Consider the following 144,179-nt stretch of genomic DNA (forward strand, 5'->3'; position numbering starts at 1 on the left):
GTGATACCACTGTCGCCACCACCACCCACTACACTGTCACCTATAAGCTTAGCCAGCCTCCCCTTCCCATACCTATTGAGGTGCAGGCCATGCCTAGTGAAACTCCATCTACTGATAGACCCAACTGGCACCACTGAGATGTGATCCATGCCCTCCGCCATCAGTGCCCTCCACAGCCCCACATTAACGCGCCTAACAGCCGCATTAAGGTGAGGCCGATCATGACGCTGAAACAGTTGCACGAAATGCACATTAGTGCCACCAGTTTGAGTAGCTATCTTTACCTGGTCACCACTGACATCACATTCCCCGTCCCTATCGAGACTGTTCCCTGCTCCACCCACTATCACTACCTGATCCTCTTTCGTAAAATTCTTACATAACTCCCCTATGCTTTCAGTCACCTGAGCCAACCCTGCACTAGGCTTCACAATGCTGGTGACCTGGTACTCACTCCCAAGCACTTCCTGCAACTGTTGGGCCACACCTCTGCTGTGGGAACTACCTAGCAGCAGAACCTTCTTTCTGCTAGACTTTGCAACTAACCTAGGCTCTACGTACAACCGTTTCAGGAGCATGATAGTGAACTCGTGACTTGGCCATCAGAATCGCCAAGTCTGGACTCGATGGAACACATGTCGGGTGCTATGGAGTGTTAGTTTTGCACCCACAAAATACCAACTCAAAAACTACGGAATTTGCGTGTTCTGTACTTAGACATTTGGTGCCACATACCTCTGGAACCCGCCGAGGGCTGGTCGAACCCACGACATGCTTAACAGCTGCTGTACTGCGATCTAAACGTGAACAACACGTTGTTAAGTAGTTGAATGTCAAATACTGTCACTGAAAATACCGTCCCCATAGATCCAGCAGCTGGAGTGGTGTCTGTCATACCCCATATACCAATGAATTACGTATTCATTTTAAGTGACATCAGTTCATGTACACTAAAGAGTCAGACAAACTGGTACACCTGCCTAATATCGTGTGGGGCCTCTACGAGCACGCAGAAGTGCCGCAACACGAAGTGACATGGACTCAAATAATGTCTGAAATAGTGCTGGAGCAAACTGACGCTATGAATCCTGCAGGGCTGTTCATAAATCCTTAAGAGTACGAGGGGTTGGAGATCTGTTCTGAACAGCACGTTTTGAGGCATCCCAGATATGCTTAATAATGTTCAAGTCTGGGGAGTTTGGTGGCCAGCGGAAGCGTTTAAACTCAGCAGAGTGTTCCTGGTGCCACTGTTTAGCAATTCTGAACGTTTGGGGGGGTCGCATTTTCCTGCTGGAATTGCCCAAGTTCGTCGGAATGAATGGTTTCAGGCGATCAGACAGGATGCTTACGTACGTGTTGTCGTATCTAGACATATCAGAGATCCCAAATCACTCCAACTGCGCATGCCCCACGTCATGACAACGCGTGCACCAGCTTGAACAGTCTTCTCCTGACATGCAGAGTCCGTGGATTCATGAGGTTTCCTCCATAGCCGTACACGTCGATCCGCTCGATACAGTTTTAAACGAGACTCGTCCGACCAGGCAACACTTCTCCAGCCATCAACAGTCCAATGTCGGTATTGAAGGCCCAGGTGAGGCGTAAAGCTTCGTGTCGTGCAGTCAAGGGTACGCGAGTGGACCTTCGGCTCCAAAAACCCATATCGATGATGTTTCGTTAAATGGTTCGCCCGTTGATACCTGTTGATGGCCCAGCATTGATATCTGTAGCAATTTGCGGAAGGGTTGCTCTTCTGTCACGTCGAACGATTGACTTCAGTCGTCGTTGGTCCTGTTCTTGCAGGACCTTTTTCCGGCAGCCGCAATGTTGGAGATTTGATGTTTTACCGGATTCCTGATGTTCACGGTACACTCGTGAAATAGTCTTACGGGAAAATCCCCACTTCATCGCTACTTTGGATATGCTGTGTCCCATCGCTCGTGCGCCGACTGTAACACCACGATCAAACTCACTTAAATCTTGATAGCCTGCCATTGTAGCAGCAGTAAGTGATACAACAACTGCGCCAGACACTTGTTGTCTTACATAGGAGTGGCCAACCACAGCGCCGTATATTGCCTGTTTACATATCTCTGTATTGGAATACGCATGCCTATATCAGTTTCTTTGACGCTTCAGTGTGTAACTTACATACGTTGTTGGGGCGATCTTTGTTTACGTATATTTTTTTTTTTTTTGTGAAAACCAGGTTCGCTCGATTTTAAGATCTTTATTCCAGTTACTAGTTTCGGCAGACTAGTGCTGTCATCTTCAGATTGGCATCACACTTCGCGTATATGTTCACACACATGTGGGGCTTTCTGATGTATTTACACTTCGTTCTCAAAATATCTACGGCATTTATGTGAACATATGTGCGAAGTGTAACGCCGTCTCAAGATATCACGATTCTGTTGGAACTAGTAATTGGAATAAAGCTCTAAAAATCAAGCGATCTTGCCTTTCAAAAAGAGAAAAATATGTCTCCGTTTCCCAATTAAGTTGTCGTTTGCTTGTGACGCACTGCTGGCTTTCCTAGTGCTATATAAGCTCAACACACGCCAAGGTGACTCACAGGATCGGCCTGCTTTCCTTCCATGTTCGTAGTGACTGGTGTCTGACCGGTGTACAACAAACTTTTCTGCCTGTCAGGCTGCGTGCGTCTGCGACGTGCGACGCCAGCAGCGCCCTCAGCTGTCCTACGTGCTGCCCACGCCCCGCTGTCAGTCAGCCACGGTCTCCGCCCTTGCACGGCCTTCCGGGCTCCGGTCCAAACCTCGCAGCCCGCGCACAGGTATTTTCGTTCCTGGCTGAGAGTTGCCGCCTTCCGGCTTCAGGGGCGAAAACCTGGAGGCCGCTGCAATTCTGGACGCCACAGTTTGAGAGCCGAGCTCGTCTGGTACGGCCAGAAGAAGCACCGCCTCAAGCAGCCTCGGCTGTCGTCGCTCGCAGCGGCTTTAATTCCGGAGCCAAGTGGCGGGCCGCTCGTTTATCTCACAGCCAAGGTGATACATACAGTAGCCGACGGCGACACGCCCCCGGGCTTTTAAGCGAGCGAAGGCCCGTCTGGAAGGTGTCACGCGCCACGGCCGCTAAAACAGTTGTGACAGCGTCGAGAGTTCGCGATACGTCCCAGCATACTTGTACTCTCCTCCATCTTCTACCCTTTGCGAATATCTAAAGCAGGCACAGACAACGTCTCATACTGACCCTGCGCTACTGCGGAAACGATATACGCTGGAAAAAAATTAGTTCAAATTTTGGCCACCAGGTGCAAATCTGGCGCAGTACACTGCACGACAGTATGACATCCACGCTGTCATTTGACAGGCCATATTGTGAGTGAACAGTGCGGCTATGGAGAAGAGAGATTATATGCTGTTAGTGAAACTGTTTTATGTGAACAGCAGCAATTACACTGCTGCATTGAGACAGTATCGCTTACATAGGTCTGACGAGAGGTTCGATGCCATTTTAAATGATTTAAAGGAGATGTTAATGAAATTCGAAAACACGGGTGAGCTTGGTGTGGCACCTTTAAGAGGAATGCGTGCTATCCTTGTGCAAGTTATTGACGAGGTTGTTGTTACTGTAACTGGCAATGCAGACTGTGTCCCGTGTAGTGCTAGTGCTCCTGCAGTGTCACGAGAATTGTTCCTTCCACAGTTAACAGGAGGGAAAGTTTGGCGGTCTATTTTACACTGGCACCCGGACAAGGTCCAAACAGTGCAGCAACTGAAATCTCTTGACACGCAGCAACGTTCTGAGTCTGATTTTCGGTTTCTGGCACGGATCGATGTTGATAACATGCGATCGGGTAATATTCTAGGGAGTTACAAGACACATTTTACTCTACAAGGTGCACTGAAAACACAGAACTGCCGAATTAGAGGTACTGTTGTACCACGTGTTGTACAGGAAGAGTTTTGCACTCACCGTATGTGACTTTGATGTGGATTCACAAGCAGCCATATTATGATTCCGTTGTTCTTTGAAGAGAATACACGCAAAGGACCTGTCAGTTATAGCGTGACGTCTGCACGCTACCGAGACCTCCGTGTACAGCATGTGATTCCTGTTTTCATGCAAGGTGGGACAACACCTCATGTCGTTGGCCCAGTGAAAGATCTGCTTAATGCAGCCTACAGCGAACGTGGTATCTACTGAGGTTTTCCAGACGTAGGGCCTACAAGATCACCTGATCTGAATCCATCTCACTTTTGGCTCTTGGGATATCTGAAAGAAGGCGTATATCAAGGATATATGCGGTCTCTACCAGAAACACATTGCGTCAGATTCCACCTATACTGCTGCGAGCAACTGTTGATCTTGTCGTTTTTGGAATGTAACATCCCGTCGACGTCTCCGGTGCTCATAATGAACAAACCGTGTAAGCTGCGCTTAGCAATAAAAACGGTATTACGCCTTTCCCACTTACCTTTTTACCGACGTCCAGTTCCTAACCCATTATATGCGGAAACGTTTCTATATGTCGTTCTTGCACTCACAGCGTTGGGTTTGCACCTTGTGGCGAAAATTGGAACTAATTTTTTCCATCGCAAATCGATTTCACATTAACGCAATAAGCGTTCGCTGCCACACGGTAATTACAACCCAAACTAGGGCTCTGTGAGCAGTTGCACTTCAATTGTAGCCACTCAGTACTTCCTTACGCAGCGTCCGCGGCTAACCGACCGCTTTCATGAAGTGAGGCCAGGGCTGTTGCTCACCTAAGTAACGTAGCTTGACATGGTACCACAGTACTTTAGCTTTTTATGTTTGACCATACCTTATTCTGGCATGTATTAGTTTATTTTATGCTTCTGAAGAAGCAACTGAGGCGGATCTTTGACGTATTAATTTATCACAGTTGCTGGTCGGGCTGCAAAATGTTAAAAATTCCTCCATTGTTGACAACTTTGGTCTGGGGACTGTGCCAGACTCGAACCCTACCATCAGCTGTTACCAGCTGAAACCAGGACTCATCTGACTAGACTACGGTTTTCCAGTTGTCTAGTGTCCAACCGACATTTTCATGGGCCGGCCGGAGTGGCCGTGCAGTTCTAGGCACTACAGTCTGAAACCGAGCGACCGCTACGGTCGCTGGTTCGAATCCTGCATCGGGCATGGATGTGTGTGGTGTCCTTAGGTTAGTTAGGTTTAATTAGTTTTAAGCTCTAGGCGACTGATGACCTCAGAAGTTGAGTCGCATAGTGCTCAGAGCCATTTGATACTTTCATGAGCCCATGAGAGGCGCTGCAGGTAAAGTCACTCGCTTCGGTCAGCCCCTGGAATAGTCCATTAACGCCAGATTTCGCATATCTCGTTCTTCGTATGTCCCACATCGATTTCTGCGGTTATTTCATTCAGTGTTGCTTGTCTGTTAGCACTAACAACTATAACGAAACGCCGTATATCTCGGTCTTTATATGAAGGCCGTCGCCCACTGCTTTGAAGTGAGAGATAATGCCTGAAATTTGGTATTCTTTCTGACACTTGACAGTGTGAATCTCTAAATGTTGAATTCCCTAACGATTTCAGAAGTGGAATGTCTCATGCGTGTACCTAGAACTGTCATTCGGCGTTCAAAATCTATTATCTCCTGTCGCGCGACCACAATCACGTCGGAAACCGTTTCACATGAATCTCTGAGTACAAGTGACAGCTCCGCCAATACACTGCCCTTTTATACCTTGTATACGCGGTACTACTGTCATCTTTATATGTGCATATCGCTATTTGTCACCTCTGTGTATTTCTTCACAACAGATAGTCATTCACTACAAAGATGCAAACAGGTTTGTCTTTGTACATGCTAAAGAAATAATCCTCCGTCCATATCTCCTGGATTTGGGGACATTTATCTCTCTCCTCTTAAAGGCAGGTATTATGTGAAAATCTCACGCACGGAAACACTAACAAGGAATCAAAAGCTAGCCCAGACAAGCGATAAGTAGTTTGTTCACCAAGTAATGACCCTTGCTGCCGTTCAAGTCGGCATATTTCGGAAGTAGTCGTGTCATTGTCGCCTACCATTAACACTGTGGTCTATCAATGTGTAGCGCAAACGTAGGCAGTAAATAACTTCAGTTTTGTTGTAAGCACTGATCCAGGGGCAAAAGTGCTTCTCCCCGCACCCCTTCAAGGTCTTAGTGAGATGTTTCTCACACTTTCCACAAGAACTTGAGAATATGATCCATAACTTCTCGCACAGACTGAATATGTGTTTTCTTTGTTGTTCAAATCCAGCAGCACGAAATGGCACTGAACGTGCACTGAGTAAGTAAAACTTTCACTGCTCTGCGTCATGAGCTACAAACCCCAAAAGAGCACAGCATCGGTGGAAAGATGCGAAAATGCCTTCCAGGCAGAGTACAAAGCGAGTGCCGTGCTCTCCTCCACGAGTTTCTTCCATGGGTCAGATTGGAAACAGTCGCTAGCTGAATCCGGCCCGCGAGCCTCCAGTTGCCCACCCGCGCTCTAATGTAAGTAGCAGAGGGTACTTATCACCGTACTAGTAATTTTGAAAAAAAAATACCAGGTTTAGGTATAATGGACCAACTGTGTGATGGGCTCCTAGCAGGTAGGACCGAACGGTATGGCATTACAAGGCCAGGTGCTCCGTTCGAACCCAGCGCCCGCCTACAGCGTCAGTCCGCGAAAGGAAATCTGTGGGTCCCATAGGGATAGCGACAAATTCCACTGAAATAATTAGGAAAATATTTTGAGTAGATTTCCCCACCAAGTTATAGTTCTGGGTGGAGATTTTAATTTGCCGGATATAGACTGGGAGACTCAAACGTTCATAACGGGGGGCGGGGACAAAGAATCCAGTGAAATTCTTTTAAGTGCTTTATCTGAAAACTACCTTGAGCAGTTAAACAGAGAACCGACTCGTGGCGATAACATATTAGACCTTCTGGTGACAAACAGACCCGAACTATTTGAAACAGTTAACGCAGAACAGGGAATCAGCGATCATGAAGCGGTTACTGCATCGATGATTTCAGCCGTAAATAGAAATATTAAAAAAGGTAGGAAGATTTTTCTGTTTAGCAAAGTGACAAAAAGCAGATTTCATAGTACCTGACGGCTCAACACAAAAGTTTTTTCTCAAGTACAGATAGTGTTGAGGATCAGTGGACAAAGTTCGAAAACCATCGTACAATATGCGTTAGATGATTATGTGCCAAGCAAGATCGTAAGAGATGGAAAAGAGCCACCGTGGTACAACAACTGAGTTAGAAAACTGCTGCGGAAGCAAAGGGAACTTCACAGCAAACATAAACACAGCCAAAGCCTTGCAGACAAACAAAAATTACGCGAAGCGAAATGTTGTGTGAGGAGGGCTATGCGAGAGGCGTTCGATGAATTCGAAAGTAAAGTTCTGTGTACTGAAGATGGCCTTGTAAGCCGAAAACCGGTTTACAATAAAAGTAATATTGTAGAACAAAGACAAACTGGTGCTTTTCATTTATTATTCTATGTACTGACTTGGAAGAAAATCCTAAGAAATTTTGGTTTTATATCAAAGCAGTAGGTGGATCAAAACAAAATGTCCAGACACTCTGTGACCAAAATGGTACTGAAACAGAGGATGACAGACTAAAGGCGGAAATACTAAATGTCTTTTTCCAAAGCTGTTTCACAGAGGAAGACTGCACTGTAGTGCCTTCTCTAGATTGTCGCACATATGACAAAATGGTAGATATCGAAATAGACACAGAGGGATAGAGAAACAATTAAAATCGCTCAAAAGAGGAAAGGCCGCTGGACGTGATGGGATACCAGTTCGATTTTACGCAGATTACGCGAAGGAACTTGCCCCCTTTCTTGCAGAGGTGTACCGTAGGTCTCTAGAAGAGCGTATCGTTCCAAAGGATTGGAAAAGGGCACAGGTCATCCCCGTTTTCAAGAAGGGACATCGAACAGATGTGCACAACTATAGACCTATATCTCTCACGTCGATCAGTTGTAGAATTTTGGAACACGTATTATGTCCGAGTATAATGACTTTACTGGAGACTAGAAATCTACTCTGTAGGAATCAGTATGGGTTTCGAAAAAGACGATCGTGTGAAACACAGCTCACGCTATTCGTCCACGAGATTCAGAGGGCCATAGACACGGGTTCCCAGGTAGATGCCGTGTTTCTTGACTTCCGCAAGGCGTTCGATACAGTTCCCCACAGTCGTTTAATGAACAAAGTAAGAGCATATGGACTATCAGACCAATTGTGTGATTGGATTGAAGAGTTCCTAGATAACAGAACGCAGCATGTCATTGTCAATGGAGAGAAGTCTTCTGAAGTAAGAGTGATTTCAGGTGTGCCGCAGGGGAGTGTCATAGGAAGTTCACTGAGGATTTTTACGGATGATGCTGTGGTATATCGAGAGGTTGTAACAATTGAAAATTGTACTGAAATGCAGGAGGATCTGCAACAAATTGACGCATGGTGCAGGGGATGGCAACTGAATCTCAATGTAGTCAAGTGTAATGGGTTGCGAATACATAGAAAGAAAGATCCTTTATCATTTAGCTACAACATAGCAGGTCAGCAACACAAAGCAGTTAATTCCATAAATTATCTGGGAGTACGCATTAGGAGTGATTTAGCCGGCCGGTGTGGCCGTGCGGTTAAAGGCGCTTCAGTCTGGAACCGCGTGACCGCTACGGTCGCAGGTTCGAATCCTGCTTCGGGCATGGATGTGTGTAATGTCCTTAGGTTAGTTGGTTGGTTAGGTTTAATTAGTTCTAAGTTCTAGGCGACTGATGACCTCAGAAGTTGAGTCGCATAGTGCTCAGAGCCATTTGAACCATTTTTTTAGGAGTGATTTAAAATGGAATGATCATATCAAGTTGATCGTCGGTAAAGCAGATGCCAGACTGAGATTCATTGGAAGAGTCCTAAGGAAATGCAGTCCGAAAACAGAGGAAGAAGGTTACAGTACGCTTGTTCGCCCACTGCTTGAATACTGCTCAGCAGTGTGGGATCCGTACCAGATAGGGCTGATAGAAGAGATAGAGAAGATCCAACGGAGAGCAGCGCGCTTCGTTACAGCATCGCGAAAGCGTTACGGAGATGATAGATAAACTCCAGTGGAAGACTCTGCAGGAGAGACGCTCAGTAGCTTGGTACGGGCTCTTGTTTAAGTTTCAAGAACATACCTTCAACGAGGAGTCAAGCAGTATATTGCTCCCTCCTACGTATATCTCGCGAAGAGACCATGAGGATAAAATCAGAGATTACAGCCCACACAGAGGCATACCGACAATCCTACTTTCCACGAACAATATGAGACTGGAATAGAAGGGAGAACCGATAGAGCCGGCCGGAGTGGCCGAGCGGTTCTAGGCGCTTCGGTCTTGAACCGCGCGACCGCTACGGTCGCAGGTTGGAATCCTGCCTCGGGCATGGATGTGTGTGATGTCCTTAGGTTAGTTAGGTTTAAGTGGTTCTAAGTTCTTGGGGACTGATGACCTCAGAAGTTCAGAGCCGTTTGAACCGATAGAGGTACTCAAGGTGCCCTCCGCCACACACCGTCAGGTGGCTTGCGGAGTATGGATGTAGATGTAGATGTAGAACGGCGCAGTGCGACAGGCTCCGCACCGCAAGTGCTAGCGTCATACGTCTCCTACATAGCTTGGGCCCTAGCGCCAGTCGATGCTCTGTCTAAGACCGCCCGAATGGCGATTACACAAGAAAAATATTCGCTGTATTCGCCTAATAGTCGTTTCTTCTGCACACCAGGTAGGCCGTGCGAGCAGCCGCCCCACCAGGAGGCTGTGGGTAAACGGCTTTCATCAACATCGAGATATTTCCTTGCATGGTTCAAATGGCTCTGAGCACTATGGGACTTAACATCTATGGTCATCAGTCCCTAGAACTTAGAACTACTTAAACCTAACTAACCTAAAGACATCACACAACACCCAGTCATCACGAGGCAGAGTTTCCTTGCATGACCTGGGCTGTTTACCGCGGAGTTACACGTCACCTTCATAGCGTTTGGGGGTGCCTTCCTGGCAGATTATAACTGTGTGCCGGACCGAGACACGAACTCGGGACCTTTGCCTGTCGCGGGCAAGTGCTCTACCATCTGAGCTACCCAAGCACGACTCACGCCCCATCCTCACAGCTGCACTTCTGCCAGTACCTCGTCTCCTACCTTCCAAACTTTACAGAAGCTCTCCTGCGAACCTAGCAGAACTTGCACTCCTGGAAGGAAGGATATTATGGAGACATGGCTTAGCCACAGCCTGGGGGATGTTTCCAGAATGAGATTTTCACTCTGCAGAGGAGTGTGCGCTGATATGAAACTTCCTGGCAGATTAAAACTGTGTGCCGGACCGAGACTCGAACTCGGGACCTTTGCCTTTCGCGGACAAGTGCTCTACCATCTGATCTACCCAAGCACGACTCACGCCCCATCCTCACAGCTTCACTTCTGCCAGTACCTCGTCTCTTACCTTCCAAACTTCACAGAAGTATTGATTGAAAGAGTTGTTGGATGTTCTCGTCAGGAATGTCGTGCCACATTCTATCCAACTGACGCGTTAGATCGTCAAAATCCCGAGCTGGTTGGAGAGTCCTGCTCCTAAAGCTCCAACCGTTATCAATTGCTGGCCAAGGTATGGTCTGGCAAACACGCAGAAACTGTAGCCGTGTGCGGGCCGGCATTGTCTTGGTGAACTCTAAGCGCAGGATGACTTGCGACGAAGGGCAACAAAACGGGGCGTAGCATATCGTCGACGTACCGCTGTGCTATAAGGATGCCGCGAATGACAACCAAAGGGGTCCTCCTACGAAAAGAGATGCCACCCCAGACCATAACTCCTGTATGTATCCCACAGCTGTCCGGGGAGTCTCCAGACACATCTTGGCCTTCAATCTCACTGGCCAGAGTAGAATTGTCTTCAGTGATGATTCCCGTTTTCTTTCTTTTGAATAAATCAGCCAGTATTTCTGAAATATCATTTGTTTGTCTGTTCATCTACATCCCATCTGCTCATGTTCCAAATTCCGTCGCATTCGGATAATTCCTTCATCGTGTACCGTTTTCTTTTTTTTTTGCGTTGAGTGTGTATGCCTTACTTGTAAAATTTTTTTAAATAACTGTACTGAATTCTGCATAGCAAAACAGCACATTAGCCCGTGGAGCTCTGGAAGCAGAGAAGAGCAGGTGATTCGTTAGCAGACAGGGAAGCGGGCATTCATGTCGAGCTCTTCGATCGTTTTTAGAGACTAGTGGCATGAGAACAACATGATCGCGATTTTAGAGTAGTTGAAACGTATTATGTTTCACACAATCAAGTTGTGTTGCCTTAAATTCATTCGATGCTGGAAGAATGTGGTGAACTTGGAGAAATGCTTATCAAGGGCCGATCTATACAAGGCGTTCCACAGTTCCTCTTACGGGCTTCTAGAAGTTGTACGTGTAGAGTGGACTTAGCAGATAAACTGCAATTTGCATGAAAATGCTATGAGACGAAGATGCCATTTGGATGCACTTTAACGACTTTCAGGTGTCTTCAGCACACTTTTTATTACTTCCAAAACCGCCTTCAAAGGCTATAAGATACAATACAAAGCAAAACTGGTATCAAAAGATATGAAAATATGTTACATTCCACCAGTGATTAGAGACACAGAGTAATGAATGGGATATGGTTTTCTTGCATATCAATGTTGTATCAATTAAATAAAATTGTTGGGTAGATACGTTATATCTCGACAACATTCTCAATTACTAGAGAAGTGGAAACTGGAACCAAGGAACAGATTGCCAACCAAGTGAGCTGAAGCCCTAGGCGGCGCTGGACACATGGTACATGTTACATAGAACAACAGAAGGTCTTATGTACATTATTCTTAATGTGTCAAGTATAAACCTATTCTCTTCCTACCCTCCTTCTAATCTCTTTAATATTAATATTTATTAATTTTTATTTATTATTGTATTTTCAGTACCTGCTTATGCTTCATTATGTAGTTATACCTGTTTCTGTGAGATTTATCTTCGATTACTAGGAAAAATATTGTGACGCATTATAAGTTAAAGGGAACAAGTTATGTACTGTAGCACAGTTGCCAGTGTACCATTAGCAGTACTAATGCACTGGTTTTTACGTGATTGTTGTTTGGATGCTGCTTCAGTTAAACTGATGTTTTGAGGGATAAGGAGTTTTAGTTTGATAAAACAATCCGAAACGGTTGCCATATGCTATTGATGGAACAGATGTCTGACATTCCAAGATGGCGCCCTCTCAAACTGTTTGAATTTCCTGTATGGCACCTATACATGTGCTCCCATTGGCGGAAGTGGTAATGCATGGGCACCGTCTGCTATTCATAAGTGAGTGCTACGTGCCTCAACTGGTATTTCTGTACTTTCTAAATTATCATGCAACGGTTTTTATGATCTTTTGCTGACGTTATTAACTCATACGCTGCAAGTTGTCAGAAATTATGTTCGTCAACTAACAATTTGCCTCTTGTGCCCTAGCGCCGCTCAGCAGCTTCTTCCAATGTGTTACTTTCGGCCATTCAAGAGATCTGTTACGCATTATTTTGTAAAACAAAAATTCCTCGTAAAACGTTGTAAAGTGATTTCCATTTTTTTTTTTTTTTTACTGATGAAACTGTTTTATACGATGTAACTATGAAAAATGTAGCTGTGAACAATCAACTACAGCGTGTACCGTATCCACTTGGTTTCCAGCTCGTTCCTTGGCAGTAGTTTGTACTTGTCTTGTGACCAAGAATGTTGAGGGGATACAATGTATCTATTGAAATGATGACATACGATGGTAAATCAGAAAGTCATATTCTAGTCATTACACTATGTCTCCAATCAATGGTGAAATGTAACACATTTTCAAATAAAATTTTATGTTTGTGGGGATCCACAGCCTCCAAATTCTTAATAAACATAAACATGCCCCTTAGTAGACTGTAATGCGATTTTTGTTTAGTCGTACGATTAGGTAAATTCGACTAAGCGTCCTTGTCAAACGCATATGTAACGTTTGTATTTCAGGTCATTTTCAAATCACTCTTAATTACGAGCAAAAAGTAGGCATATTACGTCACTTTATGAAAGGATCCATACTACGATCTTAAAAGGTGTCACTATAGTGTGAATCCTTTCGTAAAATGACGGAATATGGCTAATTTTTACTTGTAATTAGGAGTGATTTGAAAATTACATGAAAATGTGTTTTACAATGACACTTAGTCGAAAATAACTAATCGCACGATTAAATAAATATCGCATCACAGTCTACTACGGTCCATTTTTACGTTAGAATGAAATTTTCACTCTACAGCGGAGTGTGCGCTGATATGAAACTTCCTGACTGATTAAAACTGTGTGCCGGACCGAGACTCGAACTCGGGGCCATTGACTTTCGCGGGCAAGTACCTGTGGCAAAGCCCATGTCTCCACAATATCCTTTCTTTCAGGAGCGCTAGTTCTGCAAGGTTCGCAGGAGAGCTTCTGTAAAGTTTGGAAGGTAGGAGACGAGGCACTGGCAGAAGTAAAGCTGTGAGGACGGGGCGTGAGTCGTGCTTGGGTAGCTCAGTCGGTAGAGCACTTTCCCGCGAAAGGCAAAGGTCCCGAGTTCGAGTCTCGGTCCGGCACACAGTTTTAATCTGCGAGGAAGTTTCATTTTTACGTTTGTTAAACATTTTCATACCTTTGATACCGTTTTGTTTTGTATTGTATTTTATAGCTTCTTTATAACCTTTCAAAATGACGGAATGTTAAAACGTAAGGCGATTTTGAAAATAGTAAGAAGTGTGGTCAAGAGATAGAGTTGTTAGAAGATTTTTTTTATGAGCGAGGTTTCTACAGCTGCCACCGCCTCTCGCATCCCAATCTCCATCTTTCACGGTCATTCCAGTCTCCTTCACTAAGACCTCTCGCCACCATTGCTTTGTTGACGTCGTCTTTCCAGCATCTCGCAGGTCTACCACGCTTTCTTCTTTGATGTGGAGTCCATTGCGATACACGTTTTGGTCATCTTGTGTCTGCCATACCAGAATAGGCGCTTCCTTTCTATGTAGTCTAGGATTGTGCTTTTGACATTCATAACCTCTCTAATCCTATCATTTCTAATATGATCAAACCTCAGTCTACAGAAATCCATCAAACCAATTTCGACAGCCAACAGGCGATCTTTCTGCCTCTGAGTTATTTCCCACAACTCTGCACCATATGCTGTGATACTTTCAAATGGTTCAAATGCCTCTGGGCACTATGGGACTTAACATCTGAGGTCACAGCCCCCTAGAACTTAGAACTACTTAAACCTAACCAACCTAAGAACATCACACACATCCATGTCCGAGGCAGGATTCGAACCAGCTACCGTAGCAGTCGCGCGGTCCCGGACTGAAGCGCCTAGAACCGCTCGACATGTGATACTTTCAATAATTTGTGGTAGATGGTATCCTTTGCTCTCCGCGCTATGTTTTTGTTCCCGAGAATACCATTTAGTTGTTTTATGGCTCGCTTGCCCTGGCCAATTTTATTGTTTATATCATTCATACTTCTACCATTTTACGTCAGTGTCGCCGGCCGCGGTGGTCTAGCGGTTCTAGGCGCGCAGTTCGGAACCGCGCGACTCCTACGGTCGCAGGTTCGAATCCTGCCTCGGACATGGATGTGTGTGATGTCCTTAGGTTAGTTAGGTTTAAGTAGTTCTAAGTTCTAAGGGACTGATGACCACAGATGTTAAGTCCCATAGTGCTCAGAGCCATTTGAACCATTTTTGTTCTTCAGATACAGTTATTTCTTCTTCTATCCTCTTTTTTAAGATACGGTCATAGACTCTCGCCATGAATGGCTTCACACTAATACCACGATAGTTTGCACAATTTCTCCTGTAGCCCTTCTTAAATATTGATGTAATTTTTACCTTTTTCCACTCTTTTGGGGCTTCGTCACCACTAAGGCATTTGTCAAAAACCACTGTCAATATCTCAAAGAGCTTTGACGGTGCTGCTTTAACCAGTTCTATATAAATTAATCCTGGACCTGGCGCCTTTCTGTTTTTCATGGCATTTTGGACTTCCTTCGGGGTTATGGGTGGTATATTATCATTACTGACTTCAGTGTCTGGTGGGTTATCAGTGAATGCCGCTCTGTTCTCATTTAGTAGTCGTTGGTAGTGTTGTACCCATTCCTGCATGCTAATGAGGTTTATATCTGCTTTATCTTTATTCTGTGGTCTCATTATTTTAATACCTTCCAGGCATTATTTGCTCGTGGATTCCCCATGCTTTTTTCTATCTCTTCGCCGGTTTTCTGCCAGGCTTCGTTTTTTGCCTCAGTTATTGTTTTCCGCGGATCTTTCCTCCGCTCTCTGTATTCCCGCCAATCATTGTCTGATCTTGAGTTCAACCACTTATTGTAAGCTTTCTTCTTACTTTCTACCTTCCCTTGTACCGAGTGCTTCCACCACTCATCACATATTCTATTACTCTTTTGGATTTATTTCTTCCCAGTGATTCATAAGCTGAGTTCTGGATGGCCTCTGTAACCATCTCATACATCTCATCTGCAGAGGTTCCTTCAACGGCAGCAAGTTTTTCTGCTAGCCTTTGCTGGTACAGGAAGCGGGTAGAACTATGGTCAAGGCTTTGTAAATTATATTGAATATTATTGGCTTTCTCTGGTTCGGCATCCACTTGAACTTCTGTGTCTTTGATAAACTTGAGTAATATCACTTAGACATTAGCAAAAAATGGTCTGATCTGCACTCTGTACCTCTCATAGCCCTCACGTCTTGTACTGCTAGCTTTGATGTTTGCTTTATTATGACATAGTCTATAATGGAATTGAGGTTAACGCTTGGTTTCGTCTATGTGTATTTATGGATATCCTTATGCTTGAACCATCCATTCAGAATTCTTAAATCATTTTGCATGCATAATTCTATCACTCTTTCACCCTTATTATTTATGGTTTCTTCACCATATTGTCCTACTACGTTGTCATTAGCTTTCCATCCTGTTCTGGCATTTAGGTCTCCTAGTAAAATGACTTCTTTGCGATCCCCTGCATTTTCATGAGATCTTGTCAACTGAGTGGAGAATAAGTCTTTCTTCGGTACATCACCGTCGTCGTTTGGTGAATAGACCACAATAATCACCACAATATGGCCCTTTATTTTCATCTGTACTTGCACAATTCTATCACTGACATATTCCCAGCTGGTTAGGTTTTTCTTGAGTTGTTTCTTTATGGCAATGGCAACTCCACTTTAAGCCCGTTGTTCCTTTGGTACGCCACTATAAATCTATATGTAATCATTTGTCTTTTATGTACCATGCCTTTCACTTTGGTTTCTGTTAGGCCCACTACGTCGACGTCAAGGCGCTTTATTTCTCCTTGTTAGGAGATAAAGTTCGATAAGGATCCCACATCCGAAAATATACCGATTGGAAACGCTCACAAATTGAGAAGAGAGTGCCATCGGCAGTCCCTGTTGTAATTATGACGTCACATACCATTTTCGTCCTACTACAACAACTGCTGCGAAAGAGTGGTGCGTTTGCAACTGCACTACCTGATAAAAAAATGGAACACATAGGGTATGTAAATGATTAGAGTTGCAAATCTTTGTGACATTGAGCTACCACACCTAAACTGCCAGCGTTTCATATTTCGGGCTGCCTGAATGGAAAGAGCTTGCCCCAGTTAGCTGGTGAGAGAAAAACTTATGGGCCGTCGGGACCTCATGTTATTATTCTACCCAGTATCAGACAGCATGAAGGCATGGACTACGACCCTACTTGCAGGGAGCCACTGATTTGAATGGATACTGGGGGAAGGAGGTAGAAACCATATCACAAATAAAATATTTAGAAATTAATGCTACGAGGCGTACTTCTATTTTAAATTAGCGCAGAACAACGTACTCTTAACCGAGGGCAGCCTCCACTGGCATAGAGACATTCGCAGAATGAGATACAGAGATATCATTCACCTGTAGCGACATAAGTTGAATTATTCATCAGTTGTTTCGGGCCCATCGCGAGCGCCCACGCTCTCGTCGCTGTAAGTGGCGTTCTTGAGGGTTTGTAACACGATGTGTTACAACAGAATGGCCACCATGCTGGATTAGTGTTGTTCGTATTTAGTGTTATTACAAACTCTGTTACGGTAACTAAGGGGCGTGAACAACATTAGGTGTTGAATGCTCATAATGAACCACACGGAGATGTCGTGTACTCGTGTGAGACAGCGTTTTCATTACCTGACGGACTTTAAAACGGCCTCCATTCTTTCTTTCTTTCTTTCTTTCTTTCTTCTTCTTTCGCTTACGCCATAGTCCCGCAGCGATCACAGGGTCAGCGTGGTTAGAACGGATTTGGCGATGTTAGTGTTAGTTTTAGGGATGGCTGGATGCCCTTCCTGCCTCCCCCCTGTACCCCCAGTGATGGAATCAGTGTACCCCAGCTGTCTGCATCTAGTGTAAATCGTGAAATAGTGTTAACGCGTTTCAAATGTCTACGACGCGTGTAACTGAGGCGGAACGTGGGGACCAGCCCAGTATTCACCTAGTGGCATGTGGAAAACCGCCTAAAAACCACATCCAGGCTGGCCGGCACACCAGCCCCCGTCGTTAATGCGCCAGGCGGATGCGATCCGGGGCCGGCGCACCTACCCGAGTCCAGGAAGCATGCGTTAGTGCTCTCGGCTACCGTGGCGGGTTTTTAAAACGGCCTCCATTGCTGGTCTCCATTTAGCCCAGTGGTTCACAACCTGAGGGTAACTAACCTCTGAGGGGTAAAATGAAATATTCTGAGGGGTAAAAACTGAATGATTCGATTCTGCTTCAGTCACGAAACTACATTATTTTCAAAAGATCATTACTGTTATCACAATTTTATAAGACTAATATTGTTTATATAAGTAATCAATAATTACTTTTTCTCAGTTAGTAGCACTAATCTGGTGGAGCTTATAAGTTCCTTACATAGTCCACCCACTACGCACATATGTTGTGCTTTGCCCCGTACATTGCTCATGATAAAAGTGAGACATACATGTAAAAAATGCTAAATATCTCAGGAAAACGTCTTCTCCAAGTTGTAGATCATACCTGCGGTAGTCAACAATTTGCTTCATTACTCGCTTCGAAACAGATAAATTAATTGACAGCGTGACACGGCAGTAACTACGTGAGGGCTACTATAGTACTGTACACAGATTTGTTATTATTAAAATGTTCAAATGTTTGTGAATTCCTAAGGGACCAAACTGCTGAGGTCATCGGTCCCTACACTTACACGCTACTTAAACGAACTTATACTAAGAACAATACACACATCCATGCCAGAGGGAGGACTCGAACCTCCGGCGGGAGGGGCTGCACAATCCGTGACATGGCGCCTCAAACCGCACGGCCACTCCGCGCGGCTATTATTATTATTATCATCATGAGTGGTTAGAGACAAAGCATTAACAGCCTAAACTCGCCCAATTTATGCCATTTCAGAAGTAAGGGGTCCAGCAATCAAGTGATTCACAAACAGTAAGTATAGTGCACAGATGTGAACTTTGATTTTAAATAGAGTGGCCGTGTGCAGGTCAAGCATGTCTCGCAATGGAGAGGAGTAATGCAGGGGAAGGATGTTTTGTACCAAGTGTGTACCCTCACTGTGGATAGTCGGCTTTCTTATCTGAGAAGGTGATGTGGGTAGCACTTGCGACGCACCAAAATCAAATGGCTCTAACCACTAAGGGACTTAACATCTGAGGTCATCAGTCCCCTAGACTTAGAACTACTTCAACCTAACTAACCTAAGGACATCACACACATCCATGCCCGAGGCAGGATTCGAACCTGCGACCGCAGAAGCAGCGCGATTTCGGACTGAAGCGCCTAGAAGCGCTCGGCCACAGCGGCCGCCTGCGATGCACCGCAAATTGCTTCATCACTCATTCTAACACACACACACACACACACACACACACACACACACACACACACACACTAAACATCATCCATCTTTCATCTCTTTCATCATTTTAAAAATAAGTGTTCCAAGTGTTTCATTCTACAATTTAGTTAGTTGCTAAAGTTCGTAACAATGTGGGGAAGGGGGGTGAAGAGCGACAGTGAAGAGCGACAGAAGGTACGGGATGGGGGGGAGGGGTTGCGGCGGGGGTACTAGCTAATGTCTGATAACACTCAGGGGTAACGGTCTACGAAAGTTTGGGAACCACTGATTTAGGCGGATGGTCGAATCGTGAAATATCTAGATTTTTCGGGGCATTTGGATGTGACAGGGACCCGATGTTGGACTGAATGCGAACATGAAGGCAAGCATACTATTCTGTTGTCAAGGTTCTGGTCGGCCGCGTCTGACCACTACACTGGAGGATGACCGTTCTGTGCACCAAACGTATCGTGACCCTTTAGATTTTCAGCTGCAATCAGAGAACTCCGCGTCTGGATATCCGATGATCATTTGTAAATGGCGGCTTGCAGTTATGTCGGCAGCTGTGTAGACTGGAAGTCCACGAGTTGTGAATGGATTCGCAACAGTGCCACCGTGCGTCTCCGTTTATCCTGTAGTGACGAAATAATTTCCATCTGCGCTCTACTTTGCGGAAGGGAAAGTAGTTTCAGTTACCAGCGCCTTCTGTGCCAGCTGATATTACCAGCGACGGAAGGATCCGACGCTCTGAAGCGCTCACGGTGGAAGCATACATTAGTTGCGGTCTGTGAGCGCCATCGCAGTGATGACAGCTCGGAACCGAGCGGTGCATGGTGTGAAGAGCATATTGCTGTGTGCCGTATGGCTACATCTTTGTGTGTGTGTGTGTGTGTGTGTGTGTGTGTGGTGTCATCGGTCTTCTAACGGCCCATCACGAATTCCTTGTAACGTCAAGCGCCGGCACGCCGGCAGGGGCGTTACAATAGAGGAGGCTGTGAGACGACTTCTGCTAATAGAACGCTGATCAGCCCCTCTCTCTAGAACGACACCGAGACAGGAGCGGCATCTAGGAGAAGGTAACATGAGCGCCGCGCCGCCTGGCCGCGGCCCAGTCGAAGTCTAGCCGATCTACGAGGTTTACAGCAGTGACTTATCAACTATATTGATTTGCTTGTTTTACGAATTGTACGCTACTGGCCATTAAAACTGCTACGCCAAGAAGACATGCAGATGATAAACGGGTATTCATTGGACAAATATATTATACTAGAACTGACATGTGATTACATTCTCACGCAATGTGGGTGCATAGATCCTGGGAAATCAGTACCCAGAACAACCACCTCTGGCCGTAATAACGGCCTTCATACGCCTGGGCATTGAGTGAAACACAGCTTGGTACAGCTGCCCATGCAGCTTCAACACGGTACCACAGTTCATCAAGAGTAGTGACTGACGTATTGTGACGAGCCAGTTGCTCGGCCACCATTGACCAGACGTTTTCAATAGGCAAGAGATCTGGAGAATGTGCTGGCCAGGGCAGCAGTCGAACATTTTCCGTATCCAGAAAGGCCCATACAGGACCTGCAACATACGGTCGTGCATTATTCCTGCTGCAATGTAGGGTTTCGCAGGGATCGAATGAAGGGTAGAACCATGGGTCGTAACACATCTGAAATGTAACGTCCACTGTTCAATGTGCCGTCAATGCGAACAAGATGTGACCGAGACGTGTAACCAATGGCACCCCATACCATCACGCCGGGTGATACGCCAGTGTGGCGATGACGAATACACGCTTCCAATGTGCGTTCACTGCGATGTCGCCAAACACGGATGCGACCATCATGATGCTTTAAACAGAACCTGGATTCATCCGAAAAAATGACGTTTCGCCAATCGTGCACCCAGGTTCGTCGTTGAGCACACCATCCCAAGCGCTCCTGTCTGTGATGCAGCGTCAAGGGTAACCGCAGCCACGGTCTCCGAGCTGATAGTCCGTGCTGCTGCAAACGTCGTCGAACTGTTCGTGCATATGGTTGTCGTCTCGAAACAGTCCCCATCTGTTGACTCAGGGATCGAGACTTGGCTGCACGATCCGTTGCAGCCACACGGATAAGATGCCTGTCATCCCGACTGCTCGTGATACGAGGTCGTTGGGATCCAGCACGGCGTTCCCTATTACCCTCATGAACCACCGATTCCATATTCTGCTAACAGTCATTGGATCTCCACCAACGCGAGCAGCAATGTCGCGACACGATAAACCGCAATCGCGATAGGCTACAATCCGACATTTATCAAAGTCGGAAACGTGATGGTGCGCATTTCTCCTCCTTACACGAGGCATCACAACGTTTCACCAGGCAACTCCGGTCATCTGCTGCTTGTGTATGAGAAATCTGTTGGAAACTTTCCTCATGTCAGCACGTCGTAGGTGTCGCCACCGGCGCCAACCTTGTGTGAATGCTCTGAAAAGCTAATCATTTGCATATCACAGCATCCTCTTCCTGTCGGTTAAATTTCGCGTCTGTAGCACGTCACCTTCGGGGTGTAGCAATTTTAATGTCCAGTAGTGTATATACAGAAGAGATTGCTTAGTTTCATGTTGCGCTTTGCTTGCGACATCTCATTGTACATTTATCAAAATTAAGTATTGTCATTCATCTTACAGCAATAAAATCTAGTAATACGATACCTACTTGTTTGAATTGTTGTCTAGTGTTCCGAGAAAGCGGGCTTCCTAGGTACCCATATTAGACGATTGGACAGGACACAACCTCTTCACCTCACAGTAGCGCTTGCAACCTACGTCTTCAATTATTTGCTGAATGCATTCCAATATCTGTCTTCCTCGGCAGTTTTTGCCCTCTAAGGCTCCCTCCAGTAGCATGGAAATCAATCCCTGGTGCTTTAACAGATGTCCTATCAACTGTCCCTTCTCCTTGTTAATGTTTTCTACATACTCCTTTCCTCTCCGATTTTTCGCAGAACCTCCTCATTCCTTACCTTGTCAGTTCATCTAATTTCCAACATTCATCTGTAGCACCACATCTCAAATGCTTCGACTCTCTTCTGTTCCGGTTTTCTCGCAGTTCGTGTTTCACTACCATACAGTTGTGTGCTCCAAACGTACAGTCTAAAAATTTCTTCCTCAAATTAAGGCCATGCTTGATACTAACAGACTTCTGTTTGCCGGGAATACCCTTTATGCCAGTGCTAGTCTACTTTTGATGTCCTCCTTGCTCCTTCCGTCATTTGTTATTTTGCTGCCTGGGTAGCAGAATTCCTCAAATTCATCTGCTTTGCAACCATCAATCCTGACGTTCAGTTGCTCGCTGTTCTCATTTCTACTACTTCTGTGCAGTAGAAAGAATCTGTCAACACTGTCAGTCGGTCGTGGACATGAGCGCACGTTGCGACATTCGCACCAATCTCCAGGCACAAGTTACATTTTCAGCAGAATGTCCATTGAGTTAGCGAGAGAGAGAGAGAGAGAGGGAGAGAGATACTTGCCACTTGTGCGACTTCGCGTTGGCCGCCTAGCACATCGTTGATGGGGAGCCTGAGAGCTTCCCAACACCGGTACCTCTCGCAGCGCTTATCGCACTAACATCATTGTCGTTGCTGGGTGAAAGTGCCAGTTGATGCCTCTCTTTCTGGTCATCGCTGCAGGCCCTCCCAGGTGCCAACGTCTACCTGGCTGGTGGGGCCAGGATCAGCCGACTACACGACTTCCGACAATGTGATACATCACGATGGGTCAGCGCCGGTATCATCTTCCAGAGCGAGACCGAGGATGCTATAAAGCCATCGGCACACGGAGCGAGCTGTCGAACATCAACATTGAGCGTACTGAGTTCAACGTGCTGGTGAACGCTCAGAAACGATGCGACTTGTGCATACGGAACGTGGGCCCCAACGTGGTATACGCGATCACAACGCACTCCAGCGGCAGTTGTGGGATGTTTCTGGTTCGTAAATCACACCGTTTACTAAACGGGTGGGCGTAGAATTCCCACGCTAGCTCTATTAAAACGTACATATCCTGCACTGTCCATATGCTAGTCACGTTGTTCTATATGTGAGCCGTGCTGCAGCTCGCGTTGGTGGTGTGTTGGTTTCTGCCAGACCGTATCATTTAGTTGGCATGGTTGCGTTGTTTGTCTTCTTCTCGTGTTCACTGGCGCCACTCGGTATCGTAAGCGTTGCCTATCCGCGAGTGGCAGCAGCGGCACTTATCGATATGCAGTTCTGCTGCCCTACATTTGGGGCGACATCGTGCTTCTTAAGTGTGGTGCGAGTGTGGCAGTTCGGTTGGGGACGCAGGAGCAGCCATGGTCCGCGCAGAGCGACAACACGCCGAGACCGCTGGGGGCGTGTATGCACTGGCGCATCGAAGGGCTGTGGTCACGAGGTTGCACGACCTCGTCGGAACCAGATCCTGCAAGAGTGAGTGCGTTTTCAATTCGTGTAGGGAAACCTTCACCATTGTGAAATCTCGCGATTCTCCTGTGACTGAGGTGTAATTGTACTGTGGTCCTGCGCCACAGGTTTTACTCAACGTACTCCTTGGGCGAGGCCACAGTTGTGTTTGTTGGTTGATTGGCGATTCTTCTACCTTGGTGGTAGTCATTCCTACTTGTTCCGGGCGCTCTAAGCACAATATTCTGCTGGCGGAGTCCAGGCTGCCGGTCCCGGCTTTGGCGTAATTTTACTTCTTGCATTTGTTTTGTTGGATGTCAGCTAGCGTCACCAAGATTATCATTAGTCGCTCGTTAGACTGCCACTAGTCCGAGTTACCATCTTGTGATCTGAATGCAACTCTTGGCTGCTTTTCTCTTCTCTCGCGAAAGTGTTTTTGGTGTGACCTACTCAGAGGTCGATTCCTGGAGCATCGTCTGTCACTGACCCTTGTGTTTTATTATTGTGTTATTATTTTATTATTGTGTTATTAAGTTACCATCAGCTGTCTCACCTGTTTGGTGAGCTGTTGTTTGTCTTTTTAAATTAATCTTTGCTACGCCATTCGCCGTTTGACAGTATATTGGTTAAATTTTCTATAATTGCCGTTCTGGCGTTAAAGACCTTCGGCCGTGATTGTGGTTACTTGCCTTTAAAAGTCTGAGTGCGACCTCATTGGCTTGTTTTCAAAAATGATTTATTAAAATAAAGGAGTGAAATTGCAAAACATACCAATAGTAATTGATTCGGGCCCCGTCCACAATCGTAACCCAATCCTGCCTTCCTTAATTACCAGGTTTCATAATGTAATATACGCAAATAAAAACTTCAATATCCATGCACATGTTTTAAGACGAAAAGGAAAGTACCATGTCCAATCAATAAGGACACAGGCTTATTACCGTTCCATTGGAAACAGTAAGATACAAATTTGCAATACTTTTCCACATAAGACCAACATTATTCCATCATTTCCACACTATAGTAAAACCTCAAGGTCAGTCTTACTTGATCACTGTTCCTACCCAGTAGCAGAATCTTTGCAACATGTGAATTACGAAACGTAAAAGAAAAAGGAGCAAAATATCTTTATACAAGTAGCACAAGCTGTCCTGTAGATTAAGCCAATCGAACAAACTCATTCCTCAAAAAAAGGTGAACTTATATTTACATAACATCAAACATTATATTATATACTTGTATTAAACTAATAATAAAGAATAAGAACCTAATAAAACGCGAATTTTAGGAAAAAAAATTGAGACATGTGGAGACACGAACCACCGCCATCTCACTTATCTCGTTCAGGAATCAGTAACACTGCTGACTATGCTGAACTGACAACGCATATGTGGTAGCCACACACTGCATGTTGCCACTTGCTAAAAGCTTTAGTCGTAGCTATGTTAGTAATTGTAATTTAATTATAACAAATTGTACCAAGAACAATGCGTGTTTGGTGGATCCTCAGTGTGTCGTTGCCTTCAAATGGCATAGTGTCATAATACGCAAGTTACAATAATTCTTTTGCCACGAATATGATGTTTCTCATTATTTTATTGCAACGAATCACACAGTTAACAACTTGTTTTCGAGTGATTCTCAACCTGCTGGTGCTCAGAAACGGCATATACAGGGGGTTACAAAAACGCACTGCCAAACTTTCAGGAAACATTCCTCACACACAAAGAAAAAAATATGTTATGTGGACATGTGTCCGGAAACGCTTACTTTCCATGTTAGAGCTCATTTTATTGCTTCTCTTCAAACCACATTAATCATTGAATGGAAACACACAGCAACAGAACGTACCAGCGTGACTTCAAACACTTTGTTACAGGAAATGTTCAAAATGTCATCCGTTAGCGAGGATACATGCATCCACCCTCCGTCGCATGGAATCCCTGATGCGCTGATGCAGCCCTGGAGAATGGCGTATTGTATCACAGCCGTCCACAATACGAGCACGAAGAGTCTCTACATTTGGTACCGGGGTTGCGTAGACAAGAGCTTTCAAATGCCCCCATAAATGAAAGTCAAGAGGGTTGAGGTCAGGTGAGCGTGGAGGGCATGGAATTGGTCCGCCTCTACCAATCCATCGGTCACCGAATCTGTTGTTGAGAAGCATGCGAATACTTCGACTGAAATGTGCAGGAGCTCCATCGTGCATGAACCACATGTTGTGTCGTACTTGTAAAGGCACATGTTCTAGCAGCACAGGTAGAGTATCCCGTATGAAATCATGATAATGTGCTCCATTGAGCGTAGGTGGAAGAACATGGGGCCCAATCAAGACATCACCAACAATGCCTGCCCAAATGTTCACAGAAAATCTGTGTTGATGTGATTGCACAATTGCGTGCGGATTCTTGTCAGCCCACACATGTTGATTGTGAAAATTTACAATTTGATCACGTTGGAATTGAAACGTCCCCTTTCGAACAATTACACATGACTGTGCTTAAACTGACACACAATATTTTTAGCGCAACGCAATCTGACTTTCATTAATCCCTACAAAAGAATGGCCCTGACTAACATTAACTTATACCTTTCACAAATCACTTACCTCACAAAAATCTTCGTTACTCGAACTACTGCAATACAGCGAGCGCCACTACTGCCAGCTAAATAAAAGATTCAAACTACGGAAGGCACTAACTACTGATAGGCATAGTTAGCAAATGAAAGATTTTGATAGAGAACAAACAATGTATTTACCTCAATAGTGTTCAAAAATCATAATGTATATAGCAGTTCATGATATCCAGTGTTACAAATTTCAAAACTCCGCCATCTCTCTCCCCACATCCACCACTGCTGGCGGCTCACCTCCAACTGCCCAGCGCTACGCGCTGTTAACATCCAACTGCCCAACACTACAATGGCAGACAACAATGCAAACTAGCCACAGACTGCACACAGCACAGCCAGTGATTTTCATACAGAGCGCTACGTAACGTTGCCAATAAGAAAACATAAACAGCCTACTTACATAGCCCCCATGTTCCCCACAAAAAATTTTACAAATTGTTTTGGGCAGTGGCCAAAACAGATTTGAAACAAAATTTCATAATTACAATAACAAAGAAATCAAATGCACACACTTATTGATACAATGTTGGTCAAAAGCTAAAATTTTCTCACAGTCCGTAAAGACAATCCTGATCGTTCATCATAGTAAAATAGCAGTGTTTTTCTCAAAGTCTGAGCAGTAGAAGAAAATGCACACGGAAGTAGTGGATTTCCATGCAGTCTTGAAGAAGTGGTATTGTCCTTGCAATGAAAAGACAGTGCTGACTCTTGACATGCAGACAGGTAATGGGCCACAACAGAGCAAACCCACCGCAGAGTCAGTCAAAGTTTTGAAGAATATTGGTAGGTAGGTCATCACAGAGTAGACCCACCGTAGTCCTGGTCGAGATTACGGTATTGGTGGGCCACCAGAGGTGCAGACCCAGTGCAGTCCTTGTATAAATAATGGTATTGGTGGGCCATCAAAGATGCAGACCCACTGTAGTCCATGTAGAGACGGCCAGCAGCCATCTGTTACGACTGTGCAGGTGCACAATCACCATCGAAGAGTCTTGCGGAGAATATAGCAAGTCCATAAACCACCACTTGTGCACTCACAAAAAAATTTTTAGAAATGTCCTTAGAACCAGCAATGCTGTTATCAAGTCCCTTGCTGAATTATTAACACACGTGCAAACACTGTCAGTCTCTACTTCTCACATATTGTCCATATACTATGACCAACAGAAACGTGTGCAGTGAAATGCAACTTACAAGTTAATAATATGATGAACTGGTATCAATTACAATTTTATAACATAAGAATACAATAACAACAGTACAAAATACATCATTAAAACATAATAATACATATAACATTTGTAGTAATAGGGGCTTTACAAAAGAATGGAAATAAACATATACATCAGTGTTACAGCAATTATGACATAAGTAAATACATAAAAGATCAGAATAATTATTGAAACATCAACTTCACACATGAGCATTAAAACAGAACACAATTAATAACGTGTAACATCTTTACAAAGTAAATAACATATTATTAATGCAAATTATATTTGAGGATAACAGTATTCCTCATCATAGTTCATGTAGCTGAGTATTAGAAAAATACTACAACATAAGTCTTATGAGATAAACATATAAAGACAGGAAGAACGTAAATACACAAGGGTACACAAACACATAGTGGGATAACACAAGGAAAGGACAGGGTTTGTTTTACTGCAGTATTTTGCAAACAAAACTTTCTTTACTTCTCGGAGATCTGCTTTCTGTACTTTTCTCGTATAGCCTCTCAGTGCATTTCTTCAAATTCATCGCAACTCATTCTCTTATAGGCTACCCCCTCTTAAGCTAACTTAAATCTACTGAGCTCAGATGCTAAACTAAGGGACGAAGCAATGCAGCAGCACAAAACAATTAACACAAACATCAATGACAAAAAATTCAAATTGGCAAAGCGATTGCAATATTACAACTAATATAAGGCACTGTGCAGCAAACAAGAAAAATAAATCGGTAGTAACAGAGTAAAGTGAAATTTAGTAGCACTATGCCTGGCAAACAGCAGCAGCAAATATAATAACTTATATCTAAACATGACAAAGCTCAAGCAAAAAAATATTACACTAAAGATAACAATTCAGATAAGGGAAATGTATATTCACATCTTAATGTCTATCTAATTAAAGTGGTGCACCACAACTTATTCTACAAAAGAAATTACCAAGTACATGAAAAGAAAATTCTGTATGCAATTCCTGTGAAATGTTTTTGTGCTCCTTCGTTTTTTTTAAGTACATCATAAAGTGATTATTTACTGGATCTGTAGGCATAAAATATCTATATTAGTACATCTATTAAATTTTATTTTAACCAATTCTGCAGTGCAGCTAGAAATTAGATATTAAACAAAATGATCAATCTCTCAATTTGAAAGACAACAGATGTAAAATGTTTCTCATCATTTCATTAGGCATTTTAGTAAATATCATAAATTAAGAGCTCCACAGTATAATCATATGTTTTCAAGTTTGAGGGTGTCGTATTTATGATGCTTTCTACGAAGTAATGTCAATAGCGAGGAAATGGCCTCCCTTTTTTTCTTTCTCCACCTGTGCCTCTGAAACGGCACACACTAATGGCTTTTTCTCCAGGCGTCTGACACAGCTGGGTGCCCATGACGCATTACGTGCAGGTGGTCACTTAACTTTCTTACGGAAATATTTACGACAGCAGTTTCCGCTACAGTGACAGTCTCATATAAAAATATTTCACAGGTCGAGAATTTGCGTTGCAAATGTGTAGAAACAAAATCCTATGAATATAACAGTGTTCAAAAAGTTTTCATTGGCATTGTGATACGTTCACGCATTTACACACATTTCATAACTCTTAAAGTACGATTCTTGGTTTCCAACATCCTTTTCCACAAATCAGAGTCCCTAAACAGTACTCATTATTCCTTACCTTATTACACATATACATATTCGTTGACACTTCTTCAATATTTCATCATAATAAATACGTAGTGTAATCAAATTCCTCATATAGCATCAGCTTATTGATCATAAACATACCTCAACAGCATAATACACATCGTCGTCGTAAAAATAACATCATAACACCTCAGTCAAATCTCAAAAACGTCGTAGCTTTCTGCAATAATGTCAAAACCTAAAAAAAATTCTCTGCTCATTTCAATAGTGTCATCTACCTCAAACATACTTTAAAAATCATGATCTCATACCAAATACATCATTCAAAGCTCTCATAGTATCACAATGGTTCTGAAAAAATATGAACAGTTCACAAAGTACAGACAAAATACAGTTTCATAAGTGTGAAGTTATCCAACTGTGCAATTACATAAACATTTATCACTGATGTAGTAAAAAAAATGTTTGTCTCTCAGTTAAATGATCAGATAGCTGTGTAATTTATGTGTTAGAGAAATATGGTACCGATGTGTAAAGTTGTATAAGCAAATACCATATTAGCTAGGGCTCCTTGTGCTTGCCAAACACATGGTACACAAAGTAAGCGTGTACCCCCCTGAGGATTAATGTAATTATACCCTCAGGTGTTACAGATTACAGTAATGGAATAAAATGTATCATGGAAAACTTTCTTTGTAATTCAAAAATCTTGAAAAATAAGTGGCTTAAGTACAAAATCTCTCAAATGCGTGTCCTGTAGCGCTAAATGTGCGTCTTGCTGTAAGATAATTCTGTGGAAGTGTCATAGTTATCGTCCTCTGTAAGCAAAGTTCTGCTGAAGTCAATATACTTACCTCATCATAAACGTAAGTAAATGCTTTGCGTATGGATACCGTAGTTATTACGTACCTTACCGTGATCAAGAAAGTACTATAATGTAACGTATTGTTGTGCTACGTAAAAGGCTGTCTCATTGTAGCTATACCACATACGTTACTACTAAAACATGTTTTACTTTCCAGAATAATACAGAAAAACTGTGCAGAAATAAAACAGAAACACTGCAAAAGCAACATTGTATATTGTCACTCATTAGTAGCGTCGTGATAAAATCGTGTAGCTGTCACATAAACTAACCATTGTGTCATCTGGTATCTCACAGAAAGTACTTTAAATCCAGAATGTATTTTCAAGTAAACCAAAATGTTGTATTAAAATCTCATTAGCAGTACTGGTAAATGTTCTAAGTATGTAAGCCTTATAGTCGTTACATAATCGTGCAACTAACAAGCAAGAATGTACACACACACAATAACACTGTGACGTCTGTTCACTATAACAATGCATTCGTAATTTCTGTTTAAATAAGTTTTCTTGGTTCTTGATTGGATATTTAACTTCAAACATTGTTGCATGGTAGCAGTTTCCAAGTCTGACAATGCATACTAGAAATGTGAAGTGAAGAGTTTTATGGCAAAGACAAAGTTAAAAAGCAGATTATCTTTCAATAAACGGTTTTACATGTGAAATGTGGTGTAAACCTTTACTCTTCCTAGTACGCAGAGTTTCAACTTCAACGCAATTATCATGTGGTATACGTCGGATTCTGTAAGGTCCATTGTAAACTAGAAAGAATTTGTGACTCAAGTGTTTCTTTTTATGTGACAATGAATGAGCTTTAATGAGAACTTTCTGACCAATATATAATTTCTTTGCATTTGCTATACCATGTAGTTTACTCCTTTTGTCTGCTGCAGATTTTATATTTTTAAGAGCCAAGTCAATTATGTCTTTGTGTCGAAGTTTACGTGTATTCGGGAAAGGTACAAGCTCTCTGATTCTGTTCGTTGGTTCTTCATTCTTCAGTACAAGAGTAGGTGGTAAAGCAGTGGAGTCATGAGGCATTTCATTCAGCACATTTTGAAGTAAGTGTAAATATCTGTCCCAATGCTGATGCTTTCTGTGACAACAAAGTCTGCAAAGCTTATTGATTTCTTTCATAATCCGTTCGGAGGGGTTACAATGTGGTGAGTACAATGAAATAAAAACAGGTTTGATTTTATGATTCCGAAGCATGCGTGACCAAACAGCAGATCTGAATTGCGGTCCGTTATCTGAAATGACTTTACTAACGTGTCCAACTTCAGGTAAGAAATTTTTAACAAAGGCGTTGGATACAGACCGTCCAGTGGCTTCACGTAACGGAGTGAAAGAAACAAATTTTGAAGTAAGCTCAACAGCGACTAGAACGTACGAAAATCCATTAGATGTTCTGACAAGCGGTCCCAAGAGATCAACAGCAGCAAATTCTTTTAATTTAGAAGGAATGATAGGAAACAGCGGAGCACGATGGGAGATAGTAGATGGTTTCACCTTTTGACAAAGTTTACAAATAGACAAGACACTTTGAATTCTCTTTTCCATATTGTTAAAATAACAAGTCGTCCGAAGAATATGATAACATTTTCGTGGACCAAAATGTGCGTAGCTGAAATGAATGTACCAAATGAGCTTATTAACAAAATCATCTGGACTGCAAAGATCCCATAGCTTGTCATCAACAGTGCAGCGTTTGAACAGTATGTTGTTTCTCACCAGATAATAATGCCGAATCTGTGTGTGTGTCTTTTCGTGCCATTTATTTTTGATGTCTTTCCAAATCGGATCTTTATCTTGTTCATGAGCAATGTCCTTTAAAGATGTGGTGATGAAGTTTTCAAAGGCGACTTTCTGAATGTAAAGAATACTGAAATTTTTCTCGAGGTTGCCTTCTGTGTTACTTTTCTCAAGCCCAGCCAGTGCGCGTGACAGTGCGTCCGCAACAATGTTCTCCTTGCCGGGAATGTAGACTATTGTGAAGTGGAATACTTGCAGAAACAATGCCCAACGTTTTAACCTGTCATGATTTAATTTTGAAGACATAAGAAATTGTAATGCACGATGATCACTGTATACTTTTACGTGCTTACCAGAAAGAAAGAAACGGAATTTGTTAAATGCCCAAACGATAGCTAAAGCTTCTAATTCAGTAACGGAATAATTTTTTTCGGATTTTGTTAGCACTCGTCTAGCAAAAGCAATGGTTTTCTGAACGGTAGTGTCATTTTCTATGGCTTCTTGAAATAAATGGGCACCAAGACCGACTTGAGAAGAATCCGTGCTAAGGCAGAAATCTTGTGACAGATCTGGATGAGCTAGTATTGGCGCGTTAAGTAACGCTTCTTTCAAAGAATTGAATTCCAACTGTGATTGTTCGTCCCAGTTCCAAATAGTATTTTTTTCCAGTGAGAGAACAAAGTTTTGGCGTAACAAGAATTTGCATATTCAGAAAACGACGGTAAAAATTTACGAGACCTAGAAAACTGCGGACTTGTTTTTTTGTGGGTGGAACTGGAATGGCTCTGATTGCTTCTAACTTTTCAGGATCCGGCTGAATGCCTTCAGAAGAAATAATATGTTCCAAAAACCTCACCTTTGACCTACCGAATTCAGACTTTTCCAAGTTAACTGTAATTCCATATTCTGCAAAAACGCGTAACAAACTGTTGAGGATACGATTATGTTGTTCCCATGAAGCTTCTGCTATTAGAATATCGTCCACATATAAGGTGATGTGACGTTTTAAGAACTCAGGTAATATGGAATTTAGCCCGCGAATGAATGCTGCCGAAGAAATTGTCAAACCAAAAGGAAGTTTCCGAAACTGATAACAAACGCCGAAACAAAGGAAAGCTGTGTATTTTCTACATTCTGGGTGAAGTTCAATCTGAAAAAAACTGGATCTGAGATCAATGGAAGACAACACTTTTACACCATTAAAATTTTGAAGAAGTTCTTCCAACGTTTGCGGCCTGTCTGTTTCAGGAATAATGATAGTATTGATTTGTCTCGAATCTAAGACAATCCTGATCGATTCATTTTTTTTTCTCAACAACATGTAATGGATTGTTGTATGAGCTTACTGCAGGCTCAATAATGCCCTCGTCAAGCATAGATTGTATTTCTGTTCTAACACGGTCCCTATAATGTGCTGGAATTACGTATGGTCTAACACAAAATTTAGTATGCTCACGAACACGAAATTGGTATTGAAATCCCTTGATTGTTCCTGTTTTGTGAGTAAAAACTGTGGAATGTGCTTGTAAAATCTCAAAAAGGTCCTGCCTATCAGTGTCATTACAATTCTCAATTGTTTGAATTTTATTCTGAATTAACTCATTAGTATCAAATGTATCGTCGACATCATCCCTGTCAGTACTTGCAGAGTGATTGTTAGTGTCTAGTTCCGTAGAAAATTCCGAACTGTTGTCTAACAGGAGGTAAAGCCGATTAATTTCCTCGTCATGGTTTGAGAGCCAATCTTCAAATTTCAAAGCTATTGACTTACCTTCTTTCTCTAAACTTATTTCAGCATCGCGAAAGTTTAAGATTGCTTTGTATTCATTCAAAAAGTCTACTCCCAGTACAATTTCCGTCGACAATAATGGAACAATAAGAAAGTTTATAGAGAAGCTGTGGCTTTGACAAAAGAATTCTAAGTTGGTTTGTTGGCGTACATCTACACTTTTTCCAACGATTGCACCTTGTAATTTAATCTTACGTAACGGAAGTGTGGGGCAATAGTTCGATTTGTTGCATTTGCTAAAGGCTGTTTCACTAATTACTGAAATGGGACTGCCAGAGTCAAGTACTGCAGTAAATTTTACGTCATTTACTGTAATGTGAATCACAGGATATGCAATGTTGTTATGTTTTGCGTCGTGTTCCTTGAGTAAGATGTCCCTAATGTCTTCCATTTTTACGTAATTACTAGCTACGGCAGCTGCGTCGTCAGTTTCATAAGTACGTTTTGTGGCTGCCAGTGGTATGAGTCATTGCCTGTTGTCTCTTGGTTAGCGCGCGTCGTTATTGGGATTTGGAGACCTAACTTCTACAAATTCACCTTGCCGAGAGGGCCCTGCTCTGTTTGAATCCCGCCAGTTCTGATGCAATTCAGGTCTGTCGTTACGATCATATCGTGTGTCGTCATGTCGGTAGATTCCATAGTTTCTTTCTTGTCCGTCACATGGTGGAGAATTTCTCCCTGAATCGTAACTGCGCGCTGGACCGTTGCGTCTAAAGTTATTCTGTCTCCCCTGATAATATTTATTTTGATTCCTATATTGTCTGTTTCTCTGATTGTCTCTGTGATAGTCATTACCGCAGAGAGGTGATCTTTCCCTGTAATTATTACTACTCTGCCAACGGTTGTCATACGGGTGGTGTCTGTTTTGGTCACGATTTGTGTTGTGAAAATAGCCTTGTCGCGTCCAGTTATTATTTCTTTCATCGCAGAATTGCGACGGATGTGACCTGTAATTGTTGTGTTCCTGTTTTCGAGTTCCGCGATTGTCAGTGTCAATTTCTAATTCTTGTAAGAGTCCCTGAAAAGCTTCAACGTCGTCTTTGCAACGTCCTGCCAAAATAATATGTCGTAAATGTTCAGGCAATTTGATTAAGCAAATACGGATGAGTTCTGAGGGGCTGTATGGGTTTGACAGGTACTGATTCTTGTGCAGCATGTCTTCAAAATATTTCACAAGACTGGAAAATTCAGATTGTTCGAAATGTTTCATCATTATGATGCTATGTTTTACTCGGTCTTGTGTAGCTTGAGACCAATATTCTGAGAGGAAGGCATGATAAAATTCTCCTTCACTGTGACAATCGTGAATGACTGATCGCATTCTTACAGCTGGTTCATTCTCCAAATAGCCACACATAAATTCTAATCTGTGCTCTACTGACCAATTGGGAGGAAAACAATGAGAGAATTGATGGAGCCACGCTTGTGGATGAATGTCGTTGCCAGAATTCTTAAACGTTTTGAATTTATGCGTAGTAATGAACAGCTTATAGTCAAAATCATAATGTCGGCGAATCGCATGTCGGTCATTGTTACGTCGTTTCGGCGGTTCCATCTGAAAATTCGGTGCACATTGCCAATTTCTTTCATAACTTCCGAAATGCCCTGTGTTATTATTTTGTGGCTGTTCCGTATTTTTATGTCCCTCTTCCCGTATTGGGGTTGCGAGTGTCCTCTGAAATACGTAATTCTTGTATTACCTGTGTCAGCTGATCTTGTACTTCCCGGATTTCTCTTTTGTACTGTGTATTGATTTGATTTTGATTTTGTTTGAATTTTCTAATTTGTTCGCACTCTTCTGTGTCATTAAAGACTACCGGTTTTGTGTCATTCAGATTATCATCTACCTTCGTAGATAAATTATTTAGCTGATCCGAAAGTTCAACTACTTTCTCTGATAATGAACTAATTTCCTCCATGTGTCTTTCTGAACCAATTTTCAGAGTATCTACTGTGTCCTTTAAGTTTTCCTGAGTTTTTGCAAGTTGCGTAACCAAATTGGTAGATGCAACTGAGTCAATTTTAGCTTGCAAGGTCTCATGATTTTCATGAACAATAGTTTGCAGTTCTTTTATGGCTGCTTCGTGAGTCTGTAATGCCCTTTCATGCTGCGAAAAAATAGGTTGAAAATGCTCACAAATTTGTGTTTTTACGTCATTACAGACTTTGTGACATTTCGATTCAATGTTATGTAACTCAGTAGTTAAATCTTCACGTGTTTGTTCAAGCGTATGTTCCACTGAGTCTAACTTTTGAAGCTTTTCTTCCATTGCGTCTAACTGTTGCTGTGTTTGTCTCTGGTGTTGTTCCATTGTGTCTAACTTTTGAAGATTTTGTTCCATTGTGTCTAACTTTTGAAGATTTTGTTCCATTGTGTCTAACTGTTGCTGTGTTTGTCTCTGGTGTTGTTCCATTGTGTCTAACTTTTGAAGCTTTTGTCCCATTTGTTGCATTAATTGTAATAACAATGCACTGGTGTCTGCAACATGTTCCTCAGTGCTTTTCGGCAGTGAATTTGCACCGGCAACATTCACATTTTGACAAGCGGAAAATGTGTCTTGACTCATTTGTGAAAACGGTGAGAACCCAAAACCTGAGTCTACAGTATTTTCAATATTGTGTTCTGCCATTCCCGATTCCTGAGGCGAGCTGTTGCCGACCGATCGATCGATAATGCTTCACTGTTCACTACCTGTTTCACTGTCTACACCATTATTTGACGCCCACTCCATTTCCCTATGCACAGTTACCAAATTACTACTTTGAATATTAGTTAATTCATTACATGGTGGCGCTAACACACTGCTTTCGTCTTCACTGTCATTTCTCAGTTTACTTTGGAGCCTAGTATTACGTTTTTCACACGCCATTATTGTCACAATATTTCACACGACAACACAGAAAAGCACAATTTGAAGGGCAAAAATAAGAGAACACATTAACATAGCACTGAAAATAATGTCTAGTTAATTCCAGCTGCGAAATACTTGGTGCAAATCTACATGCGTGCCACACCTGTTTTACTGTACAACAATGAAAGACTGCAACTACAAAGGAAATTCTCTCTATAAATACGCGCTAGCAATAAACAATAGCTACACTAATTACACAAACTACAAGGAAAAAAATCAGAAGATTCCGGTGAGGTATCCTAGGCTAAGGGTCGACATATGAAACGTCCCCTTAGAAAAATTATACATGACTGTGCTTAAACTGACACACAATATTTTTAGCGCAACACAATCTGACTTTCATTAATCCCTACAAAAGAATGGCCCTGACTAACATTAACTTATACCTTTCACAAATCACTTACCTCACAAAAATCTTCGTTACTCGAACTACTGCAATACAGCGAGCGCCACTACTGCCAGCTAAACAAAAGATTCAAACTACGGAAGGCACTAACTACTGATAGGCATACTTAGCAAATGAAAGATTTTGATAGAGAACAAACAATGTATTTACCTCAATAGTGTTCAAAAGTCATAATGTATATAGCAGTTCATGATATCCAGTGTTACAAATTTCAAAACTCCGCCATCTCTCTCCCCACATCCACCACTGCTGGCGGCTCACCTCCAACTGCCCAGCGCTACGCGCTGTTAACATCCAACTGCCCAACACTACAATGGCAGACAACAATGCAAACTAGCCACAGACTGCACACAGCACAGCCAGTGATTTTCATACAGAGCGCTACGTAACGTTGCCAATAAGAAAACATAAACAGCCTACTTACAGAATGAAGCCTCATCCGTAAAGAGAACATTTGCACTGAAATGAGGATTGACACATTGTTGGAATAACCATTCGCAGAAGTGTACCCATGGAGGCCAATCAGCTGCTGATAGTGCCTGCACACACTGTACTTGGTACGGAAACAACTGGTTCTCCCGTAGCACTCTCCATACAGTGACGTGGTCAACGTTACCTTGTACAGCAGCAACTTCTCTGACGCTGACATTAGGGTTATCGTCAACTGCACGAAGAATTGCCTCGTCCATTGCAGGTGTCCTCGTCGTTCTAGGTCTTCCCCAGTCGCGAGTCATAGGCTGGAATGTTCCGTGCTCCCTAAGACGCCGATCAATTACTTCGAACGTCTTCCTGTCGGGACACCTCCGTTCTGGAAATCTGTCTCGATACAAACGTACCGCGCCACGGCTATTGCCCCGTGCTAATCCATACATCAAATGGGCATCTGACAACTCCGCCATTTGTAAACATTGCACTGACTGCAAAACCACGTTCGTGATGAACACTAACCTGTTGATGCTACGTACTGATGTGCTTGATGCTAGTACTGTAGAGCAATGAGTCGCATGTCAACACAAGCACCGAAGTCAACATTACCTTCCTTCAATTGGGCCAACTGGCGATGAATCGAAGAAGTACAGTACATACTGACGAAACTAAAATGAGCTCTAACATGGAAATTAAACGTTTCCGGACCCATGTCCACATAACATCTTTTCTTTATTTGTGTGTGAGGAATGTTTCCTGAAAGTTTGGCCGTACCTTTTTGTAACACCCTGTATACGTATAAGGCTTGAAATGAATGCCAATATGGCGCCTCACAACTCTGTGCTGAATGGAGACGTCGTGTGTGTGACGTAGGTGGCGTTGTGCCATCTCACTGGTCAATGCTCAGACGCACGCTCAAAATATCTGACACGCTAGATACTGCTCTGCACGTTTGGAAAGACTCCTGCGCGTGCTATTCCACGCTATGACGTCAGAAACTCGGCACGCTCAAATGCACGGTCCGTATGCAGACAGCTTAACGCAGCGTGGGAGCGTAATCTTAAGCGACAGCTTCGCCTACCAGGTGGCAGCCCGCAAGACTTCGGTCGAAATGCAGGCGTAGCGACCTTGGTTAGCAGCGCAGCCAAGCCGAAAACAGGAGTCGGTGGTATTCCTCCTTGACAATGGCACGAGGCGTCAAAAATGAATAAATATTAACTTACTAATCACGTTCTATTAGCTCCAAAAGACACTCCACAGGCTCCACAACACCGTCCTGACACTGTAGAGGTGTCTCCGCTCATCTCCATTCGGCACCCCTAGATAGCCTGTGGGGTTGTAGGAGGAAGGATTTAGCAATTGAACCTAATGATATCGAATATAGGCTATTCCCCGTGACGTCATGATTTTGCGGTGTGCAACATCATAAGTGCGCAAACAGGAAAAGCACAGAAGAATGTCGATATTGTTTTGCGTCCATATTATTTTTGGAAATGAAGATTGTGGTGATAGACATATCTGTAGTGCAGTCCGAGATCTAAGGTATATTGGTAGGCGACAGTTTCATTTTGAGTTGAGTAAGTGGTATCGCAGGTTTAGTTAAGCAGGTGGCCTCCTCTAACTCCCACTGGGTACGCTGCTGGTAATGGGGCAGAACTTCTCCCACAATGGCAGATGTTGCTTCCATAGCTCCCCACTTAATCTACGTTCTTCACTAATTCTTAAAATACAGGAAATAATAACAAACATATCGCCATTTTCCTGTTTTCATTAGCTTTCAGCTGTCGTTACGCGGCGCACTCATTTGACTCTTCTCTGCCTCCCCTATTAACCATTCCTTGTTCCTGTTTTAGTCTAACGAGCTCGGAGTAACGAGCATTTCTCTTCTCCTATAAGTAGAGAAAGTGTCTCTTCACATTCGGTCCTAAATCCTATCAGAAAAATTTGATGAAGTGAACTATGCAAAAACCAGTGCCCATGCATTTTAAGAAATCTCGGACCCGAATATAAGAAAACACAAATGAAATTAGAGAAGGAAAATAAAAGAAATTTGAAATTTACGTAAAAATGATTATCCAAATTAACTGAAAATTGTACAGATTCGCCCACTGACTCGGAAGGACTGATACATGACGCGTCAGAATGTAAACAAATGCTGCGGTACGAGCTGTCAAACTGAAACTTTTGGTAACGTATGAACGTAGCATCAACGAGAAAAATTGCTGCCCTCTGATAGACTGCAAATTGGCTAACCAGCGGTGGACACTAAAGTATTCGTATAACCCAGACGAATGCTATGTTATGACTTCCAGATTTTGCAGTGAATACCCCCCGAGCATGTACATACACGCATACACATTACCGCGCAAAAGAGTACCCTCCAAAACACTTGAAATATTGGCGCGACCAGAGGTACATGCAGTGTGGCGCAACGGTGAGCGTCGCTGTCTAAGTGCTGTGTATCGTCAGTTCGAAGATGAACAGGAAGAGTTATTTGTAATTTAATATTTCTAATCCCTGGAAGGTTTCCGAAACTTCTTATGCTTGTGTATTCCGGAATAGCGATGTTTATATAAGTAGCACCACTCTTCGACCAGGAGGTCAATTCTGTGCTGATTGTACATTGGTTATTCGTAATAAATGTGCTTCCAGTGCTAAGTGTTGTTCATCATAGACGACCCGGCTTTCGATTTGGACTTGATTGTGGTTAGCAAGTGAGATATCTTGATAATGAAGCGGCGCAGTTCACTTCAATCTGACAAGGTAAATGTCTTCCTTGGTTCACGGACGTCGCGTCGGATAATGTTGTGGAAGCTGCACAATATATCGACAAGACAGCTGCTCGTCATCTTCAGCTGCTGTGGAAGCAGTTACTACGTCGGGAAAGTCTTAAACAGCACAATGTAAATGTCGTCGTCTTCACAGACATGAACCAGAATACAAGCAGTACATCGTACCCACGGTTCGTATATTCGGGAGAGGAATGGATTTCAAGCCAACAGTACGTCAGCTGCACATCAGGCATCCATCAGTGTTCTCCAGTGATGCTGGTTAAGATTCGTTAAAATGGCTTGAAAGATTTGACCAAGTCGCCATATGGGATGACATGGTGTGTTCGGCAAATCGGTACTTTTACTTGGATGGCAGAGCACTGCTGCAGTTCGAGAACGACGAAGAGCATACCAATAGTTGGGATAAATTCCAAGCTGAACTGATGAAAATCTTTGGCGAAAATCTGCAACACTTCCGCTTACATGAAGAACAACCGAAAATCAGGGCCCACGGTCATCGGGAAACGACCGTGCGTATGGAATGGTTCAAATGGCTCTGAGCACTATGGGACTCAACTGCTGTGGTCATAAGTCCCCTAGAACTTAGAACTACTTAAACCTAATTAACCTAAGGACATCACACACATCCATGCCCGAGGCAGGATTCGAACCTGCGACCGTAGCGGTCGTGCGGTTCCAGACTGTAGCGCCGTTAACCGCTCGGCCACTCCGGCCGGCTGCGTATGGAATGTTTTGGCCGTATGCCACATTATGAATCCAAGTATATCAGACGTTGATGAAAGGAGTTGCAGAAAACATGTATCAAGCTCTTCTGGAAAGGGATACCACAACAACAGAGGAATTCATGGAGTGGTGCCACTGAATCGAGGAAATGCAACAGAAAAGAATCAGACGAAAGAAGTACGGACAACTTCCGAATCTGGTCCCTACGACAGTTGTGGAAGACCACCACGACCTCGGATTTCTCATACGCCAGGTGGCAACGGAATAGATACACGATTCTATGGCAAGCTGAACTGTCCAACCGAGTAAACAAGAGGTAGCGGCCATGAATGTCGACCCAGTGCCCATTATGTCAGGAGGTAATAGAGAATGCTGAAGAAGAGATGTCTCGATGTTTAGCACCCGCCACCCGCCGAACGCGCCATGAAGATCGGTCTCAGAAACTCTCACTGTCGCTGCAGTCATCAAACGATAACCCAGCAACCGACCAAGTACAGCGCCCAGCGAAGAACAGATATTTGGAGGATAGAGGACAATGCGCCAGTATGTTTCCACTGTGGACGCCCTGGACACTTTCTGCGCTACTGCAGAACGAAGGCGAGTTCTCGACGGCTATTGCGCGATTAGACGTCAACAATTATGATCGATTCCCGCCAGCCGACTGCAGACGATTATAGTCGACCTGTGGGCCGAAGCCCATCGTCGTACTCTGGACGAGGTCACTCTCCAACGCGCCGTAGCCACTCCCAGTCGCCGTATAGAGGCACAAGCCGCTCCCCTAGCAGCGACTTCAGGAGAACTTACCAAGGCGACCATCTATGGAGACAAGGACGCCACAGATGCAAATACTCCATGGACGACGGTCACCGAGATGTTAGGAAACCTCATTGACGTCATCATCGACTCAGGGGCTTCTTGCGCTGTAATGTCGAATGCTTATCGTGTCAGCTAAGAAAGACTGTATTCTGTGATGCGAAAGCTTTGTACCAAAAGTTGCAAGTGGAAAATACGTCCAGCTGACGAACATGACGAATTCCAAGAATGACTATCGATGACAGAACACGGCGCATCGAATGTGTCGTTTTAACAGAATGTAATCGTAATGTTATTCTCGGCTGGGACCTCTTGCAGGCAACACGATCCACACCTCTGTACTGGATTTTTAATTATAGTCTACTTCTGCTATTTTTTATTAGTACGGCTGGTCGCGCTTAGAAGACTGAGTGACCTTCCCACAGCCGGCCGGGGTGACCGAGCAGTTCTAGGCACTTCAGTTCGGAACCGCGCTGCTTATACGGTCGCAGGTTCGAATCCTGCCTCGGGCATGGATGTGTGTGATGTCCTTAGGTTAGTTAGGTTTAAGTAGTTCTAAGTTCTAGGGGACTGATGACCTCAGAAGTTAAGTCCCATAGTGCTCTGAGCCATTTGAACCATTTTTTGACCTTCCCACAACCTTGAATGGTTTCGTAGCAAAGAATAATAAATTTTAACCTTTGAGAGCTCTCTTACAGCTTTTAACCACGTGTAAACCTGTTTGAATATTAGTTATTCTGGAACGTTTAGTGTAAAACTAGAGGGTCGTTCTACCCAAAAAGATATTTAAGACTTCATTTCATTGCTTAGCTTTAGTTATCATTTTGATAATTAGTGTTTCTGAAAGACACAACTCCAGTATTCACCACTGAGAACTTTCCTTCTCAAAACAAATAATTATATATATATATATATATATATATATATATATATATATATATATATATATATATATATATATATATCGGTGACCATGCAGCTCGTAAGAATGAAATTACAATGAAATGAATACCCTTAGCTGCATACAGGCGTTGATATAAGTTGAGAGGCACCAACATGCCTTGCTCATACTGTGGCATCAAGCAGTCAGGCCTGCAAGATGAGTGGTCTGCCAAGCGAGTGGATTCATTCTTATTTATCGAGTAACATGAACTCTCGTACTCACAATTCAGTTAGAAATTATCCTCCTATATTAATAATACGCAACGGAAACGCACTTCTGACTATCAGTAATTTACAGAACTCTGACTGTTAACTACGCACTTGCAATACCACATTTTCTTTTTTTATTTAACAGCTTTTATCAACACGTGGCCATCGCACTGAATATGAGTGGCGCACACAGTATAAATTCTGGATATCATGACAACATACAATTTCAAGGAAAAGGCCACCGATCTTTTTCTTTTCACTATCTTATTTATTCCGATACATTCTATAACCTAAACACACAAATTCTATAACCTACAACAATAACACATGAGAAATTCCGCCCAGTGGGCATGGCTTTACGTTGGTGATTCTCTACCTTATGGTCTCGCAATAATTTAACGCTACAGTGCACTTTCTGGATAGGATGGTGGATCTTTTGCTATATCTCACACTTCGACTCTCACAATCACCATCTCGAAGCTTTCCTCCAGACCGAGCGGTACAAAAGGAACACGCATAACCCACTACCTCTGAAACTACCTTGCTCCTTGCTACTCTCCCATGCAAACCACACATACTTAAATTACATGACATACACCACACTACAACATGAAATACAACACAGGGAATAGTCACAACATTATCACTTTCAGCTTTCCCACTTCAATTAATACTTATCCCAGTTTCACACGACACTGCCCCACTTCGTAATCCTACTCTCCTACTATGAACTCTGGAGATATATGCACGTCTTCCTATGCAATGCAAGCCAAGTGGCGTTGCTGGATAGACGGCTGACTCACCTTGCTTCTCTCTCAGAGTATTATAGTTTGAATCAAGCGTCACACGGAAACATATCACGCAAAGTAATATTAAGAACATATTCATCACACACACGAGTCCTCAACTGATACCATGGACGAGTACTTCTCTTTATCCTTTGTCTCATACACAGATTGAGACTCACACAGTACTCACCACGTGGAAGTACTCGCCTCTAAGTTCAAGTCCTGCACACGCTATTTCTTAAATATTTCAACTTATAGTACACATGCTAGTAATTCAGCTTAACTTAAGCACACGGAAGTATTTCAACTTATTGCTACACGTGGTTTCATTGTGACCATTGGTCACTTCCAAAGATTACTGCGATCCCATTAATATTACCTGCCTGACATTTAATTCTCCCCACAAAAGTTCCTGAAATAGAGAAATTATTATTTCAAACTACTCTTAAATATTCCACATGCATACCATGTCTCCACTCTTTTGTCTTTACGGAGCACACCCAAGACAGGTCTTACCAACACTAGATCCAGCGGCAGAGTGCTGAAACATGGCCGTTCTTCAGGTCCTCTCGCACCTCTGCTGAAGTGGGGGAGCACCTTGCTACCGTATTGGTCAGCCACATTTCAGGCGCTCAAAGCTCAGGTAAATTTCATCTCTTTGGTCCCACCAAAGGTGGCCAAAGGATCGTCTCAAAGATGATCATATATTCGCATTCACTATCTGCGGTTAGCAGACGACCATACATTCATTCATTTCACAGATCTCACCAAACTGGATGTAGGGATTTATTTTGTGGGAGTGCACATGTGATCAATTAAATAAATAAATTGTCATTCTTTCCCACACTGGTATCCGGCTTCGCTGTATTAATTGAAATTGAGTTATTTTACAAAAAAATGTGTTGTTTTGACAAAAATAATGAAGTATGTTGTACCTATTTTCAATGTCGGGCGGTACTGTACCCTTTCAAAGTCAACAGGGACAGTTGAAAATATGTGCCCCGACCAGGACTCCAACCCGGGATCTCCCGCTTACATGGCAGATGCTCTATCTATTTTTTTTTCTTTTTCATTTTGTTCATTGTTGACCGTTGTGGACGTCACATGACTTCCGTTCAAGTTCGTTTGTTGACCCTTCCACTCAGTTTTTATTACAGAGGCCAACTGGTTCTCCGACCGAACGCGCTGAGCTACCGTGCCGGCATCCATTTGACCCACCGAGGACACGGAGGATAGTGCGACTGCAGGGACTTACCTCTGGCACGCCTCCCGTGAGACCCACATTCGCCCGCACTATGTTCATAGTGCTCCTACATCACTCGCGGCTTTACTGCCGATTCCCGTAAGAGTTCGGGCACTGTTTGTGCATCTGCACAGAAGAAGATGGTCAAATGGCTGGTGAGCCTTATATATATATATATACATATATATATATATATATATATATATATATATATATATATATATACACGAGGGCAGTTCAATAAGTAATGCAACACATTTTTTTTCTGAAACCGGGGTTGTTTTATTCAGCATTGAAATACACCAGGTTATTCCCCAATCTTTTAGCTACACAACACTATTTTTCAACGTAATCTCCATTCAATGCTACGGCCTTATGCCACCTTGAAATGAGGGCCTGTATGCCTGCACGGTACCATTCCACTGGTCGATGTCGGAGCCAATGTCGTACTGCATCAATAACTTCTTCGTCATCCGCGTAGTGCCTCCCACGGATTGCATCCTTCATTGGGCCAAACATATGGAAGTCCGACGGTGCGAGATTGGGGCTGTAGGGTGCATGAGGAAGAACAGTCCACTGAAGTTTTGTGAGCTCCTCTCGGGTGCGAAGACTTGTGTGAGGTCTTGCGTTGTCATGAAGAAGGAGAAGTTCGTTCAGATTTTTGTACCTACGAACACGCTGAAGTCGTTTCTTCAATTTCTGAAGAGTAGCACAATACACTTCAGAGTTGATCGTTTGACCATGGGGAAGGACATCGAACAGAATAACCCCTTCAGCGTCACAGAAGACTGTAACCATGACTTTACCGGCTGAGGGTATGGCTCTAAACTTTTTCTTGGTAGGGGAGTGGGTGTGGCGCCACTCCATTGATTGCCGTTTTGTTTCAGGTTCGAAGTGATGAACCCATGTTTCATCGCCTGTAGCAATCTTTGACAAGAAATTGTCACCCTCAGCCACATGACGAGCAAGCAATTCCGCACAGATTGTTCTCCTTTGCTCTTTATGGTGTTCGGTTAGACAACGAGGGACCCAGCGGGAACAAACCTTTGAATATCCCAACTGGTGAACAATTGTGACAGCACTACCAACAGAGATGTCAAGTTGAGCACTGAGTTGTTTGATGGTGATCCGTCGATCATCTCGAACGAGTGTGTTTGCACGCTCCGCCATTGCAGGAGACACAGCTGTGCACGGCCGGCCCGCACGCGGGAGATCAGACAGTCTTCCTTGACCTTGCGGCGATGATGACACACGCTTTGCCCAACGACTCACCGTGCTTTTGTCCACTACCAGATCACCGTAGACATTCTGCAAGCGCCTCTGAATATCTGAGATGCCCTGGTTTTCCGCCAAAAGAAACTCTATCACTGCCCGTTGTTTGCAACGCACATCCGTTACAGACGCCATTTTAACAGCTCTGAACAGCGCTGCCACCTGTCGGAAGTCAATGAAACTATACGAGACGAAGCGGGAATGTTTGAAAATATTCCACAAGAACTTTCCGGTATTTTCAACCAAAATTGGCCGAGAAAAAAAATGTGTTGCATTAGTTATTGAACTGCCCTCGTATATACATATAGTTGATGCTTGTTATTAAACCAAAATCACAATAACCACAGTCTGTTTTACCAAACCAAACACGACATATTGTCTACCTCTAGGAACCACTCTTCAAGTAAGATGGCACATTTCTTGCTGGATCATAACTTTGCCTGGAAATATTTTGCACTCAAAGCCACAATTTACATGAGACGTCTTATTACTGCAAAAGTACGAGGACGTACTGAGAAGTAATGTCTCCGAAATTTTTATGTAAAAATTCTTAAAACTTTTTAAATAAACTATCGTTATTAACATCCTACATCTTTATTCTTCTTGTCTACATATTTGCCGATCTCTGCCGCTAAAGGTCTCCGAACTGTAGTGTGTAACGTGACGGCGTGTAACGTAACTGTGTGAGACACAGCGTGCTGTAATCGAGTTCGTCCACACTTGGAGCAGCCTCTCCTGCCTCACGACAACGCCAGACCATACACGAGGGCTGAGACTCCGAGACGTTGGATTCACTGTCATCAGTCATCCTCCATACAGCCCCGACTTGGACCCATCTGAATTTCATCTGTTTGCAAAACTTATTGAACAGTTTCGAGGACTAAACTTTGATAGTGATGAAGCGGTACTAGCAGATGAGCCTGTGGCTCCAATCAACAAAGTCAAACATTCTACAGTGACAGTATTAACAAACTGGTCTCTCGTTGGGAGGAATATGTTCGTCGTCACTTCGTCAGGGTGACTACGTAAGAATAAATATGAAGACATAGAAAGATTTAGAATATTAATAACGTTTGTTTTATTTTAAAAAGTTTCAAGAGTTTTCACAAAAAAATTCGGAGCCATTACTTTTCAGAACAACCTTGTACTCATCATCCCCTTTGTAGTGTTGGCAGAAGAGCCAACACTGTTTTTCTAGAGGAGGCCGAAATGCACGCGTTTAATTACACGCTGACTGGCGTGAGGTCTGGAACAGTTAAAGGAATTAATAGTAGCAAATAAAGTAAGTAGTTGATATAATACTTAACTTTAATCCACAATTGTAGAACATCGCTCTTGATGATACATGCTTCACATAATAAATATCAATTGAATACGGCGCCTTGCTAGGTCGTAGCAAATGTAGCTGAAGGCTATGCTAACTATCGTCTCGGCAAATGAGAGCGTATTTGTCAGTGAACCATTGCTATGAACGTCGGCTGTACAACTGGGGCGAGTGCCAGGACGTCTCTCTAGACCTGCCGTGTGGTGGCGCTCGGTCTGCTATCACTTACAGTGGCGACACGCGGGTCCGACGTATACTAACGGACCGCGGCCGATTTAAAGGCTACCACCTAGCAAGTGTGGTGTCTGACGGTGACACCACACCCTTCCTCCATAAAATGCACTTATGTTAAAATCATAACGAGTGCACCATTCTATGACTTCACTCGACTACTGCTAGCTGTACACTTTTCCACTTCATTCTGTCTGTCGTACTCCTCGTTCCAAAGCAAAGGGGTTCCATAAACAAAAACGACAAGGCCATTTTTAACCCCATACCGACAACGTCCTCTGGTACGAAACTTCCAGACAGATTAAAACTGCGTACCAGACCGAGACTCGAACTCGGGACCTTTGCCTTTCGCAGGCAAGTGCTCTACCAACTGAGCTACCCAAACACGACTCACAACCTGTCCCCACAGATTCAATTCTGCCAGTACCTCGTCTCCTACCTTCCAAACTTCACAGAAGCTAAGCCATGTCTCCGCAATATCCTTTCTTCCAGAAGTGCTACTTCTGCAAGTTTGGCAGAAGAGCTTCTGTAAAGTTTGGAAGGTAGGAGACGAGGTACTGGCAGAATTGAAGCTGTGAGGACGGGTCGTGTGTAGTGCTTGGGTAGCTCAGTTGGTAGAGCACTTGCCCGCGACAGGCAAAGGTCTCGAGTTCGAGTCCCGGTCCAGCACACAGTTTTAATTTGTCAGGTAGTTTCATATAAGCGCACACTCCGCTGCATAGTGAAAGCCTCATTCTGGAAACGTCCTCGGGGTTTGTCTACCGCGCATTTCTCGACAGTAAAAGGCGTCCCAGAAATGGAAAAGATCAGGGAAGAAACATGTTAGTTCACAGGCCAAATGGCTCCCTAGTTTCGTTAGGTGAATATCACTCTTTCCATTATAATAAATTAGTGCTTCCTCAGAAGGAGACTGTATTAAATACATAAGTTGAAACAGAAGGGTTCGATTTCTAATCACAACACACTTTCATAATCATTTTATAACATTTATCTCCCCTTACTCATATTTAAATGATTATTAATAAATTATAGCAAATATTGACAACTAACTAAAAAAAACTAAACTCCATCCGAACAGGCCTTAGAAGGCCCATCGGTACCGACCGACTGCCGTGTCATCCTCAGCCCATTGGCGTCACTGGATGCGGATACGGAGGGGCATGTGGTCAGCAGTTTACGAGACCGGAGCCGCTACTTCTCAATCAAGTAGCTCCTCAGTTTGCCTCACAAGGGCTGAGTGCACCCCGCTTGCCAACAGCGCTCGGCAGACTGGATGGTCACCCTACCCATCCAAGTGCTACCTCAGCCCGACAGCGCTTAACTCCGGTGATCTGACGGGAACCGGTGTTACTAATGCGGCAAGGCCGTTGGCTCAAACATTGACAACACAATACGAAAATTTAAATGTAACGCTGTTTCCTTACACAGTCGCACACAGTGGAAGACCAGAGCTCCAGATTGATGAAGCTATTCCAGTAAGCACACGTAACAAAGATTTCTCTGAACTATTGTTTTCCATTGAAGACCCTGTTATCCCACCATCATTAACGAGGTAAGTTCCAGCAGTCAACAGAGATGCTCAGTTAAATTGCGAAGCTTTCGTCGGTTGCAAAAAGCCACTTAGGCTCGCAAAAGAAATCTACATCACACCGACCGTCGTACGCGTTGAAGGTGTTCAAGGAATACTTTGGGTCACTCATTGTCACAAGTAGTCACAACTCTTTGCCAAGGGTTCGTGTACAAAGACAGTAGAACAAGTCCAGGACGGCAGCTTCGTGTCATCGATGAAGAATAGTTCTCAGATACCACTACAGACAGGAGAAGCCATTATGGAACTACCAATAGGATCTGGCCTGACTGAGGAACAACATCAGCAAGTGATAGCCACTATGCGTAAATTTCAAGATGCTTTCAAATCCATAGTGGAGAAAAGATAGACGAAGCGGCCCATGGTAAAACCCCATGAAACATTGGGGATCATTCACTATTTATCCTGCGCTCATATATAGCGTCGCCGGTGGAATGACGGATAATCAGAAACTGGAGAAGATGCTACAAGATGACGCCATTGAACCTTCAGAGAGCCACGGTCTCCTCCCGTGGTTCTTGTGAAGACGGAGGACGGCATATGGGTCTCTGTGTTGACTACCAATGTCTAAGCAAAGCCGCACACTGATGACAACCTAGACTACCTAAAAGGAGCAAAGAATTTCGCAACTGTGAACATGCAGACAAGCTGCTGGCAAATCGAGGCTGACTGGGCTGACCAAGAAAAGTATTTCCTGACGATCTGTGTGATTTTAAATTTGATTGCACGCTAATTCTCACACTTGTCTGCTATTGCTATGTTCGGAATAAAGGAGAGAATTTTTTTCCGAAAGTCTGACGATATATCGTTAGTCTCATACATTCTACACACGAACGTGAATAGTCGTTTTGTTGCTACTTCCCACAATGATTTCAGAAATTCCGACGGAATGTTTTCTAACCCTTCTGCCTTTTAAGTCTTCCAATGACTGTTTAAATTCTGATTCTAATACTTGCTCCCCTATCTCTTCTATATCGAGTTCTGTTTCTTCTTCTAACACCCCAACAAACAAGCCCTCCCCGTCATAGAGGCCTTCAGTGTAGTCTTTCCACCTATTCACCTTCTCCTATGCATTTAACAGTGGAATTCCCAGTGCACTCTTAATGTTACAGCCCTTGCTTTTAATTTCACGGAAGATTTTCTGTATGCTGAGTCATTTCTTCCGACGATCATTTCTTTTTCGATTTCTTCACATTTTTCCTGCAGCTATTTCGCCTTTTGATCCCTGCGCTTCTATTTATTTTATTCCTAAGTTACTAGTACTTCTGTATTCCCGCCATAGAACACCAAACATTTGCTCACGTTCGAATTCACTCAGTCCCGACGTAGCGCATAACTGCACAAAATACTATTCTGACCACGACTGACATCGCAACATACTGAGAACTTTGCACAGGTGCCGCTGGGTTCAAATACAACATATCGAGTAACTTTTTTAAAAAGTGAATGAAATAAAATATCGTGTTAAATTTGGGATGAAATGTTTTGTTATAAAATCTTTTATGTTCGTTAAGAGCCAAGGCTAAATTTTCTAATGGCACTATCGCCAGGAAAATCATATGTATTCCAACGTGAAGACATCCGTCTTACTCACAATGGATTAAAAAAATATCTTTCTTTAATGTTACGCGATAAGCAAACTAAATATAATACTCAATTAATTATTTATTTTTGTCTGTGAGGCTTGATGCTCCAGTACAGCTGCCTATGTGCAAAGGCAGCGTATACAATTGAAATAATTGTTTTCAATAAAACTGTACCTCTGGCCTACAAAAAGAAATGAAAAACTTTACAAGACGCCGTTCTGCATTTTTTAGATTATTGTCTTTAATACTTTTTGCAATTAAATGAGTATTAAAATAGTTTTACCATTTTTTGGCACCAATGGCGTCACTGCTACAATGGACTTACACAAAATGGCCAGGGCAACATTTAATTATTACGTAAATGATAATTACGCGTCAGAGAACGTGCTTTGTGCTACTAACAAAAAACACATACTACCAAGCTATTTGCATATATATTTAACAAAAATTATCGTGACACTACATACAATTGAAATAATTATTTACAGACCGAGATCTATATGCGACCGTCAGACAGGACATCAGAACCATCCAGACACAGAAGACACAGGAGAAGACAAGAACGTGAAACAAATAAAGCTTTTTCTTACATACTACGATACAAAGATAATAGTAATTACAATTCTATGAGCACGTATAACGGTTCCATTGTAGTTACATATCGATAAGTTGATTTACATTACTTTTTTCAAGAAGCGATGCTATAAACAGTGCAACCTGCCGGCTTTTCTGTCATCTACACTTACGTTCAAACATGCATTTCTTGCTGAGCGTCCATATTTTTGTTCAACTCTTGTAGATGACTGCGTGACTAGCGATGGGCTGCAGTGGGCAGCGAAGCACCAGCATAAACGTACCCTAAAAGACGTAGGAAACTTTTGAGTTTCAAGCATTAAATATCTCGGAAAAAATAAACTAGCTCATTATAATCACGGCTCGGATAAGCGGGGTACAAATTTGGGAGCGCAGAGTATGTCGCTCGGCAACAGGACAAGGCGTGGTGACGCAAGAGTGTCGCCGAGCCGTGATGAAACTCGCTCCATCAGGTTACTAAGCTGACGCAACGGCGCGGCCAGCTGTGGCTTATCAGGGGTCGCGGGTTATCTGCGTCTGCGGGGGGCCCGTGTTTACTAAAAGCGTTGGCGCTGGCGCCACTCACCCACCACTGGCGCTTATGCACGCTCCGGGCCCTGAGTGACACGGCGTCTAGTCCGCGACACACCCACACCGGGCTCTTTCGCCGTTCGGGGCGCCATCATACACTCGCGTGCAAATTTTAAGGAACAAAGTGATTTCGCATGGTGACTCTCTGCCAAGTAACATAGCTTGATCAAATTTGGACCGCACATAAAAAGAACTGCTGCTGTACAGCACAGAATGTCACTAAATGAAATACACAATGAAACGAAAAGAAATGACACTTTCATAATTGCAGGGAAGTCACCACGATTTACAACGCTCCCCTACGTCTACATCTACATGGATACCCTGCAAATAACATACAAGTGCCTGGCAGAGGGTTCATCGAACCACCTTCACAGTTCTCTATTATTCCAATCTCGTATAGAGTACGGATAGAATGAATGCCTATACCTTTCCGTACGAGCTCTGATTTCGCTTAATTTATCGTGGTGATCGTTCCTCCCTACGTAGGTTGGTGTCAACAAAATATTTTCGCATTCGGAGGAGACAGTTGGTGATTGGAATTTCGTGAGAAGATTCCGTCGCAACGAAAAACGACTTTCTTTTAATGATTTCCAGCCCAAATCCTGTATCATTTCTGTGACACTACTGTCCCATATTTCGCGATAATACAAAACGTGCTGCCTCTCTTTGGATTTTTTCGATGTACTCCGTCAGTCCTATCTGGTAAGGATTCTAAAAGAGGACGGAGTGTCCTGCCAATAAAAAGCATTCTTTGGTTAGCCTTCCCCACAACATTTTCTCTGTGTTCTTTCCAATTTAAGTTGTTCATAACTGTAGTACCTAGGTATTTAGTTGAATTTACGGCTTTTAGATTAGACTGATTTATCGTGTAACCGAAGTTTAACGAGTTCCTTTTAGCACTCATGTGGATGACCTCACACTTTTCGTTATTTAGGGTAAATTTCCACTTTTCACACCATGCAGATATCTTTTCTAAATCGTTTTGCAGTTTGTTTTGATCTTCTGATGACTTTATTAGTCGATAAACGACAGTCTCATCTGCAAACAACCGAAGACGGCTGCTCGGGTTCCCTCCAATTATTTGGAGATAGATTTATATAGATAAGAAACAGCAAAGGGCCTATAACAATACCTTGGGGAATGCCAGAAATCACTTTCCGTCAATTACTACGAACTGTGACCTCTCTGACAGGAAATCACAAATCCAGTCACATAACTGAGACGATATTCCATAAGCGCGCTATTTCCTAGAACCGCTTGTGTGGTAGCGTGTAAAAATCCTTCCGGAAATCCAGAAATACGGAATCGATCTGAAATCTCTTGTCAGTAGCACTCAACACTTCATGTGAATGAAGAGCTAGTTGTGTTTCACAGGAACGATGTTTTCTAAACCCATGTTGACTGTATGTCAATAGACCGCTTTCTTCGAGGTAATTCATTATGTTGGAACACTACTGGCCATTAAAATTGCTGCACCAAGAAGAAATGCAGATAATAAACGGGTATTCATTGGACAAATATATTATACTAGAACTGACAAGTGATTACATTTTCACGCAATTTGGGTGCATAGATCCTGAGAAATCAGTACCCAGAACAACCACCTCTGGCCGTAATAATGGCCTTCATACGCCTGGGCATTGAGTCAAACAGAGCTTGGATGGCGTGTACAGATGAAGCTGCCCATGCAGCTTCAACACGACACCACAGTTCATCAAGAGTAGTGACTGGTGTTTTGTGACGAGCCAGTTGCTCGGCCACCATTGACCAGACGTTTTCAGTTCGTGAGAGATCTGGAGAATGTGCTGGCCAGGGCAGCAGTGGAACATTTTCTGTATCCAGAAAGGCCCGTACTAGACGTCCAACACGCGGTCGTGCATTATCCTTCTCAAATTTAGGGTTTCGCAGGGATCTAATGAGGGGTAGAGCCACGGGTTGTAACACATCTGAAATGTAACGTCCACTGTTCAAAGTGCCGTCAATGCGAACAAGATGTGACCGAGACGTGTAACTAATGGCGTCCCGTACCATCATGTCGGGTGATACGCCAGTATGGCGATGACGAATACACGCTTCCAATGTGCGTTCACCGCGATGTCGCCAAACACGGATGCGACCATCATGATGCTGTAAACAGAACCTGGATTCATCCGAAAAAATGACGTTTTGCCATTCGTGCACCCAGGTTCGTCGTTGAGTACACCATCGCAGGCGCTCGTGTCTGTGATGCAGCGTCAAGGGTAGCCGCAGCCACGGTCTCCGAGCTGATAGTCCATGCTGCTGCAAACTTCGTCGAACTGTTCGGGCAGATGGCTGTTGTCTTGCAAACGTCCCCATCTGTTCACTCAGGGATCGAGACGTGGCTGCACGATGCGTTACAGCCATGCGGATAGGGTGCCTGGCATCTCGACTACTAGTGATACGAAGCCGTTGGGATCGAGCACGGCGTTCTGTATTACCCTCGTGAACCCACGGGTTCCATATTCTGCTAACAGTTATTGGATCTCGACCAACGCGAGCAGCAATGTCGCGATACGATAAACCGCAATCGCGATACGCTACAATCCTACCTTTATCAAAGTCGGAAACGCGATGGTACGCATTTCTCCTCCTTACACGAGGCATCACAACAACGTTTCACCAGACAACGCCGGTCAACTACTGTTTGTGTATGAGAAATCGGTTGTAAACTTTCCTCATGTCAGCACGTTGTAGGTGTCGCCACCGGTCGGTTAAATTTCGCGTCTTTAGCACGTCATCTTCGTGGTGTAGCAATTTTAATGCCAGTAGTGTATGTTCTAAAATCCTGGTGCATATCGACGTTATGAGCATTACAAATGACAAGGCGCTGTTCTTAATAAGATTCTGATCACCGTAGACGGCAATGTGTGCTGTGCAACGTCCTCCCATCCGGAGCTCAAGGTTGGTAAGGAGTTCTTGTGACAGGGCGTTCCATTCCTCCACGAGTGCGGTTGACAGCTGCTGGATTGTTATTGCTGCACGTGGACATACTACAATGCGTTTCCCCAACCCATTCCACACGTGCTCGATGGGATTTAAGTAGGAGGAACGGGCAGGCCTGTCCATTCTCCGACTATTGTCTCGTTCCAATAGCACCTCCATCTGCGCTCTTCGATGTGGTTGCGCAGTGTCTTCCATAAAAATGAAGTCAGGGGAGAATGTAATCTTGTTAAGCTGTACATGAAAAAGGAGTAAAGTGTCAAAATAACGTTGACTGGTTAGTGTACCGTGTTCAAAAAATCTGGAGGTCAATACACCTACATAACATTACACCTCCCCACACCATAGCAAGTGGACCACCAAAACAATCACATTCGACAATGTTGCCTGATGAGTTACCTGTCCCCACCTCTCTCCATACGAGGGTACGGCCAGAATCACTTCTCACAACCTGAAACTACTTCCATCCGAGAAGAGCACTCGACCACTTTCCTCGTTCGTCCAGTCCCTATGCTCTCGGCATCATTGCAAACGGTGCCGCAGAAGTCCGGGTGTCAACGGAACACAAGGTACTGGTCGTCGGGCAAAGAGACTAACCTCCATGCATTCGTCGTGCCATTGTGGAGCATGAGATTGCATACCTTGCAGTCCTCTTGAATGTTCCCAGAATGAGACTTTCACTCTGCAGCGGACTGTGCGCTGACATGAAACTTCCTGGCAGATTAAAACTGTGTGCCGGACCGAGAATCGAACTCGGGACTTCTGCCTTTCGCAGGCAAGTGCTCTACCAACTGAGCTACCCAAGTACGACTCACGCCCCGACATATCAGCGCACACTCCGCTGCAGAGTGAAAATCACATTCTGGAAACATCCCCTAGGCTGCGGCTAAGCCATGTCTTCGCAATATCCTTTCTTCCAGGAGAGCTAGTTCTGCAAGGTGTGCAGGAGGGCTTCTGCGAAGTTTGGAAGGTAGGAGACGAGGTACTGGCGGAATTAAAGCAGTGAGGACGGGGCGTCAGTCGTTCTTGCCCGCGAAAGGCAAAGGTCCCGAGTTCGAGTCTCGGTCCGGCACACAGTTTTAATCTGCCAGGAAGTTTCTCTTGAATGTTGTTGCAGTTGCACCAGCTTCTTAACCTGCTGCACAATGTAGCAGTTATCTGTTGCTGTAGTGACCGTGGTGTACCACCTCCTCTCTTCCAGGCAGCAGTGCCTGTTGTTCGGAATGCTCCCTATGCACAGGAACAATGGTGTGACCAGTACCAAACTCCTGGTCCACACTCGTCAACTTTCTTCTTCTTCCAGTTTTCCGATGATTCTTCCCCGTGTAAATTCATCCAAATGTTCTCTTCCGGCCATGTTGTAATGAAGGAAATTGCCACAGTGCACGGTAACTGTTCCCTGATTGACACACGCTATCTTTTCCCGTTCCTTCAACTGCCTTGAGTTTTGGGGCCAGCCCAATTTGGAGCTAGTGACGCTGACCTCAGGCCATGTGCCGTGTGGCTTTCTGCGCTCGGTTAGGAGACCGCTGGCAACATGCTTCGGCGATTTCACTGGTTTCCACCGAGTTGTTAATATGGTACGTTACTTAATTCATCTCGTCCTTTGCTTTTCCACAGCAGCATATTTGGCGGCCAAAATAGTGTGATGGGACAGTCTCCTCTAACATTACTTTTCCTCAACAGTAATTGTCGATACCAGTATTACTTTTCGAATTTTGGACAGGTCAGTATTACCTCAGTTGATTTTCTGAAAACTTTCATTAACTTTATACATGGTGAAAGCTAAAATTTACAAATTATTTCGTTTAGAAACATTTGAAATTACCATTTTTATCATACTTAAAATTTCTATTATTAACTACGCAATCCTGTACTGTTTACTATGTTGATTTCTGGATTCATTTATGAAATAATTATCGATGTTAATAATCTAACGAAAACTAATAGGAATTCATTTGTTAAGAAAAATTGCAAACCCTTTGGACTGTTGTTATTTCCGCGGAGTGGGGTAGTCGTAAGCTTGCCTCTGATGTGATCGGATGTGTTTTTGTATAATAGGTACGAACAATGTAATTTCGGCTTTGTTAATGTGAAAAATCAAAATACTGCATGATATACTAAAATGTGAGAAAATCAGTGGGACATTTATTTACGTAATAAATTCTGCAACAACAGCTGTGAGGACGGGCAGTTAGATTTTCAGTTTCAGGAATCAGACCCCTAGATAAGAAGAATTGCAGCCATCTCATCATGACAAGCTAAGTAAACTTAAAAGCTTATTGTAATCTTCGCTCCTCTCAGATCTGCATAAAAGACTTTGCTTATTAATTACTTGGACTGGGAATTGTTTAATGTGGACAATAAATGGAAGAAGGAAGGACGGGGGATATAACAACAGTCAACATGAGACAAAAGTCATGAAAAACTAAGAAACTGTAGTGTCATATTGTTGTCAATATCTCGAAACATAAGAAACGCAGGCAGTTTCGATTACGATAATGTGCTAACACGGAATTGCAACTATTAAGATCAATTACACACAAATAAGAGAAACATTTCTTGGAAATAAAACGAATAGCGTATCGCAAAAACAAGTTCTACGCGAGTAAGGACATCAAGACACAGTACGACCTAAAAATCGTAACTATAATCGAAAAATACACTTAAGCTGTTATCTCTATTCTCACATATGTCACGTCGTAATTTCGTATGACAAGAGGAAATGTTTACTTTCCTTTTCGCGTATAGGATACAATCTTCAGAATTTCTGTACTCCGCTAACCTTGAACACTACAAGATTTCGGAGATTATGCCAGCAGTAGGGTCGAAACGACGATTGCATAGAAGAAATTCAAGAGGGGCACGACGTGGCCTTACTCCATAGAAGATTTTACCTTCAGTGACGAACGCCAAGAAAGGCTGCAGCCGTACACAAAATTTCTCTCCGTAAACAAGAATCCTCACGCTGTGAACCACATCAGCTTTCGCGCGAACGTCTTTCATATCGCGTATTCGCCCACCATTTGTCAATTCAAAGACGATCGACGCTTAGCCATCTGTGTCTGATTGCGAGATGCATCTTTGCAAAGACCTATAGAGTATATCTTAGTAGAAAATGTAAATTTCGGCTGCTGTCAGCTATTCAGGGGGCTGACCGCGAAAATTCCGGTTTGGACGCCTCGTGAAGCTATGCATAAAGCACTCTGCTCTGCTGATTCTCCTGCTGGAAGTAAATTACACACTTGGCTTCTGATTTCGAGACGGGCACATTCTACCGACAACAATCAGGAATACGGTGAGACTGCAGCAAGGACCGTGTGTTGCGATTGTATTTTCGTTGCTGGAATTTACGCGTGCTCTCAGGTTATGCATAACTGTTGTCATCTTCACGTTCCATTTTGTATTTTAACTTACCGCAATGGACTTTGTCTTTGTTTTTTTTTTTTTGTGACTTCAGGACAATATGTGGCGATAGTATCCTTTTCTACTTTAGCCATCACTGGGTTGAAGTGACTTGCAGTTTCTCTTACTCGTGAGATCACCTTACAGAAGTTCGAAACTTTATTTTGAATTTTCTTTGTGCTACGATTTCCATGTCCACTATTTGATCTGATACATTGTATTTATTCTTGAAAGATAACTTTGTGCGTATTACATATTCAGCTAGTATATTACATTCTCCATATGTATTCTTTCGCGAGTTTATGTTGCACATATTCCTTTGTTCACGAGTTCCACAACATATCACAAATCTCTGCATGCTGTATTTAATCTCGTGTTCTCCTGGCTATTTTTTATTGAAGGTCGTATTAAAAGTTCTATGTGCTTACGTACTTTCTTTCTTGTTAAGTTATAGCATTGTTGTTGTTGTGGTCTTCAGTCCTGAGACTGGTTTGATGCAGCTCTCCATGCTACTCTATCCTGTGCAAGCTTTTTCATCTCCCAGTACCTACTGCAACCTACATCCTTCTGAATCTGCTTAGTGTATTCATCTCTTGGTCTCCCTCTACGATTTTTAGCCTCCACGCTGCCCTCCAATACTAAATTGGTGATCCCTTGATGCCTCAGAACATGTCCTACCAACCGATCCCTCCTTCTGGTCAAGTTGTGCCACAAACTTCTCTTCTCCCCAATCCTATTCAATACTTCCTCATTAGTTATGTGATCTACCCATCTAATCTTCAGCATTCTTCTGTAGCACCACATTTCGAAAGCTTCTATTCTCTTCTTGTCCAAACTATTTATCGTCCATGTTTCACTTCCATACATGGCTACACTCCATACGAATACTTTCAGAAATGACTTCCTGACACTTAAATCAATACTGGATGTTAACAAATTTCTCTTCTTCAGAAACGCTTTCCTTGCTATTGCCAGCCTACATTTTATATCCTCTCTACTTCGACCATCATCAGTTATTTTGCTCCCCAAATAGCAAAACTCCTTTACTACTTTAAGTGCCTCATTTCCTAATCTAATTCCCTCAGCATCACCTGACTTAATTAGACTACATTCCATTATCCTTGTTTTGCTTTTGTTGATGTTCATCTTATATCCTCCTTTCAAGACATTGTCCATTCCATTCAACTGCTCTTCCAAGTCCTTTGCTGTCTCTGACAGAATTACAATGTCATCGGCGAACCTCAAAGTTTTTATTTCTTCTCCATGAATTTTAATACCTACTCTGAATTTTTCTTTTGTTTCCTTTACTGCTTGCTCAATATACACATTGAACAACATCGGGGAGAGGCTACAACCCTGTCTTACTCCCTTCCCAACCACTGCTTCCCTTTCATGTCCCTCGACTCTTATAACTGCCATCTGCTTTCTGTACAAATTGTAAATAGCCTTTCGCTCCCTGTATTTTACCCCTGCCACCTTTAGAATTTGAAAGAGAGTATTCCAGTCAACATTGTCAAAAGCTTTCTCTAAGTCTACAAATGCTAGAAACGTAGGTTTGCCTTTCCTTAATCTTTCTTCTAAGATAAGTCGTAAGGTCAGTATTGCCTCACGTGTTCCAGTGTTTCTACGGAATCCAAACTGATCTTCCCCGAGGTTGGCTTCTACTAGTTTTTCCATTCGTCTGTAAAGAATTCGTGTTAGTATTTTGCAGCTGTGACTTATTAAGCTGATAGTTCGGTAATTTTCACACCTGTCAACACCTGCTTTCTTTGGGATTGGAATTATTATATTCTTCTTGAAGTCTGAGGGTATTTCGCCTGTTTCATACATCTTGCTCACCAGATGGTAGAGTTTTGTCAGGACTGGCTCTCCCATGGCCGTCAGTAGTTCCAATGGAATATTGTCTACTCCAGGGGCCTTGTTTCGACTCAGGTCTTTCAGTTATAGCAGTAGACTGTATTATGAAGCACACATCGATGTATCTCAGGAACGTGGAAGAAAACACTGTCCAGGTTAAATGCAGTTTTCTTTAATCGTGAGCTAAAAAAAAAAAAAAAAAAAAAAAAAAAAAAATTGCTCTGAGCACTATGTGACTTAACTTCTGAGGTCATCAGTCCCCTAGAACTTAGAACTACTTACACCTAACTAACCTAAGGACACCACACACATCCATCCCCGAGGCAGGATTCGAACCTGTGACCGTAGCGGTCGCGCGGTTCCAGTCTGAAGCGCCTAGAACCGCTCTGCCACCATCGGCCGGCTGTGAGCTCAAGGTCGTTGATTCCATTCTCTGACAGAAATTAATTAGAGGTAAAGAAATTTTCATTATCTGGTTTTACAGTCTTGGGCCTAGAAAAATGAAATGTATTTTGGTTATATTCTGAAACCACTTTTTCGTATCAAAAATGATTTCAATGCTTGCTTCCTACCGCGACCAGAGATGCTAGACTGATGGTTAAGGAGGAGGAGATTAGTGTTTAACGTCCCGTCGACAACGAGGTCATTAGTGACGGAGCGCAAGCTCGGGTGAGGGAAGGATGGGGAAGGAAATCGGCCGTGCCCTTTCAAGGGAACCATCCCGGCATTTGCCTGAAGCGATTTAGGGAAATCACGGAAAACCTATATCAGGATGGCCGGAGACGGGACTGAACCGTCGTCCTCCCGAATGCGAGTCCAGTGTGCTAACCACTGCGCCACCTCGCTCGGTAGACTGATGGTTAACATTGGCTGATTACTGAACAATGGACTATCGCTTAGCGCAATGTTCGCTGCGTTAAAATTTCAGAAAAACGAATATCAAGTATTATCACTTCAATTCCGTTCGCTGTCCGCATTCTTTATCTGTTAGTAAGTTCAGTCTCTTGAACTATCTCCGAAAACAAGACTTTCTATTTCTTTAATTGATTTATCACACTTGGGAAAAACTCGTGATCTTTGGAATCAGTGCCGACCATATGGCGAATTCGCCTTTTGGCTAAATCTGCTCAAACAATATTGATATATTGTTTAAACTTCCAGTTCACAACTACACAGCACATCGAACCGATTAGTGCTAACGGTTAACGTTCTTACAGAACTGATCTGAACATAGTGAGAGCGAGACACTATTGTCTGTATTACTGATAAATAGAAAAATACGAATTATAATCTAGAGTATTCTTACTCCTTTACTCTGTTAGGATTACACTGCATTCCTTTTTTATAACTAACATTTAAGTATTTGAATTAAACTAATTAAAGTTTATTTTTATTAAAATAACGGCTTAAGGCCATCAAAGCGTAGCTACAGAGTGGGTATATATAACATACGTAGAGGCTTGTGTGACATATCTATTACTTCGACGCACAGATACAGGCTGTGATACCTTCTGGAATACTACAATGTCACAAATTTCCAGCCAACCGGTTGGAAATAGAATTTATAATTCTTTAATTAGTTTTCAACGCCACCTAGGGGCACCTTCAGAAGAAGAAACTGTTACCTTACATGTAACCACATGTAAGGTAACAGTTTCTTCTGAATAATATCTGGGATAGGCTGCAACCCTGTTTCATTCTCTTCTCAACCACTGCTTCCCTTGTATGCCCTTCGACTCTTATAACTCCAATATGGTTTTTGCACATGTTGTCAATAACCTTTCGTTTCCGATATTTTACTGCTGCTATCTTCAGAATTTCAAAGAGATTGTCCCAGTCAACATTGCCAAAAGCTTTTTGTAAGTTTACAAATGCTGTAAACGCAAGTCTGCCTCTCCTTAACCTACCTTCTAAGAGTAGTCGTATGGTCAGTATTGCCTCGCGTGTTGCTACGTTCCTACGGAATCCAAACTGATTTTCCCCGAGGTCGGCTTCTACCAATTTTTCCATTCGTCTGTAAAGAATTCGTGTTAGCATTTTGCAAGCGTGTCTTATTAAACTGATAGTTCAATAATTTTCACACCTTTCAGCACCTGCTATCTTTGGAATTGGAATTATTATATTCTTCTTGAAGTCTGAGGATGGTTCAAATGTCTCATACATCTTGTTCTTCAGATGGAATAGTTTTGTCATGGCTGTCTCTCCCAAGGCTATCAGTAGTTCTAATGGAATGTTCTCTACTCCCGGGGCCTTGTTTCGACTTTGGTCTTACAGTGCTCTGTCAAATTCTTCACGCAGTATCATATCTCCCCTCTCATTATCTACGTCCTCTTCCATTTCTACTATATTATTGCCCTCAGGTACATCGCTCTTGTATAGACCCTCTACAGGGTGTTACAAAAAGGTACGGCCAAACTTTCAGGAAACATTCCTCACACACAAAGAAAGAAAATATGTTATGTCGACATGTGTCCGGAAACGCTTACTATCCATGTTAGAGCTCATTTTATAACTTCTCTTCAAATCACATTAATCATTGAATGGAAACACACAGCAACAGAATGTACCAGCGTGACTTCAAACACTTTGTTACAGGAAATGTTCAAAATGTGCTCCGTTAGCGAGGATACATGCATCCACCCTCCGACACATGGAATCCCTGATGCGCTGATGCAGCCCTAGAGAATGGCGTATTGTATCACAGCCGTCCACAGCACGAAGAGTCTCTACATTTGATACCGGGGTTGCGTAGACAAGAGCTTTCAAATGCCCCCATAAATGAAAGTCAAGAGGGCTGAGGTCAGCAGAGCGTGGAGGCCATGGAATTGGTCCGTCTCTACCAATCCATCGGTCACCGAATCTGTTGTTGAGAAGCGTACGAACACTTCGACTGAAATATGCAGGAGCTCCATCGCGCATGAACCACATGTTGTGTCGTACTTGTAAAGGCACATGTTCTAGCAGCACAGGTAGAGTATCCCGCATGAAATCATGATAACGTGATCCATTGAGCGTAGGTGGGAGAACATGGGGCCCAATCAAGACATCACCAACACTGCCTGCCCAAACGTTCACAGAAAATCTAGTGTTGATGACGTGATTGCACAATTGCGTGCGGATTCTCGTCAGCCCACACATGTTGATTGTGAAAATTTACAATTTGATCACGTTGGAATGAAGCCTCATCCGTAAAGAGAACATTTGCACTGAAATGAGGATTGACACATTGTTGGATGAACCATTCGCAGAAGTGTACCCGTGGAGGCCAATCAGCTGCTGATAGTGCCTGCACACGCTGTACATGGTACGGAAACTGTGGTGTCACCGCCAGACACCACACTTGCTTGGTGGTAGCCTTTTAATCGGCCGCGGTCCATTAGTATACGTCGGACCCGCGTGTCGCCACTGTCAGTGATTGCAGACCGAGTACTACCACACGGCAGGTCTAGAGAGACTTACTAGCACTCGCCCCAGTTGTACAGCCGACTTAGCCAGAGATGGATCACTGACAAATACGCTCTCATTTGCCGAGACGATAGTTAGCATAGCCTTCAGCTACGTCATTTGCTACGACCTAGCAAGGCGCCATAGCATTTGATAATTAATATTGTGAAGCATGTACCGTAACGAGAGATGTTCTACAATTGTGGATTAAAGTTAAGTATTATATCAACTACGTACTTTATTTGCTACTATTAATTCCCTTAACTGTTCCAACCTCGCGCCAGTCAGCGTATAATTAAACGCGTGCATTTCGGCCTCGTCTAGCAACACAGTATTGGCTCTTCTGCCAACACTACAGAAACAACTGGTTCTCCCGTAGCACTCTCCATACAGTGACGTGGTCAACGTTACCTTGTACAGCAACAACTTCTCTGACGCTGACATTAGGGTTATCGTCAACTGCACGAAGAATTGCCTCGTCCATTGCAGGTGTCCTCGTCGTTCTAGGTCTTCCCCAGTCGCGAGTCATAGGCTGGAATGCTCCGTGCTCCCTAAGACGCCGATCAATTGCTTCGAACGTCTTCCTGTCGCGACTCCTTCGTTCTGGAAATCTGTCTCGATACAAACGTACCGCGCCACGGCTATTGCCCCGTGCTGATCCATACATCAAATGGGCATCTGCCAACTCCCCATTTGTAAACATTGCACTGACTGCAAAACCACGTTCGTGATGAACACTAACCTGTTGATGCTACGTACTGATGTGCTTGATACTAGTACTGTAGAGCAATGAGTCGCATGTCAACACAAGCACCGAAGTCAACATTACCTTTCTTCAATTGGGCCAACTGGCGGTGAATCGAGGAAGTACAGTACATACTGTCGAAACTAAAATGAGCTCTAACGTGGAAATTAAGCGTTTCCGGACACATGTCCACAAAACATCTTTTCATTATTTGTGTGTGAGAAATGCTTCCTGAAAGTTTGACCGTACCTTTTTGTAACACCCTGTATATACTCCTTCCACCGAGGGAGGCGGAGCAGTGGTTAGCACACTGGACTCGCATTCGGGAGGACGACGGTTCAAACCCGCATCCGGCCATCCTGATTTAGGTTTTCCGTGATTTCCTTACATCGCTTCTGCCAAATGCCGCGATGGTTCCTGTGAAAGGCCACGGACGATTTCCTTCCCCATCCTTCCCTAATCTGGGCTTGCGCTCCGTCACTAATGACCTCGTTGTCGATGGGACGTTAAACACTAATTTTCTCCTACACCTTCCACCTTTCTGCTTTCCCTTCTCTACTTAGGATTGGTTTTTCATCTGATCCCTTGATATACATACAGGTTCCCTTTTCTCCAAAGGTCTCTTTAATTTTCCTGTATGCAGCATCTGTCTTAACACTAACTATATATGCTTCTACATTTGTCTCTAGCCATTCCTGCTTAGCCATTTTGCACTTCCTGTCAGTCTCATTTGTCAGACAACTGTATTCTCTTCCACCTGCTTCATTTGCTGCATTTTTATATTTTCTCCTTTCATAAGTTATATTCAATTTATCCTGTCTTATCCAAGAATTTTTACTACGCCATATCTTTGATTGCCTACTGCCTCTACTATTCCATCTCTCGAAGTTTCCCATTCGTGTTACCCATTCGTTTTCTACTGTATTCCTTTATTTTTGCCTAGACAATCGTTGCCTAACGCGCCGTCTGAAATTCTCAAAACCTCTCGTCCTTTCAATTTAATTAGGTCCCATCTGCGTAATTTCCTACCATTTTGTGATTTCTTTAGGTTTAATCTACAGTTCGTAACTGTAAACTGTGGTCAGATTCTACATTTGCAACTAGAAATGTCTTATAATTTAAAATATCTTTCCGAAATGTCTGTCTTACCATTATATAATCATTATGAAACCTTCCGGAGTCTCCAGATCTATTCCATGTGCACATACTTCTTTCATAATTTTAAACCAAGTGTTAGCGATGATTAAATTATGCTCTGTGCAAAATTCTACCAGGCGACTTCCTCTTTCAGAACTTTCCCCCAGTCCACATTCAACTACTATTTTTCCTTTTCTTCCTGCTATCGAATTCCATTCTTCCATCACAATTAAATTCTTGTCTCTTAACTATCTGAATAATTTCTTTTATCTCATCGTAGATTTCCTCAATTCTTCGTCATCTGTGGAGGTAGTTGGCATATAAACTTGTACTACTGTGGTGGATGTGGGCTTCGTGTCTATCTCGGCTACGATAATGTTTTCATTACACCGGTCGTAGTAACCCACTAGTATTCCTACTTTCTTATGCATTATTAAACATACTCTTGCATTGTCCCTATTTGATTATGTATTTACAACCTTTTGTTCACCTGACCAAAAGTCTTGTTCCTCCTGCCACCGAACGTCACTAATTCCCACTACATCTAACTTCAGCCTATCAGTTTCCCTTTTTAACCTACCTGCCCGATTAAGGCATCTAACATTCCACGCTCTGCCCATTAGAACGCCATTTCCGTTTCTCCTGATGACGACATCCTCTTGAGCAGACCCCGCCCAGAGGTCTGGATGGGGGGACTAATTTACTTCCGGAATATTTTTCCTAAGAGGATGGCTCAAATGGCTCTGAGCTCTTTGGGACTTAACTTCTGAGGTCATCAGTCCCCTAGAACTTAGAACTACTTAAACCTTACTAACCTAAGGACATCACACACATCCATGCCCGAGGCAGGACTCGAACCTGCGACCTAAGAGGATGCCATCACCATTTAACCATACAGTAAAGCCGCACGTCCCCGGGAAAAATTAGGGTTGTAGTTTCCCCTTGCTTTCAGCCGTTCACAGTAGCAGCACAGCTGTGCTGTTTTGGTTAATGTTACAAGGCCAGATCATCAATCATCCAGACTGTTGCCCTTGTAATTACTGCAAAGGCTGCTGCTCCTATCCAGGAATCACACGTTTGTCTGGCCTGTCAACAGATACCCTTCCGTTGTGGTTTCACCTACGGTACGGCTATCTTCATCGCTGAGGCACGCAAGCCACCACGGTAGTGACAACGGCCATGGTTCATGGCGGCACCATAACTTATATTTCAGTAAATGCTTTACTTTTGACTGCAAGGAAACGAGCACATCTTTTTCATGAACTCCATGTACTAACAGTTCAGTGTTAACCACGATTGTCGTTCAATAAATAATGCCCCACATTTTTTTTCTGAGAACATATTCGTTGTTAAGAGTCAGAATTTGGTGACAATATACATCGACATGTCTTGTCCATGTCCTATATTTATACAGAGTCTTCATCACGTTTTATGGCCGTACGCCAACGTTTTGGAAGAGCATGTATTCCCTGCTGGTAAAAGCTCTTGTACTGCAGGCGTAGCCAGTTTTTCACTACATGACTACACTCTCGTCATCTTCAGTGTGTGTTCCCCGTAGAGAATCTTTAAGCGGCCCAAAGAGATGGAAGTCCGAGGGTACCAGGTCTGGACTGTAGGGTGGATGAGGCAGTTAAGTCCAACCCAATTTGGCGATGTGTTCCCGGGTTCTCAGCCTTGCGCTTCGGCGTTCATTATCGTGTTGGAGTAAGATTTCTGCTGGATTCTTGTCGAGTGAACACGCCAGAAGCGGTTCTTGAGTTTATTCAGAGTCTTCACGTATGCCTCTGTATTGATGGCTGACCCTCTTCGCACCACATCCACGAGAATGACGCCATCACAATCCCGAAGACTGTCACAATGACTTTTCCACCAGAGGGGGTTGTCATGAATTTCTTCTTTTGTGGTGAATGAGGATGATGCCACTCCATAGAATGCCGTTTTGTTTCTGGCACAAAGTGGTGCACCCAGCTTTTGTCCCCTGTAACGCTCCAACAATTCAGATGAAATGGCCTTTCTTTGAATCTTGTGTTACGCTGTGAGCATTCGTGAAACCCATCGTGAGCACCTGTTTGAATATCCGAGATTCTCGATCATTGCAGACGCACTTCCATTGCTGACTGGCAACTGTAGAGCCAATTGTCGAGTTGTGATGCGCCTGTCGAAACGAATAGTGGCATCCGCACGATTCAGCATGTCTGGAGCAGTCCCGAGCGTGGCAGATCATAGAGCTCTATTTCTATATTTCCCGAGGCTGTAACTTTCTTTACCTATCGCCCAACTGTACTATCAACTGCAGCAACGCCATACACTGCACACAAACGTTTATAGGTGTTCACCATGGTTTCTTTTTCTGCACGCAAGAATTCAATAACAGCACGCTGCTTGCACCGTGAGTCGTATGTAGACGCCATTTTGACGCTCTACTAGAGTTCTGCAATCTGCCAGAACGGTTCGAAACTTCACTGGCGCACAGAGCAAACGTCAAATGTGAAGCACCATCAAGGACGTTTGTCTATGTATATTAATATTAATTTATATGATGTATAGTATATATTAATAATATTTTCTTTTAAATGTGTGGCATTACTTATTGAAAGACCCTCGGACTTTCACTTGGAAACAAACGAAGGAAACCCTGTTCAACGCTTTTGTCATCAAAGTTCCTCAGGAAAGAACAGATACATTTACACTTGTAAGTAATTACTGAAACACATCAGAGATTGAAGAGGAAGTTTGCAAGGATTTCAGATAGCGCTAAATTGACATTATATCCTCTAGATAAGGCTTCAAAATGTCTTCAAAGTGAAATTCGGTTCACTTATCGACGAGGTACAAGATCCTGTTGTATGTTCAACACTGTCTTGTAAATATTGTTAAATGTGTAGGATTCAGGGAATATATTGATACAATTAATCAATTTACTGGTTCAAGTTCAGTCTCAGTAATAACGGAAACTAATACATTGGCTTAAGGTGAAAAAGAGGTAAAGGATATTGTAAGATAGTTCAGGTATTGTAGTTCGGGTTGTTCCGCCTCACAACCTGCTCACAAATAATATTTATAAGCTCATAGTTACTGGTATATGGTATAGCCATTTTCATCAAGCTAACCTCTTCACAAACATGGAACATCAGAGATGAAGTAACGGGCTTCAACATGTACACAAAATCTGGGGACATCGTCTGGCCTTTGTGGTTTCTTGCTTCTTTAGTGTGCTGTTCTCACTAGTGACGCCCCTTCAGCTCCAGTAATAAAGATGCTTTTTCTGATTATAGTTCTTTTGTGGCAATATGCATTTTCATCATTAAACTACGTGTTTCTGGATATCGAATCCTGTAACAGGAACCAGAAGCAAATCCAATGCCACGAATGTCTATCTTCAGGGCTCCAAAAGTGGGAAAAATATATTAACAGTTACGGTGATTATTTTCTAATAATAATAAGTAGTTAACTTGTTTTCCGTCTGTCTCGTTTTCGTTTGACTGCCCCTTATACATCGTATTCACGTTAAGTACAAATATAAACAGTCATCAACTTGAAACTTCCTGGCGGATTAAAACTGTGTGCCGGACCGAGACTCGTGGGCAAGTGCTCTGGAGTCATCAACATTTCTAATAATAAGAGAGAACATTTTCCACCTTTAAAAAAAATGTCTGTTTCGTGTCTCTTGAATACTGTTTTGCAAGAGTTTCACATTGGTAGATGCTGGCTGATAGTTAACATTAAGAGGGTGTTGTTTAATTCTACGTAATTAAATAAATTTTAAAATGATTTCTATTCATTTAATTGCAAGCCGTAATAAATGTAGAGGAAGACATTTTTGTTCATGTTGGAATTAAAATTAACGCTCGGCGCAAATTGAGCGTGGTGCTTTATAAACGTTACTGCCCCAATGTAAACAAACAGACAAGAGGAATTTCCACGAACGATTCAAGTGGACTGCTCTTCTGTGTATCCATAGGCGCCCACGTGAAATCCAGGAAGGTAATTAGTTATTCATATTATTAATTACAAGCACTGAAGTAATACACCCTGCGTAATACGAGTACGTGACGTCAAGGGGCTAATTTGAAAGTCGCGTTAATTACCTATGCATTAATAATTACCTCCATGGATGTCGTTCCAGCTGCATTACATTTGGCAGACGTTACAGAACTTCACTTAAAAAACCGTCAAGGAATAACTTGTCGCCATCGTCCTACCTCTACAAACAGCAGGAAAATATGAAATTTTTTTCGGCATTAATTTGTCGACACATGTATGCTCATACCGCATTGAAGTCATATGGGTTGTGCATGCTTTGAAAATCATACACTTTATTTTCGATATGCGCATGAACTTATTGACAAATAAATCATTTCATAAAGATTCGCTATTAAAACTCAATTACATTTCCCCATGAATGAATCATTATGATTATCACTATTATTACCTATATTATTATTGTTCCTTTCCGAATAAACATTATTCGTTGTTGCGACACAAGTATTCGGCAGACGATTAAAAGGAAATAATGATGTGACTCTAATGCAGAAAGTAAAAGAATCTTAGGGATATTTCATAGGTGTTCTATATGACTCCTCTTTGGGAGTTCACGCCGTACATTCTAAAGAATATGTGGCGTCACCGACGCCAACGCATTGTAAATGAGCATTTTTTCTGGAATTGTTTTCGGGTAAGGAAGCACATACACAAGATCATCCACATAATCTCATAAAAATTAAATCCATTGGTGCCAGGTACAGATATCTAAGTGGCCAAGAGCGGAACACAATGTCATCATGTACAATATGACCAATGCAACTATTTGGAAGATGTTGATTTGTTGCTCCATCTTACTGAATGACATAATCAGAGGTACCAGTTTCAAAGTGTAGCATGAGTCATGTCCTGGTAAGTGTGAATTGTAGCATTTACACTGAGAAAGCAGAACATGAGTCCAAAGAAATATTTGGAGTAGGAATTAAAGTTGAGGGTGAAACAAAAACTTTGAGGTTTGTTGATGACTTTATCAATCTATCAGAGACAGCAAAAGACTTGGAGGAGCAGTTGAACGGAATTGAGAGCTTACTGAAAGGAGAATATAAAATAAACATCAACAGAAGTAAAACGAGGCTAATGGAATGTAGTCTAATTAAATCAGGTCATGCTGAGGAAATTAGATTAGGAAACGAGACACTTAAAGTGGTAGATGAGCAGCAAAATATCTGACGATGGACGAAGTAGCAATGGCAACTGAAACGTTTTTGAAGAAAAAAATTTGATTACATCGAATATAGAATTAAGTGTTAGGAAGTATTTTCTCAAGGTATTTGTCTGTTGTGGAACCTTTATGGAAGTGAAACATGGACGATAAACGGTTTAGACGAGAAGAGAATAGAGGCATTTTTGGATGTGGTGTTAGAGAAGAATGCTGAAGATTAGTGAGTATATTGCGTAACTAATGAGGAGTTACTGAATAGAATTGGGGGGACAAGAAACTTGTAGCACACCTTGATTAAAAGAAAGGACCGGTTGATAGGATACATCTGAGACATCAAGTGATCATCTTAGTATTGGAGGGAAATATCGAAGGTAAAAATAATAGAGGGAGACCAATAGATCAATACAGCAAGCAGATTCAGAAGGATGTAGGTTGCAGTTGTTATTTGGAGACGAAGAGGCATAGAGCACCATGGGAAGTTGCATCAAACAAGTTTTCGGACTGAAGACAACAAAAACATCGTGAAGTGACACAATCTACGGCTCAATAATAAAATTTTCTATTAATCCCTCTTTATTTACAAGCCATAGTTTCATAAAGAACGAAATCTGTAAGAAGTGTCAGTGTCTTTCGAAGTGTAGTGAAGTAGTGAACGACAATTTAGAAATTACAGAAATTTCACATAGAAGAGTGTAGTTTTGATCGCAATCTCTGAACTGTAGAAGCCGGCCGCGGTGGCCGAGCGGTTCTAGGCGCTTCAGTCCGGAATCGCGCTGCTGCTACGGTGGCAGGTTCGAATCCTGCCTCGGGCATGGATGTGTGTGATGTCCTTAGGTTAGTTAGGTTTAAATAGTTCTAAGTTGAGGGGACATGACCTCAGCTGTGAAGTCCCATAGGACAGCACACAACACCCAGTCATCACGAGGCAGAGAAAATCCCTGACCCCGCCGGCAATCGAACCCGGGCGTGGGAAGCGAGAACGCTACCGCACGACCACGAGCTGCGGACACCTATCGTCATTCCACAGATCCAATGCAAGATCTGATACGCCCGACATCTTGCCTGTACCTATGCATAACACTAACCGTGTCTCCATATCCTTTCCTATTCCAGCATTATGATACTTCAATCCTCGTATTATCGAAAACCATGCTTCATTCAAGAGGAGACAGTAGCTTACAGTGGTTATCATCAGTGTAGTTTCCCTCTCAGTTTATCTCAGCTGATATCCTTCTGCCGGACAGTGACCCAGTATTTACGTCATATTGTCAATTCTGATGTATCTTTCCTCATCCCTATCCACGTATGCTTATTTTCTCTTCCGTCTCATTCGCTAATTTTATTCTGTTCCGTCTCATCTGCTAACTTAGTTCTATTACTTCTCACTCTTCCCCTGATCAATTAACTTCATCTCCATATTTTATTTCTTCGGTACCGCTACCATACATTTCTGTTGGAAGTCATTACACACATTCGACCGGAAAGTAATCACCGGTGTTTAACACAATGATAATATATTACACTGAGGCGCCAAAGAAATTGGTATAGGCTTGCATATTCATATACATAGATACATAAACAGACAGAATACGGCGCAGCGGTCGGCACCGCCTAAATAAGACAAGTGTCTGGCGCAGTTGTTAGATCGGTTACGGATGCTACAATGGCAGGTAATCTAGATTTAAGTCAGTTTGTACGTGGTGTTATAGTCGGCGCACGAGCGATGGGATACAGCATCTACGAGGTACCGATGAAGTGGGGATTTTCCCGTACGACCATTTCACGAGTGTACCGTGAATATCAGGAATCCGGCAAAACGTCAAATCTTCGACATTGCTGCGGCCGGAAAAACATCCTACAAGAACGGGACCAACGACGACTAAAGAGAATAGTTCAGTGTGATAGAAATGCAACCCTTCCGCGAATTGCTTCAGATTATAAAGGTGGGCCGTAAACAAGTGTCAGCGTGCGAACCATTCAACGAAACATAATCGATATGGGCTTTTGGAGCCGAAGGCCCACTCGTGTACCCATGATGACTGCACGACACGTTTAAAATTGTATCGAGCGGATGGACGTGTACGGGTATGGAGACAACCTCATGAATCCACGGACCCTGCATGTCAGGAGGGGACTGTTCAAGCTGGTGCACACTTTGTCATGACGTGGGGCGTGCGTAGTTGGTGTGATATGGGACCTCTGATACGTCCAGATACCTTTACGACAGGTGATATATACGTAAGCATCCTGTCTGATCACCTGCATCGATTCATTCCGACGGACTTGGGCAATTCCAGCAGGACAATGCGACACTTCACACGTCCAGAATTGGTAACGAGTGGCTCCAGATTCTTCTGAGTTTAAACACTTCCGCTGGCCACCAAACTCTCCAGACATGAACATTATTGAGCATATCTGGGATGCCTTGCAGCGTGCTGTTCAGAAGAGATCTCAACCCTCTCGTACTCATACGGACTTATCGGCAGCCCTGCAGGATTCATGGTATCAATTTCCTCCAGCACTACTTCAGAAATTAGTCGAGGCCATGCCACGTCGTGTTCCGGCACTTCTGCGTGCTCGTGGGGGCCCTACACGATATTAGGCATGTGTACCAGTCTCTTTGGCTCTTCAGTGTATATGGAACAGTCGTGATTGCCTAAAAAGCACTCTCATTCACAAGTGGTTACCACATACGAATAAAAGTGGTTTTCATGCGATCGACATTATTCTATGTAATATTTTATTATTGTTCATTGTGATAGCTGCTATGCGTAGTATGTTTTCAAAAACTTAACAGAAAGTTAATAAGACTAACATTACAGTATACCTACGTAGCTTGCTCGTTACTTTTGGCTTCGGAGGGATCAAAATGAAATAAAAAACGAGTCGTGCTTGTCACGGTCTTCCCTGCCATCAGATCGGGACCTCACCTGATGATCTGGTGCTCTCCGGAATGCGATGGCGTCGGATTCTTCTCCACGTATTGCAAGGGTTTCCATTGCGGATTGAAGTTAATTGGTTAACGAAGAGAACGGTGGCAGACTACAAACCAGTAACAGACAGCTAAAAGAAATGCAGATATAGTCTCGTAAACACATGAGAATGGGAGGAAGTTCTCGATACAAGTAGGTGGTAACTAGCCACCTCTCAATTTCACACTACACAGGCTTCGGGCCAAGCCACAAGCACATGGAAATACGTAAAACACGAACAGAGATAACTATTCCAGTCGCTAGAATTTTGATGCAGCTTATCAAAGATGACTCGCAAGTTCTGGTAAAGAGTCATGAATGGGAACACGATGCGAGCACACGGATAGGGGCAGCGTGAAAAAGGCTACCGAATTAACGTTAGTTGTCAGGCTGCAGCACTTAGAGTATGTTACGATGGAGTACGACTTCCGATTTTATGTAGAGAGTGGCAGTTATGGCACTATATGAAAAAAAGCAAATTAGTTACATACTTCAGTCAACACGTAAACGTCACTAGAAATATTCGGATTTAATTATGATATATTCGATATGCCTTCCATCATTGGCGATCATGTGGCGCAGACGAATAGCGAAATTCTGCATGACCCGCTGAAGTGTCGGAACATCGATTCAGTCGATGACCTCCTGAATGACTTTTGTTGTAACCGCTACCGGAACGATCCCGGGTTTGGCGAGAACGATGCGTGATGGGACCAAACGGGAGCGGCCCGCGAACAACGATGGACGACCGAGCAAGAAGCAAAGGGGTGACAAACGAAAACTGAACGAATCCACAACGTCCACTCGTAAACGAAAACAATTACGGTAAACACGATGTCTGTAGCCGAGTTGTCGATAGACTCACACGAATATCAGACAGCTTAGCTGAGCCTTTTTTTTTTTCCTTTATTGAATTTCGATTCCCCCCCGAAGGGGGCGGGCTGGCAGCAGCTTATTACGCCGCTCTGCAGCCTGTTGTTGTTGTGGTCTTCAGTCATGAGACTGGTTTGATGCAGCTCTCCATGCTACTCTATCCAGTGCAAGCTTCATCTCCCAATACCTACTGCACCCCACATCCTTCTGAATCTGCTTAGTGTATTCATCTCTTGGTCTCCCTCTACGATTTTTACCCTCCACGCTGTCCTCCAGTACTAAATTGGTGATCCCTTGGTGCCTCAGAACATGTCCTACCAACCGATCCCATCTTCTAGTCAAGTTGTGCCACAAACTCCTCTTCTCCCCAATTCTATTCAATACCTCCTCATTAGTTACGTGATCTACCCATCTAATCTTCAGCATTCTTCTGTAGCACCACATTTCGAAAGCTTCTATACTCTTCTTGTCTAAACTATTTATCGTCCATGTTTCACTTCCATACATAGCTACACTCCATACAAATACTTTCAGAAACGACTTCCTGACACTTAAATCTATACTCGATGTTAACAAATTTCTCTTCTTCAGAAACGATTTCCTTGCCATTGCCAGTCTACATTTTATATCCTCTCTACTTCGACCATCAGTTATTTTGCTCCCCAAATAGCAAAACTCCTTTACTACTTTAAGTGTCTCATTTCCTAATCTAATTCGACTACATTCCATTATCCTCGTTTTGCTTTTGTTGATGTTCATCTTATACCCTCCTTTCAAGACACTGTCCATTCCGTTCAACTGCTCTTCCAAGCCCTTTGCTGTCTCTGACAGAATTACAATGTCATTGGCCAACCTCAAAGTTTTTATTTCTTCTCCATGGATTTTAATACCTACTCCGAATTTTTCTTTTGTTTCCTTTACTATTTCTCAATATACAGATTGAATAACATTGAGGAGAGGCTACAACCCTGTCTCACTACCTTCCCAACCACTGCTTCCCTTTCATGCCCCTCGACTCTTATAACTGCCATCTGGTTTCTGTACAAATTGTAAATAGCCTTTCGCTCCCTGTATTTTACCCCTGCCACCTTTAGAATTTGAAAGAGAGTATTCCAGTCAACATTGTCAAAAGCTTTCTCTAAGTCTACAAATGCTAGAAACGTTGCTTTGCCTTTCCTTAACCTTTTTCTAAGATAAGTCGTAGGGTCAGTATCGCCTCACATGTTCCAGCATTTCTACGGAATCCAAACTGATCTTCTTCGAGGTCAGCGTCTACCAGTTTTTCCATTCGTCTGTAAAGAATTCGCGTTAGTATTTTGCAGCTGTGACTTATTAAACGGATAGATCGGTAATTTTCACATCTGCAGCCTACAGACTTTTTAAAACGTAAGAAGAAGATTAGAAACAATAAAAAGGCGATAAAACGGTGACAAATTGTAAAACGGCGGAAAAATTGGAGAAAGTTAAAACATAAAGCAAAGGGTTGGCAATTTTAATAAAATACACAGGAATCAGACAAGTAACATAGTAGACAGACAATTAAAAAAACATGGCGACAGTCTGGTTTCTGTTCACAAGAGATATAAAAATCACACCCAGTGACAATATGATGTCCAGTCACAACACTTCCGAAAAGACACACAACACTGAACACTCACTGTAAACACTGCACGAAACTGTCAGCACAAAGATGACACACCCTAGCCAAGGGCAGATTGGGGGGGGGGGGGGGGGGACCTGGACAGATGAGGGGAAAACAAGGAGAGAAGAGAGGAAAAACGAAAGGGGGGCAACCAAAGGAGGGAGAGGACTCATAAGGGGGGGGAGAGGGGAGGCAGATGCGAGAGGGAATGGGAAAAGGCAGAGGGGGGAAATGCAAAAGGACTCGGGGGAGAGAAGGGGAACAGAGGTGGGGAGGTGGGGAGAAAAAAGAGGATGGAAAGGGGGGAGGGAGCCCAAGAAAAGGATGGAGAAAAGGAGGGGGGTTGAGGATCAGAGTTCATAGGAGGGTTAAATGGAGGGAGAGAGGGAATCATCCGGGAAGGGGAGTTGATGGAAGCCACCTTGGGAAAAAGAGATGAAGGGTGTAGAGATGGAGGGTAGGGGGGACACAACAGTGAAGATGTAGCAGGGGGTGGGGAGAGGAGCAACCAGGGGGTGAGTGGGGATCAAGGTGGCAGATATGTTCGAGGAACAGGAGCATATGGGGGAAAGGAATGAGGTCATAGACGTCATAGAGGATCCGCATGGGGGACAGGAGGCATATACAAAAGGCGAGGTGGAGTGCATGACGCTCAAGGATCTGGAGGGACTTATAGAATTTAGGGGGGGGGGGGGTGGAGGAGGCAGATATCCAGGCGGGACTGGCATAACAGACCATGGGACGGATTAAGGATTTGTAGGTGTGGAGGATGGTAGAGGGGTGCAAACCCCATGTCCGGCTAGAGATTAGCTGAGCGAGTGGCAGGCGCTTATACAGGGTGTTACAAAAAGGTACGGCCAAACTTTCAGGAAACATTCCTCACACATAAATAAAGAAAAGATGTTATGTGGACATGTGTCCGGAAACGCTTAATTTCCACATTAGAGCTCATTTTAGTTTCGTCAGTACGTACTGTACTTCTCGATTCACCGCCAGTTGGCCCAATTGAAGGAAGGTAATGTTGACTTCGGTGCTTGTGTTGACATGCGACTCATTGCTCTACAGTACTAGCATCAAGCACATCAGTACGTAGCATCAACAGGTTAGTGTTCATCACGAACGTGGTTTTGCAATCAGTGCAATGTTTACAAATGGGGAGTTGGCAGATGCCCATTTGATGTATGGATTAGCATGGGGCAATAGCCGTGCCGCGGTACGTTTGTATCGAGACAGATTTCCAGAACGAAGGTGTCCCGACAGGAAGACGTTCGAAGCAATTGATCGGCGTCTTAGGGAACACGGAACATTCCAGCCTATGACTCGCGACTGGGGAAGACCTAGAACGACGAGGACACCTGCAATGGACGAGGCAATTCTTCGTGCAGCGTCAGAGAAGTTGCTGCTGTACAAGGTAACGTTGACCACGTCACTGTATGGAGAGTGTTACGGGAGAACCAGTTGTTTCCGTACCATGTACAGCGTGAGCAGGCACTATCAGCAGCTGATTGGCCTCCACGGGTTCACTTCTGCGAATGGTTCATCCAACAATGTGTCAATCGTCATTTCAGTGCAAATGTTCTCTTTACGGATGAGGCTTCATTCCAGCGTGATCAAATTGTAAATTTTCACAGTCAACAAGTGTGGGCTGACGAGAATCCGCACGCAATTGTGCAATCACGTCATCAACACTAGATTTTCTGTGAACATTTGGGCAGGCATTGTTGGTGATGTCTTGATTGGGCCCCATGTTCGTCCACCTACGCTCAATGGAGCACGTTATCATGATTTCATACGGGATACTCTACCTGTGCTGCTAGAACATGTGCCCTTACAAGTACGACACAACATGTGGTTCATGCACGATGGAGCTCCTGCACATTTCAGTCGAAGTGTTCGTACGCTTCTCAACAACAGATTCGGTGACCGATGTATTGGTAGAGGCGGACCAATTCCATGGCCTCCACGCTCACCTGACCTCAGGCCTCGTGACTTTCATTTATGGGGGCATTTGAAAGCTCTTGTCTACGCAACCCCGGTACCAAATGTAGAGACTCTTCGTGCTCGTATTGTGGACGGCTGTGATACAATACGCCATTCTCCGGGGCTGCATCAGCGAATCAGGGATTCCATGTGACGGAGGGTGGATGAATGTATCCTCGCTAACGGAGGACATTTTGAACATTTCATGTAACAAAGTGTTTGAAGTCACGCTGGTACGTTCTGTTGCTGTGTGTTTCCATTCCAAGATTAATGTGATTTGAAGACAAGTAATAAAATGAGCTCTAACATGGAAAGTAAGCGTTTCCGGACACATGTCCACATAACATATTTTCTTTCTTTGTGTGTGAGGAATGTTTCCTGAAAGTTTGGCCTTACCTTTTTGTAACACCCTGTATACAGGATACGGTACGTCGCTATTGGCTGCTGGCACCATGTGCTCCACTGTGGCGCCCTCCACCCTGGCGCGAGCCAGGAACGCGAGCAGCCGTGGCTTACGGCGAGACAGCTGTAGAGACCTCCAGTGGTAATCGAGGTCCATGTCGTCTGGCGCGGATTCGAAACCTGCAGCGCTCGGTACCAGAGCTTTTTTCAGCTCAGCAATGGTTTTGGGCATATTGTCGTACACCTTGTCTTTAATATAGACCCACAAAAGGAGTCGGACGTGTGGTGTCACCGCCAGACACCACACTTGCTAGGTGGTAGCCTTTAAATCGGCCACGGTCCGTTAGTATACGTCGGACCCGCGTGTCGCCACTATCAGTGATTGCAGACCGAGCGCCGCCACACGGCAGGTCTAGAGAGACTTCCTAGCACTCGCCCCAGTTGTACAACCGACTTTGCTAGCGACGGTTCACTGACAAAATACGCTCTCATTTGCCGAGACGATAGTTTAGCATAGCCTTCAGCTACGTCATTTGCTACGACCTAGCAAGGCGCCATTATCAGTTACCATTGATATTGATTCATGTACCGTCAAGACCGACGTTCTTCATTAACGGATTAAAGTTAAGTATTCCACCAGCTACGTCCGTTTTTCTAAATTCTAATTTCCTTGTCCTGTTCCAGACCTCACGCCAGCCTGCGTGAGCTAAAACGCGTGCCTTTCGGCCTCCTTCTAGTAACACGGTTTTGGCTCTCCTGCCAACCAAAACTGGACGTGTACAGATCCGGAGAATATGGCGGCCAATTGAAGCCCATACCAGTAGCCTCTAGGTACCCCAGAGCCAGTATGCGGTCCCGAAAGTGCTCCTCCAGGACGTCAAACGCACTCCTGCTTCGTTGGGGTCGAATCCGTCTTGCACGAACCCATATCTTGTCGAAATCAGGGTCACTTTGGATAATGGGGATGAAATCATCTTCCAAAACCTTCACGTACCGTTCGTTAGTCATCGTGCTATCAAGGAATATCGCACCGATTATTCCGTGACTGGACATTGCACACCACACAGTCACCCGTTGAGGATGAAGAGATTTCTCGATCGCTAAATGCGGATTCTCAGTCCCCCAAATGCGCCAGTTTTGCTTATTGACGAACCCATCCAAATGAAAGTGGGCTTCGTAGTTAAGCCAAATCATACTAATTCTCACCACGCCCCGCGGCCAACTGCGCAGTTTTAACGTCCTAACAAAGAATGTGATGAGCACGGTTTGTAATACATGACACAACAAATGTGCCTGATAATGGGTCACGGCCGAAATTAGCTAACAGCACGATTTGAATGAAGTGCAATACAGCCTGCAACGGACAGTGTATTCTTTTATTGAATAAACCGTGAGGCTGATATCTCGCGGCCCAAGCCGCTATGAGCGTTCTACTGCGGATGACTCGATGAAAACCGAGAATAACTGTGCCGGGTTGCTTCCCTGGCTGTGAAAAGGACACATGAAGCGCAAAATGGCAGATACCAGAGCTGGACTGCTGGTCACTAAACAAAGCCAACAATGTTCTGCCACGAACTAAACCTACCAAGTACTGCAACGAAATCAGTAGTTTTATGAACCCGCGTCTTCACACTCTGTATGCTTCCTCCGAGAGCAAAAGGTCACTGTTGCCAACATGAACGAGGACAGGAATGCCGACGGTCGTGTAGACTTTCAGCTGAAGGGGCAGTTCGGCCTGCCCACGAGCAGGTTGGCATTACTGGCCAGGCGTCTTGCCGTCGGAAAGCCAGTGTCCCATTGCCCAACCGTCGCTTCGGCGTGGATTTTTGAAACCAACAACCACTGGATCTCCTGCAGTCTTCGCCGTTATGACGAATTTAAGAATTAACTGATAGGTGAATCGAGAAATTTCTCAGCCTCCACCATTTGATAGGCCTGTGCTCAGGCAAGCTACCTGTAGCTACAGATGGCTTGAGAAACTTACTCTTAATGCATAACGAGGTGAATTAAATACGACGTCGGATAAACTAGTGTGCATCCCTGCGACTACTGCCACCAAACTCGTAATTGCATAAGGAACTCGAGCCTGTGATTGGAACATCAGTTTTTATTTTATTTTTTTTCTCACTTTACATATGGACTGGACTTTATCACTATAGAACATCGACACGTGCTCTAAACGTCGCTAGTAAGTCTCAACCTTACACTTGTGTACATTAGTACAACTATTATAATCATAATTATTTGTTATTATCTTTATTATTATTGTTGTTGCTTTTGCCATCGTTATTAAGTACAGTACTAGGCACATTACAATGTCAAGACGCTACGAATGGCTGGTTGTGCTTCAGAGTGCGTCTAAAGAACCTAATTTTGCCAGTTAAAATTAATGCATAAATAAACTGCCAAATCACAACTAGACCACTGTTTTACACCAGCCAACGACAAAGATGGATGCTCATCAAAATGATTCTCGACTCACTTACTAATGAACATCGATTGCAAGGGCTATTAGGAAAGTAAGGAACGATACGTCGCGAAATGGAAACCACAGTGAAAATTAAAACTGTTTTATTTGCAACAGTTAGCTACAACTTCCAGCTACTTATCTCCATAGTCGCCGATCCGACTTAGACGTTTGTCGTAGCGTTGTACCAACTTTCCAATACCCTCGTTATAGAAGACAGCCGCCAGTGCTTTCCGCCAATTCTCTACGCTGGCCTACAGCTCACTGTCTGTGCCGGAATGTCGTCTCCATAGCCAGCGGTTCATGTGAGCAGAGATGAAACTCAGAGGGAGACAATTATGGGCTGTATTGTGGGTAATCGAACATTTCCAATTGAAAACGATGCAGGAGCATCTTCATTGCCCCTGCAAAATGCGGCTGAGAACTATCTTGAAGAAGAAAACGCACAACAGTTATGTAATGTCGGCTGCATAGCTTCAGGCGAAATACCTCACCAGGCCCTCGTACTTGGCAGGAGACACTATTGTTCTAGGTACCTTTGTGTGTTCGCTCTGCACTCAGAACTAAAAAGAACGACGTAACGCGATCGACGGGCACACTAGAGACACTGCCCAACACACCTGTGCAAAACTTCATCATATTTTCAATGTGGCTTCCATTTCACGACCTATCGTTCCTTACTTTCCGAACAACCCTCGTACTTCAACACACTGGTGTGCAAAACTTAAAGACGAAAGTAAGTTTCGCATCGTGTCTCAATGCCAAGTGACATGGCCCAATGAATGTTCGATCATAGATAGAAAGGACTGCTACAATACAGTACAGTACAGAACGGAAGGTAAATGGAAAAAAAAATACGCAGAGACGAACAGGAATGACACGTGAATTCAAAGACAATAATTACGCGGAAGTTACCGCGATTTATGAATGTCGCCTGGTAATTGCAAAAGGCGAGGTTTGTTCTTAATGAGGTATAGTATGTGATCACCACAGAATGCAATGCGTGCCCTGAAACGTGCCGCCGTGCTAGCCTCAAGGTCGATAGGCAGTACTTGTGGTAGGACGTTCCACTGCTCCATAAGTGGTCGTTGATACATGTGGCCGTGTTGCAGTTCGTCTTCCCAACGCGCCTCACGCGTGTTCGATGAGATTTAAGCCGGAGGCAAAGGACAGGCCAGTCATTCGCCGAATACCCACTCGTTCCAAGAACTCCTCTACATGAAAAGATATATTTAAGCCAGTAAATGTAACGCTTTCTCTGTTTCACGACTGTAATTTCGGCCTTAGGCCATTATCAAGTGCAGAGTTTTGTGACTTTAAGCCATGTCAAAGAAATGGCTCTGACCACTATGGGACTTAACATCTATGGTCATCAGTCCCCTAGAACTTAGAACTACTTAAACCTAACTAACCTAAGGACAGCACACAGCACCCAGCCATCACGAGGCAGAGAAAATCCCTGACCCCGCCGGGAATCGAACCCGGGAACCCGGGCGTGGGAAGCGAGAACGCTACCGCACGACCACGAGATGCGGGCTAAGCCATGTCAACTTAAAATGAGCTGACACATTAAATGTCGTTGTCATTACTATTAAATACATTCGTGACGCCGTTACATTCTTGCGAGTGTAAATGGCTCTGACCACTATGGGACTCAACATCTTAGGTCATAAGTCCCCTAGAACTTAGAACTACTTAAACCTAAGGACATCACACACACCCATGCCCGAGGCAGGATTCGAACCTGCGACCGTAGCAGTCCCGCGGTTCCGTCTTGCGAGTGTGTTGTCACTCATGTTCGTTAGCCCATCACTTTGATAAGTGACTAGTGATGGGCTAACGAACAACAGTGTCTACAGACTATGTTGTTTTACGACTTATGGGTATGTGGCTCGCAATATGTAACAGCGTCACGAATGTATTTAATAGCAATGACAAAGACATTTAACTTGTCAACTCATTATTAGTTGACATGGCTTAAAGCCACAAAAATCTGCACTTGGTAATGGCCTAAGGCCGAAATTGCAATCGTGAAATAAAGAAAGTGTTACAGTCACTGGCATATATATGATGTCTTTTATAAAGTTCTACATGACTGTGAATCCCAGGTATAAAAAGTTCCTCTACATGCGCTGTTCAATGCGGTCGTGCATTGCCATGCATAAACATGAAATCAGGGCCGAATGCACCCCTGAAAAGGCCCCCATGCAACATTATGCCTCCCCAAACCGTAACACCTGCAGCACTCAAACGATTACGTTGGACAATTTTCTTGGGTGCATTAAGTATCCTCACATGGCGAGAGGTGGACACATGTAATGCCTGGTAGTAGCATAGGCTGAGGAGCTGAAGTTACTGGAGGCTTATACTTTTCTTACCAAAACATTCAATTTATTAGTGATATAAATACGCCAAAAAATTCTAAAGAAACAAATATACCTTAATTACACATTTAATGGACAGCGTATTAAATAATTTCACAGTGAATATAGCAACCTTTAGTGAGAAAAAATTACGCCTATGATTAAAACAAAAATAAATACACAATGAATCATAGCAATTAAACTTTCTTAATGAACAGATAGTAAATAGTGCATAACATCGGGTTACAGTGAATTTATACAAATCCCATACAGTAATTAAGGTTTTCTTAATGAACTTGCAATGAACAAAATAAAACCTTGTGAGGAAAAAGCCAATATTAAAATACAAAAAAAAAAACCAGCAGAATAAATTACATTGGGAATCTCAACCACATATAGCGCAGAATACAGGGTGTAAATAAAGTGACAGCAGAAAAGCAATGCTATCAGCAAGTCTTAGTTCGTAGGTACAAAACTCGACATGTTTACGGGTTTGAAACAAATACCAATGTATGGAACTTGGCTTACTGGGTGTTGACGTTTGTCGTCAGCTGTTACAGGAAGCAGATGGCGCTGCAGACATGGTCTCACGGGCCCTACCCTGACGGTTAGCATCACCTATATGGAAATTCCGGTTTCATACTTCTACACCTGGTATATACGGTTGATTCCATGATGATGTTACAGACTTTCTAGAATGATGGAGACGGATAAATAATTTGAGGTAAGGGTCGCTGGTTCGGAAACGAACGACTCGAAAATTACAAGCGAAAATCGTTCTGATGCCTCTGAAAGTGTCATACATCATCCGATACTGTTGTTATCAAGACTGTAGAGTAGGCAACTTTCAGATCCAAGGAAGAAAAAAAAGCCCAATAAATATGGGCTCCAAAATGCATACATAAGGAGCTTGTGAAACACATGTCCTCTACTGAACAGGCCACATAGCGTTTAAGGTAAGCATTTTAAGGACCATGTTTACCAGACTTTTTTCTTGTTTTGGTCCATATTACACCTCTGAAAGTTCCCTTACAGTGTTAGCAACAACAGTACCAGTACATGTATTCCTCTGTCAGAGGTATTAGAACAGTTTTCGCTTATAACTTTCGACTAGTTCGTTTCCATTACAGGGACCCATAACTCGAATTGATACATTTATCCTCCTACATAATCCTAGAAAGTTTGTAACATCATCATGGAATCACTGTGGATATATATTCATTTACAGACACCGGCGCCTGTAATTTTGACGCTTTTTAGCCACGTTGGATGATATTTCCGGACTTGAGTTCCTATTCACAATATTACCTGCTCACTACCCTCTACAAGTACTAGAAGTTTATAACGGTAATTTCCGAACACTCTGTACATACATTCTTTTCGTGATGATGATACAATCTGGCAGGGTTGGTGAAGAAAGACAAATTTATGAGTTTAAAGGGAGGAAACCTTGGACTAGGAACAAATGAATCGAAATTTACCAATCCAAACACGTCGGAAGATTACTGGGTTTAATACGAGAACCTGTGATCGTTGTAGTAACCTGGTTTATTTACTAAATATAGTTGCCAACATTACAGAACTACGGAAGCTCGTCCAAGTAGATCATGAATGGACAAGGAAACACTACAAATGTATTTCAGAATGGCGTTAGCAGTTCTGCCTGGAGATAGGGTTGTGGGGCGTGAAGGAGGATGCGAAATATGACACTGATGCACGTGATACCTTCCACAATACACGGTACTGTAGCTTCAAGAGAACAAATATAATGTTGACATACGATGGTTTTTGATCTGCCCTCTCCAGTTTCACCGTGGAGTCAGTGTCTCCACAATCGACGTAGAAAACTACATCATCCGCAATATTCTCCAGAACTAGTTAACAGAGACGATAACCTATCGTTGTGTTGTTGTGGCCTTCAGTCCAAAAGCTACTCTACCCTGTACAAGCCTCTTCAACTCCAAGTAATTACTGCTACCTACATACTTCTAAACCTGCTTACTGTATTCATCTATTGGTCTACCTCTACGATCTTTACCCACCACGCTTCCCTCCAGTACTAAATCGGTGATCCCTTGATGCCTCAAAATGTGTCCTACCAACCGACCCCTTCTTCTACTCATGTGGTACCACAAATTTCTCTTCTCACCAATTCTGTTTAGTACCCGCTCATTAGTTACGTGATCTACGCATCTAAACTTCAGCGGTCTTGTGTAACACCACATTTCAAAAGCTTCTCTTCTTGACTAAACTGTTTATCGTCCATGTTTCACTTCCATACATAGCTACACTCCACACAAACGGTTTCAGAGAGGAGTTCCTGACAACTACATCTCTACTCTGTGTTAACAAATTTCTCTTCTTAAGAAACGCTTTTCTTGCTATTGCCAGTCTACATTTCATATCCTCTCTACTTCGACCATCATCTGTTATTTTGCTTCCCATAGAGCAATACTCATCAACTACTTTAAGTGTCTCATTTCCTAATCTAATTCCCTCAACATCATCTGGTTTAACTCGACTACATTCCATTATTCTCGTTTTGCTGTTGTCGATGTTCATCTTATATCCTCCTTCCAAAACACAGTCCATTCTGTTCAACTGTTCTTTCACGTCCTTTGCTGTCTCTGACAGAATTACAATGTCGTCTGCACACCTCAAAGTTTTTATTTCTTCGTCCTGGACTTTAATTCCCACTCCAAATTCTTCGTTTCCTTTACTGCTTGCTCATTATACAGATTGAATAACATCAGGGATAGGCTACGCCCTGTCTCACTCCCTTCCCAATCGCTGCGTCCCTTTCGTGTCCTTCGACTCTTTACAACTGGCATCTGGTTTCCGTACAAGTTGTAAATAGCGTTTCGCTCCCTGTATTTTACCCCTGCCACCTTTAGAATTAGAAAGCGAGTATTCCAGTTAACATTGTAAAAAGTTTTCTCTAAGTCTACAAATGCTTCGTAAATTGAATGCTCAAGCGGCGACGGTTCGACACCTGCTTAAATACTTAATACCCCGTCTCTCGCTTACTAACAGCCAGTGACATATATCGCACACTACTTCGCTGGAGGTCGCCTAATGTCGTCGAACTGACATGTCCTACCCTTCATTGGAACGTAATATGGCGAACTGTCAACGCGCTAACGCTAGGTTCAGACGTACGATCGACCTGGTACTTGACGGTGAACAGAAAACAAATTACTCTAAAGAGACTCCTTGGATCCATCTTGCAGATCCGCCTTTATATGTGAATTTCAAAGCTCAAAATACAGACGAACACCGGCTCCGTTGTGGGCCGGCGGAAGAGATCTGGTATTTTGTGCGTCAAATTTTAGCTCTCTTTTTAGGGATGTCGCCCTCTTATGTCGATTCCCGTACTCACCTCTACCCGGACGCTGTTTACTATCTGAGGGCGAAACATAAGGCTATCACGTGGATCAGAGGTCACGCGATTCATTATTTATTTGGAGGTGGTGTCATAGAACTCATGGATTTTTGGAACATTTAAACGATCGTCATTGTGCTATTGTGAAGAATCCTAGATATAGCCAATACTTTTCGAACTTCTTGCGGAGCATCTGCCACGATCTACATCTACATCTACATTTATACTCCGCAAGCCACCCAACGGTGTGTGGCGGAGGGCACTTTACGTGCCACTGTCATTACCTCAGTGTGCGATTTGCAGGCGGGGATGGGGGGGGGGGGGATTTCCCCCCGTCTGCATCAGACCATCCCCTTCTCTGGTTTTAGTTTATGCATCCCAACCTGGGATGTTTATTTCCCACGCACTGGAGTAAAACTTTACATATAATTTAAATTTGTGGGGCCGAACACTGAAATTTTTTAATACGGTCTTACTATTAATATGTTTGCTTATTAATTTTGAAAAAGTGTTATGTAGTAGGTAAGCATTTCAAAACATTTAGAACTAAACGACAAGACGACGCACGCCACATTTCCTTAGCATGCCACAATGTTGCAAGACGTCGCCCCAGCGTAAACGAGGCTTTAGAGCCAGGTCTGTATTGTATGGTGGATGTGATGTGTTGCGTATGAAACTAAAACCTGCAATCAGATGCAAACGTCGTGGAAAACTGTGAAGAGGTGTCATCCTGCAGCAAGATAACGCTCGCCCACATTCTGCCAAACGGACAGCCGACGCAATAAAGGAGTTGAGATTCGAGGTGCTGGAACATCCACCGTACAGTCCAGACCTGGCTGCAAGCGATTTTCACATGTTTGGACCCTTGACGGATGCACTACAGGGAAGAAGATTTGAAAGTGATGAAGACATCTTTGCTGCGGTGCAAAATTGGTTACAGATGCAACCGATACACGTATTTTCTGATGAAATAAAAAAACTCGTAAAACGTCGGGAAACTGCACTGAAGTCCAGAGAGGTTACGTAAAAAAATAACGCATGTTTCAGTTTTCTATCATCAGAAAAAGTACAGCTTTTCACAAATGTGCCTTTACTTTTTGAATTCCCCTCGTATACCTGTATGTAGATGATTTTGTAAATAAGTTTTACCTATAATGTACTTTTAAAGATATAACAAGGGATGGCTTTTCTGATAGTGCTTACGCGTGAATAGTGAGTTTCGGCATTAATATCTATTTATAAATAACTGTTTAACCATGGGTAACGCCACGGTCCAAGCTAGTAACATATATAATTATACTAACCCCCTAAGACATCCCCCCCACTGGTAAAAGCACAAATCCAACACTGCATTACCTCCTTTTCCTGTTCCAGTCGCGTATGGTTCGCGGGAAGAACGACCGCGGGAAAGCCTCCGTGCACGCTCGAATCTCTAATTTTACATTCGTGATCTCCTCGGGAGGTATAAGTAGGGGAAAGCAGTATATTCGATAACTCATACAGAAACGCACCCTCTCGAAACCTGGACAGCAAGCTACACCGTGATGCAGAGCGCCTCTCTTGCAGAGTCTGCCACTTGAGTTTGCTAAAAATCTACGCAACGCTATCACGCTTACCAAACAACCCTGTGACGACACACGCCGCTCTTCTTTGCATCTTCTCTATCTCCACTGTCAACTCGACCTGGTAAGGATCCCACACTGATGAGCAATACTCAAGTATAGGTCGAACGAGTGTTTTGTAAGCCAGTTCCTTTGTTAATGGACTACATTTTCTAAGGACTCTACCAATGAATCTCAACCTGGCACCCGCCTTACCAACAATTAATTTTATGTGATCATTCCACTTCAAATCATTCCGTACCCCAGATATTTTACAGAAGTAACTGCTACCTGTGTTTGTTCCGCTATCATATAATCATACAATAAAAGATCCTTCTTTCTATGTATTCGCCTCGTAGCTGGATTATTCATCGCAGGAAATAATTTTGACACACACACACACAAGGAAATGAAAAGATAACTGTACCTACACGACATTACAAGAAGACATGCCTTGAAAATGAGGCGTCGGTGTCGTTGGAGTAACAACACCGCATGTGCGTGTTACAGAGGTGTAGCTTTGAGTCTATTTTCCTTTCTTTCAAAAAATGGTTCAAATGGCTCTGAGCACTATGGGACTTAACATCTATGGTCATCAGTCCCCTAGAACTTAGAACTACTTAAACCTAACTAACCTAAGAACAGCACACAACACCCAGCCATCACGAGGCAGAGAAAATCCCTGACCCCGCCGGGAATCGAACCCGGGAACCCGGGCGTGGGAAGCAAGACCTTTCTTTCAGAGACAAGTCATAGAAAAGGCGAATTTATTTTTTGTTTGCCGATGGAGACATCGTGGCCAGGCCTCGTACAGTGACCCATGCCCTCTTTGCCCCCGAGACCATTCCTTCTGTTCCTTTACCCTATACATAAAAAAAAACTGAGTGGTAGCGTGTTTACCTACGATGCAATGGGCCCGGGTTCGATTCCCTGCCAGGTTAGAGATTTTCTCCGCTCGTGGACTGTGTGTTGTGTTGTCTTCATCATCACCGACACACAAGTCACAAAACATGGCATCACCGGATGGGGCCTCTCAGCCATCAATGCCAAATGCTCATTTCATTTTTCTTTTTTCCTATCATACACTACTGGCCATTAAAATTGCTACATCAAGAAGAAATGCAGATGATAAACGGGTATTCATTGGACAAATATATTATACTAGAACTGACATGTGATTACATTTTCACGCAATTTGGGTGCATAGATCCTGAGAAATCAGTACCCAGAACAACCACCTCTGGCCGTAATAACGGCCTTGATACGCCTGGGCATTGAGTCAAACAGAGTTTGGATGGCGTGTACAGGTACAGCTACCCATGCAGCTTCAACACGATACCACAGTTCATCAAGAGTAGTGACTGGCGTATTGTGACGAGCCAGTTGCTCGGCCACCATTGACCAGACGTTTTCAGTTCGTGAGAGATCTGGAGAATGTGCTGGCCAGGGCAGCAGTCGAACATTTTCTGTATCCAGAAAGGCCCGTACTAGACGTCCAACATGCGGTCGTGCATTATACTGCTGAAATGTAGGGTTTCGCAAGGATCGAATGAAGGGTGGAGCCACGGGTCGTAACACATCTGAAATGTAACGTCCACTGTTCAAAGTGCCGTCAATGCGAACAAAAGTCGACCGAGACGCGTAACTAGTGGCACCCCATACCATCACGCCGGGTGATACGCCAGTATGGCGATGACGAATACACGCTTCCAATGTGCGTTCGCCGCGATGTCGCCAAACACGGATGCGACCATCATGATTCTGAACAAAACAGAACCTGGATTCATCCGAAAAAATGACGTTTCGCCATTCGTGCACCCAGGTTCGTCGTTGAGTACACCATCGCAGGCGCTCCTGTCTGTGATGCAGCGTCAAGGGCAACCGCAGCCATGGTCTCCGAGCTGATAGTCCATGCTGGTGCAAACGTCGTCGAACTGTTCGTGCAGATGATTGTTGTCTTGCAAACGTCCCCCTCTGTTGACTCAGGGATCGAGATGTGGCTGCACGATCCGTTACAGCGATGCGGATAAGATGCCTGTCATCCCGACTGCTAGTGATACGAGGCCGTTGGGATCCAGCACGGCGTTCCGTATTACCCTCCTGAAGCCACCGATTCCATATTCTGCTAACAGTCATTGGATCTCGACCAACGCGAGCAGCAATGTCACGATACGATAAACCGCAATCGCGATAGGCTAGAATCCGACCTTTATCAAAGTCGGAAACGTGACGGTACGCATTTCTCCTCCTTACACGAGGCATCACAACAACGTTTCACCAGGCAACGCCGGTCAACTGCTGTTTGTGTATCCGAAATCGGTTGGAAACTTCCTCATGTCAGCACGTTGTAGGTGTCGCCACCCGCACCAACCCAGCATCTTCTTCCTGTCGGTTAAATTTCGCGTCTGTAGCACGTCATCTTGGTGGTGTAGCAATTTTAATGGCCAGAAGTGTACGTTCTGTAAAACTGGTCACCATTTTGAGCCTAAAATTTTTGATTAACTTAGAGCGACCAGCTAGCCTTTCAAAATGGTTCAAATGGCTCTGAGTCTGGGACTTAACTTCTGAGGTCATCAGTCCCCTAGAACTAAGAACTACTTAAACCTAACTAACCTAAGGACATCACATAATCCATGCCCGAGGCAGGATTCGAACCTGCGACCGTAGGAGCAGCGCGGCTCCGGACTGTAGCGCCTAGAACCGCTCGGCCACTCCGGCCCGCTAGCTAACCCTTCAATTGTGTTGAAAGCTGTGGTAGGACTTCAGGTACTTGCAAGTGTTCAAGGGTCTTTCTGAGATATTTCAGGCCGCATGGTGCACCTGGTCGCTGTGAGTGTGTGTGTGTGTGTGTGTGTCCCAAATGAATGTAGAGCGAGGCCGTGTGATGGACGCCGGTGGCTGGGCGGGGTGTCTGGGTCGTAAATCAGAGCGGCTCGTTAACGTCCCCACCTGCCGCCGTAAAGCGTGACGCGATGCGACGCCCGCCGATGTCGGCCCCACACAGGGGCAGGTGGATGCGCACTCGTTGAGCTGTGCGTACGGTCTCGACGGTGTCATCAGTCTCTCCCATGCTGCTGAGACATGTTAGCGGAATTAACAAGCACTGAAAGATCATTAAAACGGTGACGCTGTAATACAGTTCAGCCCGTGTAAATAGCAACAACAGGAAGAATAGTAACCAAAGTTATTTTACTTATTGTGCATATGCAGTATAGTAGGAACAACAGGTGATTAAAACTGTCGGTGATTTGGGGGTAGCCGGTCATTGTGGCCGAGCGGTTCTAGGTACTTCAGTCCGGAACCGCGCTGCTTATACGGTCGCAAGTTCGAATCCTGCCTCGGGCATGGATGTGTGTGATGTCTTTAGGTTAGTCAGGTTTAAGTATTTTTAAGTCCAGGGGACTGATGACCTCATCTACATCTACATCTACATACGTACTCCGCAATCCATCATACGGTGCGTGGTGGAGGGTACCTCGTACCACATCTAACATCTCTCCCTGTTCCACTCCCAAACAGAACGAGGGAAAAGTGACTGCCTATATGCCTCTGTACGAGCCCTAATCTCTCTTTTCTTATCTTCGTGGTCTTTCCGCGAAATACAAGTTGGCGGTAGTAAAATTGTACTGCAGTCAGCCTCAGATGCTGGTTCTCTAAAATTTCCTCAGTAGCGATTCACGAAAAGAACTCCTCCTTTCCTCTAGAGACTCCCACCCGAGTTCCTGAAGCATTTCCGTAACACTCGCGTGATGATAAAACCTACCAGTAACAAATCTAGCAGCCTGCCTCTGAATTGCTTCTATGTCCTCCCTCAATCCGACCTGATAGGGATCCCAAACGCTCGAGCAGTACTCAAGAATAGGGCGTATTAGTGTTTTCTAAGCGGTCTCCTTTACAGATGAACCACATCTTCCCAAAGTTCTACCAATGAACCGAAGATGACTATCCGCCTTCCCCACGCTTGTCCCACTTCATATCGCTCTGCAATGTTACGCCCAAATATTTAATCGACGTGACTGCGTCAAGCGCTACGCTACTAATGGAGTATTCAACCATTACAGGATTCTTTTTCCTATTCATCTGCATCAATTTACATTTACCTATATTTAGAAATGGCTGCCAATCTTTACACCAACCACAAATCCTGTCCAAGTCATCTTGTATCCTCCTACCGTCACTCAACCTCAGATGTTAAGTCTCATAGTGCTTAGAGCCATTTGAACCATTTGAATTTTGGAGTACACAGGGTGCAACATCTAGCACAAACAGCTCTCGCCGCTGGCAGGGTGACTCGAAGCCATCATTAGGGTGGCCAGACGTCCGGCTAAATCCGGGCGTGTCCTTTCTTCTTACTTCTTCGCCCGGAGTTCCGGGCGAATTAAAACATTGTCCTCATTTCTCGCAAAGTTGACAATAATAAAATTATATTTGCAATTACTCCTGTTCTATTGCTCTTTTCTTAAATACCTCATCTATACATGGCAGCGGTATCGTGGATTTTATTCAGTACTGACAATGGATCGATCCATAAGCATGTGGGAATATCGATTATTTAAAATTTCCATTCCGTATTTTCAGTCTCGGATTCGCACTCTCTCAGCTTGACGTTATAGGTTTCATGTCATGCCATCAGTACTCGTGCGTGAATGTGATACACTTTTAATAGTATCAGAGTGGGTTTTATAAAATATCTGGCAATGCCTAAACAGAAGCGTACATTCTCAGATGTCCTTTCTTACAAATATCCTGCCTTCAAGATGGGGAGAACTGAATTCGAAGTAGAATGTAAAACATGAGGAGACTGATAAGGTAAACGTCGTGTGACCAAGGCCTCCCGTCGGGTAGACCGTTCGCCGGGTGCAAGTCTTCCGAATTGACGCCACTTCGGCGACTTGCGCGGCGATAGGGACGAAATGATGATGATTAGGACAACACAACACACAGTCCCTGAGCGGAGAAAAATCTCCGACCGCAACCGGGAACGCAACCCGGGCCCTTAGAATTGACATTCTGTCGCGGTGACCACTCAGCTACCGGGGGCGGACATTGAAAAGGTAAGAAGTAGTTAAGTGTTCTGGCGTAACCACAAGCGCCGGAACGAAGGCGAAGAACGGAGAAGGCGGTGAGGAAACGTCAGCCAACAGCCCGCTAAGGACCGAGCCGCGCCAGAAGCTTCCCCTGTTAGAAGTGAATACAAGCGCTGCTCCTGCCAGCCTCGGCTGCTCAGATCAGCTCCGTATTAGTGACGTGTGTCAACTTCAGGAACATTACACATAGCCAAGGACTAAATTATATTGCATGTCGCCCCTCGTTGCGACTATTACTTGTAAATCTCAAAGTCAAATATCGTCAATCTGCTTATTTGAAATAAAACTACTAATGTTATTTGTTTGAACTGTTGTATAGTATTCTGAGAACGTAGCGTCCTTCAGGCACCCTATATGCGACGAATGGGCAAGATACAACATTGAGGAATGTATCTTACGTGTATTAAACACTTAATTTCTTAAAATTGAACCTATATCTTATTCCAACATGTGCTCCCCTCAACGTACTTTTCATTTAATGGACAATACTTTGAACAGACAGACGGCGTCGCAATGTCACCCATTGTGGCTAATCTTTTTATGGAAGGCTTCGAGAAGGGAGCACCCCAATCGTTGCATTTGAAACGTACGTGTTTTTGGTGATATGTGGACGACACCTTTGTTATCTGGCCTCACGGCACTGCATCGCTGAATGTATTTCTTGCGCATGTTAACTCGCTTCATCCCAACATCAAGTACACTATGGAGATGGAGAAAAAGGGCGAACTTCCAATCCTGGACGTGTTGGTACGGAGAAAAGAAGATGACACATTAGGTCACGCAGTGTACCGTAAACCAACACACACGGACTTATACTTACAGGCCACCAGCTGTCACCATCCTTCGCAACGAAGTGGCGTACTTAGGACGTTGGTTCACACAGCACGAGCCATATCAGACTCAGACAGCTTATCCAATGAGTTACTCCATCTGCGTACCACTTTCCAACAAAATGGATACTCCGAACGAGAGATTCGCCGTGCCTTACACCCGAAGCGGGGTACCCAACGTGAGGAACCGGAAGAAGGCGAAGAACAAAGCGGAATGGTCATCTTGCCATACATCGGCGGTGCCCTTCAAAAATAGGAAGATTATTGAAGAGGCATACAGTTAAATGTGTCTTTCGTCCGCCGGCAAAACTCAGAGCTCTCTTGGGCTCATCTGAGGACAGCCTTGGCCTAAGAAGACCCGGTGTTTACGAGATTTCTTGTAGCTGCGGCATGTCGTACATCGGACAAACTTGTCGCACTGTAGAAGAGAGATGTGCAGAACACCGACGCTAAACTCGTCTGGAGCAACCAGAGAAGTCTGCAGTGGCCGAGTATTGTCTGAGTACAGGCCATTCTATGAATTATCAACACACCAAAATTCTCGCGACGACGAGTTCGTACTGGGACAGTGTTATTAAGGAAGCAGTGGAAACACGTAGCTCGACGAATCATGTAAACAGAGACACGTGCTTTCAACTCAGTACAGCTTGGGATCCAGCAGTGGCCATATTGAAGTCGCATCGAGCAGAGAGGAGTACTATCGGTCATACGACGGATGACGATTCGCCACCAACATAAATATTCTGTTGACAACGGGAGGACAGTCACGCGCCTACGCGGACGCGCCTTTTTGCTTGCGGCTTCCGACAGAGGTCGCTGGGGCGGCCGATGGCAGCGCAGAGCAGCAGCGGCAGCCTCCGCGCATTCGCCGAAGTCTTTGGTTCTTCATCTTGCAGGTGGCGTTGGTGTCCTTCCAGCTATCGTTTGATACCGTCGCTATTGGCCATCGAAGCGCGCCTCCACGCATGCGCACTTCCTGCCTAAGACTGGCATAAATAGGGAGCTCTTGTCATGCCTTAGCAGTGTGTTCGTCGCACCTGAAGATGTCGGCCAGTTGCGCTGATGAAATATTGTGGAATTTTCACTATGACATCCGACGTCTCGCCCGAGAACCATATATACAACATGTCCGTCGGGAAAGCCTCAAGTAAAACGATAACGTAAACCTTGTTCTAACAAACATTTACAAAACACTAAGAATCATTGTGTGTTGAAAATGTACTATATATTTTAATTATAAAAAATTATTTTTGTAATTAATGTAATCATCAAAGAATAACTATATGTTAAAAAAGATATATCTTAGTGTTACATTATAATATCTGACGTCATGTTGATTTTTCATTATTAAAAAAAGAGCGCCATTACAGATTTCGCTCTCTTATGTTTGGTTTGGTCGAATTGTACCTGTTTATTATTATTCCCCTCTGTGGGAGGGATCGTCCAACCAGCTCCGAGTTTTACGGTATGGAGAAGATTCACCTGGAAGTGCTCATATATTGCAACGCGCGAGGTGCTGCCTTGCGAGTCATTGAGGTGCTGATTAGTGGTCGTGGGCCGGCTGGCACACCAGTCAGCCTGAGCGTGGTTTGTAGGCGGTTTCTCACGCTCGTCTAGGCAAATGCTGGGCTGGTCCCCAACTTCCAATACGCAAAACGGTGAAATGTTAATGTACACAGAACAAATTCTACACAATTCACAGACAGATGGGGTACATTACTTCTCCCCCTCCCCCTCTTTACCTTGAAGACTATGGCGTCAGGAAGAGCATCCAGCCAGTCCTTGCAAAAGCTGACTCCAAACTAGACTGGATGAACACTACTGACAGAAATTGCCAAGATCCATCTGGACGGCGCCATCTCCTCTGACCGTTACAGAAGACGCAATTATTACAATGTACTACGCGAATATTAATGCTAACCATTTGAATCCGGTCTTGTACATCGTATTCCACATCGGAAATTATATTTTCCACCAGGACAACAGATCGGTGCGTGTAGCTGTAATTAATGAGCGCTATGAGATGATGGAAATAGAAGGTCCGGTCTAGACATAGTGAGGCTCAGTGAAGTTAACCTGAGACAAGATAGTGATTTCTGGCCTGAATAATATAGGGTAGTATAAACAGGGAACGGTGTAACGGCATTTGCACCCACCACGGATAGGCAGGGCGGAGGTTGTCTTACTGTGTCAGGTCAGTGGTAGGTCTTTTCTCTTCAGAATGACTGTAGACCAACACTAACCCCAATTGTTAAGTTATATGATACAAATTGTTCAAATGGCTCTAAGCACTATGCGACTTAACATCCGAGGTCATCAGTCCCCTAGACTGAGAACTACTTAAATCTAACTGACCTAAGGACATTACACACATCCATGTCCGAGGCAGGATGCGAACCTGCGACCGTAGCAGCAGCGCGGTTCCAGACTGAAGCGCCTAGATCCGCTCGGCCACAGAGGCCGGCCTATATGATACATGCCGACGGATGGAGATACAGAGAAATTATATAAGGATAGTGGTCGTACAATTCAGTATGTAAAAGAGGATGAGAATTTGTCTTGCGTGACTGAAACGCTGTGCTAGGCCAAGTAATACAAGACACAGTTACTGGAGAACAACTGCTTAGTGCAAAAAGAAGAGAGACTTATTTAATTCTGCCATAAATTTCAGTAAACAGTCGTGAATGCACTGTTAAAAAGAAATCACAAGAGAAGGAGTACTTAGAAAGGGCCTGGAGACAAGACAAAATTCCAGCTGGATTGTCACATGATCAGGCAGAGATTCCAAAATATAGGACAAGGCGTACCCACAGCAGATATAAACTGAGATCACAATTAGCAAGGATAAAGAGCAGACTGAAGTTTAAGAGAATCGTCCGGAAGAATCAGTGTGGCAAGAAATGTGATACTGAAGTACTGAGGAATGCTGAGATGCGTTTGAATTTCTCTAAGGCTGTAGCTACTGCGATAAGGAATACCACAACTGCCAGTGCAACCAAGAAAGCTGGGCAGACAATTGATACAAAAACGGTAACTCTGAACAAACCTTTAATAAAGTGAGCAAACTTCAGTTGATCGACGAAAGAATGAAATACAAAAATGTTCAGCGAAATTCAGGAATACAGCAATATAAATAAGTTAGGAATGAAATAATGCATAGAACCACACAGTTCACTCACATTAATGACGTCGACGTTCAGTAGACGGTGTAGAAAGTTTTGTGGCTTGGCAGGACAGCCAGGCCACTATGAGAAAGCCGAAAGGCACGCGTTTAGGCGTGAGGTCTGGAACAGGTAAAGGAAGTTATAGTAGCAAAGAACGTACGTAGCTGCGGGAATACTTAACTTTAATCCATAATTGGTGAACATCGGTCTGACGGTACATGCATCACAAGATAAATAGCAAATGATAATGGCGCCTTGCTAGGTCGTAGCAAATGATGTAGCTGAAGGCTATGCTAACTATCGTCTCGGCAAATGAGAGCGTAATTTGTCAGTGAACCATTGCTAGCAAAGTTGGTTGAACAACTGGGGCGAGTGCTAGGACGTCTCTCTAGACCTGCCATGTGGCGGCGCTCGGTCTGCAATCACTGATAGTGGCGACACGCAGGTCCGACGTATACTACCGGACCGCGGCCGATTTAAAGGCTACCACCTAGCAAATGTGGTGTCTGGCGGTGACACCACAGAAAGCGTGTCGGGGAATGCGGTAAACAGTACAGTCGCTGTCGCAATGAGGAAACGGAGTGATTTATCTGACGTCCATGAAACGCCCGCCAAACCCACTGGGCAGAGCAGATAATAGGATTGTGGAAAAGGCCAAGGGTTCAGGTCAGTTTCTGCTTCTAATTGTCATTTATTGTAATTTAGCAACTCTTTCACTACTTAAGGCTTCCTACAAGAATTCTTAACAAGATAAAAATCCAAAAAATCAAAATAGCAATAAAATAATTTAAAATCCAAAAGGCAACATATGCAAGGTGCAATACATATTACCATAGTCTTTAAGGGCAGAAGGCCACAGTGTTTAAGCTTGAAAGATAAATTTAAAAAATAATTTTGCAAAATTTTAAGAAATCAACCAATAACCATAAGCCTAAAATTTAAAATAGCTGACAACAGATAATTAAACACCGGTGGCACTCAGAAGGCCTCCAGGGTGGTCGGTCTGGCCTCGTTCCCTTAGTTGAGACGGGTGGTGAGCCCAACTATACTTGATCCGTCGGAACCTAACCAGGGGACAGCCACGGACCCACCTTCGGTACATCAGAACTCAAACAAAAAAGGTTACACACTCAACTTCGACGTTGATCGGACAGCTCCACACACGCTGCGAGACTGTGCAGGTCCGGTAGCGGACCCAGGGGATTGCACCACACGGAGATGTCTTCCCTGGCCCGCACCAACCGACCAACTACCTGCTGATCCGTCAGCGACTGCTGCTCCGTCGCGACCGCACTGCTGGTGCGTCTCCCACTCACTTCCAGACACACGACGGCGGAAATACTGACTCGGACCCAACCATGCAGAGGAAACACGCCCACTGGCTAACCGACATCCCTGCACCACTAAGGGACCGACCCAAGTTCCACAAGATGGTAATCTACGGGGTCCAGAAGCGCTCGGAGAACCAGTTACACGTCGCCCGACCTCTCAGAGCCAGTACGCCGACAACATTTGAAATAATCGTCAGTGAAACTAACACCAACTACACACACAACCTGTCAAACACTTGCACGAAGACCTGAACGATACAACAGCAACTAAGCACGCAGGAAGACAAATCAGGAGTCGGCGCACGCGTACACACACACACACGCACACACACACACACACACACACACACACACACACACACACAGCCGACTCACGAACGGTGGGCGAGCCACAACGCGTCGTCCGGCAGGACCACCGACCGACGATCCACCAAGACCGTGGCCCTACTCAAGTGATGCGTGGCGGCAATGGTCGGGCGAGCCATGTCGACGCAGACCTCACTGCTGCTCCAACCCGACTGCACTAGCGTCGCATTGCAACTCCCCGACTGGCAGGTCCGGACTGCACTCCAGACGCGTTCCAACTGACTGGCAGACCCGAACTCGCTACCCGAACTCCCGACGAACTAACTTACAACAGACAACGACCGGGAAGTAATAGCAGTCGAGCAAAGATACTACAAGAGGGGATATATCGATACGGGCTGCTAACGCCGCTCACGGTCAGGCAAAGCAGGAACTCAGTGACAGTAGTAATTTAAATTAACGTAGTGAGGTGGAAGTACGTCGAAAACAGGGTCTAAAATACATGATGACGGGAACACGAGCCACGCACGGCTCAGTCCAGAAGGACATTATCATCGGCTTTCGCGCCAACGGTCGAACCATTTCGGAAACGGCTATGTTTGTAAACTGTTCGCGTGCTGCCGTGGTAAAAGTAAACCGTGCATGGCAAAATATCGCTATCCAAAACTGGCACCGATGCAACTGAGATGCACTACGGGCCGTAGAAGACAGAGGCGAATGATGGTTGCTCAGATGTGTGCGGGCGAACAGACGTGTAATTGGCGAACTACTGACCACACAGATAACGTTACTGTGTACGGGCCTCTGCAACTGGTGCCTGATTCATGCACCCACGCTGACTTCTGTTCACCGGCGACGTAGGCTGGAATTTGCACGCGAATACCGCAACAGGACGTCCACTGATTGACGACACGTGGCCTTTCCAGATGAATCACGTTTTATGCACCAACGGACAGATGGTCCTCCGCGTCTCTCGGACTATCACAATAGCTGAAAGGTTCCAGATCGGAGGAGGAAGCTTTATGGTCTGAGGCATGTTTTCGTGGCATTCCGTGAGTGATCTCGTCATTCAGGAAGCACAGTGGATCAACACAAGTATGCATCAATGCATCTGTACTACTCTTCTGTCCACCTCTATATGCAGTTTGTTTTTCTCAGTAGGATAAGAAACATGCCGCACAGTTTGTAGTGGACGTATGTGGTTCAAAGAGCACCAGGACGAGATCACTGTACTCCCCTGGCCACCAGACTCCCTGGATTTAAATCCAGCCGAGAATCTGCGGAACCACGTCCAACGGGCTGTTCACGCAATGGATCCTCAGCCGAGAAATAGGTGTAATGTAAAGCATAGGGCTGTAGATAAGGACATGCTGAATGAAACGCGTTTGGATGTCAAGATGGCAACGCGTGAAGCCATCAACGACTACCGTCGTGGAATACTATCGAAAGATCTCTGACTAAACCCAAAGAAATTCTGGTCATATTTATATGTTGTTAGTGGTACCAAAGTCAGTGCACACACACGCATGGACGACACATGGCCTGAAACTGAGAGTAGCAAAGCAACAGCAGAAATACTGAACTCTGTTTTTCAAGGCTCCTTTACAAATCAATATTCAGGGTATAACTCTACCTCTACTGCTGTTATTTAATATGTTTTTACCTAAATAACAGAAAACTCTATGTTTTCACGTATACTGTACCCTAACAGAACAAATAGTCCTGTTACGGTGAAAGCCACGTATAACCTTCGTACTAAAATTTAGTTTAGTTTCCAATTAAAGCACACTATGGGAGGATAGTCCTGTCAATAGAAAAAGCTAATCAATAGAGTTACCCATTTTACAGGATTTGATCAAGTGTTGTGTCTAATGGATAAGCGAATCAGACTATTCAACTCTTTTCCTAAGATTTTACCGAGCGGTTAAATAGAAACGCAGTATGAATAATATTATACTGAAGCTAGGAGAACTCAGTTCCAAGTTCATTTAGTTGTTTAGAAAACGTCGTATGGTTGCCAGCCTATCCAGGCAATGAAACAGTGAAGTAGTGGAAAAGCAGAAGTATGACGTTTTACCTGCTTTCTTCCTACTGTTTTATTTGGTTCTTCAAATTAAATATTACTTAGAGTAAACCATGTTAGTCCAGACACTGGAATTTCTTTTTGACTACTACACCCTCATAAATTATGTTTTAAAAAGAGAAAAAAGTCCAGTAGATAATTTCAGGTAAGCTAAAAACAAATTTGGCCAGCCGCGCGGGATTAGCCGAGCGGTCTAAGGACGCTGGAGTCATGGACTGTGCGGCTGGTCCTGGCGGAGGTTCGAGTCCTCCTTCCGGCATGGGTATGTGTGTTTGTCCTTAGGATAATTTAGGTTAAGTAGTGTGTGAGCTTAGGGACTGATGACCTTAGCAGTTAAGTCCCATAAGATTTCACATACACACGCACACACACAAATTTGGCCAGGGGGGACATACAGTGAAACATTTTCTATAATAAACAACGTAAATACTAAAATACTTAGATACTAAAGCACGCATCTTTTATACTGAACATTTTCCTTTAAGAAAACCTCTTTCTTTCTAGAATTTACTTTCAAAAAGCTATTATTCTTTGAACTAGCTCTGTAAAGTCATTTACCAGATTCCAGTGACTGTGCTACACTCTGATTGAAATTTACGTAAGCGAACTTTTACTACAACACTTTGCAATAGTTAAGAAAACACAAAAACAATTTAAATGATGCCTCTTTATATTAACTTGGAACTTCATAAGTTTGTAAAATAGGATACTCGGATTCATCAAACACCAGGAAGGAACCCTATGTATGATTAGGATGAAATAACAGGGTGAACCAATTTGTTTAAAGTTCATGAATGATTATTAAAACACAGTTTAAATTAATGATTCACTCTGTACAAAAGTAAATTTACTAAATAAAAGTCTTATCTGGTGCTTGTAGGCTTAGGTGTGGCGAACAATTATAGCGGCTACACTACCCACAGCAGAGCCTGCAAGTCTCTTGCTGTATGGGCTCAATTTCTCTTCTTGGCGTCGTCCAATTCTACATACAATAGCCCAAAAACTCGCAGACTGTGCTGTAAGCCGTTTACAGTCTCCATCCGAGGCATTTTGTGCGAATTTGCAGGCAAAGATTCTCTTGCTCCTCAAAGGTGTTGCCTCAATCATTGCTGCTTACAGACTGTGTGACTTACTTCCCTCGCTTGCTCTAGGTAGCGCGCCAATTCGCCTTTGCCACCTTTTTCCACTCCCCAGAGCCACATTCGTTTAAAACAAAAGCACACTGGTTTTTACATAGCACCCATTTCTTATATTGTTGCTAAGCTTGACCATTTCTTAAATTGTCACATTCACATTAACATGAACAATTTATACACACAAAATATTTTTAAATACGAAAGGACTTCAGAAAATTATTTAAAGTAATAAACAATTTACATACATTACTCACATACAATGCAAAGAACTTCAATCTCAAGTATAGTACACTTTACTTTCCATAAACAGAAAATATAGTACCAATATGCGAAAATTTTAAAGCAATATATATATATATATATATATATATATATATATATATATATATATATATATATATATAAAATTTAAATGAACCATAAACAAATATTGTTATAAGTGGTATTACTCCACTTTATTACTCGCACCACTTCAAAGATGAGTGATAGAGGTATTAGTGTCAGTGTTGTTGAGAAACAGCTGAAATCACTAAAACTGAACAAAGCTCCAGTGTCCAATGGAATCCCTGCCAGATCCCATACGGAATTTCCGGCTAAGTTAGTTCCCCAGACAAAAGTCCGTGCTGAGAGCGCGGGTCATGCCGAGATTAGCCGAAGTGGTCTACAAAACTACAGTCCAGTATCCTTGATATCCATTTGTCGTGGCTTAAATGTAATGGGGTCAGAGTGACCTCCATGCCAAACAGATTTGATTCCGAAAACATAGATCATGTGAAACCCAACACGACCTTTTCACACCTGACATCAAAACAGTAAGGTAGATGCAGTATTTCTCGATTTGCAAAAAGCATTTCACCCATTACGAATCAATGCTTATTATCAGAAGTAAGATCACACGGGGTATCAGGAAAAACTTGTGACTGGATGTTGGTGGGGAGGATGTAGCATCTTAGCTTGGCTGGAGGGTCATGGATAGATGTACAAGTAACCTCGGGTGTGCCCCAGGTAAGTGTGGTGGAACCTTTGCTATTTCTGTAATATATTAATGACGTATCAAAGAACATAAATAATAACAACAGCCCGTTTGGAGATGATGCGGTTATCCACAATGTAGAAATTTCCGAATAAACCTCGACAAATATTCGGTCAGATCTTTATCAGATTTCAAAGTGGTGCAAAGACTTGCAACTTCCTTCAGATATTCAGAAATATAAAATTGTGCACTTCACAAAACGAAAAAAGATTGTATGCTATGACTTCGGCATCAACGAGTCACAACTGGAATTGTTTAACTCACACAAATACCTTTGCAAATGGCTCTGAGCACTATGGGACTCAACAGCTGTGGTCATAAGTCCCCTAGAACTTAGAACTACTTAAACCTAACTAACCTAAGGACATCACACACATCCATGCCCGAGGCAGGATTCGAACCTGCGACCGTATCAGTCGCACGGTTCCTGACTGAGCGCCTAGAACCGCTAGACCACCGCGGCCGAATACCTTTGCAGCGATATGAAATCGCTGAGTCCTAGACTTCCATTCATTGGTGGGATACTAGGGAAGTGCAGTCAGCCTTCAAAGGAGATTGCTTACAAAACATTCGCGCGACCCATCCTAGAAAACTGCGCAAGTGTGTGGGACCCGTACCAAATAGAACTAACAGGACATATTGCAGGTATATAGACAATGCACCATGAATGGTGAGGGATTTGTTTGACCCACGAGAGAGCGTCACAGAAATGCTGGAGAAACTGTACTGGTTCAAAATAATTCAAATGGCTCTGAGCACTATGGGACTTAACTTCTGAAGTCATCAGTCGCCTAGAACTTAGAACTAATTAAACCTAACTAACCTAAGGACATCACACACATCCATGCCCGAGGCGGTCGCTCGGTTCCAGACTGTAGCGCCTAGAACCGCACGGCCACTCAGACCGGCAAACTGTACTGGCAGACACCTGAAGATAGTCTGCGTCTATCTCGAGAAAGCTGGCTTACACAGTTTCAAGAACCAATGATGAATCCAGGAATATACTGCACCTCCCTACTTGTTGGTCATGTAGAGGTCGTGAGGACAAGATCAGATTAACGACAGAGTGCACAGAGGCGTTAATATTTTCATGTTTCCAGAGTTCAGTACTTGAATGGAACGGGGAGCAATTCTAATAACGGGCACAATGGGGAATGCCATATGTCATGCAGTTCACAGTAGTTTCTAGAGTATGGGCGTAGATGTAGATGAATGCAGCACAACGATCAGTATACGTGTCACTGTTGCAGTGTTCTAGAGATAGCTGATTTTATTAGCTAGTTGTCTGGAATATAGCTGATTTTGTTATACAGGGTGGTCCATTGATCGTGAACGGGCCAAATATCTGACGAAATAAGCGTCAAACGAAAAAATTACAAAGAACGAAACTTGTCTAGCTTGAAGGGGGAAGCCAGATTGCGCTATGGTTGGCCCGCTAAATGGCGCTGCCAGAGGTCAAACGGATATCGACTGCGTTTTTTTTTTTAATAGGAACCCCAATTTTTATTTCATATTCGTGTAGTGCGTAAAGAAATATGAATGTTTTAGTTGGACCACTTTTTTCGCTTTGTGATAGATGGCGCTATAATAGTCACAAACATATGGCTCACAATTGTAGTTGGTAACAGGTAGGTTTTTTAAATTAAAATACGGAACGTAGGTACGTTTGAACATTTTATTTCGGTTGTTCCAATGTGATACATGTACCTTTGTGAAATTATCATCCCTGAGCCCGCATCTCGTGGTCGTGCGGTAGCGTTCTCGCTTCCCACGCCCTGGTTCCCGGATTCGATTCCCGGCGAGGTCAGGGATTTTCTCTGCCTCGTGATGGCTGGGTGTTGTGTGCTGTCCTTAGGTTGGTTAGGTTTAAGTAGTTCTAAGTTCTAGGGGACTGATGACCATAGATGTTAAGTCCCATAGTGCTCAGAGCCATTTGAACCATTTTTTTTATCATTTCTGAGAACGCATGCAGTTACAGCGTGATTATCTGTAAAGACCACACTAATGCAATAAATGCTCAAAATGATGTCCGTCAACCTCAAAGCATTTGGCAATACGTGTAACGAAATTATTCTCAACAGCGAGTAGTTCGCCTTCCGTAATGTTCGCACATCCATCGACAATGCTGGCGCATGTTGTCAGGCGTTGTCGGTGAATCACGACATCAAATATCCTTCAACTTTCCCCACAGAAAGAAATCGGGGGACGCCAGATCCGGTGAGTGTGCGGGCCATGGTATGCTGCTTCGGCGACCAATCCACCTGTCATAAAATATGCTATTCAATACCGCTTAACCGCACGCGACCTATGTGCCCGACATCCATCGTGTTGGAAGTACATCGCCATTCTGTCATGCAGTGAAACATATTGTAGTAACATCGGTGGAACATTACGTAGTAAATCAGCATACATTGCACCACTTAGATTGCCATCTATAAAATGGGGGCCAGTTATCCTTCCTCCCATAATGCCGCACCATACATCAACCCGCCAAGGTCGCTGATGTTCCACTTATCGCAGTCATCGTGGATTTTCCGTTGCCCAATAGTGCATATTATGCCGTTTACGTTAGCGCTGTTGGTGAATGACGCTTCGTCGCTAAATAGAACGCGTGCAAAAAATCTGTCATCGTTCCGTAATTTCTCTTGTGCCCAGTGGCAGAACTGTACACGACGTTCAAAGTCGTCGCCATGCAATTCCTGGTGTATAGAAATATGGTACGGGTGCATTCGATGTTGATGTAGCATTCTCAACACCGACGTTTTTGAGATTCCCGATTCTCGCGCTATTTGTCTGTTACTGATGTGCGGATTAGCCGCGACAGCAGCTAAAACACCTACTTGGGCATCATCATTTGTTGCAGGTCGTGGTTGACGTTTCACATGTGGCTGAACACTTCCTGTTTCCTTAAATAACGTAACTATTCGGCGATCGGTCCGGACACTTGGATGATGTCGTCCAGGATACCGAGCAGCATACATAGCACACGCCCGTTGGGCATTTTGGTCACAATAGCCATACATCAACACGATATCGACCTTTTCCGCAATTGGTAAACGGTTTATTTTAATAAGGATAACGTATCACGAAGCAAATACCGTCCGCACTGGCGGAATGTTACGTGATACCACGTACTCATACGTTTGTGACTATTACAGCGCCATCTGTCACAAAGCGAAAAAAGTCCAACTGAAACATTCGTATTTAATTACGTACTGCAGGAATATGTAATGAAAATGGGGGTTCCTATTTAAAAAAAACGCAGCTGATATCCGTTTGCCTTATGGCAGCGCCATCTAGCGGGCCAACCATAGCGCCATCTGGTTTCTCCCTTCAAGCTAGACGAGTTTCGTTCTTTGTAGTTTTTTCGTTTGATGCTTATTTCGTGAGATATTTGGTCCGGTCACTATCAATGGACCACCCTGTATATTGCATCTTATACAAAATATTGATGACCTTGTAAATCACATGACTGAAGGCTCTTCTCCCTATTGTCTACATAATTCAAACACCACAATCGTTAAAATGAAGATCACTTCCAGAGCTCTTCTGAAGGTATTTCACGACGGTAGTCAATGATTTCACACATTGCCCTCTTGACAGCCAAATGCGTTTCATTCAGCGTCTCCTTACTTATAGCACTATGCTTCGTTCTGCACCTATTGTACAATAGTCTATGTTTCCTTAGAAGTTTATTTGCAGTGATTATACCATGAAAGGTCCTTACCAACGTGAACTGTTCTGCTGAGTACGTATCAGTCGAGTGCCTGGTCAACTGTTATACTAAACCTAAGTCACAGTGCTCGTCTCCAAAGTTAAACATTTCGATTTTCTTACTGTGATACGACAATCCTCTTCATCTAGTTTCATGAACATAAACATCTTTCCGTCTGTTCTAGTTATTCATTATACTTCGGCAATAATTGTTACAACAACTACCTCATGGTCACTGATACCAGTTTCTATGGGAAAATCCTGAGAGATGTAAGGTCTATTTTTTGCTGTAAGATCCAATATAATTCTACCATGGGTGGGCTTCTGAACAATCCACTGTAGATATTCTCAGAGAAGGCATTTAGTAATGTTTCACAGGACGTCTTGCCACGCCCAAACTTTCGTTTAAAACTCCAATTTTCACTCTTATTGTTGGATGGTTAAATGCTATTCCATTGACGACAGTATGATTGGGGAACTTACGTACTAGGGAACTTATGTTTTCTCACAAGTTTTCTGTTACATCTACAGGTAAGTGTGGTGGTCCATAGATGGTCGATTATAAGTTTCTGTCCATCCTTGTTACTGAGTCTTGCCCAGACGATCTCCCTCCACTTCCTTGTTGCGAATATTATGGCAGTTAATCACCAGGATTGTAATAATCTCTCCAATAGGGGGCATTTTTTCGATTTTATGCTGATACTTTTTCAGTAAAGACATCAATTTGAGCCGCTGGAATGTTATAACTAGCCTTACGAAGTGCTATGGACGAAGGTCACTCGTCTGTGACGTGGGGTCTGCGGTTTAGAGTCGTGGTATGAGAGAGGACTTTAAATACACCTTTACACTATGTTTACGCTGTTGCGCCACTGCCTCCTATGGTGTATGGAGCAGTCTGGCGCCAACACAGCAAAAATGCCGTACGGAGCGAGGTGCCATCTTTATGGTGATCACGTGGTATGAAGTACGGAATATTCAGACTAAAAATTCAGTGAGACGAAGCTGCAAAATACGCCTGCCACAGCCGACCAGAGTGGCCGAGCGGTTCTAGGCACTACATCTGGAACCGCGCGACCGCTACGGTCGCAGGTTCGAATCCTGCCTCGGGCATGGATGTGTGTGATGTCCTTAGGTTAGTTAAGTTTAAGTAGTTCTAAGTTCTAGGGGACTGATGACCTCAGCAGTTAAGTCCCATAGTGCTCAGAGCCATTTGAACCAACGCCTGCCACCATCTCGTTCAAATGGTTCAAATGGCTCTAAGCAATATGGGACTTAACATCTGAGGTCATCAGTCCCCTAGACTTATAACTACTTAAACGTAACTAACGTAAGGACATCAGACCCATCCATGCCCTAGGCAGGATTCGAGCCTGCGACCGTAGCAGCAGCGCGGTTCCGGACTGAAGCGCCTAGAATCGCTCGGCCACAGCGGCCGGTCCACCATCTCGGAAAAGCAAAGTTGAAACACATTTCAGCTATGACATGGCGTGCAGAAAAGCAAATCGAATGAGGTAAGCGGGCCAAATGAAGTTAGTATTGGTTTACGGTGACAAGTAAGAGCAGTATCTTGTTTTGATTTCCAAGCTAAAGCGCTGGCGACAGGAAAACACTAGCCGGGCTGGTCCGCATAAACAGTGCGTGAATCAGACCCTCCCTCTCACGCAATTTCCCGCCACCTAGAGGCTGCTGAATCATCTCCTAAAGGACATTAAAGTTGGCTACTGACACACACAAACATTGGGAGTGGGCAAACAAGATCTCCACAGTCCACTTCGACGATGGTTCGGCCTGGTGGACGACATAATACTTCCACCGCCGCACGTAGCGCTTCTCTCTGCTCCCGAACTGTTTGATATCCTAATGCAACGACTGACGTCCTCGCTGATGCTCTTGAAGAAACTTTTACGCCAGTGAAAGCTGCCCACGATGCCCAGGTCACAGACAGACTTCCACGCTACCTTGAGAAGAGGGAGGATGAAGGTGGCTCTAGTCAGCTGAAGAAGTTTCGCTGATTCTGTGTGCACAGTTCCAGGAAAGCAGCAGGCCCTGGAGACGCATCCAATGCCACCTTGATGCATATGCCTCTTCAGTGAGATCTACCGCCCAGGTCACTTTCTGCTGCTATAGCCATCCCGAAAATGGGGAAGGATCTCCGTCTTGCACAGAGTTACCGCCCCATTAGTCTACTGTGGGCACTCTCCAAAGCTTTCGAGCGGGTCTGCCTCGAGCGATTACAATGCCATGTTGCCACATAACGTCTTCTACTCGCGGAGCAGCTCGGATTCCGTCACGCGAGAGAACATCGATTTCTGAAGCTGGTTGAAGAGGCCTCTGATGCGATGGAAGGCCTTAAGTACTTCGGTGCGGTGTTGCTAGATATCTCGCGAGCGTTTGACAGAGTCTGACACACCAGCCTTCTGTTCAAATCACTAGAACAGCAGGTGCTGGCGTCAACACCTCGAACTCTCATACGTAGACGGCAGGACCTTCCAGGTGAGGACGGAGTCTGGACTGTTACAGCTCGCCTCGTTCGAGCAGGCGTGCCACAGGACTCGGTTTTCGGATCGCTCCTGTACACGCTTTATATGGCAGATACGCCCAAGACTGACTATATCTAGCTTCTCTCTAAGCTGTCGATACGGTACTGCACAGCAGGAGCGTGAACGCCGACACTCTCCGCTGCCGACTGCCAATCGCTACAGAGACTCTCATCGAGAGGGCAGCAAGGTCATCAGTCTTCTGACTGGTTGGATGCAGCACGCATCGAATTCCTCTCCTGTCTCCTGCGCCAACCTCTTCATCTCAGAGTAGCACTTGCAACCTACGTCCTCAATTATTTGCTGCGTTTATTCCAGACTCTGTCTTCCTCTACAGTTTTTGCCCTATACAGCTCCCTCTAGTACCATGGAAGTCATTCCCTCACAGATGTCCCATCATCCGGTCCCTCCTCCTTATCAGTGTTTTCCACATATTCATTTCCTCTCCGATTCTGCGCAGAACCTTCTCATTCCTTACTTTATCAGTTCATCTAATTTTCAACGTTCGTTTGTAGCACCACATCTCAAATGCTACGATTCCCTTCTTTTCCGATTTTCTCGCAATACTCGTTTTACTACCATACAATGCTGTACACTAGACGCACATTTTCAGAAATTTCTTCCTCAAATTAAGGCCTATGTTTGATACTAGTAGAATTCTCTTGGCCAGGAATGCCCTTTTTGCCACTGCTAGTCTGCTTTTGATGTCCTCCTTGCACCGTCGGTCATTGGTTATTTTACTACCTAGGTAGGACAGTTACTTAACTTCATCTACTTCGTGACAATTAATCTTGATGTTAAGTCTCTCGTTGTTCTCATTTCTGCTACTTCTCATTACTTTCGTCTTTCTTCGATTTATTCTCAATCCATTTTCTGTACTCATTAGATTGTTCATTCCGTTCAGCAGATCATTTAATTCTTCTTCACATTCTCTGAGGACAGCAATGTCATCGCCGAATCGTATCAATGATATCCTTTCACCTTGGAATTTAGTCCCACTCCTGAACCTTTCTTTTGTTTCTATCATTGCTTCTTCGATGTTCGGATTAAACAGCATGGGCGAAACACTACATCCCTGTCTTACATCCTTTTTGATCCGCGCGCTTCGTTATTGGTCGTCCACTCTTATTATTCCCTCTTGGCTCTTGTACATATTGTTTATTACCCGTCTCTCCCTATAGCTTATCCCTATTTTTCTCAGAATTTCCAGCGTCTTGCACCATTTTACATTGTTGTTGTTGTGGTCTTCAGTCCAGAGACTGGTTTGATACAGCTTTCCATGCTACTCTATCGTGTGCTAGGTTCTTCATCTCCCAGTACCTACTGCAACCTACATCCTTCTGAATCTGTTTAGTGTATTCACCTCTTGGTCTCCCTTTACGATTTTTACCCTCCAAGCTGCCCTCCAATACTAAATTGATGATCCCTTGATGCCTCATAATATGCCCTACCAACCGATCCCTCCTTCTAGTCAAGTTGTGCCACAAATTTCTCTTCTCTCCAATTCTATTCAATACCTCCTCAACAATTATGTGATCTACCCATCTAATCTTTAGCATTCTTCCGTAGCACCACATTTCGAAAGCTTCTATTCTCTTCTTGTCCAAACTATTTATCGTCCACGTTTCACTTCCATACATTGCTACACATCAGAAACGACTTCCTGACATTTAAATCTATACTCGATGTTAAAAAATTTACCTTCTTCAGAAACGCTTTCCTTGCCATTGCCAGTCTACATTTTATATCCTCTCTACTTCGACCACCATCAGTTATTTTGCTCCCCAAATAGCAATTCCCGCAGCATCAGCCGATTTAATTCGACTACATTCCACTATCCTCGTTTTGCTTTTGTTGATGTTCATCTTATACCCTCCTTTCAAGACACTGTCCATTCCGTTCAGATGCTCTTCCAGGTCCTTTGCTGTCTTTGACAGAATTACGATGTCATCGGCGAACCTCAAAGTTTTTATTTCTTCTCCATGGATTTTAATTCCTACTCCGAATTTTTCTTTTGTTTCCTTTACTGCTTGCTCAATATACAGATTGAATAGCATGGGGGATATGCTACAACCCGGTCTCACTCCCTTCCCAACCACGGCTTCCCTTTCATGCCCTTCGACTCTTATAACTGCCATCTGCTTTCTGTACATATTGTAAATAGCCTTTCGCTCCCTGTATTTTACCCCTGCCACAGTCAGAATTTGAAAGAGAGTATTCCAGTCAACATTGTCAAAAGCTTTCTCTAAGTCTACAAATGCTAGAAACATAGGTTTGCATTTCCTTAATCTATTTTCTAAGATAAGTCGTAGGGTCAGTATTGCCTCACGTGTTCCAACATTTCTACGGAATCCAAACTGATCTTCCCCAAAGTCGGCTTCTACCAGTTTTTCCATTCGTCTGTAAATAATTCGTGTTAGTATTTTGCAGCTGTGACTTATTAAACTGATAGTTCGGTAATTTCCACATCTATCAAACTTGCTATCTTTGGGATTGGAATTATTATATTCTTCTTGAAGTCTGGGGGTTATTTCGCCTGTCTCATACACCTTGCTCGCTAGATGGTAAAGTTTTGTTAGGCCTGGCACTCCCAAGGCTGTCAGTAGCTCTAAGGGAATGTTGTCTACTCCCGGGGCCTTGTTTGACTTAGGTCGTTCAGTGCTCTGTCAAACTCTCCACGCAGTATCATATCTCCCATTTCATCTTCATCTACATCCTCTTCCCTGTCTATAACATTGCCCTCAAGTACATCGCCCTTGTATAGTCCCTCTATATACTCCTTCCACCTTTCTGCTTTCCGTTCTTTGCTTAGAATGGGGTTTCCATCTGAGCTCTTGATATTCATGCAAGTGGTTCTCTTTTCTCCAAAGGTCTCTTCAATTTTCCTGTAGGCAGTATCTATCTTACCCGTAGTGATATTCACCTCTACATCCTTACATTTGTCCTCTAGCCATCCCTGCTTAGTCATTTTGCACTTCCTGTCGATATCATTTTTGAGACGTTTGTATTCCTTTTTGCTTGCTTCATTTACTGCATTTTTATATTTTCTCCTTTTATCAATTAAATTCAATATCTCTTCTGTTACCCAAGGATTTCTATTAGCCCTCGTCTTTTTACCTACTTGATCCTCTGCCACCCTCACTAATTCGTCTCTCAAAACTACCCATTCTTCTTCTACTGTATTTATTTCCACCATTCTTGTCAATCGTTCCCTAATGCTTTCCCTGACGTTCTCTGCAACCTCTGGTTCTTTCAGTTTATCCACGTCCCATCTTCTCAAATTCCCACCTTATTGCAGTTTCTTCAGTTTTAATCTACTGTTCATAACCAATAGATTGTGGTCAGAGTCCACATCTGCCCCTGGAAACGTCTTACAATTTAAAACCTGGTTCCTGAATCTCTGTCTTACCATTACATAATCTATCTGAGACCTTCCAGTATCTCCAGGCTTCTTCCATGTGAACAACCTTCTTTTATGATTCTTGATCCTAGTGTTAGCTATGATTAAGTTATGCTCTGTGCAAAATTCTACCAGTCGGATTCCTTTTTCATTACTTACTCCCATTCCATATTCACCTACTATGTTTCCTTCTCTTACTTTTCCTACTATCGAGTTCCAGTCATCCATGACTATTAAATGTTCGTCTCCCTTCACTTTCTGAATAATTTCTTTTATCTCATCTTACATTTCATCAATTTCTTCGTCATCTGCGGAGCTAGTTGGAATATAAACTTGAACTACTGTGGTAGGCATGGGCTTCTTGTCTGTCTTGGCCACAATAATGCGTTCACTATGTTGTTTGTAGTAGCTTACCCGCACTCCTATTTCTTATTCATCATTAAACCTACTCCTGCATTACCCCTATTTGATTTTGTATTTATAACCTTGTATTCACCTGACCAGAAGTCTTGTTGCTCCTGCCACTGAACTTCACTTATTCCCACTATATCTAACTTTAACTATCCATTTCCATTTTTAAATTTTCTAACCTACCTGCCCGATTAAGGGATCTGACATTCCATGCTCCAATCCGTAGAACGCCAGTTTTCTTTCTCCTGATAACCACGTCCTCCTGAGTAGTCCCCGCCCGGAGATCCGAGTGGGGGGGGGCAATTTTACCTCCGGAATATTTTATCCAAGAGCACGCCATCATCATTTAACCATACAGTAAAGCTGCATGCCCTCGGGAGAAATAACGGCTGTAGTTTCCCCTTGCTTTCAGCCGTTCGCAGTACCAGCACAGCAAGGCCATTTTGGTTGGCGTTACAAGGCCAGATCATTCAATCATCCAGACTGTTGCCTCTACAACTACTGAAAAGGCTGCTGCCCCTCTTCAGGAATCACACGTTTGTCTGGCCTCTCAACAGATACCCCTCCGTTGTGGTTGCACCTACGGTACGGCTATCTGCATCGCTGAGGCACGCAAGCCTCCCCACCAACGGCAAGGTCCATGGTTCATTTTACATTGTCGTACTCTTTTTTCGAGGTTGACAAATCCTATGAACGTATCTTGATTTTTCTTTAGTCTTGCTTCCATTATCAAACGCAACGTCAGAATTGCTTCTCTCGTTCCTTTACCTTTTCTAAAGCCAAACTGATCATCTGGCAGATTCTCAATTTTCTTTTCCATTGTTCTGTATATTATTCTTGTCAGCAACTGGGATGCATGAGCTGTTAAGCTGATTGTGCGATAATTCTAGGACTTGGCAGCTCTCGCAGTCTTCGCAATTGCATGGATGATATTTTTCCGAAGGTTAGATGGTATGTCGCCCTACTCACACATTCTACACATTAACATGAATAGTCGTTTTGTTGCCACTTCCCCCAATGATTTCAGAAATTCTGATGGAATGTTATCTATCCCTTCTGCCTTATTTGATCTTGAGTCTTCCAAAGCTGTTTTAAATTCTGATTCTAATACTCTTCTAAATCGACTCCTGTTTCTTGTTCTATCAAATCAGGCAAATCTGCCCCTCATAGAGGCTTTCAATGTATTCTTTCCACCTACCAGCTCTCTCCTCTGCATTTAGCTGTGGTATTCCCGCTGCACTCTTAATGTTGCCACTCTTGCTTTTTCTCTCACCGAAGGTTGTTTTGACTTTCCTGTATGCTGAGTCTGTCTTTCCGAAAACATTTCTTTTCCGATTTCTTTACATCCTGCAGAAAGACGTATTTACTGATGGTCAAACGTCATGCCATTCCAGAAGATCTTCCGGAGGCCGACGACGCGCTACCTCGGCGTCAGTCTGGATCGTCGGCTTACCTGGCGGCAGCATACCCAGGAAGTGACATCCAAGCTCCAAAACTGTTTATGCAAGCTGTAGCCCCTGCTGAACCCGAATTGCACGCTTCATCCACGTCCTGGTGTCACACTGTACAAGGTAGTCCTTCACCCTGTCATAGAGTGCATCCCGTATTTTGGGGGAAGGCAACCGAAGAACACATGAAGAAGCCCCAATCCCTGCAGAATTACGCTCTCCACCTGGCTCTGCATCTACCAAGAGACTTTCCGACTGGACCATTCCACAATATCACGAAAGTCCCATGCCTGCAAGACCGTTTCAAAACGACTGCCCGTACCTTTTATTCAAAGACACGGCAGTCCTGGAACATCAAGGACGCTCGGACGAAAGATTCAGCGCAGCGTGTGTGGTAACAGGCGCGTCGTCGCGCCTTGAAAGTACAGGGTGATTCAAAAAGAATACCACAACTTTAGGAATTTAAAACTCTGCAACGACAAAAGGCAGAGCTAAGCACTATCTGTCGGCGAATTAAGGGAGCTATAAAGTTTCATTTAGTTGTACATTTGTTCGCTTGAGGCGCTGTTGACTGGGCGTCAGCGTCAGTTGATGCTAAGATGGCGACCGCTCAACAGAAAGCTTTTTGTGTTATTGAGTACGGCAGAAGTGAATCGACGACAGTTGTTCAGCGTGCATTTCGAACGAAGTATGGTGTTAAACCTCCTGATAGGTGGTGTATTAAACGTTGGTATAAACAGTTTACAGAGAATGGGTGTTTGTGCAAAGGGAAAAGTTCTGGACGGCCGAGAACGAGTGATGAAAATGTAGCACGCATCCAGCAAGCATTTGTTCGCAGCCCAGGAAAATCGACTCGCAGAGCTAGCAGAGAGCTGCAAATTCCACAATCAACTGTATGGAGAGTCCTACGAAAAAGGTTAGTTATGAAACCTGAACGTCAACTACCCGAGGCGATGGATCGGCCGCCAGGCAGCCCGTGACAGAGCACTTCATCACTGGCCTCCAAGAAGCCCTGATCTTACCCCCTGCGATTTTTTCTTATGGGGGTATGTTAAGGATATGGTGTTTCGGCCACCTCTCCCAGCCAGCATTGATGATTTGAAACGAGAAATAACAGCAGCTATCCAAACTGTTACGCCTGATATGCTACAGAGAGTGTGGAACGAGTTGGAGTATCGGGTTGATATTGCTCGTGTGTCTGGAGGGGGCCATATTGAACATCTCTGAACTTGTTTTTGAGTGAAAAAAAAACCTTTTTAAATACTCTTTGTAATGATGCATAACAGAAGGTTATATTATGTTTCTTTCATTAAATACACATTTTTAAATTTGTGGTATTCTTTTTGAATCACCCTGTATTCTAAGTTCGGAGGAAACAGTGGCCGCACGGGCCGCTCGGCAGACCGACCACGTGGTGCCAGACGCTGGCTGAAGCAAGAGGGCTCCAGCCGCGGGGCTGGGAATTCCATGGTGACGCTATGTTGATGAAGGAGACACGCCACGAGTGCCAAAGATGGCGGACTTTATGCAACCTTAATGGCAGACATTTCACAGTTCGTATAGAAATTGATAGAAGCCAGAGGAATCATGATACTTCAAAAAGAAACATGTACATTACCATTATTTGCACGACGAATCTGATGGTGTAATCAGATTTTCAATATTTTTATTAGTTTAAAGTTTAGTATCTGATGATAAATTATACAAGTAACATCCAGCAACGAATTTACAAAATATAAACGGTTCATCCGATTTTGTCTATCGCCGTGTCTTTAGAAAGCTATTAGTGTAAACCCAAATTGGTATGAATTACAGGCATGTAACTTGAATAGTACATGAGTTATTGGAGGTCAAAGTGGCCGATTACTATCGATCGCGTCAGTCCATAAGTACTCCACAGTTACACGAAAAAATGGTAGCAGCATGCTTATGTATACATTGATTCATCTATGTCTTTGTTTATATCCGATATATACTATTCGTGAAGAAATTGGTCAAATATTTACTGTGTTTTAGAAAGCACAGAGACATTAGGCTACTGGCCTACTTTTGCTTGCTATTCCTTTGATATATGTTTATTTGATTTGTTTATCTATTTATTAATGTATGTTAGAGGGTGTTTATGGTCCAGCCGTAGGAATATTTATTTAATTTCAAGTATTTAAATGTGCTTCATTATGTTGTGTGGTTGTATTGTCCTGAAGACAGCGCGAGAGCTGTAGCCAATCACAGCGCTAGTGAATGGGGAGACTGGATGGAAGCGAGTATCCGGAGAGGACACGAGAGAGTTCAGGCAGTGCGGCAGTCCTGGAGAGTACGGGAGAGGACAAGGGAAGTGCCGGGACAGTACAGCGCGACGGACGCACAGTCGGCGGAAAGACTTGGACAGTGGGGTTATTTGCGCGTTGTCGCGGAAGATAGAAATATTTCGTAGCGCCGATTTGTGCTCTTGTGTGATTTCCGTGGTTTCTGCAGTGAAGACGCAATATGCTTTTAGAAGTGGAATATCTCGCGAGCTATGCTGTCGTTCATAACTAATTACGTGCAGTAGGGATCTATTGTTTCCCTGTTATTCAACTTGTATTTTATTTAATTTCTGGACCATCAACACCAATAAGTGTTTTGCAGAAATATACCGCATCCTCAAATGTACTTCTACTATCGTACTCATCATTTAAAGTCGTTAAGATAGTACCTGCAGATTTTATCTCATTGCAATCTTTCATTTATAAATTTATATGTTACTTTCATAATTCGCAATTGCCGAGTGATAGGAACCTTCAACCATTCGATTCATGTGTGTATTATTATCGTATACTGTAGATCCAGCAGTATTTGGCCTGTAATGCGCCAACTACGTATCCCAGGCCCTAGACAACGAAACCAGCCAAAAATTTTAATATTGCACCTCTGAGTCGTAGGGTGCGTAGTTATTTTGGAAAGCCCGCAAGGGTCACAATAAGATGGCCCCATCTCGTTGCGTACGCAGCCTCCATAGACGAAATCAAACAGCTGGAGAAAATAGAATACAATCCTTATCAGAAGACCACATTCATCTCGTGCATGGAAGACAAAACATTTCGTATTACGAATTCCACCACATTTGGAGAGCCAAGACACTCAGTGAAGTTCCAGCATCGACCTTCTCTCTTAGCCTGTCTTGCGCAGTTCTGGTAAATTAACGTAATACTGTAGTGCCTGTGTTGTTCAGAAGTTAGATGAAACCGTGCAAGCGACATTCAATTAAAATAACTCGCCCATACGGGAATGTGCATAATGGATGTGGGAGTACAGATTGAAGATGCGTGGTTGACGAGATATGGAAGGTTGGGTTTGGCCTTCGGTCACGCTTGGATAGCCAAGTGGTAGCTGGCACGGTAGCTCAGCGTGTTCGGTTAGAGAGCTGGTTGGCCTCTGTAACAAAAAACTGAGTGAAAGGATCAACAACGAACTTGAACAGATGTCCTGTGACGTCCGCAACGACCAAACACAAAGATCAACAAAAAAAAAAAAAAAAAAACTGCCATGAAACATTTTCAGCGTGTTCGATCAGAGGGTTTAGTTACCATCTGTAATAAAAAATTAATGAATGGATCAACGAACAACCTGAACAAGTGTCATCGGACATCCGCCACGAACAAAATCAACGAACAATATATAACAAAAAGAAAAAAGCCCGCCGGCGCGGTAGCTCAGCGTATTCGGTCAGAGGGTTAGCTGCCCTCTGTAAAAAAAAAAAAAAAAAAAAAAAAAAAAAAAAAAAAAAAAAAAAAAAAAGGAGAGAGAGAGAGAGAAGAAGAGAGAGAGAGAGAGACTGAGTTAACCGAAAATAAGTGGAATACTGGGTTCGAGTCCCAGTTCAGCATAAATTTTCCTTGTCGTCATTGCATTATTATACATCTGATAGTTGTCCATATTCGCAACTGCGATTACATTTAATTTAATTAATATTATTAAGACGTAATCTGTGCTACCGCGAAGTAACTGAATCTGCCAGTGCAAGTGCAGTAGCCGTACGTGTATGACTACTGCCAAACAAAACGTATACATATATATGTATATATAAAACACAACGCACACACAACAAACCGTCAAAACGTCACGTACTCTCATAACGTATTCACACCATCACGTTAGGCGAAATATAAAATCATTAACTTCAGATGATAAAACGATGAATTAGACAGTTAAAATAAAAGTGTGCTTTAACACGGTTATGTGACTCATCACGTAGACACAAACTTAAATGTTTCACACTTGTACAGTCATCATATCGTAATATAAATGACATCGTCAATCTATAAAAACTGCGCTGTGCAGTGCGCTTATTCATTTTATATCTGTAATCGGCGTTAACGGTATGAACAGATTCATACAACAAATGAGACGACTGCACATCTCATCACTGTTTCCTGAAAGAAACAGAAAAGGTCGTAGAGTTCATCCTACATCGATAGCAGCTAGTACCTTACTTTTAACGAGTTTTATGTGACCTGCTACGATAAGTACTTGTGACAGTCATAACAGATGTTCTGTATGTTGTATCTAATAGCAACTTAGACGTATTACAATCAGTCACGGTGACAGAAAACGAAACATGTAGAGGTAATGGCTTACACGCAGTCATAGGCTATAGTGTGAAACATGCTACAGCCACATTCATATTTCATCACATAATAACTTTTATTAGACTGGCCGTACAGATACATAATTTTTCACAGAAACAGCGACTTATGTCGACTTAAAATCGTTTTTTATGAAGCGCACAGCTAACGTAAGTGTACTTATTGTTCATATTACAACATATGCAGGGTGTTTATAAACGAATATCGGGGTTTCAACGCTTTATAATATTTATTATATTAAACTTACAGTTATAAACATGTCAAATGAAAGAGCAACTCAAACAGTTTTAGCAAGAACCTTATAAATGTTCAATGTGAGCACCATTTGTCACACGGCACACACCGAGCGAGGTGGCGCAGTGGTTAGAAACTGGACTCGCATTCGGGAGGACGACGGTTCAATCCCGCGTCCGGCCATCCTGATTTAGGTTTTCCGTGATTTCCCTAAATCGCTCCAGGCAAATGCCGGGATGGTTCCTCAGAAAGGGCACGGCCGACTTCCTTCCCCATCCTCCCCTAATTCGATGAGACCGACGACCACGCTGTCTGGTCTCTTTCCCCAACCAACCAACCACACGGCACACATCAGGTCCATTGCCCAAGCGCTGGATAGGCCGCAAGGGGCCCAATGACAGGGCTTGCTATGCATGGCCTCCACGTTCACCCGACCTAACGCCATGCGATTTTTTCCTTTGGGGCTTCATCAAGGATCGTGTGTACGTGCCTCCACTACCAGCAGACCTCCCTGAATTAAGAAACCGTATTGAAGCAGCTGTTGCTATAATCACTGAAGACACACTTATCAACGTTTGGGAAGAACTCGGCTGTAGACTTGATGTGTGCTGTGTGACAAATGGTGCTCACATTGAACATTTATAAGGTTCTTGGTAAAACTGTTTGAGTTGCTCTTCATTAGACATATCATTTATGACTGTAAGTTTAATATAATAAATATCATAAAGCGTTAAAAGCCCAATATTCATTTATAAACAATCTGTATAATTTAAACTCTTACATAGACACATATTGGTGCTATACTGACCATATCAATGGAACGTCAGACACAACAAGCATGCCGGCCGTGGTGGCCGAGCGGTTCTAGCCGCTACAGTTTGGAACCGCGCGATCGCTACGCTCGCAGGTTCGAGTCCTGCCTCGGGCATGGATGTGTGTGATGTCCATAGGTTAGTTAGGTTTAAGTACTTCAAAGTTCTAGGGGACTGATGACCTCAGAGCCTCAGAGCCATTTGAACCATTTTAAACAACAAGCGTCTAACGATAAACTAGCTATGTTTAATTTGTATACAGTAAGACATAGCGATACAGATACTGCGGCTAAGTTTATAGACTTTAAAAGAAGTAAAAACAGTGGTGCAGCTATTTTACAGACATCGGCAAGTTTTTTAGTACAAGCGTTATAGCGCTGACAAAAACAAGGACATATTGTGTTTAAAACAGATCACTGAACATACAGTGTGAAAAAATAGTTGAATAATGTGATACCAATGTAAAATTGAGACCAGAGGTATTGCTATCTCTGCTGGAGCCATTACATGGACAGGAGTATGTCTTCAAAACTTTCCATGAAATCACGATTTTTCAGATAAGTTTTTTCATTCAAAACAGTATTTTTTTTGCAGGTGGTGTAAATTTCCAGTTCTTCTGTGTTATCTATATGGAGACCTTTGTCAATTCTATGCAATAACCGTAAATTGTTCATATGTCGTATACAAACCGGCTGCATTCACTTTTGGCCTGCATTGGAGACGTCCTTGCTACGTGATCGGAATACGACGGATCCTTATTTCGAATGACAGATCCATCCACATTGATGCGACCGCCTGTCATAAGCCTGGATAACCACTTTTTCCAGCGCGGACGTGCAGGAAGAGCGTCAGTGAGGTTCTGGAAAGTACCAACGGGACTGTGGAGCCGTACCGACTCCAGTGCCGTGGCGAGCTGCGCTAGCTTTCTCGGTTCAGTATCCACGGCGTGAAAAGCCCGTCCGATGTCCCGCAGATTCTCGGCTGCATTTAAATCCAGGGAGTCTTGTGGCCAGGGGAGTACAGTGAACCCGTCCTGGTGCTCTTCGAACCACATACATCCACTACAAACTGTGTGGCACGTTTCTTACCCTACTGGAAAAAACAAACTGCATATAAGGGTGAACAGAAGAGGACAGATGCATAGATTCACACTTGTGTTGATCCACTGTGCTTCCTGAATGACGAGATCATTCGCGAAATGCCACGAAAACATTCTCCGGACCATAAGCTCCCTCCTCCGACCTGGAGCCTGTCGGCTATTGTGATAGTCCGAGAGACGCGGAGGACCATCTGTCCGCTGGTGCATAAAACGTGATTCATCTGGAAAGGCCACCTGTCGCAGCTCAATGGATGTCCATTTGGGGTATCCGCGTGCAAATTCCAGCCTACGTCGCCGGTGAACAACAGTCAGCGTGGGTGCATGGAAATGTCGAGCACGTCACTCTCTTGATCCGCACGGACATCGTTTTGATCACCTTCTGAGATAAATGTACAATAGTTGTGTCGAATTTTGGCTCCATTCGTGGCGATGCTTTCGGAGAAGAATTAATTTTTTGTTGTTTGTGGCACTTGTAGTCCTAATCTGCAGCATAACTCCGAAATAAAGCAATGTCATGCAAAACTTGTTTAACATTTCACACTTACACTCACAAAGTGCGTACAATTACTTTTGGATCGCCCTTTATATGCATACTGAAGCGACGAATGAAAATCCGTACCACGGCTGTGATTCGAGCCCGCGTCTTCTGCTCACTAGGCAGATGCGCTAACCATACGCCACTCAGGCACAGTGGCTTTGCAGATCTGCATGGACTACCCTAACACGCCTCCCCCCTCAACCCAAATTTCCATTCACGCTTCACTCCACTTGGTATTCCTCCTAAACTCGAATGAGCAAGAGACGTTCGTCCTAATCACAGCCTTCATAAGCCGGCAGGAGTGGCCGAGCGGTTCTAGGCGCTTCGGTCTGGAACCGCACGACCGCTACGGTCGCAGGTTCGAATCCTGCCTCGGGCATGGAGGTGTGTGATGTCCTTAGGTTGGTTAGGTTTAAGTAGTTCTAAGTTCTAGGGGACTGATGACCTCAGATGTTAAGTCCCATAGTGCTGAGAGCTATTTGAGCCATTTTTGAACAGCCTTCATACAAATTTTCATTCGGCGCTTCAGTCTGTATACATACATCATAGACGTCTGACACTTGAAAAGATCTCTAGAACCATACAGTTCAATTTGAAATAACAGATAGTTTACTTATCTTTTTCCATAAGTCTCGTTTTCATTTGACTGCCCCTTATACATCGACATGGTTTCACGGTGTTACCAAATTATTGACTGAAACCTCACCTCATATGGCAGAAATAAGAATAGACCTAACGTCTGCCCCGGGATACACCTATACAGCCATTTCCCACTTTGAAGATGTCGGTCCATTGTACAGCGAATATCTGACGTGATGATGATGTAAGGATTATTTTCAGGCACTTGCCGCTAATTCCACAGCCACTTTTACAACTGCGATTTTGATCGATAAAAACGTAACACATTTCCTCGATCCAAAACATAATCATGAGCCTCGCCCGTTTGAAATGTGGGCATAGGCAGTAAGTTGTGACCCGTAAACAAGGACGTGGCGGTCCACTATTTTACGTGTACACTGAGACTTGGAGCTGAAGGTGACTGTACTGAGAAGGCTGGCAGATGCATACCACGCATATCGCGTTCTCCAAGTAAATGGTCGCCTCCGGCCGCAGTGCCAGTAAATCAGCCCTGCTCACTTCCACGTTCAGGTAACGAGCACCGAACAAATGGCTGTTAGTTATGAGTGGCTGCACACTGTGCATATTTCCAAGGCTGCTGCTAGTCTCACAGCCGTTTAGAGACGTTAACGTAAAGTGAAATACGTGTGTGAGTGTGTGCCTGGAGTTGTGTAAGAGAGAGAGAGAGTGAGACAGACGTAGAGAGACAGAGAAAGACAAAGGGAGAGGGCGTTTGGAATTTGCAGAAGTTTCCTCCACAGGCATAGGTTGGTGCATAAGTCCGTAGGGTTTTTACATAACTTTAACCAACACAACAGATACAGATCACAGAGACTTTAGTCATCAATAATACAGGGTTATTACAAATGATTCAAGCAATTTCACAGCTCTACAATAACTTTATTATTTGAGATATTTTCACAATGCTTTGCACACACGTTGTTGCATCTGAAGATAGTAATAACCTGCTGAAACTGCTAATGCGAATTTCTGGTAATTAGGTGATGCTAATGTAATAAATTATTTTGTAAACCACTACTTTATCTGTAAAATCTTATTTATTGTATCAAAATCTCAGTCCATTTAACCCTACTAAAGTGTTCAGTGATTTACGATTTAGCCTTAGGGGGGTTATTCAGGCTACATAGCGAGTGCATGTAAAGAGTATTATGTTGTATCTGAACACACAAATGATCGTGACATGTGATCATAACCGACTGTCCAGCACACAAACTCGAGTTAGTATTGCAACGCACATAACTTCGCAGATAAATTAAGACACAAATGAAAACAATACCGTTAACTTTGAGTAAATTTGTGGCTGTGGTACCCTGTGCGAAGAAAATGTTTATTCGTCCCAATCTTCTATCTGTTTTACGTGCAGAATTCTATTCCTGTCCGTGGACTCGTTTTCTAGTTCTGCGTATATCATAGCTTCATATTCGTCACAGAAACCATATAACGCCCACTTCAAATATCTTTAGCCATGAACACAATTAGAAAGAACTCATCTGCTGAACTTGCTGTAATTACCTGGCTTTCTGGAACAGGAACTTTGAGATACTTTTTTCTAGCAACAACTAAAATTGCGAAATTTTCCGCAGCAGATTAGTCTTTCTTCTCTTTTCGATTATCATTATAACTTCCAATTTACAACGCAGCCATTAGACGCAACTCCTAACTCTATTCTCTATACCCACACTCTGTTCATCACTGTGAAGTCAGTGCCAGAAGGAATAATAGATAATGCCATATTATTACCATAGAAGCAAAGTAACTATTGTAATCAATGTTTATGTTGTTCCTATATTCTTAAAAGGAAGAATAAACCAATGCTGAATATCGCAAAATATAGATGTCACGCTGGACATAAACTAAAACTTACAGTGTTGACAACTGATAAAAACACGGCTCAAATATTTTTGTTTTTTATGGCAGAACATGAACAGAAGGGTTGATTTCTTGGTCAATAAAGCATTTTCAGTGTAGTTAATCTGCTTGTTATTAGCTTTCTCAAACCTGGAGACCTCGCAGCGAGCTTAGGAAACATAAAAGTTAACCAGTGTGGTGTCTTCGTTTTGCTGTTTCTACAATTTACTACGTTACACACGCTCACTCTTATAAAACCGTTACAAGGACCATTATAAACGATACGATATGATATTATACTCAGTAGCTGCTTCTGTCGTTTGGCTTGCAGGCTGCCTGGTGCTCTTCTATCGTAATGGGTAAAAACAACCGGCTTGGTGTGGTAGGAAGCTTGCTGAGAAAAAGATCAATTATTTGCCGAATTCTTTGATAACAACTGTTCACCATGCTTCTCTTTTTTATCACCCGTCTTTTGAATAGTTTCATGCTGTCTTCCATCTTTTCCCCATCTTGTGCTAATCTACCACTTCACAGTTTTTTGATACCAAATCAAATAACCTTATGGTGGACACTCCAATCGAACTCGGGCTCGTTCACTGCCTATTTTTCACGTGGCTCATCTGCAAAGGGGGTTGGTAGTGAACGGTTGCATTTGTGCCCCTACTATTGAGTCATATATTGGCTAGCTTTTGAACAGCAGTGAACTGAAATAAACACGTTCATATTGAAACTTATTTATTCAAAGAAACACTTTAACTTTGTGGCCATGCATTTTTAAGTACAAATAATAATCGGTGCAATTTGTACTCTGTTTGTCTCACACCTACACACTTTCACGACTCTGGCGCCCATGCTTACACTCGCGGCACTTTGCCGCTCCCAATTTACCACCACAACGGACCAACGACAAAAGACCCGATTTTCCCGCTCATATCCAGTCCTGAGTCACGTGACATTACATTAGTAAAAATAATCCCTAAACATGGCCACAATTCGTTTACAATTTTTATAAGATTTAAATACTTAAATCTAAATACATTATATAATTTTACACATTTATCACTACATTTTTATAATTCGTTGCAATTAAAAGAAAACCAAAACACTATGCAACGGAACTACAACGCCCATCAAAACACAAAACAAGCATTTTCCGATCTATTTCGCCCAACATATTATCTCTTCCGCTGTACTTCAAATTTAAATTACGAACTATTTGAAAGAGCTCCATATTATCCCCTGTTACCTTACAATACACCTTCCACAAATTTCAGTGACTCTCTCTGCCGCTGTACTTTAAATTTAAATTACGAACTATTTGAAAGAGCTCCATATTATCCCCTGTTACCTTACAATACACCTTCCACAAATTTCAGTGACTCCTACTGACGTGTTTGAGCTCAGACCATTCAGTACTTTTTCAAAGTCTGACCTCATTACCTGTTTCCTCCATACCGATTTTCTCCTCTTCTACCACACTTCTGGATAGCTCATCTCCATAGTACAAGCCTTAGGTCTCCTTCCGCGTCTGCCTTCTTCTGCAATTTTGAAGAGACTTCGTATCCGCAACTTCTAGGATAACATGTTTACTTCTTTCAGTCGCCCATGTCGATTTTTTCTAGAGTCAAATCTTTCTCAGTATCTTCATATGTTTCACTCACCCGTTATGATTTAACCTCTGTTCACTTCTTCGTATTTCAAACTATATCGCTGTATTCCTACCTCTTTCTCAAGATCTTTGCACACTACCAGAAATAAATTAGTACATCTTTTTAGAGGTTTCCAAATCACTCGAGATTTGTTGTTGCAACAATGCGTATGGAGCACATGAAATGATTACAGTTACAGTTGAATAGCACAAGCGGTTTTGAGGTACCAGGTAACCACTCGTGCTGAAACATCCATATTAGTACAGTGTGTTAACTGTAAGACGGCAGAGTTGTGTGGGGAGTGCGGGGAGAGGAGGAAGCAAGCGTTGGCTGGCGAGGGGAGTGGTGCCGTTGGGGGGGGGGGGGAGGGGGGGGGACAAGGCACGCCTACCAGTTGCAGTGCTGGCACTACAAATTGCGTGTCATGCTTACACGAAAGCAGACGAAAGGCTTGGAAGTAAAACTCGCTTTAAATGTTGTTCGTAAACGAAACTGAAATTGTCATGTACATTAAAATTTATATTTATAAAAATGAATTTATGTGTGTTCGTCTACTATGCGCTCAAAAACCATTCATCCGATAATTTTGCGAGCATCGCTACGTAATACTGGTTTCCTTCTAACCGTAGGCCTACCGGTAGGGGCTGTTGGCGACTCCCGAGATGGGCCAGCAACTGCCTCTTCATTCATTTTGATAATGTTTAGCACAACTGCACAATAAAAACACGCAGAACAGTATAGCGCAAAACAATAACGAAGCAGATGACAATGGCTACCTTGTACAACACAGTCAGCTACGTCATGTTGGCAGCAGTCGAAACTGCGTGCCTACCGAAGCCTCCCGACGTTTACCGACTTCTACCGATTCAGGACTAGGGAGAGGTCTGCCATCTAAAAGTTTACACACTGGTACGTAGCGCAGCCTCCATGGGCAGCAATGCAATTTCTGACTCTGGCATCCACTCGATCGCGCAGATGGCGAATACTGTACTGAGCTACGTTATGCTACGCCTGCTTCATCTGTTCACGTAGTTCTGTAAGAGTTATTGGCTAACGAATCGCATGAGTCAATTCTCGTCCCATCATATCCCAGATGTGCTCGATTGAAGACAAGTTCGGAGTTCGTGCTGGCCATGGAGGTTGCTGCACGTATTGGAGAGCACGTTGAGTTTCAGGGGCAGTGTGTGGGCGAGCATTATTCTGTTGGAACAATATATCACCTTCCTGTTGCAAGAACCGAAAAAGGACGAGTCTAAAAACATTATGCGAGTTCCGAGCGTTGGTTAACTTCCTCTCCAGAAAAGGTGAACAAGAGTTGTTCCTAGATAACAGAACGCAGCATGTCATTCTCAATGGAGAGAAGTCTTCCGAAGTAAGAGTGATTTCAGGTGTGCCGTACGGGAGTGTCATAGGACCGTTGCTATTCACAATACATAAATAACCTGGTGAAATACATCGGAAGTTCACTGAGGCTTTTTGCAGATGATGCTGTGGTGTATCGAGAGGTTGTAACACGGAAGTTCACTGAGGCTTTTTGCAGATGATGCTGTGGTGTATCGAGAGGTTGTAACAATGGAAAATTGTACTGCAATGCAGGAGGATCTGCAGCGAATTGACGCATAGTGCAGGGAATGGCAATTGAACCTCAATGTAGACAAGTGTAATGTGCTGAGAATACATAGAAAGATAGATCCCTTATCATTTAACTACAAAATAACAGGTCAGCAAATGGAAGCAGTTAATTCCATAAATTATCTGGGAGTACGCATTAGGAGTGATTTAAAATGGAATGATCATATAAAGATGATCGTCGGTAAAGCAGATGCCAGACTGAGATTCATTGGAAGTATCCTAAGGAAATGCAATCCGAAAACAAAGGAAGTAGGTTACAGTACGCTTGTTCGCCCACTGCTTGAATACTGCTCAGCAGTGTGGGATCCGTACCTGATAGGGTTGATAGAAGAGATAGAGAAGATCCAACGGAGAGCAGCGCGCTTCGTTACAGGATCATTTAGTAATCGCGAAAGCGTTACGGAGATGATAGATAAACTCCAGTGGAAGACTCTGCAGGAGAGACGCTCAGTAGCTCGGTACGGGCTTTTGTTAAAGTTTCGAGAACATACCTTCACCGAAGAGTCAAGCAGTATATTGCTCCCCCCTACGTATATCTCGCGAAGAGACCATGAGGATAAAATCAGAGAGATTAGAGCCCACACAGAGGCATACCGACAATCCTTCTTTCCACGAACAATACGAGACTGGAATAGAAGGGAGATCCGATAGAGGTACTCAGGGTACCCTCCGCCACACACCGTCAGGTGGCTTGCGGAGTATGGATGTAGATGTAGATGTAGATTTAGCTCATTGCACCCCTGACTCCAAGGTCTCGGGTGGGTTCAAATGGATCTAAGCACTATGGGACTTAACATTTGAAGTTATCAGTCCCCTAGAACTTAGAACTACTTAAACCTAACTAACCTAAGGACATCACACACATCCATGCCCGAGGCAGGATTCGAAACTGCGACCGTAGTAGGATTGAAGCGCCTAGAACCGCTCGGCCACAGCGGCTGGCTCTCGGGTGGGGACCGTGGGTGCCGGATAAATGCACTCTTCGAGACAGTGCTCACCAAGCCTTCGTCATACGCGCAAACGACCATCACTTGCGCACAGGCAGAATCTGCTTCCATCGCTGAAGACCACGGTGCGCCATTCCATGTTCCAAGCGATCCTTTGACGGCAACAGTCGAGTCGTGCACGTCGATGCTGTGGCGTGAGAGGAAGGCAGGTTAGAGGTGTGCGTTCCCGAAGTCCCACTGCTAATAACCAGTACGCAACAGTTCGTGTTGACATGTCTGGGTTCACAAGTCCTCTTCTCTGTGCTGTGGTAGCTGTACGATCTGCTGCTGCTGCCCTTACAATACGACTTTCCTGGCGGGCGTCTGCTCTGCATGGCCATACAGAAACTTGTCTACGTGGGTGAGAATGTTCACGTGACTACTCATACCAGCGTCGTTGCACAACTGACGCAACTTGTGCGACAGTTCTGAAAAACCTATTCTGTCACTAGGAAGGCCACAATTTGACTATCAAACTCGCTCATTTAGTAGTAGGAAGTAGGAGTGCGTCTCTGTGGTATGGTTGCCTGCTTGGTTCACATGTTTTCACCACAGTAAACCTTCTGGCGTGATCATTCCCCATTAAATGGTAGAAACAAATATTGCTCTAGTAGCTACGCTACTACGCTACCTGTTGGCGGACTAGGTTGAAACCATCATCAGTACATCTATTATCCACCAGCTTGCACAAGCCGTTATCAGATCAAAATCGACGTCGTCTTTCCAGGTGTACTAATTTTCTTTTGGCAGTGTCACCCAGAATTCACTCTATCTATGGTTTCCATCACTGCCTTCTTATTTCTTTCTTTATTCTGTTCCATTCCTCTTCTAATGCTTTACTATCGATGCTTACTATCGATGCAGTTCACTGGTTCACGGATTACCACTTTCTGTCAATCTGTCCTGAATTTTCAATATCCCAGTTCAGAATATAACCCTTGTTCTAGACTACTATCTTATGATCTAAATCTGTCTCTGCCCCTGGGTTCTCAATTCTGTACCTTTGTCTAACTTATGTCTCCATGTGTCTCGTGGTCTTTTGCAAGTATAGGCCTACTTCTCTGGGAAATGATATTAGCTGGCACAACTGTCAAAAATATCTCTTCCCTCTCATTCCTTTCCCATAGACAACATTCGTCAGTAACTTCATCTTCCATTCCCTCCGCTAAAACGGTGCCAATCTTTTTTTTTTTTTTTCGCGTTCTGACTGGTTTGATGTGCCCGCCACGAGTTTCTCCCCTCTGGTAACCTCTTCATCTCAGAGTACAACTTACACCCTGCTACACCCTCAACAATTTTTTGTTGGATACATTCCAGGCTGCCTTCCCCTACAGTTTTATCTTCTATGGTTCCCTACAGTACAAGTAGTTTCTATTTTCCACACATACCTCTCCCTGCTGATTCTTTACTGAACATTGTAATTTCCTATCAGTAGCCCACTTAGCTATCAGTGTCCGTCTATTGCACCTCATTTCAGACGCTTCGACGCTCTTCTTTTCCTCTTTTCCTACTATCGATGACAAATTTCCATATAAAGTTGTGCTCCAAACGTAGATTCTCAGAAATTTCTTCCTTAAATTAAATCCTATATTTCATACTAACAAGTTCTTTTTTGACTATAGATGCTCCCTTTACCCGTGCTAGTCCGCTACTTATGTCCTCCTTGATTCTTTCGTCATGCGTTATTTTGCTTTCAAAGTAGCAGTATTCCTTGCCTCGTACTACGAAATTCTCATCGCAATAATGCTTGCAATGCCATTCTGTAAACCTATGTATTGGTAATTGATGCTGACGTAGTTAAAATGATCGTAAGCATACTTCCGTCACCGCGTTGTTCAAAATACTTCATCAAGTTACCTACCTCTGTATTGGTAATGATACCGGTACATGTTACATTATTGTTGTTACCAGTCTATAACAGTGGTTGTCAAACTTTCTTGTTCAAGAGCCAAATACTGACATTATTAGATGGCACCTCGAGCTGCACATGTACCGATCTCATTATTAATTGGTAACTTACATAATACAGAATGTTATGAGCCCTCAGTAGACGAGCTACAGTGAGGATGCGATAAGTTGGCCTCTGGCCTGCTCTCTGCTTCAGATAGCTGCCATCCTCTGCGACCCTAAAGTTGTGATACTATAATTGCCTGATAAGTGTCTTTGCGTTGTCTGCGTGAATGGCTGATTAATTGCTTAATAACAGTTGCTCCACCTATATTTGAATGGATGATGAAGTAGGAGACACGACCACAGATGTTTACTAAAGTTTTGAACATCATTTTTCTTCCACAGATTGGCATTGTATTATAATAGCCTCAATTTTGTTTCACATTCCTTGCTACAAATATGTACCGCACTTGAAGCTGATCGTCTTTATAAATGAGCATTCACGAATTCGTGTGACTTCCGTGACACAGCAGATGATCGGTATGAGTCCCACGCGTCCATATATTGCCAGCACTGAAAAAAAAAAACAAAAAAAAAACATTCCCGTTCTCACGTCCACTAACCGCACAGTGGCCGCGCTACCCACCACTCAACCGTTGAGGTTGGCGGTCAACTTCAGTTGGCTCACGGCCGAATTCACCGACGTCTGTTAACATTAAACACATCTTAAAACATTACTGTCTCTGTAAGTACTATTTTTTTGCTACTGAGCAGGAAAACTACTCACTTGAGAAGCTCTTAACATTACTTGACTTTTAAGGATTCGGCTCTTAGTCGCTAGATGGATATTATTGTTTAAAATACCGCGGGCCGCACGACCACTCGATTCGTGCCGCATACTCACCGCGCGCCGCACTTTGACCGCCATTACTCTGCAGGGTGAACATTAATAAATCCGACAAATTGCAGGAACATATTCCTGACTGCAAATGGAGAGAAAACGTCCTATGAATACGTGTCCGGAATTCCGTCATTCTCACGACAGATGGCGCTGATGAATGAAATTTGCTCTGAACACGTGCCGTGTGTTCCTTGCGTGGTGCGAGCTGTGTGATTGACGCAGCGTACTATACTACTGGTCATTAAAATTACTACAGCAAGAAGAAATGCAGATGATAAACGGGTATTCATTGGACAAATATATTATACTAGAACTGACATGTGATTACATTTTCACGCAATTTGGGTGCGTAGATCCTGAGAAATCAGTACCCAGAACAACCACCTCTGGCCGTAAAACGGCCTTGATAAGCCTGGGCATTGAGTCAGACAGAGTTTGGATGGCGTGTACAGGTACGGCTGCCCATGCAGCTTCAACAAGATACCACAGTTCATCAAGAGTAGTGACTGGCGTATTGTGACGAGCCAGTTGCTCGGCCACCATTGGCCAGACGTTTGCACTTGGTGAGAGATCTGAAGAATGTGCTGGCCAGGGCAGCAGTCGAACATTTTCTGTATCCAGAAAGGCCCGTACAGGACCTGCAACATGCTGTCGTGCATTATCCTCTGAAATATAGGGTTTCGCAGCGATCGAATGAAGGGTAGAGCCACGGGTCGCAACACATCTGAAACGTAACGTCCACTGTTCAAAGTGCCGTCAATGCGAACAAGAGGTGACCGAGACGTGTAACCAATGGCACTCCATACCATCACGCCGGGTGATACGCCAGTATGGCGATGACGAATACACAATCCAATGTGCGTTCACCGCGACGTCGCCAAACACGGATGCGACCCTCATGATGCTGTAAACAGAAACTGGATTCATCTGAAAAAATGACGTTTTGCCATTCGCGCACCAAGGTTCGTCGTTGAGTACCCCATCGCAGGCACTCCTGTCTGTGATGCAGCGACAAGGGTAACTGCAGCCGAGGGTTGATTGTCCATGCTGCTGCAAACGTCGTCGAACTGTTCGTGCAGATGGTTGTTGTCTTGCAAACGTCCCCATCTGTTGACTCAGGGATCGAGACGTGGCTACACATCCGTTACAGCCATGCGGATAAGATACCTGTCATCTCGACTGCTAGTGATGCGAGGCCGTTGGGATCCAGCACGGCGTTCCGTATTACCCTCCTGAACCCACCGATTCCATATTCTGCAAACAGTCATTGGATCTCGACCAACGCGAGCAGCAATGTCGCGATACGATAAACCGCAATCGCGATAGGCTACAATCCGACCTTTATCAAAGTCGGAAACGTGATGGTACGCATTTCTCCTCCTTAGACGAGGCATCACAACAACGTTTCACCAGGCAACGCCGGTCAACTGCTGTTTGTGTATCAGAAATCGGTTGGAAACTTTCCTCACGCCAGCACGTTGTAGGTGTCGCCACCGGCGCCAACCTTGTGTGAATGCTCTGAAAAGCTAATCATTTGCATATCACAGTATCTTCTTCCTGTCGGTTGAATTTCGCGTCTGAAGTACGTCATCTTCATGGTGTAGCAATTTTAATGGCCAGTAGTGTATAAGCAGCAGAATGGTCCGGTATTCTTGTCGGAAACAAGCTGAGATGGTGTTTGTGTACGGCCAAGCAGATGCAAACTGTCGAGAGGCAGAACCCGGTCCTCAAAATCTGGTGCAATTACAGTTCGCTGGCTCTTTGAACGTTCGTTTGAAAGGACCCACGATCACACAAACGCTCAAAATGGGCTTGAATTGTTGTGTGATGTGGTTGGTGTCTGTGAGGGAATATGTATTGGTGTAGCATTGCTGTCTCTCGACCGTTTCCATCTGTTTGGCCGTACACAAACGCCTCTCGGCATGTTGCTGACATGAATACCGGACCATTCTGGTGCTTACAGAACGCTGTGCCAGTCGCGCAGTCTGCAACACACAAGCAACACACGGCACGAGGTGGAAACGATACATTTTCGCACACACGTTCGAAAGACCTTTTTCCCTCCATATCCAGGTAGAAATCCGTACCTGTAGTTTATCTATTTCTACATCTACATCTGCATGCATACTCTGCAAATCACATTTAAGTGCCTGGCAGAGGGTTCATCGAACCACATTCACAGTTCTCTATTATTCCAATCTCGTATAGCGCGCGGAAAAAACGAACACCTACATTACATTTTATTAATTCAGCCAGTAAAACTATCTCCCTGGAAGTCTGTGTCCTCGTTCCATTTTGCTTCACTAGTCTTTAGTACGACTGACTCTCTCTCTGTGTTTCCAAGCATTGATCCCGACTTGCAGGATCTGCTGGTTAATCGGATGTGGCATGTTAATTTTAAGGGGTGGCCAGATGCCCTTCCCATCGCCACCCCATACCCCTCTGGGAAGGAATTAGTGTACCTCAACTGTCTGCATCTAGTGTAATCCATGGAATAATGCGAATGTGTTCAGATGTCTGTGAGCCGTGGAACTGAGCCGGAACGTGGGGACCAGCCCGGCATTCACCTAGCGGGATGTGGAAAACTGCCTAAAAACCACATACAGGCAGGCCGGCACACTGGCCATCATCGTTAAATCGCTGGGCGGATTCGATCCGGGGCCAGCGCGCACTCCCGAGTCCAGGAAGAAGTGCGTTAGCGCTCTCGGCTACCCTGCCGGGTTTTCGTACGACTGACTACGGCTTGGCTATTTCTCTTTACATATTCTCCAGTTTCCCTACAAATTTAAACATCTCAGATTTGTAGAATGTTTTTCATTTGTGCTTCTCACCTTCATGAGCAGTACCCACCTGGAGATCTGAACGGCGAAGTATTTTTTTTTTTCTCTCTTGCTTTCTCAGTTCCTTGACAATTACTCCTCCCATTGCCAATGTTGGATTGCTTCATAATTAGTTTTATTCGATGAGGGGTTGAATTCATTCGCTAAGCAGTATGGATTGAGATGCCACTATTAGCTTATTATATCCCTTCTCTAAAGATATTATTGAACCGTAGTAACAAAATCATGCTGTGAGATTCGAGTAAACTTCATGTTTCATAACTGCTTCACTCTTGGACGACATTTACTGCTTGTGAATTATTGTACAGTTTCCTTCCGAAATATAACCACAAACTTCATTACAGTGTTTGGATTGCTTTCGAATACTTTCTCCGCCGTCCGGTGTGGTCGAGCGGTTCTAGGCGCTACGGTCGCTGGTTCGAACCCTGCTTCGGGTATGGATGTGTGTGATGTCCTTAGGTTAGTTACGTTTAAGTAGTTCTAAGTTCTAGGGGACTGATGACCTCAGAAGTTAAGTTCCATAGTGCTCAGAGCCATGTGAACCATTTTTGAATGCTTTCTCCGACCGTGTGTTCTCGACGTACCACAGCTGAGCCACCATTTTAACGGCTGCGGCGATGGCGTGCGCTCAAAAGCAAGCATGCGTATAACTCACTGTTGAGCCCAAAGATGCTTAACCGCGCATTGCCACATCTCACAGAGGTTGTTGTTCTCTCATCTATCGAGGTGCAGCAACGATGTTCTTTCAATCTCCTGTGGTCACACTTCAAGTAAAGCAATGGTTTCCAATTGCCTCCTGTGTCACACCTTTGAGCACTGCTTGGTTCCACCACCTTTGGGAAGTTTCCTTCATAAACCACATAAACACATTTCCATCTTCGGGGTATCGGAACGTAACGGAAATCCTTCCTTGCAAAATGCTAAAGCGACGTCCTACACGTTATTCGTGTTAGATACATGGTTGTGTCATTGTTTCGCAAAGTAGTTTCAAGAATTCAAAGGTCCACATACACGCAGAAGTTACTGCTGTTCCTTTTTGATCCGTTCTCCCAAATCCGTGAGGGCTCCGAGATAAAGGCGAAGCTATTCACGCTCTTACTGCTTCTACGACGAAGAAGTTTGGATGGAGTGGCGTCGGCCGCGTGGCTCTTTTGTTTGGCGGTTCCTTGGATCGCTGGGCACGTGGGCCAGGTCTGGGAGCGTTGGGCGTGGCTGCGATCGATAGTCGCACGTGGCGGCGCCCCAGTGACCCGCCGCTGGCCTACTTTTGCCAACACACGTGCCGCCGTCTCCGGAAGCCTTCCTGAGGACGCCAAACCGCCACGCGGGCTGCGCCGAGGTCAGCTCCCAACGAGCTCAAACCTGACCGGGCGGTCTAGGGCCGCTTTACCTGATTTGGCGCCACAGGCGTGGAGTATGTCTGGAACCATCCCCCCTCCCTCCACCCCACGACCATCACTCAGTCGTATCCCGTGTATGTTTATAGCCACCAAAAAAATTGATTTTTTGTTTATTTCGTCCACAGTTGTAATAACAGATAAGTGAGAAGAAAGAAGTGGTGGAGAGGAGGGTCGGGTAAAGATACCTGGAGCGTGTGCATCATTTTAGAACATGCCCTCGACGTGCATTTACGTGTCAGGTATGCTACAGGAGCCACTATATAGTGAATGGCGGAGGCCACAGTGTACTAATATCATCGGTTTTCGTTCCTAATCCATTCACTCACTCATTCATGGAGGTGAAAAAGGCCGTCTATACGCCTCTGCACGTGCCCTAGTCCATCCTATCTTATTTTCAAAAACCCTACGCCACATACACTATGGTAGAAGCATATTGGTTGCACAGTCTTCTTCTCATATATGTTCTCTAGATTGACCCAACAGCTTTCCCGAGAACTAAGTCGCCTTTTTTACAAGGTTTCCGTTTTAAGTTCTCTAACCATTACTATCAGCCTTTTGTATTCAGAATGAGATTTTCACTCTGCAGCGGAGTGTGCGCTGATATGAAACTTCCTGGCAGATTAAAACTGTGTGCCCGACCAAGACTCGAACTTGGGACATTTGCCTTTCGCGGGCAAGTGCTCTACTACCTGAGCTACCGAAGCACGACTCACGCACGGTCCTCACAGCTTTCCTTCTGCCAGTATCTCGTCTCCTACCTTCCAAACTTTACAGAAGCTCTCCTGCGAACCTTGCAGAACTAGCACTTCTGAAAGAAAGGATACTGCGGAGACATGGGGCACTTGCCCGCGAAAGGCAAAGATCCCGAGTTCGAGTCTTGGTCGGGCACACAGTTTTAATCTGCCAGGAAGTTTCAGCCTTTTGTATTAATTATACCGATCTGTTACGATTTTAGCACTGATCTGAATTCTTTCGATGTCTGTCGTCATGCCCACTTGATAAGGACTCCAAACAGTGGAACAATCGATTTGACTGTCCTAGAGTTTCGTATCCGAATTCTCTTAGATATTAGAATCTACCTTCCACAATAGTTCACTGACAATAATTGCGAAAAAATTACCCATCTTGCATATTATCAGATCACCCTGTTTTTGCAAGATAAAAACCATCCAGTGAAATGATAGTTACAGGAAACATCGATCTGTGCTTATCTTTTTGTTTGATGGCTTCAGTGTCCAGGGGCTGAAATTCATTTACTAAAACTTTTTTAATTGTTCGTCTAGGTTGTGATTTTTAAATGACTGAAATACTAATTTTCTTTACTGTTGCTGATTTATTTTCGCCGTCTTTCTTGAATCCAAACAAAATACTTGTCAAGCCTTCGATCACACAATCCTTCAAATTTGATTCTTATTTTTAATAAACGACATTATTCCGCAAAACAGGACGAAACTTAACTGACTGGAGCCATAATCGTAACTTATCACAGATTTACCGCCGCCACATGGTAACAAAAAAAAAATGGTTCAAATGGCTCTGAGCACTATGGGACTTAACTGCTGAGGTCATCAGTCCCCTAGAACTTAGAGCTACTTAAACTTAACTAACCTAAGGACATCACACACATCCATGACCGAGGCAGGATTCGAACCTGCGACCGTAGCGACATGGTAACAACTGACTACCAAAGACTCCCCTAAGTCAGAGACTATTTTCGAAGGAAGTTACGATGATCGATTCTGCGACATTAATTTTGTACATCAGAGAAATAGAGATTCATACTTTAGTGGGAAATATAAGTTCCATTAATTAGTGTTTCAGGGTGTGTATATTTTCTTACAAAAAGCATACTGAGTATTTTCATAACTATGCACTAGAACAAAGGAACTGAATTAATGAATTAATACAATAAAAGGCAGTGCCTCGTCAAAAGCCGAAAATTACACAAGTATTGACAAAAAGTGGTATCAAGGAATTTATTAACACAGGGACAGACACCAGCATCGATAGTCAATTTGGAAGACAGAAAATTACCCTTTGGTCGTTACAAGATGCACAGCACTTGATCACAACCCTTTAACAAATATGATTTCCACTCGCTTTCCCGAAAACTGGTCTTACGTAATCACCCTATTTCATATCGCTTCTTATTACGTACTATGATGAAAGCTACTTGCAGCAATGAAGGAGACATTGGCACATCGTTCTAAAATATGACGCGGCCTGTAAGCCAGGAGAATTTTATGACAAAATATAAAGAGCACAAATCACACATACCTATAGTCCAGAATTTGGCAACGTCAGAAGCACTGATGATCTCTCTTGCTGTCTCCCAAGTTGCACGAGATTGGGCGTAAACGACATTGCAATAAAATTCGGATTCCACACTGAGATCCTGTCTCTGGAGAACAAACCAAATTAGATTCCATAATCTTCCAGGTAGCACAGTCAACAATGGCTCCAGGTCGCTCGTGGAAAGCAGCATTCTTTATGGTTGTGTGCTGTTGTCCGCATGGGTAGTCAGCCCACATTATGTAATTGTGTGTGATACGCTTCTGAAAAAAAAGGTTTCTTCTTTGAATTCACAACTTCTTTTCCTGATGAATGTATCGCGAGTATAGGGTATCCATTAAGGCCCGCTGTCATATTAAAAAATCGTAATCTGTAAACTATTAGAGACAGAGAATCTTGGCTTATTGTGAAACGTTTAGTAGCCCTCAAAGCTTTTTTCTTCTTCTTTGTTCTTTTGTCGCAGATTTGACTTAGAATGTAGCAAAATGGCGGCAGACCAGTAGAAGGTGCAATGGTCACCTAGTATGCAGAATCCGAATCTGTGTAACGGTACTGCAGAATTACCGACGCCTGCACGGGAAAGCACCACCGGCAAAAACAAGCGTTATGAGGTGGATCAAAAACATTAAAGAGACAGTCAACGTCCCCCTGTGTCTCGAGCATGTGTTGACAGAGTAGGTAGGCTGCGTTTCAGCACAGCCCCTGACATCTGTTCGCCGCGCATCACACGAACTGCAGTAAACAAGACCAACTGCCCATAAATTGTTACATAAGGGGTTACGCCTCTTTGCGTACAAAGTGCGAATAGTCCAAACATTGCAGGTAAACCATCGTCCTCAGCAGTACACATCTGCGTATTCTGTGCAGACAATGACTAGCTGAAAAAGGGCTGTTCTCAGATGAATCAACGCTCCACATTTCTAGACATATAAATCGCCGCAACATTACGATCAAAAAAAAAAAAAAAAGTCACCGATTTTATCGCCAACTGTTATTTTTTATTATCTTCATCTTTTTAAAACAAATTCTGTAGGCTGAAGAGCGGCGTAATAAGCTGCTGCCAGCCCGCCCCCTTCAGGGGGAATCGAAACTCAATAAAGAAAAAAAAACATTACGATCCGGGACTCCGAAAACCCACACAACACACGTGAACACACTTGTGATAGTCGCATTCGGAAGGACGACGGTTCAATCCCGCGTCCGGCCATCCTGATTTAGGTTTTCCGTGATTCCCCTAAATCACTCCAGGCAAATGCCGGGATGGTTCCTCTGAAAGGGCACGGCCGACTTCCTTCCCCATCCTTCCCTATTCCGATGAGACCGATGACCACGCTGTCTGGTCTCCTTCCCCAAACCAACCAACCAACCAACTTGTGATAGCACCAAGTTTAATGTTTGGCGTTGCCAAATGCACGGTAGGGTAATAGGCCCATTTTTCTTCGTAGAGAAAAGCATAATTGGAAATGTTTATCTGAACAGGCTCGAAAGGTTCCTGTTATGATGGGTCGAAGAGCTGCAACCGTCATTCATCGCACAGCAAGGTGAGTCACCTTCATATTGGAGTATGGACGTGCAAGTTGTGCAATACAACACATTTCCTAAGAGATTGTCGCATCGCATGACCTCCGCACTCTCCCGACGTCATGCCATTAGACTTTTTTTGTATGTTTACGTCAAAGAACGCTTGCACGCAACCCCAGTCAACGACACTTCCACCATTCGTACTACTCGAATGAATAAAACAATCTGAACTGTTGATGCTGCAATGCTGACGTGTGTGCCCAGAACTCGAGTATCGCCTTGATGTTGTACGAGCGACAAGTGGGGCATACATTACAATTCTGGCACAACAGAAAAAAGCTTTGAGATCTACTGAACCCTTTATGACAGATAGTGATGCTTGTGTCTTTTGTAGCTTCCAAGTTATGATTTTTTTCGATTGGTAGCGAGACTTTGTGGACACCGTGTATATTCCACCATGTTTATTGGAATATACTAGGGTGTGTCAAATGAAAACCTTAAATACTTTTTTAAATATTATTTATTGTGCAGAAGTGGTACAAAGCTGTATCACTTTTCAACATAATCTCCCCCACGCTCGATGCAAGGCCTCCAGCGCTTACAAAGTGCATAAATTCCTTTAGAAAAAAATTCTTTTGGTAGTCCGCGCAACCACTCATGCACCGCGTGGCGTACCTCTTCATCAGAACGGAACTTCTTTTCTCCCATTGCGTCTCTGAGTAGTCCAAACATATGGAAATCACTTGGGGCAAGGTCTGGCGAGTATGGTGGATGAGGAAGACACTCAAAATGCAGGTCTGTGATTGTTGCAATTGTTGTACGGGCAGTGTGAGGCCTTGAATTGTCATGTTGCAAAAGGACACCTGCTGATAGCAATCCACGTCGCTTTGATTTGATTGCAGGCCGCAGATGATTTTTTTAGGAGATCTTTGCATAATGCACTGGTGACAGTGGTCCCTCTAGGCATGTAATGCTCTAAAATGACGCCTTTTTCGTCCCAAAAGAGAGTCAGCATAACCTTCTCTGCTGATGGTTCTGTTGGAAACTTCTTTGGTTTTGGTGATGAGGAATGGTGCCATTCCTTGCTTGCTCTCTTCGTTTCCGGTTAGTGGAAGTGAACTCAGGTTTCGTCCCCAGTAACGATTCTAGCAAGAAAGCCATCACGTTCTCGTTCAAAGCGCAGAAGAAGTTCTTCACAAGCATCAACACGTCGTACTCTCATTTCAGAAGTCAGCTGCCGTGGCATCCATCTTGCAGACACTTTGTGAAACTGGAGCACATCATGCACAATGTGGTGTGCTGCCCCATGACTAATATTTAAACATACTGCAATGTCATTCAGTGTCACTCGGCAGTTTTCCTTCACTATGGCTTCAACTGCTGCAATGTTCTGTGGAGTCACAACTCGTTGTGCCTGACCTGGACGAGGAGCATCTTCCACTGAAGTCACACCATTTGCGAACTTCCTACTCCATACGTAGACTTGCTGCTGTGACAAACATGCATTACCGTGCTGGACCTTCATTCGTCGATGAATTTCAATAGGTTTCACACCTTCACTACGCAATAACCGAATAACAGAACGCTGATCTTCCCTGGTGCAAGTCGCAAGTGGGGCGGCCATCTTTATACTGATACTGCGACGGTATGTGTGGATCTGCACTATGCTGCCACCTACAGACCATTCTGCACCCTGTTTGTAGCACACTTACCAACTTACAGGATAACAGCGCGAAATTTCGATTTGTTATTACAAATTTAAGGTTTTCAATTGACTCACCCGCATATACTGATGAGCCAAAATATTATGGCTCTGCATAATAATAATCGCACTTTGCTAGGTCGCTTGTCTCAATGGATTTCCCCATTTGCAGCCCATATCTTCGCTAGTGTGATCCCTCGTCCGAGTCAGCTCCTCTTACTGCTGTTACAGCGTCACATGGCCCCAACGCCACCAGACGCCATCGAGCGTCGCGGTGGCGGTGATCGTAATGTTTTGGCTTTTCAGTTTACGGTGAGGAAGGGGAGACGCCGCGCCTCAGTACAACAACACCGTTTCAGTCACTCAAGATCCAGGTTCAGCAGTAAAGGATGCAAGGCATGGGCGTAAAATTGACATAGAAGAAGATAGCTCATTTCCTTAGCGGTAAGAAGATAAGAATGTAAGAAAGCAGTCAAGTGGACTGACAAGCGTAGAACGGCTAGCTGTAACTACAGAATAAAGAGGACTGTCGGGCAAAAAAGATGTCGCGGATGCACGTGGAAGACTTATCTGCAATTGCGTCTCTCTCCATTCCGCATACTTGTGCTCCTCGTGCGTAGGACCTTCACGCTGTTTCATTACCCGCGGCTGATAGCGCAAAGCTACGTTCGGCTACGGGACAGTCGAGTGTTGCAGGGTCTCCCCCGCTTCCAGTGAGTGATCTTTCGGCGTCTGCAAATACATCAAAACACAGTAAGCCGTCTTCAACAATAAAATATGCCAATATGTATAATTCAACTGATACAAGTCCTTATTACGTGTATCTAAAATTAAGGACATTGCAGTCTGCAAAATGCTAGATAGGTCGCTGAGAGTGAAGTCACTGACTGATAGACAAATGTCATTATCAGCTCAATATTATGCGTTTCGGCTTCTGCCATCAGATATCCTGGAACTTCAAGACATAATATTTACGTGCTGTTGTGATAACAAAACAAGCAGGGTAAGCATATTGGTGAACTACACCCCATGAATCTTGGGAAAATAGTTCATGTACGTATCCTGTAACTGAGAACCCACATAGTAAACATTTTGTCGGTACCTAAGGTCAGAACCAAAATTGAAGCGGACGGCACAGTCATACTGAACAAACATTCGTCAGCTTCTGTTCAAAATGGCTCTGAGCACTATGGGACTTAACAGCTGAGGTCATCAGTCCCCTAGAACTTAGAACTACTTAAACCTAACTAACCTAAGGACATCACACACATCCTTGCCGGAGGCAGAATTCGAACCCGCGGCCGTAGCGGTCAGCTTCTGTGCTTGAAGAGCTTAAATTATAAACTTATAAACCTACATACATGGTAAAAAAAAGATGTAACTAGGGGAGTGGATATACTAGTAACAGAATATGAATTAGTTACCACCATCCAGTCACGTTCTCAGTACCGATTCTTGGGACAGTTGTACCATGGCCTCTGTATTCTTAGTGGGACGTCCACAACTGTTACTTGGATTGTTCATGATGAATAAAATCCATTGCATTTGTAATTTACAAGTTCCTTTATTTGGATAAAGGCATGTCCAAGAACCCTGTTTCAGGACACTAATCCTTTCTTCAGGTGCTAACTGCAGCGGACTTTATTCATCAAGAACAATTTCACATTCTAACTCGAAGAGCGTGTGCGCTAAAAATTCAAAATTCTGTCACTTCCTCAGTACGTTGACTTGTACGTCTTTGGATGGTAAACAGAAAACGTCCTGGGTCCCCGATTCGGACCCAGTCACTGCTTAAATGTTGAACAAAAATCGTCAGCAAAGGTGGTCGAAGACTGCCGGTATTAGGAGTCACCCTCGTTCTACCGACGGCCTTGTCACAGAGTCAGCAAAGTGAACAGAGGTCCAGGGCACTCTCTTGCCCTTGGGGTGGAAACTGCCCCTAAAAGGCGGAAGAATCAGCAATAATCAACGGCATGAGGATGGAAAATGGTATGGAAACCACTGCATTAAAGATAAATTATATATAGCCTATAACTGAAAGAGTGTCTTGATGATCTCTCCATTGGCAAAAGATTCCGGAATAGTCCTCCATTCGGATCTCTGGGAGGGAACTGCCAAGGAGGAGGTGACCATGAGAAAAAGATTCTACGTATAGGGGCGTGGACTGTAAGAAGATTGAACGTGATAGGGAACCTAGAAAATCTGAAAAGGGAAACACCAAGGCTCACTTTAGATATAGTGGGGGGTCAATGGAGTAAAACTGAAATAAAGCAATTATGTCTGGTCATATGAGTATAGGGTCGTATCAACAGTTATCAACCTCACTGGACAACAATTTACTATAGAGGAACAGTGTGTCCTTCAAAAATAAGGTAATTTTGCTATCATCCCGAGAGCTATTCCTTTGGAGGACAGCATTATTAATACTGAAGCGGCCATTCGGATCCTTCCTTGTGAAAGAGCTGAGGAAATACTCAGTGAAACCGCCAGGATACTGCGCCGAGCAAAGCTTACAACTGAAAGAAAGAAGAGTTAAAAGCTATCACGAATCTCAACGCCGACAAGAGCATATTGGTACTACCTGCCGACAAGAGAAACGCGACTGTCGTTATAAAGGCCGAACATTATGAGCAGAAGACCCGGGACTATTAGATCCGACGACTTACCGAAAACTAGCCACAGATCCGGCGCAACGGGTCACACTAATATTTTTTTTTTTTATCTCGAATCATAATTCTTCTGACTGTGTTACTGCGGCCCACCATGAATTCCTCTTCTGCGCCAACCACTTCATCTCTAGGACTTACAACCTACGTCCTCAGTTATTTGATTGATGTATTCCAGTCTCTGTCTTCCTCTACAGTTTTTGCCCTGCTTCCTCTACTACCATGGAAGTCATTCCCTGATGCCTTAACAGATGTCCCATAATCCTG

Source organism: Schistocerca piceifrons, chromosome 2 (genome assembly GCF_021461385.2).
Source record: "Schistocerca piceifrons isolate TAMUIC-IGC-003096 chromosome 2, iqSchPice1.1, whole genome shotgun sequence".
In the NCBI taxonomy this organism is placed as follows: Eukaryota; Metazoa; Arthropoda; class Insecta; order Orthoptera; family Acrididae; genus Schistocerca; species Schistocerca piceifrons.